Source organism: Schistocerca nitens, chromosome 2 (assembly GCF_023898315.1).
Source record: "Schistocerca nitens isolate TAMUIC-IGC-003100 chromosome 2, iqSchNite1.1, whole genome shotgun sequence".
Classification (NCBI taxonomy): domain Eukaryota; kingdom Metazoa; phylum Arthropoda; class Insecta; order Orthoptera; family Acrididae; genus Schistocerca; species Schistocerca nitens.
Window position 1 is genome coordinate 174,474,467 of NC_064615.1, and position 144,179 is coordinate 174,618,645.

The window sequence follows — 144,179 nt, forward strand, 5'->3', positions numbered from 1 at the left end:
AAAATCAAATCCTCATTGACCACAATATTAGAAAAACTGAAAATTGCGCGGCTTTACTGTCACATACCATATGAGCAAAATAACTGTAATGACCACAGTGCAAGAGAAAGCTGTACTTCGTAGTTAGGAGCGTCGGATGATGAACATGTTACCTTAGTTTTAGAGCGTAGTTATAATAAGGCAAATGTTGGTTGGAGCGGTAAGTTCATGACCGCAGACAGGCGCTTGATACCTGATTGACTTAATATTTGCTCCTCAACCTCTGTAAGATTACTGACGAACTAACACAACTGCACTTAAAATTGCGTGATAGATTATAGCTGTGTGCCATTCCGAGACTGGAAACCAGATACCTACGTACATTTCGAAGGCAGCATAGGTCACTTGATATCAGAATGACTGAAAATTGATAAATGTTCGGTTTCGAGTACGTGCGTGTAGCTCATTCGAATATGATGCGAAGTCCACCACGAGAATTAAAATTAAGGAAAGTTATTTCTAGGTAGCTTCGTTGGCAGAAATTCTTAAACATCCTAGCAACAAAATGCAGGTAGTATCTTCATTTATTTCACAAAATGACCTCAGCATCAACATGTTCCAAAGGCTACACACTATCAAAGCAACCACGCTTATCTGTTTTGTACTACCCGTTTCATTTTTAATCACATGATTGCGTCCAGTCGTCCGTCCATAATTTTCGTTTTTGTTCTCCCATTCGTTTTGTGTCCCCAAGCTTTTCGTTCCAATGTATTTATTACAAACATATTGTCCCTCAATTAATCATCAGAAGTTTTCGTTTTTCTTTTTTTGGATTGTTGATACGTGGTTTCCATGGAATCTGCTTTATTTCATATTCATTCGAGTTCCATTCTGGTAAGCTGATTCCCGTTAGCCTTCTCCATAGCCATACTTCGCCTCTAAACGTTTCGTCACAGCAAGCATGTCCTGTACGGATACATTTTCTGTGGATCACGTCAAGGAGGGGGGCTTCATGTGGAATCGAGATAAACTTGGCTGAAAATTCCCACTCAATCAGAATGATATAGGGTCTCCCAAGAAATTCTTGCTTCTCATCATCGCTTATTATGTGCTCTAAGTTTGTCTCACCTAGAGTTCGTGTCGAATAATCTCGATGTCGACTGAATGTAAAGCAAAATCGTTCTCCATTTCTTTTATATCACCAACTGCTCAATTCTGTTCATAACACAAACTACGTTTAATGCTATGTTGCACTTATCATGTTTTGATCCTCAGTGTGATCACAATCTCTGCCTTGTCAACTTACTTAGACCTGAAATACTACTTGCGGACATACTTCGGACTACACCTCACTGCCTTCCACGAAACTGGTTATTACAACAAACGATTATACCTTGCAATATCAGAAGGTATGAGCAAGTAGAAAATCGGCAAAATTTGTTTTTGCCCCACTGCGTGTTCAATGAGAGGGAAGGTCAGCTGTGGCTTGAAGAAGCATAACAGAAAGTAAATCTTCAGGATTCTGGAATACTTTATTACAAAAGCTATGGAGATCAAAATATGTCAAACATCGTCGATAAAGAAAGAGTTTCGCAACTGAGCACGTCACAGAAACCAGCCATCGCCAAGTTAAAGCGGAGGCAGCAGGTGCGTGACTGACTTAAACGGAAATGGACTGACCAGTGACGTCACGACATCATAGCTGTATGACGGCGAAAGCAGCAGCCACATGACAGTTAGTTTCCACTTCACAATGGCGTCAATGCAGTCGGACAAATCTCTTGGGTGTATAGCCACTTGGTACGGCTGAAAGCTCGACAAGATTTTATTCAACACCCGAACCGTGAAACCTGGGGATGATATCATATGCATGCATGTCCAAAGGAACTTTCCATCGTAATTCAGAATGACTCAAGCACCGCAGTATCGTGTAGATCCGCCGACACCGGGAAAACGACTTTCAAATAAAATGCCTCACCTCTACGGGAACATGATAATGGATGTACTAGTACAGATCGTAGATGCATGGGATTTGGGCCTGACCGTGAGTCGTGCACGGATAGCCGAATGGTAAGACGCCGTTCGCGATAAGCGGGAAAGCCGGGCATGAGTCCCGATCCAGCACAAATATCCATTGGCATCATTCCATTCTACACCTGATGGTTGTTCATATTCGAAATTGAGAATACGTTTAATACATATGTTTTCGGTCAAGCTTCGCCATTACTGAATGAAAACTGCAGCACTGCATAGCACACGCAAGTAATCAATCGCGTATAATTCCAAGAAAGAGCTCCGTCTACGAAGGAGCATACTCCATTTTCAGATGCCTAGAAGAAGTTTCCAAGAAGTGATAACAATCGAAACAGAAAATTATTTCCCTTGCATTTCAGTATAAAATTCAGTCATGAGTAGCAAAAACATTTTTATTTCGCTTTAACGATTTCGACAATTTGAATTTTTATCTTCAGAAGCCTACAAAATTGGGGTTATTAGAAATCATTAAATCATAGGATACGTAATTATATTACAGAACCTCACTCAATATATGTTTAGCAGATGTCAGTATCTTTTTCATAGAAGCATAATACCAATGTATTGCGAAAAATGTACGTATTGTGAGAATTGTAAACAAATATTGAAAATTGAATAGTATATATGTACATGTCAAGTAGTTGTTCTAGCAAGAAGGAACATATTGAAATGCATATAAAAAAAGATAAAAAGGTATATATATATGTGTGTGGGGGGGGGAGTAACAACATGGTACATACTTCTAATATATAAAAGGAAAAGGATAATTTTCACATTTAACAATGGATGATATGCAGTCAAAATAGTGCCAATTTTTAACGCAAATCGGTCATTCAACATATCTTTTGAATTTAGGTGGAATTGTTTATGTATTTCAAATTCTTCTAAAGGAATGGTGGAGGAGGAGTGTGTTTCTGGATTTTGAGATATTCTGCGAAAGTTTACTGAGATAAAATTAACATTGAAGTACACAGGAAACCCACCTTAACAGACAACGTCATTCACGCCTCTTCCTGTCACCCCTTTAAGCACAAACTGGCACTCTTTCACGCTTTGATCAACAGCATTATTGAGGTGCCCGTAATTCCTTCTGCTACTGCTACAAAACGTAATAAATTGAAGTAAATAGCGGTTAAAACGGATATCAAGCAAGCCTCATACCAAAAATTTATAAAAAAATAAAACTACAAAGAATATAAATTCTTCCATACACTACAAAAGTGGCCTTACTTTAAAGAAATACTCTACAACCTCATTTCTTGGAGACATTTCATATGGTATAGATAATGTGTTTTAAAAAATGTGACATCACTGGGTCCTTTACCATCAGTAAGGCCACCAACTTGCTCCTTATACATAGAAACCTCCAACTGACACTTCTCAGATCTCGTTTATATAAAATACAATGTAACATGTATCTCAATTTTATTTAGGAAAGACAGGCAGGTCATTTATTTACCCAGTTGGCTCAATAAAGACTGTAAGAATTCGTGTAAGTAAACTGTGTCAGTACAACTCATAATCGGGAAACACCCTCTTTCTCCTCCAGCCTTGCTTAACATCGAAATTTTGCGTGTAGTTGACAAGGGCCCAAATTAATCTTTTAGAAGGATTTTAAATAAAAAATCATTCCGAATTAAATTCAAGAGATTTGTTGAATGATCAACTTGCATTGAAAAACAGACACTATTTTAACTGCATAAAATCAGTTATTATCAGTTCTTAAACGTGATAATCAGCCCACTCCTTTTATATATTAGAACTATGTGCCATGTTGTTTACCAATGTATTACAAATAACTTCTTCCCGTAGCTTAGTTACATTTTTATATGTTTTATGTATTTTCTTGCTGCCAACCCAAAGGCTTGACATTTACATGGATGTGATTCAGTTACTGCAAATTGTAAATCTGTGTTTAAAATACTCAAATTCAACACATACATTTTTGCACATAACTTGGCATTATGATTCTATGAATAAGAAACTAATGCGTGCTAAACCAACATTACGTAAGTATCCAATACGTACTACTTATATTTTACGTACATGTACAGTCAAGGTCTAAAGATTTATAGTATCCCTATTTTTATAGGCTTCTGAAAATGACAAATCAAATTGTCGAAAGTGTTAAAATGAAATAAAAATATATTTGCGACTAATGACAGAAATTTATAATGAAATATATACTACATCTGCTCAAAATTACAGTAGTCAATAAAATAATTTTCATATAACGCAATAGCAGTTACAATTTTTCTAAATGAAACCATGATTTTATTTAACCATATTACAGATCTTACAGGAAGACAGTTTATTTATTTACTTTTATTTATTTGTTGGTTTATCCTGACAAGATTGAGACTGTCGTACAAATATTATATTACGTACTCCTAAGAACATAAATGTTATAAAAGACTTGCATACAATATTGGATTCATTACTTACAAGTAACCATAAAGTAAATAGTAGAAACCAGAACTAATTATAATGACAAAAGGAGAGTTAACATTAATTCTTGAGAAGTAGAAAAACAGAATCAGATGTAGCTGCTAAGTCTTTCGCGACGTAGTTCCTCGATAACATATTCCCAGTTACCTTGTTGCATTACATTCGGATAAAATACCGAGCTTTCGACGACTCGCTCCATCATCGTCCTAAGCGACTTAGTCTGACTTAGCTGTGATGATGCAGGCAGTCTCCGTAAGTTTGGGATTTTATCTAAATTTGGCGTGGTAAGTTAAGTGAGAACCATTTATACAACGTAAACCAAAGCCAACTGCGATCAGATGGAGACATTTGTTTTACTATTTAATAGATGGAAAACTAAACCAAATTGGCTATTTTTGAGGAAAGTTAAAGAGAGATAACAATGAGTAGATGAGTTTTTTTTCTTAATTCTGCATGTCACTGAATTGTGTGGGGTGTGAAGGGGAACTTTTTCCAGAAGTGGACAGCAGCAATGGATTTCTGTCCAAGTCATCATGTATCTTCCTATAGTCACTCACTCATGGATGGTACTTTCGCGTATACCGCAGCTTCATCAGCAAACAGTGGTAGACTGCTGTTTACCCCCTCCCCAGAGAGTTTATTTTTACATAGAACAAGCGCGATTATATAACACTTCCCAGGAGCACATCTGACCACACCCTTGTTTCTGACGAACGCTCGCCATCCAGGACAACATTCTTCGTGGACTGTGCTAACCGCTTTTCTGACACATGGGAATGTCTAATTCGCCTCACAGCTTTCATCCATGGTTCGCAGGATATCGTACGAGAACAAGACAATCGTGTTTCACACGAATGATGCTTTGTAAATCCGTACTTACTTATGGGCCGCAAGTTTTCTCCTCGAGCAAATTTGATGTACTCAGCCTTGCAAAACGCTCCATAATTCTGTAGCTAGCGTACTTTAAGGTTATTAACCTTTAATTTAATGGGTCCATTATTTTTATCCTAGTATCCGAACTCACCTACATTTTATCCAAGTGTCAGTATAACGTGGAACTACTTCTACATGTGGAAAGAAACTTTGTTCCAAGCGTTCAGATCACTTAATGTCTTTGTTTTTGTGTGTGTGTGTGTGTGTGTGTGTGTGTGTGTGTTTATATGATTATAGTTATACACTACATTTACATACATACTCCACAATCCAACATACAGTGCGTGGCGGAGGGTAGCTTGTACCACAACTAGCATATTCTCTCCCTGTTCCACTCCAGAACGAGGCAAAAATGACCGCCTATAAGCGTCTGTACGATCCCTAATCTCTCTTATCTTATCTTTGTGGTCTTTTCGCGAAATGTAAGTTGGCGGCAGTAAAATTGTACTGCAGTCTGCCTCAATTGCTGGTTCTCTAAATTTCCTCAGTAGCGATTCACGAAAAGAACGCCTCCTTTCCTCTAGAGACTCCCACACGAGTTCCTGAAGCATTTCCGTAACACTCGCGTGATGATCAAACATACCAGTAAGAAATCTAGCAGCCCGCCTCTGAATTGCTTTTATGTCCTCCCTCAGTCCGACCTGATAGGGATCCCAAACGCTCGAGCAGTACTCAAGAATAGGTCGTATTAGCGTTTTACTAGCGGTATCCTTTACAGATGAACCACATCTTCCCAAAATTCTACCAATGAACCGAAGTCGAATATCCGCCTTACCAATAACTGCCATTACATGCTTGGCCCACTTCATATCGCTCTGCAATGTTACGCCCAAATATTTAATCGACGTGACTGTGTCAAGCGCTACACTACTAATGGAGTATTCAAACATTACATGATTCTTTTTCCTATTCATCTGCATTAATTTACATTTATCTATATTTAGAGTTAGCTGCCATTCTTTACACCAATCACAAATCCTGTCCAAGCCCTCTTGTATCCTCCTACAGTCACTCAACGACGACACCTTCCCGTACACGACAGCATCATCAGCAAACAGCCGCACATTGCTATCCACCCTATCCAAAAATCATTTATGTAGATAGAAAACAACAGCGGACCTACCACACTTCCCTGGGGCACTACAGATGATACCCTCACCTCCGATGAACACTCACCATCGAGGACGTGTCATCCGTCGTTACATGCTTCCTAATATCGTAATATCGGGTCGCACCTATTTTTGCCCGTCATAGTGCAGCAGTTCGACACGGTATGTACTCAACAATTCGTTGAATATCACCTGCAGAAATATTGAGCCCTGCTGCCACTATAGCCGTCCATAATTGCGAAAATGTAGGTGGCAAGTTAAATGGCGCATTGTCATCCATAAAAATTTCATTGCTGTTTGGGAACATGAAGTCCAAGAAAGCTACAAATGATCTTTAAGTAGCCGAACATAGTCTTTTCCAGCCAATGAACGGTTCAGTTGGACCATACGACCCAGGCCATTCCATGTACACAGAGCCCACACCAGTATGGAACCACCAACATGTTGCATAGTGTCTTATTGACAACATGGGTCCATTGCTTCGTGGAGCCTGCACCACACTCGAACCCTACCATCAGCTCTTTTGTTGTTGTGGTCTTCAGTCCTGAAACTGGTTTGATGCAGCTCTCCATGCTACTCTATCCTGTGCAAGCTTCTTCATCTCCCGGTACCTACTGCAACCTACATCCTTCTGAATCTGCTTAGTGTATTCATCTCTTGGTCTCCCCCTACGATTTTTACCCTCCACGCTGCCCTCCAATACTAAATTGGTGATCCCTTGATGCCTCAGAACATGTCCTACCAACCGATCCCTTCTTCTGGTCAAGTTGTGCCACAAACTCCTCTTCTCCCCAATCCTATTCAGTACCTCCACATTAGTTATGTGATCTACCCATCTAATCTTCAGCATTCTTCTGTAGCACCACATTTCGAAAGCTTCTATTCTCTTCTTGTCCAAACTATTTACCGTCCATGTTTCACTTCCATACATGGCTACACTCCATACAAATACTTTCAGAAATGACTTCCTGACACTTAAATCTATACTCGATGTTAACAAATTTCTCTTCTTCAGAAACGCTTTCCTTGCCATTGCCAGTCTACATTTTATATCCTCTCTACTTCGACCATCATCAGTTATTTTGCTCCCCAAATAGCAAAACTCCTTTACTACTTTAAGTGTCTCATTTCCTAATCTAATACCCTCAACATCACCCGACTTAATTCGACTACATTCCATTATCCTCGTTTTGCTTTTGTTGATGTTCATCTTATATCCTCCCTTCAAGACACCATCCATTCCGTTCAACTGCTCTTCCAAGTCCTTTGCTGTCTCTGACAGAATTACAATGTCATCGGCGAACCTCAAAGTTATTATTTCTTCTCCATGGATTTTAATACCTACTCCGAATTTTTCTTTTGTTTCCTTTACTGCTTGCTCAATATACAGATTGAATAACATCGGGGAGAGGCTACAACCCTGTCTTACTCCCTTCCCAACCACTGCTTCCCTTTCATGTCCCTCGACTCTTATAACTGCTATCTGGTTTCTGTACAAATTGTAAATAGCCTTTCGCTCCCTGTATTTTACCCCTGGCACCTTTAGAATTTGAAAGAGAGTATTCCAGTCAACATTTTCAAAAGCTTTCTCTAAGTCCACAAATGCTAGAAACGTAGGTTTGCCTTTCCTTAATCTTTCTTCTAAGATAAGCCGTAAGGTCAGTATTGCCTCACGTGTTCCAGTATTTCTACGGAATCCAAACTGATCTTCCCCGAGGTCGGCTTCAACTAGTTTTCCCATTCGTCTGTAAAGAATTCGAGTTAGTATTTTGCAGCTGTGGCTTATTAAACTGATTGTTCGGTTATTCTCACATCTGTCAACACCTGCTTTCTTTGGGATTGGAATTATTATATTCTTCTTGAAGTCTGAGGGTATTTCGCCTGTTTCATACAACTTGCTCACCAGATGGTAGAGTTTTGTTAGGACTGGCTCTCCCAAGGCCGTCAGTAGTTCCAATGGAAAGTTGTCTACTCCGGGGGCCTTGTTTCGACTCAGGTCTTTCAGTGCTCTGTCAAACTCTTCACGCAGTATCGTATCTCCCATTTCATCTTCATCTACATCCTCTTCCATTTCCATAATATTGTCCTCAAGTACATCGCCCTTGTATAGACCCTCTACATACTCCTTCCACCTTTCTGCTTTCCCTTCTTTGCTTAGAACTGGATTTCCATCTGAACTCTTGATGTTCATACAAGTGGTTCTCTTATCTCCAAAGGTCTCTTTAATTTTACTGTAGGCAGTATCTATCTTACCCCTAGTGAGATAAGCCTCTACATCCTTACATTTGTCCTCTAGCCATCCCTGCTTAGCCATTTTGCACTTCCTGTCGATCTCATTTTTGAGACATTTGTATTCCTTTTTGCCTGCTTCATTTACTGCATTTTTATATTTTCTCCTTTCATCAATTAAATTCAATATTTCTTCTGTTACCCAAGGATTTCTACTAGCCCTCGTCTTTTTACCTACTTGATCGTCTGCTGCCTTCACTACTTCATCCCTCAAAGCTACCCATTCTTCTTCTACTGTATTTCTTTCCCCCATTCCTGTCAATTGTTCCCTTATGCTCTCCCTGAAACTCTGTACAACCTCTGGTTCTTTCAGTTTATCCAGGTCCCATCTCCTTAAATTCCCACCTTTTTGCAGTTTCTTCAGTTTTAATCTACAGGTCATAACCAATACATTATGGTCAGAGTCCACATCGGCCCCTGGAAATGTCTTACAATTTAAAACCTGGTTCCTAAATCTCTGTCTTACCATTATATAATCTATCTGATACCTTTTAGTATCTCCAGGGTTCTTCCATGTATACAACCTTCTATCATGATTCTTAAACCAAGTGTTAGCTATGATTAAGTTGTGCTCTGTGCAAAATTCTACCAGGCGGCTTCCTCTTTCATTTCTTAGCCGCAATCAATATTCACCTACTACGTTTCCTTCTCTCCCTTTTCCTACACTCGAATTCCAGTCACCCATGACTATTAAATTTTCGTCTCCCTTCACTATCTGAATAATTTCTTTTATGAGACATTTCTTCAATTTCTTCGTCATCTGCAGAGCTAGTTGGCATATAAACTTGTACTACTGTAGTAGGTGTGGGCTTCGTATCTATCTTGGCCACAATAATGCGTTCACTATTCTGTTTGTAGTAGCTTACCCGCATTCCTATTTTCCTATTCATTATTAAACCTACTCCTGCATTACCCCTATTTGACTTTGTGTTTATAACACTGTAGTCATCTGACCAGAAGTCTTGTTCCTCCTGCCACCGAACTTCACTAATTCCTACTATATCTAACTTTAACCTATCCATTTCCCTTTTCAAATTTTCTAACCTACCTGCCCGATTAAGGGACCTGACATTCCACGCTCCGATCCGTAGAACGCCAGTTTTCTTTCTCCTGATAACGACATCCTCTTGAGTAGTCCCCGCCCGGAGATCCGAATGGGGGACTATTTTACCTCCGGAATATTTTACCCAAGAGGACGCCATCATTTAATCATACAGTAAAGCTGCATGCCCTCAGGAAAAATGACGGCCGTAGTTTCCCCTTGCTTTCAGCCGTTCGCAGTACCAGCACAGCAAGGCCGTTTTGGTTATTGTTACAAGGCCAGATCAGTAAATCATCCAGACTGTTGCCCTTGCAACTACTGAAAAGGCTGCTGCCCTCTTCAGGAACCACACGTTTGTCTGGCCTCTCAACAGATACCCCTCCGTTGTGGTTGTACCTACGGTACGGCTATCTGTATCGCTGAGGCCCGCAAGCCTCCCCACCAACGGCAAGGTCCATGGTTCATGGGGGGGGGGGGGGGGGGGGCATCAGCTCTTACCAGCTGAAATTGGGGTTCATCTAACCTGGCCACGGTTTTCCAGTCGTCTAGGGTCCAATCGATGTGGTCGCGAGTCCAAGAGTGGCATTGTAGGTGACTTCGTGCTGTTAGCAGAGCCAGTCGTGTCGGTTGTCTGCTGTCATAACTCGTTAACGCCAAATTTCGCCTCACTGTGCAAACGGATAAATTCTTCGTACGTCCAACATTGATTTCTGAGAGTATTTCACGCAGTGTTGTTTGTCTCTTAACACTGACAACTCTACGCAAACGCTGCTGCTCTCGAGCATTAAGTGGAGGCCTTCGGCCACTGCGTTATCCTTTGGTGAGATAATTCCTGAAATTTTGGTATTCTCGGCACACTCTTGATGCTGTGGATCACGAAATACTGAATTCGCTGAAGATTCCCGAAATGGTATGTGCCATGCATCTAGCTCTAATTACCACTTCTTGTTCAGCGTCTATTAATTATCGTCGTGCTGTCATAACCTTTCGGTAAACTTTTCACATGAGTCAGTTTAGTACAAATGACGACTCCACCAATGCACTGTCCTTTTATACCTAGTGAATGTGACACTACTTCCATCTGTATATATGCATACCGCTATCCCAAGACTGGCATATCAGCGTATTTTAGGACAGAAACTGTATTTAATCTAGTACCACGTTACAGCAATTTACTTTAAGTAAGAAACGCAAAGTATTACAGAAAAGGAGACACGGTTCATGAAACCTATCGCTGGCAGTGTCCTAACGACCAGTTTCCAACCGGTCTGTCCGTCGTCCGGCGGATAAGCTCTGACCTGCCGATGTCGGACTTCTGCAGTTTCTCATGCATGCTTATGGACGCTCTCTGCCCATTAATAAGGCCACCCTCTAATTAGAAACAGAGTAGCTTCCGTTCCGGGGCTAAGGAAGGAGTCCGCGCCCCGCTCGGCCGTTTTCTCTAGTTAGTCCTGAAAAGTTAGCCCATCTTTCAGGAACTAATTAAAGCGGCAATGAGCACTTTCCTTAGTTATTGTGGTGCCGGAGCCGGCTTACGGAATCATAAGGGCTCAGTCTTTACGTTATTGCAAGTTTTAATTAAATAGAAGTCATTGCCAATAAAGGGGACACGTGCAGGTCTTCCCTTGTGGTGAGGGTAACGTTTCTGGAAATGCTCGTTGCGTCTTCTTACGTGAACTACCTCTCGTTACTGCGATATTGCATTACTGCCCCTCTGCGCAGCCATATGGCCTGCTGTATCATGTTTTAAGTAGACTTCCTGTAAAGAAACTTACATGCCGCACAATGTTCGTTGTACACGGATATTTTGTTCCTCGTCACTTGTTGGTTTCTACTGGTAATGGAGAAGTAAACTTTTGCAATGCTAAATCCATATAGAGGGTGTTCGGAAATTTCCGTTACAAACTTGTAGGACTTGTAGACGGAGTGAGTACATAATAATTTGAATAGGAACATGTCCAGGAAGTTACCGTTTCATTTCTACGGCGGTTTCAGTTGAGACGTTTAACTCATGAACTTCTGCTTGATGAATTGAACTAGGTGTTACACAGTAAAATTATTAGGTAACAATTAGAAAGGAAATCTAAAGAAACATACATTTATCAGTTACGCAAATTTTTTGTCTTAACATTCAAACAAATCGTTCTGAAGGTACAATGATCTGGAGTCTTTTTTGTTTTAGAAAAATATGTAAACACGTAATGTTTAAGTGTTAATACAAACAAATTTACTCAAGTGATACGCCGCGCGGGATTAGCCGAGCGGTCAGGGGCGTTGAGGTCATGGACTCTAGGGCTGATACCGACGGAGCTTCGAGTCCTCCCTCGGGAATGTGTGTGTGTGTGTGTGTGTGTGTGTGTGTGTGTGTGTCCTTAGGATAATTTAGGTTAAGTAGTGTGTATGCTTAGGGACTGATGACCACACATTTGAACATTTTTTTGAACTTAAGTGATACATGGATGTTTCTTTATGTTTCCTTTCGAAATCACTGGGAGAAACTGGATAATCTGTGATACTGGAGATGTACTATCGCAGACAATTCAGAATATGGCAATGTCTGATATCTGCGAGACTATCGTATAACCAGCTTTCATATATCCAAATTACAGGCCGTATAAAAAGAATGGCAACGAAAGGTGCAAAACTATTAAATACGTACCAGTTCGACCTTCCATTCTCTGTACGTCTGTAACAACTAACCATTCTCTGTACGTCTGTAACAACTAAAACCAAAGGTTACAGTATGCAATTACTCCGATGCGCTCTCATTAAAAGATTCCACAAAGCTACAGATCAGACACAATTTAGTGATTAACGAGTTTGTTTTGTGGAAACCGTTCCGGAAGTGTGAAGTAAGTAGCTATTAATTTGATGGAGTAGATATCCCAATACCAGATCTAAAGCTATAACCGCGAATTCCGTAAGAGTCACTGCTAGGGTAGGTGTAATTTTTGCACCATTGTAATATGTACTGTTCCGCGTTCATCAGTCACCATTCATCAGTACATACTACAGTTCTCTCAGTGATCCAGATTGCGTAACGCCAGAATTATCTGTAGTGAGACCTAAGCAGTGAGTAACCGTTATTTCGGAAGAACTTGTATATCATTTATTTGCGTTGCGAGGAATTATAAATCACTCCATTGCAAGGTTTCGACAGCTTTGCCCAACGTAAACACTACCTTGTCAGTACCATGACAAATGAACCAGCTCATTATGTTTACTTAAAGGCCACAGTGTGCTGTTAGAAAGGCGTTACACGTTTTAAGAACATTAACTGTTTTGGACGAAAACCTTCAGGAACCAAAGCGCCACCGATGTAATAAGGTATACGATTAACTCGAACTTCAAACAGATATTCCTGCTGCGGCATAATAGTTATAAACTACGCTATGGTTGGCAGAGAAATGCTGGTAGGTTTCGTCTTCCATTCGCATGAATAGGTAATTCTTCACCGAGCGCTACAAGACTCTAAAGAAAATTAATGTAACAATATTACAGTGGAATGAAACTGTCTGGGGACAACGAGCCCTCTTTTGGGACACTATTCCACGTTATAAGCAAGATGAGTGATCTTAAGATGCGTTGCCTGTGTGTAGCAATGATATTCCGTGTTGACTGTATCCCAAGAATATGAAGCAAATAAGATAAATGATATTTCCTCTTACTAAATTACATTTCTAATTTTTTTATGTAACACAGGTTCACCACCTATTTCTCGGATGTCCTATCCAGTACTTGATTCCTATGTGTCTTGGTTCGATCTTCGAAGAGGTGTATCGTATACTCCATAGAAAATATAGTGATCTGCAACGAAACCACACCATAATTTCAGAAAGAAAAAGCTGAAGCTAAGTAGTACTACTTCGAGCGAACTTTCCTGGCAAACATTTAGAATTCTGAACATAATCCTCGCCAGAGGGTGTCTTAAAAGAAAGATGACTTCCTGTGTGATCCAGAAAGCATCATGCTCTGTGAATATACCCATATGTGACCAACACCCGCCTAACGGCCTTATCCATATTTTGCATTCAAAGCTCTGAAGAAATCAGTTAATGTGTGCAATGGAAGTGTGGTTCCAGTCTCTGCTACTAAGGAAAGGAGGAAGTATTGTAGTCAGAACGTATCAAAGGAGACACAAAACGTTTTGAGTAATTGCTAGAACAAATTCACAAGGGAAAATGCAAGTTACCTAAAAAAATCAAGTGGAAGAAAGATTTCACTGTATCATAACGTTCCAGTACAACCACTGATGATTGTTAAAAATTGGAGAAGTAATGCGGTGACGAATGACCTCCAAACTCACTTCCTAGATGCTTCAGTCAGCTCAACAGTGTATGGATCGGTGTTATGCAACACCAACCCTTACTGCATTTGTTGTCAAGTCTTCGAAGGAAACTCTCGAATAACAAATTCTTGGTATCCAGATACTGATGGCTCAGTTGTGCAAGTATCGATACTTCTCCATACATTAAGTGCATATTGGGCCTGAAGACAGTGTTATTAAGATGACGAAAGTGATTGTCTAAATAAAATAACTTCCCACAATATACGGTCGTCTGGAGATTTTCCTTGGTAAATACACTCCTGGATATGGAAAAAAGAACACATTGACACCGGTGTGTCAGACCCACCATACTTGCTCCGGACACTGCGAGAGGGCTGTACAAGCAATGATCACACGCACGGCACAGCGGACACACCAGGAACCGCGGTGTTGGCCGTCGAATGGCGCTAGCTGCGCAGCATTTGTGCACCGCCGCCGTCAGTGTCAGCCAGTTTGCGTGGCATACGGAGCTCCATCGCAGTCTTTAACACTGGTAGCATGCCGCGACAGCGTGGACGTGAACCGTATGTGCAGTTGACGGACTTTGAGCGAGGGCGTATAGTGGGCATGCGGGAGGCCGGGTGGACGTACCGCCGAATTGCTCAACACGTGGGGCGTGAGGTCTCCACAGTACATCGATGTTGTCGCCAGTGGTCGGCGGAAGGTGCACGTGCCCGTCGACCTGGGACCGGACCGCAGCGACGCACGGATGCACGCCAAGACCGTAGGATCCTACGCAGTGCCGTAGGGGACCGCACCGCCACTTCCCAGCAAATTAGGGACACTGTTGCTCCTGGGGTATCGGCGAGGACCATTCGCAACCGTCTCCATGAAGCTGGGCTACGGTCCCGCACACCGTTAGGCCGTCTTCCGCTCACGCCCCAACATCGTGCAGCCTGCCTCCAGTGGTGTCGCGACAGGCGTGAATGGAGGGACGAATGGAGACGTGTCGTCTTCAGCGATGAGAGTCGCTTCTGCCTTGGTGCCAATGATGGTCGTATGCGTGTTTGGCGCCGTGCAGGTGAGCGCCACAATCAGGACTGCATACGACCGAGGCACACAGGGCCAACACCCGGCATCATGGTGTGGGGAGCGATCTCCTACACTAGCCGTACACCACTGGTGATCGTCGAGGGGACACTGAATAGTGCACGGTACATCCAAACCGTCATCGAACCCATCGTTCTACCATTCCTAGACCAGCAAGGGAACTTGCTGGTCCAACAGGACAATGCACGTCCGCATGTATCCCGTGCCACCCAACGTGCTCTAGAAGGTGTAAGTCAACTACCCTGGCCAGCAAGATCTCCGGATCTGTCCCCCATTGAGCATGTTTGGGACTGGATGAAGCGTCGTCTCACTCGGTCTGCACGTCCAGCACGAACGCTGGTCCAACTGAGGCGCCAGGTGGAAATGGCATGGCAAGCCGTTCCACAGGACTACATCCAGCATCTCTACGATCGTCTCCATGGGAGAATAGCAGCCTGCATTGCTGCGAAAGGTGGATATACGCTGTACTAGTGCCGACATTGTGCATGCTCTGTTGCCTGTGTCTATGTGCCTGTGGTTCTGTCAGTGTGATCATGTGATGTATCTGACCCCAGGAATGTGTCAATAAAGTTTCCCCTTCCTGGGACAATGAATTCACGGTGTTCTTATTTCAATTTCCAGGAGTGTATTTTACCAGCAGCTGTTCCTCATCCACAATGGATCAAGAGACACTTAACGCAGTCAGTTTTTCCTTTCTCAGACTTTTATCACAAGCGTCTCAGTCTTAGGTACAGATAGTCAGAAGTGTTGGTTACATCAAATGTGAGCAGCACATACTGGACCACAAAATGCATTAAATTACCTTTTGCTGCTGCATGTTGAGCTACGTGTGGGACACGCTGTTACTTAGTTCTCAACTGTTCCTCAGCTCTAACCATAACATAAATGTACCATATCTCTTTCCAAGAAACGATATCGTATGGAATGCTTTATGTTGTGGACACGCCAGCGTTTTCTATTCCAGCTAATGTACGGGCATGCGTGCCGGTGTTTTGTCTTTGTTTCGATTCATAGGATGCAGTACCCACACTGTCTTCTGTGCGTTAGTCACAGGTTATCACAGATGTTTGTTGTCAGATACTCAAAATTGAAGCATACTTGATCTCATAAACGGTGTTTATCACAGCCAGTAGATCTTCATGAATATGGACAATCAAATGGCTCTGAGCACTATAGGACTTAACATCTAAAGTCATCAATTCCCTAGAACTTGGAACTACTTAAACCTAACTAACCCAAGGACATCACACACATCCATGCCGAAGGCAGGATTCGGACCTGCGACCGTAGTGGTCGCGCGGTTCCAGGCTGAAGCGCCTAGAACCGCTCGGCCACACCACCCTGCTTGGACAATCAATCATATAAATACGACACTCCTTGATGCGAGAAAACTGTATTAGTACTTTTTTTTCTTTGTAGAGTTATCCTCATAAGAGGCAGAAATGTTTCGAGCTGTTGCCAGTGCCTTCATCCAAAGTGAAAAATATGCCGGTAACGTTCAATACATATTTACCATCAGTCTCTCCATTTTCTACTTCCAGTAACAACTCCCATCACCCAAGAATACGTATAATTCGGTATATGTCTTGGAGAACAAACAAAAAATATGTGATAATTTACAAGTACATTAGTACGAACCGACGCACTAACACGCTAAGAAGAACGGTGATGCAGTAAATAACTTTATACATTTCATAGAGGGAGCAGCAACGTATGCTTCACACCTATCTCAAGTACAAGCTGCAGTGTGACTAGAACAGCTGGGCGGTGGACAGTCTCCAGTTGCCCAGGGACAAACTATCTGTCACAATGTGCTGCGGCAGTCAGCCACAATCTCCGCGTGATAGTGTGTATGTAAGGTTTTGCTAGTACTGGCGTGTCAGAAGGCAGAATAAATTGTCACTGTGCTATCATCAGATACTTTTAGCATACAGAGGATTCGCGGACTACAAAGAATATTGCAATGGCCTCGGACGTTAGCCGTCGTGTTACTCTGCACGCCATTTTCCATCAGACCTTTTGTAAATACAGGTACAACTCTAGCCGATGATTATATCACCAGGTCCCATCACACCGTAGAGGATGTTGACTTGTACCTGAGGTGATTCCTAACCAGACTTCATCTACTTAGCTTTTTTAAAGTCCTCACAATTTTTCATGTATGGACACTTGCTGGGGTACCATGCTTCGCACAGAGAGTTGATATGAGACTGTGTAGTAAGTGGACTAAAGGGTAAAGTATTACAGGTAAAAACGTTTTATTGAAAACACATTCTAACTATTTACAATACTTGTTAAAGTATAAGAGATAGAGAATTTTGTATTGTAGACATATTCTAACAGTATACAATACTTGTTTGTAAACAACTTTTCCATTTTGTATCCGGGATACATATGTACAAATTTTTCGAATTTATTACTCTAGAACAAACTACATATAGCTGACCGTGAGAAAAGCTGGAGTCTTTGAGGTTGATGCCGCACTGCTTTAAAGTTTGTCCTTGCGTTTTCTTAATTATAAAACTGTAGGTTAGTTTGATTGGAAATCGCAGTCTTTTAAACTGGCGTGGCAGTGGGTAAAGATCAGTGGTATTCTGAGGATAAATAGCATGTGTCCTTTTCACTTTCCAGTCATAAGTTCGGCTTTGATGCTATTATTCGATATCAGTTGATTGTATTTGTGTAAGCTCTTCTGCACATCTTGGACTACTTCTCGTCTAAATCCAATGATATTTGTGTATACTTGATCAATTTCCGATGAAATATTCTTGTAGAAATGTGTGGTCTTCGTTGGGTAGTCGTAGTAATGATCCCATGTTGTGATAGATTTGTCCTCCGATTGATAAAAACATCATCGATTTAATCTCAGTTAGTGTGATCGACGTGACGCCGAAAGAAGTCATTTGGAAGCAGAAGTTGTACTCTTTTATATTGCGAAGAAAATGTTTTGATTCTGGAGTTTCCACGGTCATGTAATGTAAAAATTCCTGCGGAGGTGCTTATAGTTGTGGTAATCGAATTTTTCCATTCATGCAGAAAAATTTTTGTGTGTCTCTGTTTAATTTTTTCGAGTTGCAAAACTGGCAGATGTTATCCATTTTTCCGACCACGATGTGTTTGTGTTTGTTATATTCTTTTGTCGGGTCGAAGTAGAATGCTTCATTTGTTAGATTGTACTGCCTACTTGTTCTCGCCCACGTTTCTAGTAGGGTGGTATTTTCATGGCTGGCTTGATTTCGCAGTTTTTTAATATGTACTTGAGATACAATTCTTGATTCTTCAAGCCGTTCATTTCGTTGTTCTTCGTTTTCTCTGCTTCTCATGGTGCTCATTATCATTCGTTGGGAACTTCAACTTCGCGCGCTTCGTAAATGTTCTTTTTGTTTTTGACGTGTTGCTTCATAACTGGAAGTCCTCCTCATCTTCTACATTTAGGCATTGTCTAAAATATAAATCAAATCAACTTTTCATTAACAAATACACGAAGTACACTTTACACACTTTTCACATTTTGTTTTCCCTTTATATTCAGTCACTGTATCACTTTGACCGGTCACACTTAACTGTTTGTTTTTATTCACTCTCTGCACTACTTTTTCGGTTCCTTTCTTCGTCACTGATAAAAACTGATGTTCGAACCCACGACCGGTCTTGCTTTATATAGCCCTACCAATGAGTAGCCCCAGCAGTCACGAACGCCAGATCGTACCAAAAAGGCTTCGAATGGTACGTAATGTTCCAGAAAATTCCACAACATTCAAGAGTGGTTTGGAATGTTTCAGAATGATCTAGGATGTTCCAGGATGTTTCCGAACATTCTGGAATCTTTCTGAATGTTACAGATTATTCCCGAACATTACAGAAGGTCCCGGATCATTGTGGAACATTCCAGAATGATCTAGAAATTTATAGAGGAATAAATTTCCCGATCCTTATATTTTCAAAAGAACGCCCTGCATGTAGAAACTGGAACCTTGTTCGTGGATGGGGGATAGAGGGCTACGACATAATGTAATCTTGCCTGGCTAGCTTCGCGGTATAACAGGCTGCTTCCCGAGCGGAAAGGTGTGACGGTCCTCGGCACGAATCCACCCGGCGGATTTGTGTCGAGGTCCAGTGTGGCGGTTAGCCTGTGGTTGGTTTTTCACTCGGTTTTCCATCTTCCTTGGCGAATGCGGGCGGATTGCCGTTATTCCGTTTCAGTTACACTATATCGGCGATTGCTGCGCAAACACTGTCTCCACGTACGCGTGCTCCACAATTACTCTTTCACACAAACATTTGGGGTTACATTCGTCTGGCATGGGAAGTTCCTGGGGGGTAACCGCACAATAACCCTGGGTTCGGGGGGGGGGGGGGGGGGCGGAGGGGCGTATGGACAGCTGTGGCCTATTGTGGCCTTGTGAGCCACTGAGGGCTCCGTCGCTTCTACGTGCCGGGATTAATACACAATACACACGCCACATAATGTAACATCCTCCGTCATACCGTGACTCGTTTCTGAGCTTTAGCGGCACACATATTGTTCATTCACTTTTACACACTAATAATTCGATACTTGTCACATAAGGGTAAATTAATGTACATCAGTATGTGACATCTTTAGAATCACTCATGAGCGCATCTATCTTTTCAAACTCCGGTGCGTTGACGATTACTTCCTGCATCTGAAACGTTTGAGTTAGAGTTCGGACTAATTTGTTTTACTTATTTCTGATTTTCTATTTTTAAAATCACAGTGCGTTCCTCTTGTTGTTATTGAATACTGGAACATCTTACAACGTTTGTAGAATGCACATATAACCGGAATCTGTACTTCACTGCGTGACAAACAAACTGAGGCACCCAGAGGGAGCAGAAGAAAAGGAAATTTAATCTCAGTGAGTACAAAATGAATTGCAATTTACAAAGATTTTGGCAGTATAGCGTTGCACCTCTTCTGGACCCTTCGACGCACCCAATGATTCGTTTGAGAAGGGTATCATACAATCGTCATACCCTTCGTGAGGAAAGCTGGACCACAGCAATTGTAACTGGTCCTTGGTATCGTGCGCGCTGACACTGGGAAGTCTCTGCTCGTCCCACACATGATCTGGCCACGGGAGGTACCTCATCATCACTCATACATTTCATGAAGACGTGTGACACGTGTGGACTAGCAGAGTACATCTGAAAATAGACAACACGGTACTGTGGAATGACAGGAAGTACATGAGGACGCAGGATGTCCGTGACGCACAGTTGTTCAGAGGGTCATCAGGGATTCTGCAGAACCTTGATTCATCGCTGTAAACAATACGATTCATCAGAATCCCGATTCATCGCTGCACACATTCCGTCTTCTTGGTCATGTCACCTCGCTTAAACGCTGCCATTTCTGTTGTGGTGTCAACGGCAGTCTACCCATGCAATAGTAATTTCGTAGTCCGGTTGTTGCTACTTTCCGGCTAATGTTGATCGATGTTGCAGGGGGTCCATGGCTTGTTCTCAGACGGTAGGCGTAGATACGAAGAAGTTGCTATATACTTGTTAGCACAAACGGCGATCCTCCCTTGCTTGGCGAGAGGTGATTGACCTGAACCATGACGACGAAAATGCCTAACCTCTCGTGGCCATGACTTTTTTTTTACATTTTTCCACAAGGTACAGAAGTATGATTTTGATCAAACATTCAATATTATGAAATTAATGGAAGCAGCGATACTTAACTGTCATCAGTATCATTTAAGAGGTTCATATGAGTAGTTTGTGATGATTTCACTGTTAGAACAACATGTATGAGAGATACAGAGTGTCGACCATCTGAAACTTCCTGGCTCGTTAAAACTGTGTGTCGAGCGGGGATTCCGACCTTGGAGTCCTCTCCCGACTGAGTTATCCGAGCACGACTCTCAGCTTCACTTCCGTCTCCACTTCTTCTATGACTATTGGAAGTGCAATTTCAAGAACAGCGGCTATATCAAACTATGATTAAATTTAGTGATGTAGGAATCAATTTTGTTACCTTCTACAAATGAAAACGCCGTCTTTTTACATTCAGCGATCTCCTCGGTAATTTTGTAGAGGTAGAACTGCAAACGTGTTTTGATAAAACCAAATTCGTGACCAATATAAAATCAAATACCCGCCAATATAATACCTCAAAAGTACTGAAAAAAATTAATGTCACCTAATAACGTGGAATTACACAAGTCTCTGGGATAAAACAAAGAAAACTGTAAAGGAAGGGTGATGAACCTATTCATGTATTACAAATACATAGAATGGAATAAATCAATCAGTACTGAAATCGGGCAATAGGTAATGAAAACGGCTGGTCCTTATACTGCAGAATACAGAAAGAATAAAGAAAGAATAAATGATCAATAAAAGATTTGGAGAAGTCTACGCGTAAAGAACAGCCGAAAAAGCCAAGATACTATACAAGAAGACAACATGAGAGATGTGTGATGAACAAATCGAGCGTTAAGCCGCTTGGTCTTACAATGACAATGGATAAATCGTCAAACATATTTTCAGTTATATTCGATTAAGTAAACAAAAGAATGATGAGGTCCAAAAATTAAAAAAAAAACATAAAAATTAGATTTAATAACTTCATGAACAATTACACATATTTTAGACATAAGTAAAAATGATTCACTGAAGGAAGAAACAGATGATAAAAAGTGCTGTTATGAATATCTTAAAATGCCTTTACTGAAAATATTAGTTTCTCAATGGAACTCTAAATTAACCTCATATGTGCATCAGTGCCGAAAATGAAAAACAAAACAAAACAAAAAACATACAAATGCAGAAAATCAGAGTGTAATATTATTAAATGACGTATTCACCACTCCGTATGCTCGCCTCTTTGGTATGCCTATGGTTATTCCTAGAATGGCAAATCAGCGAATGTGATTTGCTGCCCCGTCGTTAAAGAGCATCCACATGTCAAACTGCATTACGCAAATGGAAGCAGCTAATGTAATGAAAATGCAAATGAAGTGACGAAAAGGCACTCTTGGCACTTAAAGTCACTCACTGGGCGCGCTTTCACACTCCCTGCAATATCCGGCCTAGCGTATTTGAACCGAATAGATGAAGGAAATGGGGTGCATCTTGATACGTGTCGTATTACAAGGATAGTAACCAAATACAAAATTACGCAAAAAATATACCAAATATATGTTTTCTTTCTTTTCTCTTTTGGTTTGTTTAGTTGGTGATGAGATTAATAAGCTGGAAGAGAAGTGTAACATATAAGCGCTGTTCAGTAATGTACCGAACAGTTGTGTCTACCTATCACGTATGTGTTTTGATTCACAAGACATTTATTTCTTCGTGAGCTCAACTTAAATATTTGAGAATACATCTTTATACAATGTGAAAATATGTGATATCAGAGAGCCGGCCGGTGTGGCCGAGCGGTTCTAGGCGCTTCAGTCTGGAACCGCGCTACCACTCCGGTCGCAGGATCGAATCCTGCCTCGGGCATGGATGTGTGTGATGCCCTTAGGTTAGTTAGGTTTAAGTAGTTCTAAGTTTTAGGGGACTGATGACCTCAGATGTTAAGTGCTCAGAGCCATTTTTGTGATAACTGATCTCCTGTTGCATCTACAACAACAAAAAATGTTGGTCCAGTTTCAGAAATAAGCCAATTAGTAGAAAGTACTTATCCTTTCGTAATTGTTACACATTTTACTGCTGAAAGAAAACCTGTAAGGAACTTTCTTCCTACAGAAGATGAGGCATAAGAACGTTTCACAATTTGCAGACCTTCATCAAGAGCTAAAACCGGCACCTAAAACTGTAACAACTATAGATGAATACAGATTTGTGTTTGCTTCATTCAGTCCAAGGACCAGTTATATTGTCGGTCAGAGTACGTCAGAATTGATACACAGGGTTACCCAAAAGTTCCTCAGCATTTGAAAACGCACTGATACATGGAATAACGCACGTCAAGAGGTAAAAACGGACACATATGCCTGAAATGACGTGTGGTTTTATTGAAACCAAAAACGAGTTCAAAAACTGGCCAACAGATGGCACCGGACAACAACACGTAGCGACCCAGCATGCGAATCGTGAATAAATTGAGCTGACGTGAGGAAGAGTCAGATCATCTCTAGACTCGTTGATAATCACCGGCTGGAAGGAACGACTTTGTGCAGGTTTGCTTTCGACCCCATATTAGTCTACATCTACATCTACATGATTACTCTGCAATTCACATTTAAGTGTTCGGCAGAGGGTTCATCGAACCACAATCATACTATCTCTCTACCATTCCACTCTCCAACAGCGCGCGTGAAAAACGAACACCTAAACCTTTCTATTCGAGCTCTGTTTTCTCTTATTTTAATTTGATGAGAATTCCTACCTATGTAGGTTGGGCTCAACAAAATATTTTCGCATTCGGAAGAGAAAGTTGATAACTGAAATCGTAAATAGATCTCGCCGCGAAGAGAAACGTCTTTGCTTTAATGACTTCCATCCCTACTCGCGTATTATATCTGCCACACTCTCTTCCCTATTACGTGATAATACAAAACGAGCTGCCCTTTTTTTGCACCTTTCGATGTCCTCTATCAATCCCACCTGGTAAGGATCCCACACCGCACAGCAATATTCTAACAGAGGACGAACGAGTGTAGTGTAAGCTGTCTCTTTAGTGTACTTGTTGCATCTTCTAAGTGTCCTGCCAATGAAACGCAACCTTTGGCTCGCCTTCCCCACAATATTATCTATGTGGTCTTTCCAGCTGAAGTTGTTCGTAATTTGAACACCCAGGTACTTAGTTGAATTGACAGCCTTGAGAATTGTACTATTTATCGAGTAATCGAATTCCAACGGATTTCTTTTGGAACTCATGTGGATCACCTCACACTTTTCGTTATTTAGCGTCAGCTGCCACCTACCACACCATACAGCCATCTTTTCTAAATTGCTTGCAACTGATACTGGTCTTCGGATGACCTTACTAGAAGGTAAATTACAGCATCATCTGCGAACAACCTAAGAGAACTGCTCAGATTGTCACCGAGGTCATTTATATACATCAGGAAAAGCAGAGGTCCCAGGATGCTTCCCTGGGGAACACCTGATATCACTTCAGGTTTACTCGATGATTTGCCGTCTATTACTACCAAATGCGACCTTTCTGACAAGAAATCACGATTCCAGTCACACAACTGAGACGATACCCCATAGGCCCGCAGCTTGATTAGAAGTCGCTTGTGAGGAACGGTGTCAAAAGCTTTCCGGAAATCCAGAAATACGGAATCAACTTGAGATCCCCTGTCGATAGCGGCCATTACTTCGTGCAAATAAAGAGCTAGCTGCGTTGCACAAGAACGATGTTTTCTGAAACCATGCTGATTACGTATCAATAGATCGTTCCCTTCGATGTGATTAATAATATTTGAATACAGTTTTTGCTCCAGAACCCTACTGCAAACCGACGTCAATGATATAAGTCTGTAGTTCGATGGATTACTCTTATTACCCTTCTTAAACACTGGTGCGACCTGCGCAATTTTCCAATCTGTAGGTACAGATCTATCGGTGAGCGAGCGATTGTACATGATTGCTAAGTAGGGAGCTATTGTATCAGCGTAATCTGTTAGGAATCTAATCGGTATACAATCTGGACATGAAGACTTGCCCGTATCAAGCGATTTGAGTTGCTTCGCAACCCGTGAGATGTCTACTTCTAAGAAACTCATGCTAGCAGTTGTTCGTGTTTCAAATTCTAGAATATTCCATTTGTCTTCCCTGGTGAAGGAATTTCGGGAAACTGCTTTCTATAACTCCGCTTTAGCGGCGCAGTCGTCGTTAACAGTACCATCGGCACTGCGCAGCGAAGGTATTGACTGCGTCTTGCCGCTTGTGTACTTTACATACGACCAGAATTTCTTCGGATTTTCTACCAAATTTCGAGACAATGTTTCGTTGTGGAACCTATTAAAGGCATCTCGCATTGAAGTCCGTGCCAAATTTCGCACGTCTGTAAATTTTAGTCAATCTTCTGGATTTCGCGTTCTTCTGAACGTCGGAAGCTTTTTCCGTTGCCTCTGCAACAGCATTCGGACTTGTTTTGTGTACCATGGCGGATCAGTTCCATCTCTTACGAATTTATGAGGTATGAATCTCTCAATTGCTGTTGCTACTATGTCCTTGCATTTGAGCCACATCTCGTCTACATTTGCATAGTTCGGAAGGAATGGAGATTGTCTCTTAGGAAGGTTTCTAGTGACACTTTATCCGCTTTTTTAAATAAAATTATTTTGCGTTTGTTTCTGGTGGATTTGGAAGAAACGGTATTGAGCCTAGCTACAAAGACCCTGTGATCACTAATCCCTGTATCAGTCATGATTCTCTCTATTAGCTCTGGATTGTTTGTGGCTATGAGGTCAAGTGTGTTTTCGCAACCAATTACAATTCGCGTGGGTTCGTGGACTAACTGCTCGAAATAATTTTCGGAGAGAGCATTTAGGACAATCTCGGAGGATGTTTTCTGCCTACCACCGGTTTTTAACAAGTATTATTGCCAACATATCGAGGGAAGGTTGAAGTCACCACCAACTATAACCGTATGAGTGGGGTATTTATTTGTTACGAGACTCAAATTTTCTCTGAACTGTTCAGCAACTATATCATCGGAGTCTGGCGGTCGTTAGAAGAAGCCAATTATTAACTTAGTTCGGCTGTTACGTATAACCTCCACCCATACCAATTCGCACGGTGTATCTACTTCGACTTCACTACAAGATAAACCACTTCTGACAGACACAAACACTCCACTACCAATTCTGCCTAATCTATCTTTCCCGAACACCGTCTGAGACTTCGGAAAAATTTCTGCGGAACTTATTTCAGGCTTTAGTCAGCTTTCTGTACCTATAACGATTTCAGCTTCTGTGCTTTCTATTAGCGCTTGAAGCTCGGGGACTTTCCCAGCACAACTACAACAGTTTACAACTACAACTCCGACTGTTCCTTGATCCAATCACGTCCTGTATTTGCCATGCATCCTTTGAGATTGCAGCCCACCACGTGCTTTCCCGAGGCCTTCTAATCTAAAAAAACCGCCCAGTTCACGCCACACAGCCTCCGCTACCCGATGGCGCACGTCAAGGAATCTGCAGCCAGCACGGTCGCAAAACCGTCTGAGCCTCTGATTCAGACCCTCCACTCTGCTCCAAAGGTCCGCAGTCGGTTCTGTCAAAGATGCTGCAGATGGTGAGCTCTGCCTTCATCTCGTAAGCAAGACCGGTAGCGTTCGCCAAATCAGATAGCCGCTGGAATCCAGAGAGAATTTCCTCAGATCCAGAGCGAACACGTCATTAGTGCCGACATGTGCCACCACCTGCAGCTGGCTGCACCCTGTGCTCTTTATGGCATCCGGAAGGAACCTTTCCACATCAGGAATGACTCCGCACGGAGTGCACACTGGATTTCTTCCCCTCCTTAGCCGCCATATCCCTAAAGGGCCCCATTACGCACCTAACATTGGAGCTCCCAACTACCAATAAGCCCACCCTCTGCGATTGCCCGGACCTTGAAGGCTGAGATTCATCCTCTGAAACAGGGCAGGCAGCGGCATCTGGCCCAGCCAGAGACAGTACCTGAAACCTGTTTCTCAGACGCACCGGGGAGGCTTTCTGATCAGCCTCCGGGGACGTCTTTCGCTGCCTGCCACGCGTTGGAGTGACCTGCCAATCAACCACAGGCGAGGGCTCAGCCCCACTGCGGGCAGTAACCGGGGCAACCACAGCGGCAGACCGATCTGGGGACAGGGCAGGACGAAGTTGACATCCCTGTGATACCCAAGTCCGGCTCCCCACAGTGGTGCCCATTGGCAACAGACTCAAGCTGCGCGACGAAAGTCGGCGCCGCCAGCGGCTGTGAGCGAAGGGATGCCACGTGTGAAAGAGCTCTTGCGCACATCTTTCGGTGATGATCGTATGCCTTGCCGCCACGTACGTCGTGCTGGGACTTTTTCCTACGACCATCATCTAGTCATTTTATGTGTCTCAGAAATCCACCAGAAACCCACCGACGATTTTCGTCTGCGCAAAAGGGTTTGATATCCCACTGACGGACTCCACCGCCGAGTTGGGGGCACGGAAGTGTTCTTGCTTGAGTCACTCGTCCACAACCACGAGGTTCTCCAACGACTCGAATATATAGAGTCTACGGCAGTCACTGTTTCTACCAGCCTTGGCGCTATTACTTTTCCTGCGGTGTATTTGAGCTCTAACCTACCACTTCTTGAAACTGATCTCCGTACCTTGACATCTTTTGACTAACTCATTATTGGGGCAGATCCAAACGCCAAGTATTTTTCTTGGTCGGTCTATGGCCCCCACACTCCCACCCATATACCAGTCCGTTTTGACTGCCGGATGCTCTGGATGTGGTCATTTCCAAGAACATTGCAGTGCAGGTTTCGCTGGGAACACTCCACGAACGGGCCTCTGATCACGACCCCGTTGTTCTGCACCTAACGGCCGTCGCTCTGTCTTTAGATGTCCGTTCTACCTTGACCATCACGGACTGGGACAAATTTTCCATGATAGTGATACCACTCGGCAACATCTCGCCTTAACAACGTCTGCCAATCTGGTTAGAGCTATTGATTACCTAACCACAAAGATCCAAAAGGCGCAGAAGGCATCTACTTCCATTGTCCCAAGGGCATTAACGTCACTCAATGACTTGCCTACCCTCTTGCACGAACTAATAATTCAGAAGAATCGCTACCACGGGTGGTGGAAGCAGTTTCGTGATCCTTGGGATAAGCATCTCATGAATCGACTCCAGAGTGAATTCTGACACCGGTTCGTCGATTGGAAAAACGGAACAATGGGAGGACAAGATGTCCCCATTCCTCCTCCAGCATAAATCCAAACGGATTTCTGTACGAGCCCTGTGGCGTCCACAGTGAAGACCAACCATCCCAACGGCGCAGTGGATGGATTAAATTATGATACCCTCCATGTGGTAGAGACTCGGGCCGATGCGTTTGAGGCCCAGAACCAGTTGCTCATCCAGGATCCCACGCCTGATGAACTCCAAGATGAACATGATATTCCAACGGCCTTTGTGGTCTTCCGACAAAGATCAACACTAACTGCCCCTCACCTTACGACCCGAGTGGAAACGCAATGGATCTTCCGACGGAAGCGTGGGCAGTCAGCTCCCGGTTTGGATGGTATCTTAAACGAACATCCCCGCTGTCTTCCACGCAAGCCTCTGGTCTATTTACGAGCATCCTGAATTGCTGCATCACAACTGCCGTTTTTCCCCCACAGCTGAAGCTGGCCGAAATGATTGCCACCCCTAAGCCCTCGAAGGTTCCTACAGTCTCTGCTAACAACCAGCCCATTAGCCTTCTGAATACGGCAGCCAACATTCTAGAATCTTTGCTCCTCCACAGCATTTCCTAGGTTCTAGCGGTGGCTGGGACAATCCGTCCGGAAGAATCTGTATTTGCTTCCCACCTGTAGGCTGAACTCCAAGTCCTTAGGATTACAGAACATGTCAGCAAGGGCTTTAATTTCACCATGTCGACACTAGGGGTTTTCCTGGATCTGCAAAACATCTATTACAAGATCTAGCTGGACAATCTTGTGTCAAATTTTGCTGACACAGACGACCATCCACGGCGTCTAGGTGGAGAGTGTGAATAATTTCCTCCACGATAGGACTTTTTTGGTTATTTAGCAAGCTCAACGCTCAAGCTTACGTCACATGTCGATGGGTACAGCCAGGTCACTGAGATGTTCCCATAAAGTTAACGATATGCCAGTCCTCCCACACTACCATCTGGCGCAATACGCCGATGATATGGCGCTCTATACCACCGGCCGCAACACAGATCAGCTCATTGCTCGCCTCCACAGGCTGTTACCCAAAACAGTGACCTGGTGTCGTTCCAACACTCCCGATTGTTGGCAGTATACTTCACTAAACGGCGCCCCATTCTCCACCACAACATCACTATTGCAGGCGTGCAGGTCCGGTGGTCCACTGATATCAAATACCTAGTTGTCCAGATGGATAAAAACTGCTCTTCCATCGCCATACAGAATATGTAACCACCAAAGGACTCAAGCGTTATCTAAGGGAAAATAATTTTAGGGACTCAGTTAGTGTATCAGAAAGACAGGAAGGCCATCGAAAGCTTCATGGACGGAATCAGGAAAAATTAAGTAAATACGACTTAAAATAAGGTAATTCTGCAGGAAGCAGGTGAGGGAGCATTAAACACATTCTTCTAGGAGGCATGACGTGATTGTATCTAAGAAAATACGGACAATTTCTGAAACAAAATTATTGTAACAACGGCGTTAGAAGAGATAGATGAAGTGTAAAGAAAGCTAACCAATTCCACACAATCAATTCATAAATCACTAATAACCATCATTCTGCTGACCTCAAATATCGCCGACGTGCTGGATAAGGCCACAAAAGACAAGATTGCAGTCAGCTGCTGAGTACAAAGTGTGGAAGAATAGGACGCATAATGGAAACACATGGATTGGAAATAGTAACCTGACATAAAACGCAGTGGGAGCTCCAGGGCCGGAGAAGGGCGCTCCTAGTAAGATTTAGAGCAAAAGAAACGTGTGCAGAGAAGGTGTTTTACTTAACTGGCATAGTGGTTGCAAAGGCACAGGTCGCACCAGTCTCTGACAAGGTAGGACCTCATAGGAATGAAGCAGTTAAATCCACCACGATATAATGTATGTGGACTGGATTGTAGTGACATGCGTTCACTGAGATCCACAGTATTGAATTTTTAGGTAGGAGTAAAACATTGATATGTGGCGGTTTTGCATCGTATAGGCGATGATTACTACACCTTGGACAGAGCACAGTAGAAACGCTGATACATCATTTTTCCTGGGTGCAAACTGCTGACAATGCCAAACTGCCTCAACATTCATGCATGACACAAGGGGAATCTGTCATACAGTGTGGAAACCCTTTAATGATTTCTACACTAGATAACGTACTGCAAGGTACAGGGAAATTACTAAGGGTGAGCATGGTAAACAGTTTGCTGGTAAACATGTTATGTGTGGTTCAGCTACTGGAGGAGAATGGTGAATTGGATAAAGTATAGTGTTTTGTATCCAAGGGTTTCGTATGCATATGGTGAGCAAGCAGTTTCCATCAGAGCAGACAACTTTGACATGTTTTTGGTCGCCAGTTTGGAGGTGTTAGAGGAGGATGTTCTTGATAGGCTAACTTTGGATTCTAAGCATAACCAAACTGCCAGTTTAACTGAATTATGGGAGAACGTGCAAATTAATACGGAATGGAAAAGCAACGAAGGAGTTATTATTAGATTTCAGGATCTGTTTAACTTTTGTAGCTCTTTGCCAGCGACCCTTGTAACAAAAAGAATCCCGACTGAGACCTAATCACCTGCATATCATAAACGGAACTGTGAGGGAGTTCATTTACCAACAATTACAAGAGGTCATTACGGAAGAACATACTAACCATGCAGAGCACCAAAGGTGCTTACTGATTTTGCAATAACTACAGATACCTGTATCTTAATAATCGTACGATTACATATGTTTATCTTATACTAAATATAATGGACACTTTGGGCAACTTTGGATAATACACATACTTTCCAAAATGGATCTCTGGAATGGCTATTATCAGTCAGAAGTAGCGCAGGAGGACTGCATGACAACAGCGTTTACATTTCCTTTAGAACACTACTTGTATCATCGTATTAAATTTGTTCTGAAGAATGTGTAAGCCACATTTCAGTGTTCATTAGATGGAGCTTTGTGAGGATCAAAAGAGAAACAATGTATGGGATCTTTCGATGGCGTAATTTTCTTGCAAACGAATTGCAAGATCACGTGCTACAATTAAGAAGGTGTTTAAGAGGTTACATGCATCGCACTTGCTGCTAAGTATGGAGAAGTGATACTTAGTTTTACAATAAGTACTGATTTGGGCTATGTGATTAATCATAACGCAGTTTGGGCAGATCCCACATTAGCGTAGGCTGTACATAAGTTTCCACCAAAACATATGAAGAAGGAGCTACAGTCATTCCTGGGGTTATCGAATTATTATAAAGAGCTTATCACAAAATCTGCATAAATAGCACAGCCTCCCATTAACTTATTGAAGAAAGGTGTAAAATTTCTGCGAACGTCAAGTCCAGTGCTGATCATTTTAGATCATGAGAAGGAATTTATATTATCTTTTCTTGTTTTGGCTGTGTATTAACGCAAGAAGTAAACAGTGCGGAGAGTCTGACAGCCTGTGCCTCGTGTCAGTAAGTAAAGCAAAAAGGATTTATTCTGTTGCGATGAAGAAAATCTTAAGTCCCACAAGTAGAGAACATACTCTCATCTTATCTATATGACAAAAAATTTGATGTACTAACGTACCACTCAATATCGAAGTGACTGCTAGAATAGGATGTAGCTTAGTCAACTCAGTTCTGACGTAATCCATCGTCCCGGCAAAGACCACAGAAATGCAGGGGGCCTGAGAAGGCAGGTCTGTGTGTTACGAAGAGTGGAACAGACTGTTGCAGAGTGGCAGAAAGTGCAAGCAGCTGAAGAGAACTCTAAATGATTTAAAATGCAGCTGCAGTTCATTGTGCACATTGAGGTGTTGTGCAAGAAAATGAAACTTAGACTTCGAGTCATAGTTCCAGTCATTGCGTCTAAGGATCACATGATCACGTCTTATCAGGCCATAGGGGTTGGAGGACCTTGGGAAGATTTGTGGCAGAGGCGCACTGATGGAGTACACGTAAATGGATATTGAATTACAGAGATTACCAGACGTCAATAAGCCACCTGAAATAGCTGGAATGGGCATACTACGTCCTTTTGTATACGTGCCAGCATGGAATCACTTTGTGCTATCAATAATAAACCATTTTTAGAGATACATGGGCGTGATTGCTAAATGTAATCAGCAAGCTGACATTGTAGCTAAGACTATAATGAACAATTAAGAGTTGAAATTCATTTTTCTGGAGAGGCACCAGTTTTATGCTGGAACTGATGAAGCAGCTTTTACTGCGTATTCGCAATTTAAGGACGAGTTCATTGCAACCACATGACAGGTCAATGTGAGAATGCAATGAGTTCATTGGACAATGAGGAAGACATTAAGGCATTATGTAAATAATCATAGCTACTGGGTTACCCTGTAAACATACGTCGTCGTCACATAAAATTCTAAATTCAAAGTTAAGGAAGTTCAGGTTTGTCACCATACGAGATAATAGGGGAATGAAGGGTAAAGTGGTCAGGTTGATAAAAGTAGCCACTGCGTATTTGATGTCTTCAGCTTCCTACCGATAAATGGTCAGACTAGCTGTAATCTACACCATTAGTGTTGTCAGTGACGTTGACAAAGGAAGCTTTCTCCGTTATCTTTCTGTGAAACATTTAGCTTTTTCAGTCACTCATATTACTTTAGTTGCTTCACGTTTATGTAGATCTATAGGTTTTTCGGATGTCACGGTCCAAGCAATGCCTTTTGGTTTATAAATATAAGTCACTCTCGTTTCCTGCGGTCGTATTGCTTCGCGTGTGGGCCACTGGTACGGACATGGTATTCGACAGGAAAAACTGGCCACGCTATTCGCCAATATTCTCGGCAATTCATATTCAATCTGCTGGTCCCAATCAGAATTAGCTGATTTCATATTTTGTGCGTAGTACTAAAATTGAAATTAAAACATCAGAAATATTTTTATACACAAAACTAATATTCGTTATTTTGCTCATCTGCAAGGGTTTGCAAGAACTTCAAGATGCCAAGGAAATAACCCAGAAAACAGAGCAACAGACGTGGGACCCTGTGGCGATGCATAAGATAACTGAAGCGGTAAAGAATGATAACGTGTCTTTCCAAGATCAGCAAAACAGTTCAATATTCCATTTAATACGCTAAAACTAAGAGTTATAGGGAAAAATAGAGGTGCAGTTGGCAGCTTAAGGGAAGTTGGAAAGCCCTATCCCCACAATGTTAAATTTAGTAGCTTGGCATCCCTGTATTTCAGGAATCACTGTAGCCATTGACATGAAACTTTTACAGGACATTAAACTGTATGTTCTGAGTCTACTGAACTAAAATAACCGGAATTCAACAAATGCTTTCGGAAATACAATTTTTTAATTCCACGGTTTAAATTTTGTGTACCTTTTTTGTACGTTATCCTACATAATTTTAATTATACATAACATTGTCTTCTGCTTTCAGTTCAGTAGACTCAGGATATGTATGTTACTACTCCCTGAAAATTTGAATACTCTACAGGAAGTGGTCTCTGAGATTTAGGGAAAAATGCAACGGAAAATGTAAATTTTCATGAACGGCTTCTAAAGTTTCAGAGGACTCTAACTCGCTTAATATATGCTTAATTTTTTATTTTTAGTCACTCAGAAGCACTCTGCACCATACTGTATGTCATCCTCTTAATCTACTTCCAAGTTTTGTCTTCTTCTTTCTGGACTCCTTAGTGGCCAACTGTTCTGCGTACTCTGCTTTATCAATGCGAACCTTGTCCATCCGTTCAAGTCCTCTGATGCAGTTTGCTTCAGGATTATTTCCCATATGCTGTAGCTATTTCACCCTACCAATGTTGCCATCATTAAAAGCAATAACAGTACCACTGACCCTCCACTTTGGTGTCTTCATTCCAACAAAAACATGTTTTGGTAAGCGAGTCCATTTAAGATTATGGAAGGACTTATTGGGATTTTGAGTCTGACCATGCAGATACCACTTCAGTAATTTAGATTTTGCCAGGTCTCTGTAAATAGGTTTTATGACATCCATGACAGCTGCTGGGATGGAATGTTTATGGATGTGTTAACTGTTTGAGTTCTGGGCATATTGTAATTGCACCACGAATCAGGCCCAGGAGGGCAAAGGTGGTGTACTGGTTTTCATCAGCGGACAGGCTGTGGAAGAAGGTATCCTATACTGCATTTTCAACAAATCCTCAGTATTATTTCTAATGGACATCCCATAGTACTGCTGTAGTTCATCAATCAGTTTGTCTGTCAGTCTGCCACTTGTGGTTTTATCATCAGAAAGTTTCTTGTCTCTCAAACTTTGTTTCAACTTCCTCAAGCTGATGCCCATCCTCTTCTGGACATGATAAATTCACTCCAGTATTGTGATAACCTTCTCATCATAAGGCTGAGCGGCAACTACACTGTTTTATGAGTCTCCATCACCTAAGAACTTAGTGTAACACACTCCACTTTCATTCACAGATCGACTAAAAATTTCAACAGCTGCAGAGGCCTCCATACCACCACCTGTTCCTTCATAATTTCTGTCACAGTATGCCCTTCTTCAATCCCTGATTTACACTTATAACAATGTTGGGTTAAAATCTGGAAATCTATTACCTTTCCAATATCCACACTGGTCACTGTAACAACAGAATTCTTAGAACTGTAGCCGTGCTTCTGCCAAATGCCATCAAAAGCTACTGGTATGTCAGTCATACCATAATTTATTATAACAGCTTCGTCTGCAGCTCCCTTCGTTGACTCACATGCAGCTCCAATAAATCCTGCACACTTGTCGATTTTGCAAGGTGGGCATAGCATATTCATCTCGGCACACATTGTTTCTGCTGCTGTGTGTCCTTCACCAATAGCTCTCAATCCATAAAACCACCTAAAATTTCCTTCCTACCCCCATGAACCATGGACCTTTCCGTTGGTGGGGAGGCTTGCGTGCCTCAGCGATACAGATGGCCGTACCGTAGATGCAACGACAACGGAGGGGTATCTGTTGAGAGGCCGGACAAACGTGTGGTTCCTGAAGAGGGGCTGCAGCCTTTTCAGTAGTTGCAGGGGTAACAGTCTGGATGATTGACTGATCTGGCCTTGCAACACTAACCAAAACGGCCTTGCTGTGCTGGTACTGCGAACGGCTGTAAGCAAGGGGAAACTACAGCGGTAATTTTTCCCGAGGGCATGCAGTTTTACTGTATTGTTAAATGATGATGGCGTCCTCTTGGGTAAAATATTCCGGAGGTAAAATAGTCCCCCATTCGGATCTCCGGAGTGGGGGGGGGGGGCTACCCAAGAGGACGTCGTTATCAGGAGAAAGAAAACTGGCGTTCTACGGATCGGAGCGTGGAATGTCAGATCCCTTAATCGGGCAGGTAGGTTAGAAAATCTAAAAAGGGAAATGGATAGGTTGAAGTTAGATATAGTGGGAATTAGTGAAGTTCGGTGGCAGGAGGAACAAGACATTTGGTCAGGTGAATACAGGGTTGTAAATACAAAATCAAATAGGGGTACTGCAGGAGTAGGTTTAATAATGAATAAAAAAATAGGAGCGCGGGTAAGCTACTACAAACAGCATAGCGAACGCATTATTGTGGCAAGATAGACACGAAGCCCACACAAAAGTAGTACAAGTTTATATGCCAACAAGCTCTGCAGATGATGAAGAAATTGATGAAGTGTATGATGAGATAAAAGAAATTATTCAGGTAGTGAAGGGAGACGAAAATTTAATAGTCATAGGTGACTGGAATTCGAGAGTAGGAAAAGGGAGAGAAGGAAACATAGTGGGTGAATATGGATTGGGGGAGAGAAATGAAAGAGGAACCCGTCTGGCAGAATTTTGCACAGAACATAACTTAATCATATTTAACACTTGATTCACGAAACCCACGTTTCTTTAAAACACTTCGTTCTATCTTCATACTTTACTTTTCGAGAGATTTACCAATTTATTCGTCACTTTTCCTCGGAAAAACGTCAACACTTCGAAATCCAACACGTGTTTGTACTATGAATGGATACGGTACTGTTTTTGACAGTGCTACCACTACAAACACGTAATTTAACCTTTATAACACAGCAATCCACAGCCTTCTAAGTAAAAAACTATCCATTTTATTAGATCTTGAATTAATGCACATAAAAGTTTTCAACATTTTCAACCGGTGTAGATTATATTTGAAAAAATAAAATAAAATACTTCTCATGTGAGTTAACAAATATAATATTACACACACACACACACACACACACACACACACACACACATATATATATATATATATATATATATATATATATATATATATATATATATATATATAACTTCAAATTTTATAATGAGAAAAAATCCGAAAATATGAAAAAAGTTTTTTCCATTGTAACTCCCCTTAAGGGCAATGTGCAGTGAAGGACAAGAGCAAAAATTCCTGAGCTAAATTTTAGATACAGAAAAAAAAATTTTAAGTAATTGTAATGAACGACCTGCGGAGATTAGTTTTCCAGTTGGCAGAGCACAACAAAATACTACATCGTTTCAACAAAGGGTCTTATATGGCAGGCCAAAACTGGGTGAATAAAATGCTGGAGATGTAAACGCTTTGCTCGTGAACTGTGCACTGGATGTGATGAAGACGATGACAACTTCAAGAGAGAATTTTGTATATGACTTAATATTGTTGCTGAGCGGATGTATTGTGAATGAATTACACTGAAATAATAATCCATAAGTAATCATTGATTTCTCTGCTTATATGAGTAGGAACTGTCGACCTTTTTGTACAAATAGTGTATTGCAGCACTATCCTTCCTCATTTGTGTTATTGTTTTCTTAATAATAATCGATGGTGAAATAAAAACTATAAGCGTATCTATTTTTTTACGACTAAACAACCTGTTTTTGAATCGTGGCAAAGTTCTGGCCACTTTACTCCATTGGGTAGGGAAAAGTGGCCTATACGTATTTATTTAGAAAAACGTATATGTATCCTGTAAAAAACAATCTTACCTTAGCTATAAATATTTGGTGGGATACCATACAGTACGTAGATTCGAGATGTATATGCCACAAGCTTCAGTTCATAGCCATAGTTTCATGAAAATCCAGTTTCGCTAGGAGTGGCCACATTACCTCAGCTTCCCCTTTATGGCCAGAATATGCCATCACAGCTTGAGATAGTCATCCCCAAAGTAGGGAATAGTGGAGAGTCAGACGAAATATTCCAGTGACATTACAAAAGATATGGAAACAAGTACAGACCGATGTAACATCTGATCCACGTGAACGTTATACCTAAAAGCTATAATTTATGCATGCAGGTATGCCAATGTGCATTTTATGCCAATACGACGTTTGTTAAACACAATCGTGAAGCAATTTTACAGGCCAGCAGTGCACCTAGTCACTCAACAATTGGCTAACGAATTCAAGTAGTTTGATACATGGTAACTTCAGAAATAAGGTACATGGTGAATCATCGCACTAACGAAAAAATGGCTGACATCGAAATAAGTGTCCAAGGGATAGAAAAGCAACTGAAATCACTCAACAGAGGAAAGTCCACTGGACCTGAAGAGGTACCAATTCGATTCTACACAGAGTACGCGAAAGAACTTGCCCCCCTTCTAACAGTCAAGTACCTCAAGTCTCTAGAGGAACAGATGGTTCCAAATGATTGGAAAAGAGCACAGGTAGTTCAAGTTTTCAAGAAGTGTCGTCGAGCAGATGCGAAAACTATAGGCCTGTGTCTCTGACATCGATCTGTTGTAGAATTTTAGAATATGTTTTTTGTTCGCTTATCATTTCATTTCTGGAAACAAAGAATCTACTCTGTAGGAATCAACATGGATTCTGGAAACAGCTATCGTGTGAGACACAACTCGATTTATTTGTTCATGAGACCTAAAAAATATTAGGTACAGGCTCCCAGGTAGATGACATTTTCCTTGACTTCCGGGAGGTGTTCGATACAGTTCCGCACTGTCGCCTGATAAACAAAGTAAGAGCCTACGGAATATCAGACCAGCTGTGTGGCTGGATTGAAGAGTTTTTAGCAAACAGAACACAGCATGTTGTCCTCAATGGAGAGACGTCTACAGACGCTAAAGTAACCTCTGGCATGCCACAGGGGAATGTTATGGGACCATTGCTTTTCACGATGTATATAAATGACCTAGTAGATAGTGTCGGAAGTTCCATGCGGCTTTTCGCGGATGATGCTGTAATATACAGAGAAGTTGCAGCATTAGAAAATTGTAGCGAAACGCTGGAAGATTTGCAGCGGATAGGCACTTGGTGCAGGGAGTGGCAACTGACCCTTAACGTAGACAAATGTAATGTATTGTGAATACATAGAAAGAAGGATCCCTTATTGTATGATTATACGATAGCGGAACAAACACTGGTAGCAGTTACTTCTCTGAAATATGTGGGAGTATGCGTACGGAACGAATTGAAGTGGAATGATCATATCGAATTAATTGTTGGTATGACGGGTGCCAGGTTGAGAGTCATTGGGAGAGCCCTTAGAAAATGTAGTCCATCAACAAAGGTGGTGGCTTACAAAACACTCGTCCGACGTATACTTGAGTATTGCTCATCAGTGTGGGATCCGTACTAGTTCGGGTTGACAGAGGAGATAGAGAAGATCCAAAGAAGAGCGACGCATTTCGTCAGAGGGTTATTTGGTAAGCGTGATAGCCTTACGGAGATGTTTAGCAAACTAAAGTGGCAGACTCTGCACGAGTGGCGCTTGCATCGTGGTGTAGCTTGCTGTCCACTTTTCGAGAGGGTGCGTTTCTGGATGAGGTTCAAATGGCTCTGAGCACTATGGGACTTAACATCTGTGTTCATCAGTCCCCTAGAACTTAGAACTACTTAAACCTAACTAACCTAAGGACATCACACACACCCATGCCCGAGGCAGGATTCGAACCTGGGACCGTAGCGGTCACGCGGTTCCAGACTGAAGCGCCTTTAACCGCACGGCCACACCGGCCGGCCTGGATGAGGTATCGAATATATTGCTTCCTCCTACTTATACCTCTCGAGGAGATCGCGAATGTAAAATTAGAGAGAATCGAGCGCGCACAGAGGCTTTCCGGCAGTCGTTCTTCCCGAGAACCATACGCGACTGGAACAGGAAAGGGAGGTAATGACAGTGGCACGTAAAGTGCCCTCCGCCATACACCTTTGGGTGGTTTGCGGTGTATAAATGTAGATTTAGACTAAGAAATAGTCTTAGTCAATGAGATACATTAACTCACCTCCTCTTTAAGAGCTGCATGTTCACTAATGGTAATGCGGAAACGATTCATCAGTGGTATGAAGTTAATATTGAAAGACCCTTGTCCTTCCGCAATGACAAAAGAATAAATAGATGATGGTAAATGCAGATCGATTAAACGGAACCAGTACAGTGTATGAGTACGGCTCCCGGTCGTTGGATATCGCTGTTCAGGCTACACATTCCCTCGGTGGACCGAAATCGATCGGCTGAGTCGAACACACGTTCCACGCTAGTTGGAAGTCGAATGCCAGCTGCGTCAAGTGTCAAACAGTCCGATTCTGTCCTTTTATGTTCACTACTCCCGTGCAATTTTTCCGCAGTGGCTGGATGGATTTACGAGCGAGCGAGAGAGATTGGAAGGGATGGAGAGAGGGTTGGCAGAATAGGTGGACTAGCGACAAAGGGGTAGAGGCAGCGAGGGGCGATGCATTTTTAATCGCGTCCCTGCTGGCCGCAGCAGCAACCCGGCGTCGCGTCGCCCAGGTCTCTACTTTAAATCGTTATGAGCCATCATTACGTAATAGGCGCAATTAAGTCCTCCCTTTTCACGGCACACTGCTGCGGGCTGTCTCTCACTTGTGGGAGCTATGCCTGACGTCTTTGGCTACGCATGCGCACTACACCAGCACGCACCAGGGATTCGGAGTAATTTGTCACTCCTTAAAGGCCTCTTTTACCAGTTTCCTAATTCAGTTTATCCCCCTCTAGTGTTTCCGCTGTGGTATCTGCGGAAACTGTTTCTAAAAAATGTTGGAGTACCATCATATCGTCCATTCTGAAAGATACACGCGATTTTATGGCTACACAGAGTGAGTGCTAAATCCACCGAGGAAATTTCGGAGATTGTTCAGGAATATCCTTCGAGTAATTTGATATAAAGGGCCCGAGCACTCCAGTGTCTCGTTAGAGAATAACTGCAATTAGTTTTATTGTTTATATATTTATAGTGTGAAACGTGGCAATAGACCCTACACAATAAAAAGTATGAGGTCCTGCACATCAGTAAACGAAGTTGTAGTACATTGCTGCACTTCTCAGTGTAACAGAAGTTGAATATATTGTCTCATTTCCTTTTTAAGTGATAGTGTTCGTTATATATATATGAAGACAGTAACTGTTCTAGAAAGAACAGAATACTGTTCACGACCGTGCAGCTTTTCTCTGGAATAAATGATGACTAACTGAAACCCTGAGCTGCCGACAAGTGTTGTTGATATACTTCGATGTGGACAGCTGAAAATGTGTGTCCCGACCGGGACTCGAACCCGGGATCTCCTGCTTACATGGCAGTCGCTCTATCCATCTGAGCCACCGAGGACACAGATGAATAGCGCGACTGCAGGGACTTATCCCTTGCACGCTTCCCGTGACACATTCCCTACTGTCCACAATTTTACATATGTAATGTACCTTATAGACATTTGCCCATCCAGTCATTACTCGCGATTCAGTTAGTCATCATTTATTCCAGAGAAAAGCTGCACGGTCATCAACAGTATTCTGTTCTTTCTAGAACAGTTACTGTCTTCATATATATAGTTAAAGGCAACCCAGCCATTGACCTTCGACTGTGCGAAAGCGCACAGTTCGCCCAAACTCTTACGGGAATCGCCAAAGCGTGCGCGAGTAATGAGTGGATGGGCAAATGTCTATAAGGTACATTACATATTTAGAATTGTGGACAGTTGGGAATGTGTCACGGGAAGCGTGCAAGGGATAAGTCCCTGCAGTCGCGCTATTCATCTGTGTCCTCGGTGGCTCAGATGGATAGAGCGACTGCACGTAAGCAGGAGATCCCGGGTTCGAGTCCCTGTCGGAACACACATTTTCAGCTGTCCACATCGAAGTATATCAACAACACTTGTCGAAAGCTGAGGGTTTCAATTAGTCATCATTTATATAGTGTTCGTTCTTTATGTACTGCACTCTTTTACTGAAGTTACAAAGAAGTACTCCGGATAATTTAGCTTTTCCAAATTGTGAATACATGTTCCAAGATATAAAATGATCATATCTACCTAGAAACAAATATTCGATTGAAATTTAAAAGCGCTGCAATCGAAAAGATTTTGTTAGTATTTAATTTAATTCTCTACCTGTTGCATTATTCCTCTACTTCTTTTTCTTTCTTTTGAGTCATCCGTCTTCTGACTGGTTTGATGCTACCCACCATTCTACGAATTACTCTTCTTCATGTCAGTAATCAGTAAGTGTAATCAAATGGAGTAGAAGCATTACCAGAAACCGCATTCATATTATATACATTCTGAAATGGAATCTATTGTAAATTGATATAAATTTTGATTTTCGAAGCAAGTTAAGTCGTTAATACTTAAAACAAAAAATTCCTTTGTAAGTATCACATGTTCCATTGTAAACGACCTTGTTCTGTTTAAAAGTACAAGATGGTGCACAACCAACGAAATATGTCTTAACTGCAGACATCTTACACAGTGTGTCCCAAGAAGATTGGTCAATATCCCTTGCTCTCGATGTGTTGAGAGTTGGCACTAGGGACCACAACCAGAAAAAAATGTCCAGTAAGCGTGGGCTGTAAGACCTATGAGGACTCGTTCATCTTGGCTAATGTCAAACACATCTGTTCTATTGAACAAGTGCATTTTATACCGAAATTTACTAGACTTTTCCTTATTTTGGTCGTTAATGCCTACTCCCAAAATATGAAAAGCAGAGAGGATGCAGTAGGAGATATTTGTTTTACAGTATCGAAGGTGAAGAAGTGCTCATAGGTCTTCTTCTTCTTCCTCTTCTGCTTATCCATTAATGGATGTTGGCGACCACATGTTCTGAGAAATGCAGTGTGGAATAGCTGGCCTTCACTTCGTAGTCCTGTCCACTGCTTTATATTGTCCAACCAGGATGTTGTTCTTCGCCCTTGCCTTCTTTTTCCTTCTATTTTCTCTCCTATTATTAACTGAAGAAGCATATACTTGATGTTCCGCACTATATCTCCTAGGTATGCAGTTTTCCCCCTTTTAAACACTGTCAACACTTATCGCTGCTTGTTCATTCGTTCTAGTACTTCAGTGTTGGCTGTTATTGCAGTCCACGGTATTTTAAGCATTCTGCGATGAATCCACATTTCAAAGGCCTCTGACTTATTAAGGTATGTGTTTTAGGGTCCGTGACAACTAGAGTACATTGGCCATTCCACCTGGGACACACTGTATTTTGGAAATTTGTGGTAAGTTCCTATAGGACTAAACTGCTGAGGTCATTGGTCCCTAGGCTTACATACTACTTAATCTAACTTAAACAAACTTACGCTAAAGACAAAACACACACACACACACACACACACACACACACACACACACACACACACACAAACACACACACACACACACACATACACACACACACATTCCCGAGGGAGGACTCGAACCTCCGACAGGTGGAGCCGTGCGAACCGTGGCAAGGTGCCCTTAGACCACGCGGCTGCCCCGCGCGGCGACACACTGTATGAACAGTTAAAAAAATACATAGTATTGTAGTCATCAAAAAGTTCGTACCTGTAGAATTAAGAACACATTCCTAATAGCTTTAATATACCGCCGTCCATGTTGGACGTGAAATAACCTCTGACACTAGTAGTATATGTTATATGAAGCACATCTGTGGTACGCAGAAAACAGTGCAGTCCTGTAATGCAGAAACCGGAGCTGTTTATCTGACGTCCAAAAAAGGGCACGATCATTGGCTTTCGGGTCAAGGATGGAAATGGCTAAATTATTAAACTGTTCGAGTGAAATCAGGGTTGCAGTATACTATGCATGTCTCAACGGCACTATCCACACCATGCGCCGAGGCAACAGTGGTGCGCCAGGTGCCATAGGTGACAGGGCTGAACCACGGATGCGGACATGTGTACGGATGAGTAGAAGTGCAACTGTTAGGCAATTGTCGGCCCAGATGAATCAGGGGGCTACCAACAGTGTCTCCTCAACGAACCATAACTGGACGTTCACTGAGTGGCCACAGGTGTGTCATTTCCAGATGAATCGCATTCTATGCCCTATCTGACTAAAAGCAAAAACCCTGCAACAATCACCGGAAAGATCCAGGTAAGAGGAGGGAACTTTATGCTCTGGGGAGTTTTTCGTGGCATTCACTGGGCGATCTCGTCATCCTGGAAGGCATAGTGAGTCAATACAAGCATGCGTCTATCCTTGGGGTCTACGTCCACCCCTACATGCAGTTCTTCCTCGGCATGATGCCATCTACCAGCAGGACAATGCACCGTGTCACACAACTCGCAGTATACGTGCGTGATTCGAAGATCATCAGGATGAGTTTACCGTATTCCCCTGGCCACCAAATTCCCTGAATTTGAAGCCAGTCGAAAATCTGTGGGAGAACCACGTTCGGGCTGTTCGCGCTAGGAGTCCTTATCTGAAAACCTTACTAAAGTTGACCACGACAATGGTGTCGGCATGGCTTCACATCCCCGTCGGTACGCCGAAGACTCTCTCCCTGCACGTCTGGCAGCAGTCCATACTGCAGAAGGTGGCTTTTGAACGGTGGTCACATCACCGTGACTGGACAATATATAACACGGGACTGAAATTGTGTGAAGCGAAATATTTACAAATGCTACGAAAACATAACCTCAGGTCTAATAGAAAACTTCGGAAATTTCATACGGCGATCTCTTGTGCGAATTCATTCATATGATTCTAAAATTAATGAGCAGATTGTACTACGGATCAAAAATATCGGGTATTTCTAAGTATACTTTTCTTTAGGTAGGAGTCACTCCCATATTAAGAAAAGTCACTTAAATTTAGCTAACAGGATAAATGGAGTAAGTTTAAAGCGTGTCAAATCAGCAAAATAATTCCTCATGATTACAATTACGAACGGCTTTAATAGCAGCATATCAGGAATATGAAACGGGATTTTGGCTGGAAGTCATTGAAACAACATCGTTTTTCAAGAAACAAAGTCTTGGTTGCAAGACTGTAATTATTGCTTACTTCCCATCGAAGTGTTTCACCCGACGCAGGCATCTTCAGCTTACCTTCCGTTAGATGATGTTAGGCACTTGGGGTAACACGCATACAGAACGTCCCAAGCACATAATTTCCCTTGTCAGATATACGGAAACATTGTGCGATGTCCTTGTTTAGTCACACAGTGTAGTCCAGTGAATAAAATACAGGGGTAGACCTACATAGATCTGTCACCATGTAAACATGTTGGAGGCGTAGTTGATCATATTCGGGCTACGCAAATAGTATTGTAACTCTATTTTCATTTTCATTCTTCCGAATGCTCCTGTTGTCAGAAGGTGGGCTGCATGAGGTGTTTAAGCTGACTAAGGGATAGTTCTCGCTTCTATCTGCTCTTGCTGTCTTTGAAACTGTGAGGACGATATTTTTCTTTTTTAAAGTCTTTTAATATGTTTCTCAGTGGCATTGTTTCTACAGACGAACATGAATAGTCGTTTAATTGTCACTTTCCCCACTGATTTTAGAAATTCCGACGGAATATTATTTATCCCTTATGCCTCGTCTTATCTCAAACGCTACAGAGCTCTTTTAATTACCACCTCTTAAACTGAATTTCCGATGCACACTTCATGTTACCACTCCTGTTTTTAATTTCCCCGTAAGTTGTTTTGAGTTACCTATATGACGAGTCAGCCCTCCCGCCAATAATTTCTGTTTCTATTTCTTCAATTTGCCTGCAACCATTTTGCCTTGGCTGCCCTGCAGTTCCTATTTATTTTGCCTTGATATCCACTCCTCTTTAACTGAACTGCATACTGTGGGATTCGTTATCGTAGTATCCACGTCCTTAGCGAATTTCAAACGTGTCTCAACATTTCCCAGTAATTCAGTATGCCTGGTCCTTTCAAAACGATTCTTCCACATGAGTCTCTTACATTTGAGCCTAATCTTCATCATTACTAAGAAGTAAGCTGCACAAATTTGGCAATTCCTAGAAAATCGCAAGAGAAGTTCTATGCGTCTATTATATAACGGATGTATCTAGGCGTAGGTGCTGGCAGTTAGAGTTCGTGGTAGTAAGTAGACGTCCAGTCTGCATTGTACCTTAATGTCAATGGGGAGCAGGTATGCCGGTCACGCACTCACAAGATTCACCTCGCAGACACCCAGTTGTGTGTCTCCTTTGATGTTTTGCACACAGACGAGCACCGTCTAGTGTTCAAATCGGTAAGAGTTGTCCGTTTCCTGGTGAGACAGACGTTGTCCCTAATTACCCGTACGATTCCTCATCACCTACTCAACTGCTCCTCTTTCCAGACGCGCGATACTTCCCGCAAGCGAAGACCAACTCTGTGAAGCGGATTTGTGAATACGCAGCTCACAACTTGTTTGCTGATGGCGAGAAAAGCATCCTTGATTTTTGACAGTTCCTTGACGAACGCCATTGTGCAGTTGTCCGCAATCCAAAATATAGACAATTTTTCTCCAATTTCCATTGCAGTGTCTTTTTTTAATCCACCCCAGAGTTGGGGTGTTCTTGTCATGAAGAGCTGATCCCTTCCTCTTCCACACTTAGATCTTATATATTCTGTGGTCGTCGGAATGTTCTTCTATGACAAATTATACGTTGATATTCTCAATGAGTCTGCCGTCTTGCTGCGTCATTCTACTCACGACGCCGGTTACCTGCTGTTCTCGGTAGTATTAATGTTAAAAAGATGAATAAATAAATAATCAAATAAAAATAAAAAAGAAAGTAAAGGAAAATAAATAAATAAACGATGCTGTTTGTACCTCTACTCCACGTTTCCTACGCTTTCCTTGGTTTCAGGAGGGTGGGAATAGGACATGGTGGCCAGGCCGGGTTGAGACGCCTGCCCACTTTGCCTCCACCCCTCCCTTTTGGCACCGGGAAGGTTCCCTTAAGTAAATAAAGTGGCTAGCGTTTCAGCTTCGTAAAACGAACGTGTGTGAAACGGCGGTTCAACCCTTCATCAAATGTGATTTTTAAGCTATATCATTTCATTACTGGTCACATTATTTAATTTATATGACATTAGAGATGTAATTAATTAAAAACTACGTGTGTTTGCATGAAATTTTAGTGAATGTCGTCTTATTTGACTACTTACTATTTTTAACTATGCATAATTATTTCAACAAACATACTTATAACTATCGACAAGTAAATGAAGAAACGCACCGAGTTTTCCTGAAAAAATGTGCCTGTCGTGATTTGCGAAATCACTTATACATGCAGTCTGATAAGGTACCCTGAACTGCTTTGCATCTCAACGCTTCCAGCTGCAGACACAGAGGGGCGCCTCATTTCGCAGTTAACTGAGGTCAGTTACTCTGACGAGAAGCCTAGTAGGACAGAGGCTCTCAGTGGCCTGTGCGCTACAGCCAGTGACTTTTATGTATGATTACAAGACGAACTTCAACACATTTTATGTAATTTGCACGGCTTCACTTGATTTGTGTCGTGGCAGTGCTGTCTGCTGGTGGACGTGTTTACATGATACACTTTCCAGTCACATTAATATGACCACCTGCCAAATGTCTGAATGCACCTGTTGCTGCACGGACTACTACGAAACGTGCAGGAAGAGAGTCAGCCGCGTTCTGGAGGATACCAACAGGGATGTGGAGCCATGGCAACTCGAATGCTCCAATGCCGTGGACAACAGTGCCAGGTTTCTCGGTTGAGGATCCATGGTGCAGACCACCAGACCGAAGTGGTCCACAGATTCAGCGATTGAGTTTAAGTTGTATCATTCTTTTCTCTTTTTCTTTAGTGACCAACGGAGTACGGGAAACTCATCGTAGTGTTCTTCGAACCACACGTACACTGCGAATTGCGTGACACGTTGCATTGTCCTGCTGGTAGATTGTGCCGAAGAGTGTTGACCCATTCTGTCCTTCACAATGGCGAGAATGACATGAAAATACTCCCAGGCCATCACTCTACCTACACTACTGGTCATTAAAATTGCTACACCACGAAGATGACGTGCTACAGACGCGAAATTTAACCTACAGGAAGAAGATGCTGTGATATGCAAATGATTAGCTTTTCAGAGCATTCAGACAAAGGTTGTCGCCGGTGGTGACACTTACAACGTGCTCACGTGAGGAAAGTTTCCAACCGATTTCTCATGCACAACCAGAAGTTCACCGGCGTTGCCTGGTGAAACGTTGTTGTGATGCCTCGTGTAAGGAGAAGAAATGCGTACCATCACGATCCCGACTTTTATAAATGTCGGATTGTAGCCTATAGCGATTGTAGTTTATCGTATCGCGACATTGCTGCTCGCGTTGGTCGACATCCAAAGACTGTTAGCATAATATAGAATCGGTGGGTTCAGGAGGGTAATACGGAACGCCGTGCTAAATCCCAACGGCCTCGTATCACTAGCAGTCGAGATGACAGCCATCTTATCTACATGACTGAAACGGGTTGTGCAGCCACGTCTCGATCCCTGAGTCCACAGATGGGGACGTTTACAAGACAACAACCATCTGCACGAACAGTTCGTCGACGTTTGCAGCAGCATGGACTATCAGCTCGGAGACCATGGCTGCGGTTACCCTTGACGCTGCATCGCACACATTAACGCCTGCGATGGTGTACTCATTGGCGAATGGCAAAACGTCATTTTTTCGGATAAATCCAGGTTCCGTTTACAGCATCATGATGGTCGCATCCGTGTTTGGCGACATCGCGGTGAACGCACATTGGAAGCGCGTATTCGTCATCGCCATACTGGCGTATCACCCGGCGTGATGATATGGGGTGCCATTTGTTACACGTCTCGGTCACCTCTTGTACGCATTGACGGCACTTTGAACAGTGGACGTTACATTTCAGATGTGTTACGACCCGTGGCTCTACCCTTCATGCGATCCCTGAGAAACCCTACATTTCAGCAGGATAATGCACGACCGCATGTTGCAGGTCCTGTACGGGCCTTTCTGGATACAGAAAATGTTCGACTGCCGCCCTGGCCAGCACATTCTACTGATCTCTCACCAACTGAAAACGTCTGGTCGATGGTGGCCGAGCAACTGGCTCGTCACAATACGCCAGTCACTACTCTTGATGAACTGTGGTATCGTGTTGAAGCTGCATGGGCAGCTGTACCTGTACACGCCATCCAAGCTCTGTTTGACTGAGTGCCCAGGCGTATTATGGCCGTTATTACGGCCAGAGGTGGTTGTTCTGGGTACTGATCTCTCAGGATCTATGCACCCAAATTGCGTGAAAATGTAATCACGTGTCAGTTCTAGTAAAATATATTTGTCCAATGAATACCCACACGTTTATCATCGTTATTTCTTCTTGGTGTAGCAATTTTAATGGGCAGTAGTGTAAATATTAACTCTTGCTCACTCACTCTCTAGTGCTGTCTGTTCGACTTCGTGTTCGTCTTTTTACCGTCTATGTTTCTCTCGCCTTGCGCTTTTAAGCTGGAGATTTTTGTTTTGCAGAGTGACTGGTTCATCATTTTTTATCCTTGCTATCAGCCAGGCCATGCCATATTTTAATACCTTCTACCGTTTTTTTTCTTTCGTTTCCGTTAATATTTTCACTTCTGACCTGCTTCTTTCGTTTTCTCCTTCTATGCGATTACACAGTTCGTTTTACATTTAGCTTTTTTCGCCGATTTTAAGTGATAGCATTCGTTCTGAATACGCTTTTATTACGAGACCTGTATGATCTCGGAGAAAGGGACTTATAATTCAGCAGCTTAGTAACGTTACTCCCAAAACCAACCAACCAGCCAGCCAGCCAACCATCCTACTGTTGCAGGATGTTTGCATTGTGTCCGATGGAGCGTAGAATGTGATTCATCTGGGACGGCCACACCTGTCACTCGATGGACGTCCAGTTGCGCTACTGGCGTGCAAATTCTAGCTTTTGTCGCCCATGATCAGCTGTCTGTAGGAGTGTATGAATCGGGCTCCTGCTGCGTAGACCCATAAGCAGCAGTGTTCTATGAACTGTCGTTGACGAAACGCAGTTGGGAGACCCTTGTGTTATCTGAATGGTCGCTTGCCCAATAATTGCACATCTGTTCGCCCGTGCACATCTCTGCAGCTTTAGTTCACCCCTATCATCTATAGCGCGTGGTGTGCCACAGTTGTCTCGGCGCCAGTTTTGGGTAGCGCCAGTTTTCCATGCATGGTATACGAGTACTTTAACAACAACTGCACCCGAATAGTTTACAAACTTACAAGGGGAGGCCACGACGTTTGGAACGCGAAATTGGTGCAATATTCGTACACTCGTAGTACTCCATGAGGACAACAAAATGTGTAAGCAGTAGCGCATACTTCTCAAGCGTTATTGAGAAAATCGTAAGAAAATTTCGGTCGTCAAATATATACCTGCCTGTGGCCATTTTTACCATGAAGCGGGGGCAGCCGAGTGGTTGTAGCCGGCACGGTAGCTCAGCGTGTTAGGTCAGAGGGTCAACTGCCCTCTGTAATAAAAGAACTGAGTTGATGCATCAAAGACGAACGGAAACGGGTGTCTTGCAACGTCCGCCCCTAGCAAATACAACAAACTACAACGAACAAAATGAGATTTAAAAAAAGCTCCGTAATTGCTGTATCGCTGGATCGAGTCCCGTTCGTCAGTTCCTTTTTTTTATTTTCAACACAGTCATTTTCTTTACTATTTATTTTGCAATCGATATAATGGGAAAAATACTTGTAATCGGATGAACTCTTATTAAATTTTCAATATTATTTGGCTGTCTGCAAATTGTTATTATCACAAATAATATAATGTTCATAACTATCGACTAGTAAACGACCAAACGCATAAAGTGATACTAAAAATGTATGCTTGTCCGTGATTTGAGAAATCCCTTACACCCGGTAGGAGCCCGAAACTACCTGTTACTTGCAAGTTTTGACCGGCAAACACGGCTTTCGAAAGATGTACAATTAATCGTCGCTTTCGACATTACGAGTACAAGTTGGAGGACGATATTTTTCGTCAAAACATGTTATGAATATTATATTATTTCAGATAGTAAAAATTTGTAGACTGCCAAATAACATTGTAAATTTAATAAAAGTTCATCTGATTACACGTATTTTTCCCATTATGTCAATTGTAGTATAAATAGTAAAGAAAATGACTGTGTTGAAAATAAAAAACAAACTGACGATCGGGACTACTCGATCTAGCGATTACGGTGCTTGAACGCTAACCACTCGGCTGCTGCCGCTTCATGGTAAAAATGGCCACGCGCAGGTATATATTTGACGAGCGAAATTATCTTGCGATTTTCTCAATAACGCTTGAGAAGTACGCGCTACTGCTTACACATTTTGTTGCCGTCATAGAGTACTACGAGTGTACGAAGTCTGCAGTAAATCCGCGTTCCAAACGTCGTGGCCTCCCTTTGTTAGTAATTTCCGAAGCACTTCCACCCTTGGTCCGAGAACGAATGATCTTGTTCCTTTGCACGCCAGAGAAATCGATCTGCTTCGGCATTACGACAACGACTACTCTATTTCCCGCGTCCCTGGACACGTTTTAGATACCCTCCGCTACTTGTGTTGTTCGTGAGTGGTTATTGCACGTTGACGTTGAATGTAGGCGGTGATCGCATTCATGTGTCTAGACCGTGTGTATGCTTCTGTGCCACTTTGTTATTAGCACACGTAAATCAGCGCTACAGCCTTTAAGCAGTTTTTCACATATGTATGGTTGATAGGGCCTTGATATCGACGATAATGACTGCCTCCTGAATGTTTCTTGAATGTTAATGTTTCTGTCACACTATTGCAATTAGATAGTGTAAGACGTGTATATTTCTATTGTCTACTGTCAAACCACAATTTATGAAAGATGTTTATATTTTATTAATAGGATTAAGTAGGAGTAATTAATATTTGTCATGTTGGAAAATATTGGGGTAGCATGAAATGTCTGCACCAAAGTATTGTTGGCAATAGAGACCGCACATTTATATAATTTTAAAACGGGCGGGAGGGACAGCGTATGGATACATTTTAAGAAAAGAGCCGGAAAGACGGCGCATTGATACATTTTGTAATGGTAGCAGGGATTGTCTGCACCAGAAAGCATTGTTGGCAGGAGAGACCGCACTTTTGCGTTCGTAGGAAGTCAGTAGTAAGCGATATGTGAAGCGAGTCGGTGGCAGGTCTGAAGCGAGAGGTTGAGAGGAGCGGTGTGTCTGCCAGCCACCAGCTATGATTTACAAGAGATTATAAGCGGATGTACAGAGACATCAGCTAACTATTATCATAAGAGGAACTAATATTATTGAATTACTTTTTTTGAGAAACTCAAGACTACTGAAGGTATGTTTGCGCAATGCTAGTTGTAAGATTATTGTAAAATGTAAGTCCCATTTGAACGTTTGTAAAATCATTTCATTCAGAATATAATTAATTTTTGCCAGCAATATTGCATTACTGATAATTGTCCATCCCAAAAACCATCAACGTAAAACTCTGCAAAATTTTATTGTTTTCAAGAAAAAGTTTAACTATGAATTACGTAACGTCAGTCAAATTAATTAAAGAATAACGTCAGCTTTGCTATTAAAGAATAACGTCGGTAATAAATACAGCCACTTATTATGACAGCCCACCAGGAGCTAATACAATGTAGTAAAACAGAGTAAGTATATTCATGTCGCAGTTCGATGTAGCAGTCAGATGGCGATCCAGTAACAAGAAAAAAGGTAAGGAACAGTTTTGGGTTATTGCAGGTAACAACTGAGGGCCACGACGACGCCACAATTCTATCTTTCGTCGAAATAATCAAAAAATAACCTTTAATAAGCAGCATTTAAATTTCTATGCGAAAATTGAGAAATAGAATTAATTTCAAAGGGAAGACTTCATTTGTTGTTGTTAAGCAAGTGATAGAAATCCTAAGGGAAGGTTTCATAGGTTATTGTAAAAGGGTAGGTTGTGTAACAAAAGAGATATAGAGGAGACGGAAGGTTTTAATAGTTATTACTGTTCTATCAATTTCTGGAAGCTAGTTTCTTTCTTTGAATAGTTTGGAGTTGTCTCTTTCCACACTTCTGTTATTGGGTCGCTTTCACACATTTGCATGTTTGAAGAGAGATGTCTCTTAAATTTCATATTGTCACATACGGACAATTTACGGCGTGAAATTGTCTCGCCAGGCATAGCGCGCTACCAGTCTTGGTCACAGACTCCAGCTCCTGCATCAAAACACGTAATTTTTCATTCCTTCATTGCTGGAGGGACGCGTGATTGATTCTTTGTATTTACCGTTAACCCTCACGGCTACAAATTTTTACAGAGTTTATTATTTTGTTGCAGTACTGGCTTTAAAAGTAAAACTGTTTCTTCGTCTGTCACTTCCACAGCCAGATCCTCTCTCTCAGCCATTCAAAAACCATTTTGGTATTCGTTTCACTTGTTTAAGTGGTCACACGATGCAGCCAAAATCAAATACGTGGAAACAATGCGAAATCATTGCAGCGTGAAACTCATGTAAGACTATTAAATTAAATTTAGTTTACAAAACTGTTGACATGATTTATTAAATTATCGGAACATGACATAAAACACGAATAGAGTAATACAAATTACGCAGTATTTGGGGCATCTCGTTAATAAAACAGGATTAACAGTAATTCTGCGTGAAAACTGCTGCATTATAATGGCACCGTATTGACCAATTGTAAACTTCTGGGAGTTCAATGAATAAACTGGGTTGTGCATCCAATGCGTGTGAAAATTTTTGGAGATCACATTAACATTTTGTGGCTATACAGATTTTCGTCAGCAGTAAAGTCACGAACAGCTCACGAGCATGTTCGACGCCTTACGCTCCACTGTGGGAAGATGTCCGCCTGCAACGCCCGCGGTCGGAGGCATTCAATTTGTCTCGCAGCCAGAACTGAGGCCTCCGACTGCCGTGGACGTGAAACGCAAAACTAATCTAAAAGTTGTTGTCGGTCGGTTTCTTTCAATCTTCCGGCCACCTCCTAATCCCTTCAGCTCCCTTCTTTTACCGTCCTTTTTTTTCTTTTCCTTCCCTTCTTGACCAGGTGCTGGTTCGGATTTCGGTGCCTGCTTCCTAGCGGATCTTGGCTCGTACTCCGAACGAGATAGACAAGTTTATCCATCGGAAATGTGGAGAAGATGCAAGACTAAAGAATATCTGATAGAGAGCAGCTAAACTTAGAGTAAGGAATATATTTGCGAAATTCTACAACTCGTCGAAAGATACTAAATGCAAATCCTTCCTGAGAAACTGAACGCTATTTAATCAGATTCTAAATAGCTTCAGAGAAACGATGCTTGTATTAATTTTTACGTTATGCTAACGGAAGGAAGGTTCTAAACGAGTTTTAGAAATCATGTAATAGTTATTCCAGTCCATCACTATAGTGATAATTTAAGGGAGAACAAGTATTCTGCTAATAACTTCACTAATAACATCACCATTCTCCTCAGAATAGTAATAGGTACATTATTGAATGTTCTGGAATAAAAAGAAATTGACACTCACGAGGATAAGCAGACACAAGTTACGCAATAAGACCGACATGCCCCTATAATGAACTTGAAGACTGTTTTACTCACATATCTAAAGATTCGGGCTCTCGTCGATTTCCTGCGTATAGATTGGCTAACATTGAAGAGATATATAAGTACATTCCTAGATCGGGGGCAGGTTTGGCAACCTCGTTATGTTAGAGGCACTTTTTATTACATTTACGTCCACTTGTTCAGTTTGTTCTTCATAACAGCCGGCATCAATTTTGTCTCTCTATATGTTCTACCATTGTATATTATTATTTGTCCAAACGCGATATTCGCTGTACATAGTGATTACATACCACAGATCTACCTAGGTATATTCTCAGAAAGCTGTACTATGAAAACTGTTGCTTTGACAAACAGTTATCTACTTTCTTACTGATAGAATACTGGTTGATACGCCCAGGAAACGAGAATTATACCACGCATCCAGCTGATTGAAGTAACTGTCGTGTCATTCTCATTCCATTTGGTGTTTCACAATATTATAACACTACGTGCAAAAATCCGTTTAACGCAGAAGTAAGACATATGTCTTTACCGCGAGATACTAAACCCCAGCGTCGTGATGTATGCATGGTTAGGTATGACATTATGCTTAGATTTTAAGTATTCATTAGGTTCTATATTTTCTAGATTGGTATCATTTTTAATGATCACAAAGATTTTAGACTTGGCTGACCTGTCTTTCAATGTAGACATGCATTAGATGTAAGTAATTTTACGTTACTGTTTAATGTACGCAAAGCAGTCTTGTATTATCGTCATAGGTAGGCATTCATTTATCTGTTGGCCGCCTGTATAACATGTCACTGTTGAGGAGCTGTGAGCCTGAATACCGCAGTGTCAAATAAATACTGCTGGAGGACAGGTCATGGCGTACAACAAGATGTTCTTCATTAGCTAATGTTTTAGGTTGTGTTTAACCTTATGAACAGAAGAGAAATACTTGAAAAATATCAACTTCAGTTATAACTTCTGGACTCACAGACCCAAATTTACAGCTAACTGTATGACAATTTAGAAATGCTGAGAGCTTACCGTTTTGTCTGAACAGACTGAAGCAATGATTCCACGCAGGTTAGCAGCGCTCAAACTCATGCACTCACCTGAAACAGATATTAAAAAATGAAAAAATTACATCGTTCTGTAAGTGCGAAATTTGTTACATACAAATTAAATAATTTACAGTAAACAAAAGAGGTTAAATTTACTCTCTGAGTAGTTTTTATATTCTAGTAGACTCTTTGTTTCTGCTTGTTAACCATATCCATCATCATCGGTTTCTATGAAGTTCTGGTCCACTTGCAATGAAGTTATCATTTACGTCAAAGGACAAGTTATGCTCGTTAGCAATTTCTTTAGTATTGGTAAGAAGAAGTCATTCCCCCTAGCTATTTACACATATAGCATACATCTGAAAAAGTAACCCTTTCTTCTTCATTCGTTTCACTGCTAAATACGTCTCAAATCCATGTAAAGCTACAGCCACACTACACGAATTCTTAAACTCGTGCTTCGTCTTCAAGACAATATTCGACACTCGTAGACTTTTTTCTGGACGAAAGATTTTCTTACTGCCTATGTTGTTGAGACCATCTCTTGTGTTACATGTTTTACCAAATCCCTACTCTGTGTAACTCATCTCTGTAGCTATACCATGTTAAAATTTGTGTTTCAGGACTACTTCACTTCTTGAATATTCACACTGTCCCAAAATTTTGTAAGAGATGATCCTCTTTACTAAGAACATTAATTACTAATGAGCGTGTCGAATTCAGTTAGGAAGGTATTTAGGCATTCCCAACTTGGAGACGAAAGGGAACTGTCAGCTACGTAGCTAAGATTAATTTTTTGTTCCTTGGCACTTCTACGAGTGTTTCTTCTAGAACGTGTTATAGTCCCTTTCGTCGTCGTTTCAACTTTCAAGTTTAATAACAATGGCGAAAATGTGCTAACGTGCCGTTCTCCCTATTAAACACGATATTCTTCTTCGAGTTTTCCCTTTCGCTATTTCACTTGTTTAATCCGTTAGTGAATATGGGGAATTTGGAGAAATCTGGAGTAAATTCGACAAAGGCTATCTGTTTAATAGAAATTAATTGTTTATGAACGTAAACGGAGTATTTAATAACCCAAGATTATTTTTTATTACCTTTATGTATGAAATACGATCAATCCAGGAGCACAATTTAAAGACAGAGTAGAGCCGCATGTTGTACGTTAGGGTATAGATAGGGCTAGGTTTAATCACCTAATCGATAAAATCTTTCTCTCTCTCGCACAGTGGCTCGTTTCCTCGCAGTGTGTGACAAGGCTGGATCTATTCTCTCCTTGGTGGTAAAACACTAGATGTTAAATTTTTTATCACCACGGCCGTCATACCTTCCAATGGTAACGTCCCTGCGCGCTTGTACCTCATGGATATCGACTACACAGACGGGTATAATATACAGTGTTTTTCATTGTCTTTGTGGCAGACGTCTAGGAGTGATAGACCAAGTCATGGTGAATAACTTTTGTTAGGCAATGGGACGATGGGATTTCACATAACTAGCAGGGTATGCTACCAAGGTGTTCAGCATATTACCTACCCCAGCATTTTTATAAAGTGATACTCAACATGAAAACCTTAAGAATCAGTATCTGTAGGCGGAGAAAGTTATTTTAAAAGCTAGTTAGGACTCTGAGTACTGCACGGTCAACTACCTAAGCCGGCCGGGGTGACCGAGCGGTTCTAGGCGCTATATTCTGGAACCGCGCGACCGCTACGGTCGCAGGTTTGAATCCTGTCTCGGGCATTGATGTGTGTGATGTCCTTAGGTTAGTTAGGTTTAAGTAGTTCTAAGTTCTAGGGGACTGATCACCTCAGAAGTTAAGTCCCATAGTGCTCAGAGCGATTTTTTCAAAAAAAATGATACGGAGCAGATGACAGGATGATAGGCAACAGACACAGCATATGAACGCCACAGAGAACATATGTCCTGCTGCCATTTAGCGGCGTCAGCAATATTAAATGACAGCTGGCATCAGCAAGATGCGTAAACAACGGTTATTCCTCACCATGTGACCTGTCAGCAGTAGATATACGCCTCAAAGCCTTTGAAAGTCTCACACACACACACACACACACACACACACACACACACACACACATATATATATATATATATATATATATATATATATATATATATATATGGTAAAACGATTATAATTGCAGATATAATAGTCGTATGCTTACAGGTTGGCTTTTGGTCGACACTGGCGGTCTGTATAATAGAAACCACCTGTGTTATCGTTATTAACGTTAACAACTACATATGGCAAGAGCAAGCCATTAATCGTTATTTTCCCCTGTTGAAATGTGGTCACAGGATGCAGAATGGTTAGTCTGCACTGAAAGGTTACACTCGGATGCAAGGGACCATTCCCAAGTGTCACCAAACTATCTTGACGGAACTTGGCGGTATGCAGAGGGGAAAAAACAATGCAGTACATGTTTTTAGTTTGTGCCCACTTTCATTCTGAGGGGTAAAACACACCCCGAAAGGTAATTTGCCATATTAGATTTGGAGGGAATATCTTCGAAAAGATGATATAAAAATGTTTCTCATGTAAAAATTGATATGTAATTAACGTTCTTGGAAACTGTATAATCGAATTGTGTAAAGATTTGAAATTTTGCGAAACACCCCACCGTCATTAATTAATTTTGAGAAATGAAATCTTTAGTTACAACATAAGATAAAGAATTTTTCAAGCTCCACATATCAATGTGTAAAAAAGCTGGTGTCTGAAGTACCATTTTTGGAAAAACTGTACTCTATTTGCTATGGATGTCTCTTCTTTCGTGTTGGTTGTTATCCATTCTCTTAGGCATTTAAAACAGTTTGTTTTAAATATAGTGAAGTTATGTGTTTTAAGACTTGGAGCGTCACCATTGATAGCTGTCATCAGATGTGTTTTCAAATGATATTTCTGGTATTACTTTGTCTGCTTGTTTCTGTAGTCATATGATTTGTCCTCTGATACTATCCAGTGAGTCTGTAAATAATGCCATGTTATCTGTAAAAGCCAGACAATCCATATTTATTTGATTTGGATTTTTTCTTAGTTGATCACCCTTACTATGGATGGATTTTCACCTTTCTCTCGCTACCTTCTCTAAAGCGCAGTTAAAAAGTAGGGTGTGTTAAACTTTCACCTTGTCTTACTCCTGACTTTTTCCACAAGTTGAGCGGTTGATCTAAATCGAGTGACCTTGTCGTCAACGAGACGGTAGACTGTTGTGTTCTTCCCATTCTTTCTTACTGTATTCACGCTTCGGGATCTTCGTACGATTTTTACTTCACACACTGCCGCATCACCAAATTTACTATCCTCCGATGATCAGGAAGTGTCCTATAGACCAATCCCGTCTCTTAGTTTAGTTATCCCGACTTTTTGTTTAGTTTTGTTCAGTTAGTTGTATTAACACGAGTTTTACTCGGTACTAATTCGTCAGTTACTGACTTGGCCCTTTTAATATTCAACATTCTTCTCAACACATTTCAAAACTTTTCTTACTATTGTCAGCCTTCAGTTTATGATTAAGACACTCTATTCGTGAGGATGATAGCTGAAAATATCAGTTCGGTCATTCTGTTTTCGAATTTCTCTAAATCTCTTGAGGTGAATGCCACCATGGTTCCTTTGCAATGTCATGTCCGATTACCTTCCGCAGCCATTCTTATTCGGAGTTTCTTCTGCGTCTCAAGTAATCTCGTCGACGAACAACAGTTAAAAAATTATCTACTTCTTTTTCTTGCTGTTTTGCAGCTGTCGTTGTCAGTTATTTTTCTGTCGAAAGAGAGAAATGGTCTACTAACTTCAGTGTCTCGTTTTCCTAATTTAATCACTTTAGCATCACCTGACGTAATTCGATTCCACTCAGTGACCGTTGTTTTCTTCTGTCGATGTTGATGTTTTAATCTATTTTCAAGGCAATATCGATTCTTCCAGTAGGTGTTTCTAGTCCAGCTTAATTACAAAGAATAAAAAAGAAACGTTTTATCAATTATATTTATGACTATTTCGTACTTCAATTCATGGACAACTGTAGCACTACGAAAAAGTTACGAATTTATGAAGTTTACTGGCTTTCTGGGTTTGACAATGTGACTACATTACTAGCCAAAGTATACTGCAGGAAGATGGAGTTATTAGCCCGGTTAGAAATCCCGTGATATGCAGTTAATAGATCAATGTGTAGGGTGCCCATAATCAAAGCGCCAGCTTCAAAACGCTGTACAAAGAAAAAAAACACTGCTCAGAATGACGTTAAATTCGAATAGCTTGTTACTGACGAACGGAGAAATGTTATGGAACAAAAAAAAAGATAATTAATGAAAACATGATCCGTAGATGGCACTATAAGGGTCAGAATATGTGCACCAACAGATGCGCCGCACACTGCTATTTCTCAGTTGGCGTCCGAGACGTTCAACATATCTACATGAAGAATCGGACGCTGCTGTAAAGCTCCTTTACAAGAACTGTGACTGGGCGCCACTGGCCCTGCTGCGTGTTCCAGACAATCATGAGTATGAAAATAAGCACTGTGTCTAGATAAAATGATAACAACGTTCGAAAAGAGAGTATGTTTTGAAGTGCAGTGTGGCTGAGGAAGGAAAGCGGTTGACCCTGCGTCTGTCGAAGATGTGCTACAGCTTTTCAGGTGGGATCTAGCAGTGCTGTGCAAACATGCAGTTCACGGGGAAATGCCCGAACGTTGGACATGCCTGCGAGTACGGTGAATAAAAATATCCTGCGAAAGATCTTGCATTACTATCGATACAAAATCAACCGTTCAAGATATGCTTGCCAGTAAGACAAACGTCCGCTCTGGATATTCTTGCTCGCATGGAAGTCGACAATCCATGTCCATTGAACATTATGTCGACAGACGAAGCTCACTTGCACCTCCAAAGATATGTCAATATGCAGAACGGCAGTACGTGGACAACGGAAAACCTCCACGCACATCAACCAGTACCACTTCATTCTGAAAATGTGACTGTGTGGTGCAAGGTGGAGGCACTGTTTGACGCATGGCCGTATTTGTTTCGAAGATATGAGTCCTGCGGTTCCTGTTACCTGTACGACCGCTGGTAAAAGATACAAGAGTCTTTCACGCACCAATGACGTTCCAGTACTTCAACAGGTTGGCTGTGGGGTGGGATCATTTTGTGCAAGATGGCTCTCCTCAGCCAGCCAGAGAAGCGGCTGCTGCAGAGGAATTTTGGAGACTCTATAACCATCAGCCGTTATTTCCCTACAGCCTGTCAATCCGCATCACCTGATCTGAAATCAGTGTGACTTCTGGCTATATGGTTATCCCCAACACGTTGTGTTCAGAGCTCCAATTAATAACGTAGCTGAATTGAAGGCACGCACTGCACAACGCTTCCTGAACGTGAAGCCCGAGACACACTTATTTGTTGGAAGAAACTGTTTCTCAATATCAACTTGAGGCAGAAAACGGTGACTGCACATTTCACATGTTTTGCGCGTCTCACGACAATTAGAAACCGAAGTTATTTTGCTTCTTATGTGGGTTTCGCCCCAGGACAGTTCAAAATCAATATCATTTAGCTTTGTATCAGGTTTTTGACCTCAGAACGATTAAAAACCGACCTTCCATCCGACGTAAGACCTTGCCCTGCTGGATGGGCTTTCCCAACTATCAGTATCACTACTGTTGGCTACTGAACTTCTACAGTCATACACATTGAACAGTACGGATGGTATAAAGTGCATCACAAACCATAGCCGTCATACTGCGATTCATCTGCCATTTTTAGCCAAATCGATTTGCGTTAAGACGCTCACAGAACAATCTGTTAATCTGTTGGTAAATTTTTCGTTAAATTTTACCTGATAGCCCGCGGCCCATCGAACGTTGGCTGGGGTGAGGAAACACGTTTCTGGCGTTTGAGCTAAGTAGAGCTTGTAACGCCGGAAATGCATATCCTCCTATTTCCGTCTATTGCACTATAAAATTTTTCCTTATTTTGTTACCCGAATATAACATTTCTGTGTCTTTGTATATTGTAATTGTTTTAGTATTTGTATATATATGCATTTATGTCGATATATAATTGGTTTGTTTTGTGAATATTATTTGTATTTATACGCTGGGTCTGGCCTAGGGAAAACTATACTATCGAACGAATACATCGATAGGTCGTGTGGAGAACGAAAGTGTTTAGGATCTTTGGTAGTGTTAACTCGGCCGCGTGGAGCGCGGGCAGAGCATGAGAGAGTCTGGCTGGAGTAGGGAGTGGAGCAGGTGTGTGGTGTGAAGCTCCCGCGAGTTGCCGCGCTTTCGGGGTTTGGCAGCATGTAATTGCGCTCGACTTGCGATGATAGTTTCTGACATGGTGTCGCGGACGGGAAGCATTAACTGGTGCACATCAAGAGCCCGTTTCGTCTGGTGACCGTGTCGAGAAGAAGGCGCGCCAACATCCAGCTTCTGCAACAGCGACGGCCAACAATGAGTGACTGTCGCCACATCCTCGATCGACGGCTTCAAACCTCCAATCAACCAACAAGGAAGACTGGAAGCACGTAAAGTTTTAGAACTGTATGGCAGACCTCAGCTTTTCAAACTTTTAAAATTGTTGCATCACAAAATTACAGCTACTTAGCATGAACCTTTGTTGCTCATTGTCCCAATTGCATTACCAAGCAGGGTCCCTTCCTTTTCCGAAATGAACCCGAGTGTCGTTGAAATTCAAACGCCAGCATAATTCCATTTCACTGCTTTAATTTCAAAGTTCAGTTCAAGTATTCATAGCTGGCTACAATACTTAGATTACACAAGCACAAATTAAGAGTGCTAGTTTTGTTACCATATTTTAGCTTACGTGTGACTGCAGCTCAGCTTGGTACGTACTAAATTTTACTATTGTTAATTGTTCAGAATCATTTAATTCAAGTTCAAAGTTAAATCTCTTATTTCTAAATTGCGTAGATTCAAGTGGCTTTTGAAATAATTGTTGAGGTAGTCCAAGACTAACCGTATTTTACTGAATTTCGATGTGCTTCAGAAAGAAAGCTCACTATTAACTTCAGTCACTAAATTAACTTTTGATTTTCCGGTTTTATTAATTCTTTTGCTAAATTAAGTGTAGCGAAATTTATTACTTCTGACAAACTTTCAGTTTTCACACTACACTTGTCAACCTTCAGTTGCCACGCTTCTAGTGCTAATTATATGTGTAATAATCTTTCTTTTTCAGTTACTATAGTAATTGTCCTTAGGACTGGCGACCGTAATTTCCCCCAAATCTCAAATATCTAATTACCGCTAGTTGATTGTTAACGTAACGGCCGCACATTTACTTTCTTTATTAGCTTTACCCCTATTTCAAAATTAATTTCCACCAGTTTCATTTGCATTTTTCCTTTCATTTAGATGTAACCCTTTCCTCCCTCTTTACCGACAAATTAACCTCGGTGACGATTGCTTTTCCCAAATTTCCATTAGGTACACGCGGTTTAATTTTTCACTGTCATTAAGGTCGATAAGTGAGGGGGAGGTTACAAGCTATTGACATGGTACACACGTACCGTTTATTTTACATTTTATACGAGTCCTTTGCCCTTTTGGGCGTTGTGTATTAATGTTGGACCATGCCTATTTAGGAAGATTGTAGTTTCAGTGTGTTCCGAAGAAGGCGCGGTTGTCCGCGCCGAAAGCTAGGTAACATCCGGTTTCTGTTTGCAGTCGAGGCGGTTTCTCTATAATAATTAAATTATTCACGATTGCTGACCCGCTGCAATGTTAAAAGTTCTCAAATTTTATTTTGTCAGGTGACATTTTTCCCTAGGTCAACAATATGCTGTTGACACCATTCTGAACACTGAATTTCTTTCTACAGTGTTTTGTTACTGGAACTGTAATTCTGGATAACATGTATGTTAAAGAAGGGCACACCTACGTTTATATCCAGCGTAATTTCAGAGAAAGCTTTCGACAATGCTGAATGGACTACTTCTACACCTAGATCAGTAACGTATTACAATATTTTGTAGCAGGTTATTAATTTCAGTTTATTATGATCGTATTCAGACATGAGTAGAGTTTCGCATTCACATCGAGGCAACATAAATCATTATGGTACAGGCAAAGTAATAAGCTAGCAAGCATCGGCGTTTTTATATAAAAATGTAAGTACCGCCTACACTGTTCTAACAAACATGTTGACTCGAAGAAGCATCTTAGTCGACTATTTTGCACTGGAGCGTAGTACACGACAGGACGACATGCTTCTGACGACAGTATTAATGTAGTAGGAAACGCTAACCATCTAAAGATGGCCATGCCAGCGTGAAACCGAAACTGCTGTGGAATAAAGTATTTTAAACTTTTGGGGATAGTTGCGTTATTAATAAAAAAATAAAAATATCTTCCTAGAACACTGATTTATTTTGCTGCAACTATGGTGGAAGCTGGTTGACTGCAAGGAGTAATAAAATACAGGACGAGAAACGCTATTTACAAGCCGTACAGAACATAGACGGAAATTATAAGAGCCGAAAGACATGAAAGTGAAGCAGTAGTTGAGAAGCAAATGAGACAGAATTTCAGCGTATCTCCTATTTTGTACAATCTACATACTGGGAAATCTGCAAAGGAAATCAAGGAAAGGTTTCCTTTTCAAAAAAATTAGTGGGTTCCAAGACAGTTGTAATGAGCGTGGAGGGAAACTGGACCACCCACAATGTAAATTTACTGCGGAATGCTTCAATTAGCTTCTTATAAAAGACAGATGATACGAGAGTGGAAATAGTGTATAAGGCTACTGTGAGAGCTAATCATGAACCAGCCTATAAAAGTCTCGGAGTAACAGAAAACGTCTGTCAGTTTGAAAAGAGATTGGTTTGACGATGATATTGCAGCAAAGGTGAAAGAGAAGAAGGAGGTCTGTAAGAGACGACCTATAAGAATGACAGTAGGTATTTAAGACTGAGGGGAGAGGCTGAGGAAGCAATAACTACAGCAAAATTGCTGTGTAGAATTTCAATGTGAAGAAACTAATAAGTGCTTAAGGTATTGAAAGTTCAAAGAAGCTTTCTAGGTGATAAAACAGCTAAGAAAACATGACAGAAGTAGTATAAATTTATAGCTAATAAGCCTCGATAGACGGAAATCATATAAGAAGAACTTTTTAAGGAAGATCTATTCAGATTTTGAGATATATGCCGTCTTTCATGTAACGAATACGACACCAAAATCAAGGAGATAACAACTGGGGAGGTACAGGAGAGAGTTAAACAACGCATAAATGGCAAAGTACCAGGACCTGGAGCTGTATATAAGTAGTTGTTGAAAGCCAGGGCAAACGTAGTGTCTGAACATCTTGCGAAGTAATTTAATCTCTGTCCTAATTACTGCGCAAAACATTTGTCAGGGCACCATTGTTTTTAGTTCTGTATCGAGGCTATATGGTAAGACCCTTAAAACTAGAATTAAGAGAGAAACTGAGGAAGTAGAAGAAAAAAAGTGGCTTCTGGTCCTGTATTGATAATACAGTATCTACACCATTAGACTGCTGACTGACAAGATAATGGCATTTAAAGTGTAGACACACGTGGATTTTATAGAGTTGTAGGAGGCCTGTTACAGTGTACCACTTTCTAGGATATGGGAAGCAATGAATAACCAGAACAATTTTAATTGTTATATAGAAACCTTTAGAAATTTGTATACAGATAATAGTTGTTATTTTAAAGTTAGGAAGTTTGCTGTTAGAGAGTAATAATACTACCGAAGGAATGAGACAAGGATGCCGCTTAGCACTTGCCCCCCTTCCAAATATTTCTGAACGAAGCACTGACAAATTGGAAAAAAATAAGTGTAAAAACATGGGAATTGGAATAGGTGATGACATCCAGTTCTTCCTAAGTTTCGCCGACGATCAGTTCGTTTTTACTGTGGAAGAAGAGGACGTGTATTACATATTAAGAACGTTTAAAGAAGAATATGGGCAGTGGAGTACGAAAATAGACGTTACAAAGATTGAATACTTGGCTCCTGAAGGCATAAGAAGGGATCTTGGTATGGGTGATGGCTCTGTAGCAAAGTGTAGTTGATTATAAATATTTACGGACTATCATTTCTGATAAAGATTTAAATAACGAGGAAATCAAGCACAGAATAGGAAATTAAAAGGTGGCTATTACACAGTTATATTTTATTATTATTTGATTACTTTCTCAGACTTTTTAGAAGTCTGGTTAAGAATGGAGTGACGCGGACCTTTATCAAGCGTCACTTCCTTTTTGCTGTACGGTACATGTTATATTGCATTTAGGAACTTTCGGGTAATTGAACATGTATCAATAATTACGGATTTCTGTAATTGTATATATATGTTTGGATGTAGCTGTATTGCATTGATGTATTGGTGGATATTGTGTGGTATGACTCCTGTAGTTGATAGTATAATTGGTATGATGTCAACTTTATCCTGATGCCACATGTCTTTGACTTCCTCAGCCAGTTGGATGTATTTTTCAATTTTTTCTCCTGTTTTCTTTTGTATATTTGTTGTATTGGGTATGGATATTTCGATTAATTGTGTTAATTTCTTCTTTTTATTGGTGAGTATGATGTCAGGTTTGTTATGTGGCGTTGTTTTATCTGTTATAATGGTTCTGTTCCAGTATAATTTGTATTCATCATTCTCCAGTACATTTTGTGGTGCATACTTGTATGTAGGAACGTGTTGTTTTATAAGTTTATGTTGTAAGGCAAGCTGTTGATGTATTATTTTTGCGACATTGTCATGTCTTCTGGGGTATTCTGTATTTGCTAGTATTGTACATCCGCTTGTGATGTGATCTACTGTTTCTATTTGTTGTTTACAAAGTCTGCATTTATCTGTTGTGGTATTAGGATCTTTAATAATATGCTTGCTGTAATACCTGGTGTTTATTGTTTGATCCTGTATTGCAATCATGAATCCTTCTGTCTCACTGTATATATTGCCTTTTCTTAGCCATGTGTTGGATGCGTCTTGATCGATGTGTGGCTGTGTTAGATGATACGGGTGCTTGCCATGAAGTGTTTTCTTTTTCCAATTTACTTTCTTCGTATCTGTTGATGTTATGTGGTCTAAAGGGTTGTAGAGGTGGTTATGAAATTGTAGTGGTGTAGCCGATGTATTTATATGAGTGATTGCTTTGTGTATTTTGCTAGTTTCTGCTCGTTCTATAAAGAATTTTCTTAAATTGTCTACCTGTCCATAATGTAGGTTTTTTATATCGATAAATCCCCTTCCTCCTTCCTTTCTGCTTAATGTGAATCTTTCTGTTGCTGAATGTATGTGATGTATTCTATATTTGTGGCATTGTGAGCGTGTAAGTGTATTGAGTGCTTCTAGGTCTGTGTTACTCCATTTCACTACTCCAAATGAGTAGGTCAATATTGGTATGGCATAAGTATTTATAGCTTTTGTCTTGTTTCTTGCTGTCAATTCTGTTTTCAGTATTTTTGTTAGTCTTTGTCTATATTTTTCTTTTAGTTCTTCTTTAATATTTGTATTATCTATTCCTATTTTTTGTCTGTATCCTAGATATTTATAGGCATCTGTTTTTTCCATCGCTTCTATGCAGTCGCTGTGGTTATCCAACATGTAATCTTCTTGTTTAGTGTGTTTTCCCTTGACTATGCTATTTTTCTTACATTTGTCTGTTCCAAAAGCCATACTTATATCATTGCTGAATACTTCTGTTATCTTTAGTAATTGGTTGAGTTGTTGATTTGTTGCTGCCAGTAGTTTTAGATCATCCATGTATAGCAAATGTGTGATTTTGTGTGGGTATGTTCCAGTAATATTGTATCCATAATTTGTATTATTCAGCATGTTGGATAGTGGGTTCAGAGCAAGGCAGAACCAGAAAGGACTTAATGAGTCTCCTTGGTATATTCCACGCTTAATCTGTATTGGCTGTGATGTGATATTATTTGAATTTATTTGGATATTAAGTGTGGTTTTCCAATTTTTCATTACTATGTTTAGGAACTGTATCAATTTAGGATCTATTTTGTATATTTCCAATATTTGTAGTAACCATGAGTGGGGTACACTATCAAAAGCTTTTTGGTAATCAATGTATGCGTAGTGTAGCGACCTTTGTTTAGTTTTAGCTTGATATGTCACCTCTGCATCTATTATCAGTTGCTCTTTACATCCTCGTGCTCCTTTGCAACAGCCTTTTTGTTCTTCATTTATAATTTTGTTCTGTGTTGTATGCGTCATTAATTTCTGTTTAATGATTGAAGTTAATATTTTGTATATTGTTGGTAGGCATGTTATGGGGCGATATTTAGCTGGGTTCGCTGTGTCTGCTTGATCTTTAGGTTTCAGATAAGTTATTCCATGTGTAAGTGTATCAGGGAATGTGTATGGGTCTGCAATGTAACTGTTAAATAATTTAGTTAGATGTGAATGTGTTGAGGTGAACTTCTTTAACCAGAAATTTGCTATTTTATCATTTCCAGGGGCTTTCCAATTGTGAGTAGAATTAATTGCTTGGGTGACTTCATGTTGCAAAATTTTCACTTCAGGCATTTGTGGTATCATCTTGTATGTGTCTGTTTCTGTTTGTATCCACCGTGCATGCCTGTTATGTTGTACCGGGTTAGACCATATGTTGCTCCAGAAGTGTTCCATGTCTGTTATGTTTGGTGGATTGTTTATTTTAATGTGTGTGTTATCTATTGTCTGGTAAAATTTCTTTTGGTTTGTGTTGAATGTTTGGTTTTGTTTCCTTCTATTTTCACTTTTTTTGTATCTTCTGAGTCGTTTGGCTAATGCTTGTAATTTCTGCTTCTTTTCGTCTAATTGCTCTGTCGCTTCTTGTTGTGAGATTTTACCTAACCTTTTTCGTTTTTTTTCCGAGATTTCATTTCTTATAAATTGTGTTAGCTGTCCGATGTCTTTTCTCAGTTTTTCTATTCTGATCTGTAGCCTGTGTTGCCATGCTGGTTTTGTGGGTTTCTTCTGTGTGTTGGTTGGTTCTGATCTCTGTCTAGTGTGTATATTTAATGTAGTGAGTGCTCCTATATAAACCAGTAGTTGTAACTCTTCCATAGTTGTGTTTTCATTTATTTTGTTGTGTATGATTGTGTTGATAGTTTTTATTGTTGTTTCGACTTGTGGGTTATTTGGTGGTCTATGCAAGAATGGTCTAATGTCTGTATTTGTGTCTTTGTATTCTATATATGTTAGCTGAAATTTTTCTTCTATATCTAGCATCTGTGTCACTTCGTGTTCTATTTGTGCTTGTTCTGGTGGCTGTCTTAAGATTTCGTTTTCCTCTGATTGTTTAATTGGTGCGTGTTGTTCTTTGTTTGTTTGCTCTGGGATGTTTGAGTCCATTACTGTATTTTCTTCTTCTTCTGATTGCACATTATTTTGTTCCAGTATTTGTTGTACTTCTTGTTTGATGTTTTCTAATTCTGACTGGGGTATCCTGTTATTTTTGATTATTACACGGATCTGATCAGCTAGTCGTTGTTCTGTTAAAAATTTTAATTCTGGGTATCTGGTAATAAATGTTGTGTATACTTGTGATCTGTATCCAGTTGTGTTGGTTCCTAGGTTTGTTGCTTGGTAATAACAGAACATGAGGTGTCGATTAACTTCATCTGACCATCTCATCCTCTGTCTTTGTTTTCCTTCTAGGGTGGTTGCAGGAAGCATATCCTGCAAAACACCTCTATTTGGATTTAAATCATTTTCCAGTTGGCTAGCAGTGTCGTTACCATTGTGGGCGGGCATAGGGTTCAAGCGTCGTCCCCGACCATGACGGCGCTTGTCCGAGGCTTCTTTAGTTCTGTCCTGAACCAACTAATCACACTAAAAGGGGGGTTAGCCCTATTAGTGGTTTGTTCTTTTCGTCGCCTTTTACGACTGGCAGAACATACCGGAGGCCTATTCTTTTCCCGGGCCTCCACGGGGATTATTATTATTATTATTATTATTATTATTATTATTATTATTATTTTCAATAAAAATGTGTCAAAAAAGTTTGAAGAGGAGGATATGCAAGACAATAGCGGAGAGCATTGCTCTGTATGATAATGAACTGTAGGAAGTCTAGAGGTGTCAGTGAGGACAAATTAAAGGAATTAGAGTTCTGAAGACAAAGTTGTGAAGTAAATGGAAGAGACATATTAAGCTATGAAGTTCTACAAGAACAGATGGAAGTTACTACAATGAAAACAGATGTCTAAGATGGTATGGGAATCTTAGAAGAATGCGAGAGGAAGGAGGGTGGAGGAAAGAGAGCCTTTTAAAATATGGCATTGGAGCCGTCCACGAAACAGTAAAAGAGGAGACCGTGCTACATTGGATAGATGGAGAGGAGCGTGGGATGCAGGACAGAGCGGATTGGCAAGATAGAAGGAGATGCCGCATGGTGTAGAGGGCTCGCAGGAAAAATGAAGGAGTCAAAGTGCAGAGACAAGAAATAAAAGTTTTCAATTTTGCTGTCATTGTAATTCTATCACAGACGGCAAAGGACACTGAAGACCAGCTGAACAATTTGAATACACGGACCGAGAAAAATGTCGCAACATCAAAAAACTAACGCAGAGTCATGAAAGTTTGTCTAGGTAACATATTGAAGTGATTAGCACTGCAAGATCACAGGTTAAAGCAAGCTCGAGACAAGCCATTTCAAATGTGAAATGCTGGTACATAAATGACCGGTGTAACCGTCAGAATGTTGAATGCAAGCATGCAGATGTGTATGCATTGTGTTGTACACGTACCAGATGTCAGTTTGGGGGATGGAGTATCATGCCTGTAGCACTTGGTCGGTCAATACAGGGACGATTATCGCTGGTTGTGGAGGACGCTAGAGATATCGTCCGGTGATGTTTCATTTGTGCTAGAATGGAGACTGATCTGGTGATAAAGCAGGCCAAGACAACATTTCGAAACTCTGTTTCCTTACAACAGTGGTATTGGGCGAGCGTTATGCTGTTGAACACCCCCTAGAATGTTGTCCATGAACGGCAGTACAGTAGGTCGTATCACCAGACTGACGTATAATTCTGCAGACAGGGTGCGTGGGACAAACGCTATAGTGCCCCTGATGTCATAGGAATTCGCACCTGAGATCGTGATTCCACGTGTAGGAACAGTGTGTCTAGCATACAGACAGGTTGGTTTCAGGCCCTCAGGTGGCTCCTTCTACAAAAACGCGCGACCATCACTGGCACTGAGGCAGAACAAGCGTTCATCAGGGAAACACAACCGATTTCCACCTCCAACTCCAATGATCTCTCGCTTGACACCAATGACGTCGCAAATGGCAGTGGCTTGACGTCAGTGTAAAGCACGCCACAGGGCGTCTGGCTCGGAGCTATTCTTCAACTGACCGATTGGTAGCAGTTCGTTGTGTCACTGTGGTGCTAACTGCTGCTCAAATTGCGGAAGCTGCTGAGCCAGAGCCATAAACTTAACACCATGGCCTTCCCTCTCGGCCGTGCGGGGTAGCGGCGCTGGCTAGAGTGCCTTGCCGTGGTTCGCGCGGCTCCCACCGTCAAAGGTTCGAGTCCTCTTTCCAGCATGTGCGTGTGTGTGTGTTGTCCTTAGCGTAAGTTAGTTTGAGTTAGATTAAGTAGTGTGTACGCCTAGGGACCGATGACCTTAGCAGTTTCGTCCCATAGGAACTTATTGCAAATTTCAAAATTTCTTCCCTCTCGACAGTATCAAGTGGCTATCCGGAGCCCAGTCTACTGCGACCGTATATTCACGTGACCACCGCTGTCAGCCTTCACGTACAGCGATTACATTCCTGACGAGTCTTCTTGCAGAAGGAATATCCCACCTCTTATAGCCCTCTTATAAGTCCTTGTTGATAACGGCATATTTGGCCACCTTTAGGCCATTCTTAACTAACATCAACTGTTGTTGTTGTTGTTGTTGTTGTTGTTGTGGTCTTCAGTCCTGAGACAGGTTTGATGCAGCTCTCCATGCTACTCTATCCTGTGCAAGCTCCTTCGTCTCCCAGTACCTACTCCAACCTACATCCTTCTGAATCTGCTTAGTGTATTCATCTCTGGGTCTCCCTCTACGATTCTTACCCTTCACGCTAACCTCCAATGCTAAATTTGTGATCCCTTGATGCCTCAGGACATGTCCTACCAACCGATCCCTTCTTCTAGTCAAGTTGTGCCACAAACTTCTCTTCTCCCCAATCCTATTCAATACCTCCTCATTAGTTACGTGATCTACCCACCTTATCTTCAGCATTCTTCTGTAGCACCACATTTCGAAAGTTTCCATTCTCTTCTTGTATAAACTATTTATTGTCCATCTTTCACTTCCATAAATGGCTACACTCCATAAAAATACTTTCAGAAACGACTTCCTGACACTTAAATCTGTACTCGATGTTAACAAATTTCTCTTCTTCAGGAACCCTTTCCCTGCCATTGCCATTCTACGTCTTATATCCTCTCTACTTCTACCGTCATCAGTTATTATGCTCCCCAAATAGCAAAACTCCTTTACTACTTTAAGTGTCTCATTTCCTAATCTAATTCCCTCAGCATCACCCGACTTAATTTGACTACATTCCATTATCCTTGTTTTGCTTTTTTTGATATTCATCTTATATCCTCCTTTCAAGATACTATTCATTCCGTTCAATTGCTCTTCCAAGTCCTTTGCTGTCTCTGACAGAATTACGATGTCATCGGCAAACCTCAAAGTTTTTATTTCTTGTCTCTGCATTGTAATACCTACTCCGAATTTTTCTTTTGTTTCCTTTACTGCTTGCTCAATATACAGATTGAATAACATCGGGGACAGGCTACAATCCTGTCTCACTCCCTTCCCAACCACTGCTTGCCTTTCATGCCCCTCAACTCTTATAACTGCCATCTGGTTTCTATACAAATTGTAAATAGCCTTTCGCTCCCCGTATTTTACCCCTGCCACCTTTAGAATTTGGAAGAGAGTATTCCAGTCAACATTGTCAAAAGCTTTCTCTAAGTCTACAAATGCTAGAAACGTAGGTTTGCCTTTCCTTAATCTTTCTTCTAAGATAAGTCGTAGGGTCAGTATTGCCTCACGTGTTCCAACATTTCTACGGAATCCAAACTGATCTTCCCCGCGGTCGGCTTCTACCAGTTTTTCCATTCGTCTGTATATAATTCGCGTTAATATTTTGCAGCTGTGACTTATTAAACTGATAGTTAGGTAATTTTCTCATCTGTCAACACCTGCTTTCCTTAGGATTGAAATTATTATATTCTTCTTGACGTCTGAGGGTATTTCGCCTGTCTCATACTTCTTACTCACCAGATGGTAGAGTTTTGTCAGGACTGGCTCTCCAAAGGCCGTCAGTAGTTCCAATGGAATTTTGTCTACTTCTGGGGCCTTGTTTCGACTCATGTCTTTCAGTGCTCTGTCAAACTCTTCACGCAGTATCGTATCTCCCATTTCATCTTCATCAACATCCTCTTCCATTTCCATAATATTGTCCTCAAGTACATCGCCGTTGTATAGACCTTCTAATACTCCTTCCACCTTTCTGCTTTCCCTTCTTTGCTTAGGACTGGGTATCCATCTGAGCTCTTGATAATCATACAAGTGGCTCTCTTTTCTCCAAAAGTCTCTTTAATTTTCCTGTAGGCAGTATGTATCTTACCCCTAGTGAGATAAGCCTCTACATCATTACGTTTGTCCTCCAGCCATGCCTGCTTAGCCATTTTGCACTTCCTGTCGATCTCATTTTTGAGACGTTTGTATTCCTTTTTGCCTGCTTCATTTACTGCATTTTTGTATTTTCTCCTTTCATCAATTAAATTCAATATTTCTTCTGTTACCCAAGGATTTCTACTAGCCCTCGTCTTTTTACCTACTTGATCCTCTGCTGCCTTCACTACTTCATCCCTCTTAGCCACCCATTCTTCTTCTACTGTATTTCTTTCACCCATTCCTGTCAATTGTTCCCTTAAGCTCTCCCTGAAACTCTGAACATCCTCTGGTTTGGTCAGTCTATCCAGGTCCCATCTCATTAAATTCCCACCTTTTTTGCAAATTTTTCAGTTTTAATCTACAGTTCATAACCAATAAATTGTGGTCAGAGTCCACATCTGCCCCTGGAAATGTCTTACAATTTAAAACCTGGTTCCTAAATCTCTGTCTTACTATTATATAATCTATCTGATACCTTTCAGTATCACGAGGATTCTTCCATGTATACAACCTTCTTTTATGATTCTTGAACCAAGTGTTAGCTATGATTAAGTTATGTTCTGTGCAAGACTCTACCAGGCGGCTTCCTCGTTCATTTCTTAGCCCCAATCCATATTCAACTACTATGTTTCCTTCTCACCCTTTTCCTACTCTCGAATTCCAGTCACCCATGACTATTAAATTTTCGTCTCCCTTCACTACCTGAATAATTTCTTTTATCTCATCATACATTTCTTCAATTTTTTCATCTACAGAGCTAGTTGGCATATAAACTTGTACTACTGTAGTAGGCGTGGGCTTCGTGTCTATCTTGGCCACTATAATACGTTCACTATGCGGTTTGTAGTAGCGTACCCTCACTCCTATTTTTTTTATTGATTATTAAACCTACTCCTGCGTTACCCCTATTTGATTTTGTATTTATAACCCTGTATTCACCTGACCAGAAGTCTTGTTCCTTCTGCCACCGAACTTCACTAATTCCCACTATATCTAACGTTAACCTATCCATTTCCCTTTTTAAATTTTCTAACCTACCTGCCTGATTAAGGGATCTGACATTCCAGGCTCCGAACTGTAGAACGCCAGTTTTCTTTCTCCTGATAACGACGTCCTCTTGAGTAGTCCCCGCCCGGAGATCCGAATGGGGGACTATTTTACCTCCGGAATATTTTACCCAAGAGGACGCCATCATCATTTAACCATACAGTAAAGCTGCATGCTCTCGGGAAAAATTACGGCTGTAGTTTCCTCTTGCTTTCAGCCGTTCGCAGTACCAGCACAGCAAGGTCGTTTTGGTTAGTGTTACAAGGCCAGATCAGTCAATCATCCAGACTTTTGCCCCTGCAACTTCTGAAAAGACTGCTGCCCCTCTTCAGGAACCACACGTTTGTCTGGCCTCTCAACAGATACCCCTCCGTTGTGGTTGCACCTACGGTACGGCTATCTGTATCGTTGAGGCACGCAAGCCTCCCCACCAACGGCAAGGTCCATGGTTCATGGGGGAGAACATCAACTGACGTTGTCCTATTTAGTTTGTAACTAATACCCATGATCGTTACTACGTATAATTAGAGCTAACCTAATCTGCAACCTCGAAGTCTAGCGACTGGCATAAAATTTGAATAGAAAACGTTTTCCAGAGATAGAAACGCGCCTACCGACTTTCGTTTTTGTTGTACACCTCGTTCTTGGTGCTGCGATTTTTTCCGTCAATGTAGTACTTTTGAAGGACATTATTAGAAGAGCATCAGCAAAAGCAAAGAAGGGTAATGGAATTACATTAGGTGATGCTGATGGAATTAGATTATAAAATGAGACATGAAAAGTAGGAAACGAGTTTTGCTATTGGGAGAAGATAAAAATGATGAGGGATGAAGTAGAAAGCACGTAAAATTCGGACTGGTAGTATCAAAAGAAGCATTTCTTAAAAAGAGGCACAGACACTCATCGAATATAAATTTAAATATTTCGAAATTTTTGTGAGACTACTTGTATGGAGTGTAGCCTTGTGTAAAAGCGAAACTTATACGATGAAAATCTCAGACAAGATAAGTGTACAAACTTTTTATATGCCGCGCGACAGTAGAATTCTGAAAATTCTATGGGGTGACCGAGTGAATAAACAAATGGTACTAACAAAATGAAAAACTAAATTCCATCCACACAGGTCTAGCCGGCCGAAGTGGCCGCGCGGTTCTGGCGCTGCAGTCTGGAACCGCGAGACCGCTACGGTCGCAGGTTCGAATCCTGCCTCGGGCATGGATGTGTGTGATGTCCTTAGGTTAGTTAGGTTTAACTAGTTCTAAGTTCTAGGGGACTAATGACCTCAGCAGTTGAGTCCCATAGTGCTCAGAGCCATTTGAACCACACAGGTCTCGGCAAACCCTAACGGTACTGACCACCCTCCGCGATTTCATCAGCCTATAGGCGTCACTGGATGCGATTATGCTGGGGTATGTGGTTAGCACCCCACTCTCCCGGTCGTTTTTATTTTTCGTGACCGGAGCCGCTACTTCTCAATCGCGTAGCTCCTCAATTTACTTCACAAGAGGTGAGAGCACTCCATTTGCCAACAGCGCTCCTCGAACAGGACAGTTAACCATTCAATAGCTGGCCAAGCCTGACAGAGCTCTACCACGGTAATCCGACGGCAACCGGTGTTACCACTGCGGCCAGGACGTTGGCACTAACAAAACAGGGGAAGAAAATAATTTTGTCTCAAAATCTGACTAAAATATCGATTTATAGAACATATTCCGAGGCGTCGTGGATTATTCAGCTAACGGGAGACCAAAACTCGAATACAGTACGCAGGTTCAAATGAGTGTAGGTTGTATCAGTTGCGGAGAGATGAAGAGACTTGCACAGGGTGGACAGCATTCGGACTGGAGACCAAGTCAACAACGACATCAGTAGAATACTGACGAGGGGAGGCCACGACGTTTGGAACGTGGAATTACTTCAAACTTTGTACACTCGTAGTACTCCATGAGGACAACAAAATGTGTAAACAGTAGCGCGTACTTCTCAAGCGTTGTTGAGAAAAGCGCAAGATAATTTCGGTCGTCAAATATGTACCTGTGCGTGGCCATCTTTACCATGAAGCGGCAGCTCCCGAGTGGACGCCGACGCGGTAGCTCAGCGTGTTTGGTCAGAGGGTTAGCTGCCCTCTGTCATAAAAAGAACTGAGTAAATGGATCAATAACGAACTTAAACGGATTTCTTACGACATCCGCCCCGAGCAGATGCAACGAACAAAAGCGAACAAAATGAGATTAAAAAAAAAAAAAGAAAAAGAAAAAGTGGTTAGCGTTCGAGCGCCAAGTGGTTAGCGTTCGAGTCCCGTTCGTCAGTTTTTTTTTTATTTTCAACAGAGTCATTTTCTTTACTATTTATATTACAATTGATATAATGGAAAAAATACGTGAATTCGGATGGACTTTTATTAAATTTACAATGTTATTTGGCAGTCTACAAATTTATATTATCACAAATAATATAATATTCATAACTATTGACTAGTAAACGGCTAAACGCATAAAATGATACTGAAAATGTATGCTTGTCTGTGTCTTTGAAATTGTTCGTATTTAATCGAAAAAGAATGAGAATTTGCTTTTCCTGAAGACGCTATTAAAATACACTCGATACTGCATGACCAACTATCAGCGCCAATATTTAAGGAAATACTGCGTTACGCATGGTCTGATTCCAAATTATCGGCTGAAAGAGAGGTTTTTGAAAATTTTAAGGGGGTTTGTTTTTCCACGGAAAACTTCAAAAGACCCTGCGCATGCGAAAACGTAGCATTTATTCAATGCAACTGGTGCCGTTTAACTTATGTTTTTAAGAAAAATGCCATCCTGCAACTTGTACTCGTAAAGTCGAAAGCGACTATTAATTGTACATCTTTCTAAAGCCGTCTGTGGCGGTGAAAACTTGCTGGTAACAAGTCGTTTTGGGCTCCTTCCAGGTATAAGGGATTTCTCAAATCATGGACAAGCATACATTTTCAGTACCACTTTATGCGTTTGGTCGTTTACTAGTCGACTGTTATGAATATTATATTATTTGTGATAAAATAAACTTTTAGACTGCCAAAAAATGGTTCAAATGACTCTGAGCACTATGGGACTTAACATCTGAGGTCATCAGTCCCCTAGAACTTAGAACTACTTAAACTTAACTAACCTAAGGACATCACACACGTCCATGCCCGAGGCAGGATTCGAACCTGCGACCGTAGCGGTCGCGCGGTTCCAGACTGAAGCGCCTAGAACCGCTCGGCCACTCCGGCCGGCGTAGACTGCCAAATAACATTGCAAATTTAATAATAGTCCATCCGATTACACGTATTTTTTCCATTATATCAATTGTAATATAAATAGTAAAGAAAGTGACTTTGTTGAAAATAAAAAAAACTGACGAACGGGACTCGATCCAGCGATCACAGGGCTTGAACGCTAACCACTCGGCTGCCGCCGCTTCATGGTAAAAATGGCCACGCACAGGTATACGTTTGACGACTGAAATTATCTTCCGATTTTCTCAATAACGCTTGAAAAGTACTCGCTACTGCTTCTACATTTAGTTGTCCTCATGGAGTAGTACGAGTGTACGAAGTTTGCAATAAACCCGCGTTTCAAACGTCGTGGCCTCCCGTTGTGAGATGCTCATAGCGGGCTTTTTTTACATCCCGAAAGACATATTCTTTGGTGGATAAAGCACTGTTAGTCGCCCCCGTGTCGGCTGATTCCCACTGATGTCTACATTGTGGAATCGAGGAACAGAAAAGGTGCACAGCGACAAGGCTGCGCATCAACAGTGGCGAGCCGTGTTGGCAGTTTGCATGTTCACCTCACCCGTGCGTCCTCCCCACTGCAATACTCCTTTATATTTTTCCCCCTTGTCTTTTCCGCCACGGAAGTGGGGTCGCCCTACCCTGCAGGTTCACACGTCGGGGCGGTCGTTTACTAGCAGCGACAGAAGGCGAGATCAAAGGTGCCAGCGACGTGTGCTCGCAGAGGACGGGGAGGGAGCGGCGTGCGTGCTGCACACGGCCCGGTAATGGGGACAGCCGAGGTGGGGCCACGCAGAGTCCGGCCGAGCAGCGCAGCACAGGCAGCGTGGCGTTCCCTGCTGCTGCTCCTCCTGTCGTCCATTAGCCGAACAAGCCGGCCTGCTGCGCGACGCAGCACAGCGCTTCCAACGACGCCGGCTCCCCACCTCGGGCCGCAAACATCGTTCGCCTGAAGTTTTTTCCAACAAAGGGGACGTGTTTTCGCGTGCCCAATTAAAGAGCGCTGTGCTCCAACTGGCGTGTAAAAAAAAAACAGTGTCGCAACCCTTTGATCGGAAACAACTTTGAAAGTGAACAGTGCCGTATGTGTGCTACTTAATGCTTTTGCGTCTGTTAAATGCTGCGAAAATCTGGCACCGTGCGGTTTAAATAGTTTCCACCTCTGACTTCTCCGCTGAATGCTTTCCCGAAAAAAGAAAAAAATTCTCACGAGAGTACGTGTGATGACGCACACTCCTACCACATCAGTTCCTGGATGTTGCAGGATATTCATTAACTTGCAATATAAGTATCTACTTTCCCTCCGACCGTCCAGGAATTCACTCACTTGGTAGTTTACTCACTTCATTTTAACAATGAATTAAAAATGGTTCAAATGGGTCTGAGCACTATGGGACTTAACATTGTAACATCCACGTGATAAATGTTTGGCTACAGTGCGCCGAGATGAAATTATGCCTCTAACAGTTATAAACATTATCTATTCGACGTATGAAAAAACAGTGAAAACGTATAAATGTTAATTATTTATATAATATTCTATGATATAATTGGACATATCGATGTGTATCATACAAAGACAATGATAATTGCAGTTTCCTTTTATGATCTGCGTTTGTCTTCCTTTGTTTTTACCTTTTATTGGTTGGCTTTTGTAAGTTGCGGACGCATATCAAACTGAGGTCTGTTAAGAAATTGTAATTATTTGTTAATTATTACTTGAAAATAGAGTTAATTATTATTATAAATATGAGTGAATAATTATTTGTAACTTTAATTCCTCTCTCAGTAAGCTACTGTGATAATTATTTCTTTCCACTGCAAGGAGCGCAGCCATTGATGATAGCGATTTGTATCGCGTTTTTGTCTCTGTTTTCCTTAGAAACAAATCAAATGTTTGCTTGATGAAGTCTAAATAGTGCACAATACGAAAGTAGAGTTTCTGTAAAGTTTAAAATACTTATTTGCTCTAACAATAGAAAGTCTCTATCAATTGTCTGCCGCCATCTTAACAATTGTCTCAGCGGCAAATTCCAATTACGCAACTCTGCAGACATATATGCCGAACGTAGTACAAATGTGTAAAAATAAATGTGCACCGGTGGTCCCGAACTCATTATAATGAAAATAATTCGAATCAGATTGGTTCTTTAAATATAGTGCTCATAGCACGATCGTTATAACAAACTTTTCTAGCTGATGTATGGAGCCGAAATTAATTAGGCACGAGTTGCGAAGAATTTTGCTTCAGGTAACATACGTCAGTGTTGTGCGCGGCTGATATTCGGTGGTTTTAATGATCATTTTGCTGAAGAAACTGCTTCCATCATAATCAATAGTTGAATAGAGTCTGTTGTATGAACTGTGATTTAGTGACACTTACACAACTTACAGACAACACTTTATCACGACGTTAACTTGGAGTTCTTTAGCAACTTGACCAATTCTTTATCCGGGAGAAAAATTATTTAGTAATTACTCAATGTAATAAAATAATATTATCATTTTCATTTGCAAATTAGTTAAATACCAAACCACTGAATAACCCAGCGAACGCCACACTGGCGCCCAACGTTGGGCCACCAATGCACATTTATTCATTTTAATAATTGAAATTGTGATCTATTACAGGTACGGAGTACCATAACAAACTATTAATCATTGCTTATTTACTTGTTTCATGAGCATTGACATCTTCCTACCGAACTGCTGTACGAATCTGTGTCTGCGCCGGTACGACAGTAACTTCATGTAAACAGTGCAGTCTGCAGCTCTCGATCAACTCAGGTACGGGCATATATGCATGTTCAGTACTTGCATAGCAACACACGATCAACGTTCGTTGCGTGTGCAATTTAAAATAAAAATCAATACCTCCAGCCACAAGTAGTAATAATTGAATATTCTGGCTGCGAGAATCATATTTTAAGTGTTTTTTGTATATATGTGTTAGTTATAGGATTTTTTGTGTCAATCGGTGCTTGTCAGTGATTTATTTATTTGTTGTACTATATTGGTGATAGAATTGTTAAACAAAAGAAAAATAAACCGAATGAGCATACTGATGCAGAGATAACATCAGAGTCTCAGGTAGAACATTCTAACCATATTTCTGTCGAATTATTAGAAAATTTAATTATGAAAGATAATGTAGAAACTGATGTCCCGAGTGATAGTAAAATCGAGGGGTTGCCAAAACAAACTGATACTCCTGCATTCAACCAGTTAGGAATTAACAATATTTCTTCTGGGCAAGGGGCAGAAGTTAGCAATACTCAAGCTATGTCCATACAGGATATGCTAACAGCATTATTTGAAAAGTTTTCTATTAAAGAGCAGGAGCGTGAAAAACAACGCGAGCTTAAAGAGCAGGAGCGTGAAAGACAACGTCAGCAGGAAAAAACGTAGACAGGAAAAGCTTATAGAAAAACAACAGCAGGATCTCAGGGACCAAGAAAAGGAAAAGAAATTTATGGAAAATATAAACAATATTTTTCTGGAAAGAGATAATTGTCTGTAGGATAAATCAAGTGTTGGTCGATCGTGATAATGCTATTACTACCCATTTTAAGCAGGAGAGCGATGCAGTAAAAACCATTATTGAACCGTTAACAAACATTCCAGTTCAGGTGAATAGCCTTCAAACTGAAGTAGATAGACTAGAGAACCAATTCAAAGCCTTGGCTACCGCTGTGGAAACAATACAGGAGGACATTCCCTCGGAAATCCGAAAGCAAGTCCGAACAGAAGTAGCCAGGGTGCTGAGCTCTGAAAATCAAAACTTTGAAAATCTGACAGTATGCAGTAATGACAACACTGGTACTGACAGGCAAAAGATCGCAGATAATCTGACGGCGAATATTAATGCACCAGAAGGAAGACCAAATTTTGGTAATCAACCGATATTACCAGAGCAATATATGACACCAAGGAACAATAATAGTAGAATAGAATGTACTTGTAATAAAGTAAACACACCACCTGCGAATGATAGCAATTTCATGCACTTAACTACTTTGATGCATGAAGAAAGCCTAATTAAGCATAGACAGTTTCAAATATTTAACGAAGAAAGCAAGAAAAACATACATCCAGTAGTTTTCATTCGAAACTTCAAAAGTGTTCTTCCAAAATCATGGTCGGAAGAACAGAAAATACAGTTCGTGGTTTCAAATATTTCTGGTGATGCGTCGCTCTGGGCATTAAATGCAGCAGAAACTTGCAAGACTTTCCACGACTTTGAGAAGGCGTTCCTTGATCAATTCTGGTCAGCGTCTACTCAAAAGCGACTCCGTAAAATTGTTTACAATGCAGAAATGTACCATCCGAAGTCAGGTTTCTTAAGATTGTGGTGGTGGTGGTTAGTGTTTAACGTCCCGTCGACCACGAGGTCATTAGAGACGGAGCGCAAGCTCGGGTTAGGGAAGGATTGCGAAGGAAATCGGCCGTGCCCTTTCAAAGGAACCATCCCGGCATTTGCCTGAAACGATTTAGGGAAATCACGGAAAACCTAAATCAGGATGGCTGGAGACGGGATTGAACCGTCGTCCTCCCGAATGCGAGTCCAGTGTGCTAACCACTGCGCCACCTCGCTCGGTGGTTCCTTAAGAAAGTACTTTGAAAAATATATTAACATGACCCGGTACTGGGATGAGCCAGTAACACCCAGAGACTTATTGCGAGTGTTAAAAGCTATATTACCCACACATATTAGAGAAAAATTATTTAATGTTACAGACACCGATCTGAAAGAATTTCTGTCTGTAATTGATTCTCTGGATCTAGTGCAAGAAGACGCCAGAAAAAATTCTGACGTGATCAGCAATAATAATAGTCCTAATAGAAAAAAATTCATGGAATGGAAATAATGGAAATATGGGGGAAGGTAGTCCAAAGAAAAATAAAAGTGCCCGCATCTCGTGGTCGTGCGGTAGCGTTCTCGCTTCCCACGCCCGGGTTCCCGGGTTCGATTCCCGGCGGGGTCAGGGATTTTCTCTGCCTCGTGATGGCTGGGTGTTGTGTGCTGTCCTTAGGTTAGTTAGGTTTAAGTAGTTCTAAGTTCTAGGGGACTTATGACCACAGCAGTTGAGTCCCATAGTGCTCAGAGCCATTTGAACCATTTTTGAAAAATAAAAGTAAAGCTTATAGTAAGGGAAAGTACAATAATAATAATAGTAGTAGGAATCCCTAGAACCACAATTTTGGTTATCCTAATAATAATAACAGTAATTATCAAAAGGCCGAAGAACACCAACAACCGAATGGTAATCAGAGGCCGTACCACAGTGAAAACCCAAACAATAACAATAGCAACCGAAAGAGAAACAATAACAATAGCAACCGAAAGAGACGAAAAGACAACAGGTTAGACAGTCCATATAAAGACAAGCCTAAAAATATGCGGGGTCACAGTGAATTTTGGCGACAGCCAGGAACAAGTCATTGGCAGCCGCAGCAAAATTCTATCAATTCAGGTCAGCCAACAAATTATGTACAGGCTATACCTATACCAAGCAATCAATATCCACCGTGGTGGGATCCAAGCAGGCCTCCTCCGACTGGAAACTCACAAAATGTTAGAATAGTGGAGATACCTTCGGAAACAAAAAAAAAAAAAAAAAAAAAAAAAAAAAAAAAAAAAAACACTCAGAAGCCAACAAACTAATTTCGGTCCCTGTAGGCCTTCGTCAGGTGACCGAGGCCAACAATGAGGGCAATAGGTCGACGGAACAAAAAATAAACATGATACGTTATCAGGATGGCAACAGGATCGAAGATGAGCTATATCAGGAACCTGCTGTCTCTGATAAGCCACAAAGGGAAAATATCCAAGCAAGTGTCACCGGAGCTGTAAATGGTGTAACAACTATTATTCTGCTTGAATCAGGCGCGAATGTATGAGTTATGAACACTCAGTTTTTCAAGAAGGTATCGGAGATAGGGAGATTGCCGATTTTGCCGGTTGCAAATTGTAAGGTTATAGGGGCACTGGGAAAAAAGGCGCAGAGTATAAAATACCAGACACAGGTGGAAGTTTCCTTGGGAAATGATTGCTTATTATGTACGTTCCTACTAATGGATAACTTGTCAGTACCGGTGCTTCTGGGTCTTGAGTTCCTTCGGGAAAGGGAAGCTGTAATTGATCTCGCCCGTGGGACATGTGCCCTTAAGTACCAACAGCGACCCATAACATTAATGCTAAATCGGGAGTTCGGTGCGAACCTTCCGCTGATGACAAAAATGAATCTTTCTGTCAGCAAACAGAAGTTGTTAGTGTTGGATCATAAGCACCCACAGATGTGTCACAAAAATTGAAATGACGATGCACCCAGCAACGTGAGTGACATCGTCACAACAATAGAAGAGAAGGTACAGGAGGCAACTTGTATTAATGCTTCAGAGGCTAGACAATTAACAGAATTATTATCCGGATACCTCGAAGTATTCACTGAACGCCCTGGAATCATAAAAGATTACCAGTAAATATGAAAGTATATCCGCACAAGACCTATTGCAGAGCATCTTACTCGGTCCCCTGGACTAAGAAAAAAGTGATACAAAGGACTAATCAGAAGTGCAAGTGCACTACCCCATAACTGTAAATATAATGTTTATGGTAAAATAATTAGCAGTAATAATTTGATAATATTATGTATGTATTAGTTTATAAGCTTTTATGTCAAGTATTACACTGTAATGGTGTTCAATTACTTGAACAAAGAGTAGAGAATCCCCATAATAAATGTATTTTTACTCTAAAAGGGATCAATAACTTGATGAACACTTGAGTGTTGTTGCATTAGATGTGAGGAATTTTACCTCTCTATACGTAGGATAGAAATAATTAAAATGCTTAAGTAATATATTTGTTCGTGTGTAAGAATGGATATAACAAAAATATTTTCATAAGATTGAGTCATGTAGTCCCACACACGTAGCGAGTGTTGGTGGTGTGGGAGCTGTGTGACTGAAAAAAAAATTAAATAAATAAAAAATAAAATAAACTGCTTTCTCCACTAGTGAAACGAAATCTGAATGTGTACTGATTTACGTACACGGTTTCATTACAAAGTCATTTAAAATGCTCTTATGAGCAACATTCCGGTTAGATAAACCGATCATGGACATCTGTCCCAAAAACATGCTAAAGAACAATCCCAATAAAAAAGTAAAAAATAGAAATATATAAATATATGTATCTGTAATGAAAATGGAAATGTACTGTTATCTGGACAGTTCAGTAATGATCTCATGGTCAAGATAATGTAGCAGATTCCGAAAGTTTTATATTGTCTCATGTTTATGTGACAGTGTAAAATTTTAAATTTTGTTATTCAGTCATGGTAACATGAACTTACTTGCAAGTGTACCAGACCTCATTATTTGAAAAGTGTCATTTGCATATAGATTGTCTGTTAAGTACTCTGGAAAACTACTCACAGCAATCAGAACAGTGAAACGTGTTTCGCAGGAACTAGTGAACGCGTGAAGAACTGTTATTTATATTGTGAATAATGATGAACAGTGATAAAAACTGTGATCACGTAACCTTATGAACGCTCTTGGAGTGTCAAAGTTAGCAGCAACGCTACGAACGTTGGGTCCTGTTGACTGTATTAATAATTAACTTGAACTGATGACCTTTAGTAGTTTGATACGAAGCGTCTCCACGTGCCAAATTTAATGTGACAGACTGTACAGCCAGCCGCGCGGCAAAACAATAATGCAACGTTGGCTACGCAGCGCGTCGCGAAAATATTTACATTCCGCTTAAGTAAACGAAGCACACTACGGACACTTATATGATTAACGGTGCAGTGTTCAAAATGTGCATATTGTGGTAAACTTACATGTGATTCACTACATTGTGTTGAACAGTGTCAAAATACAGAACAAACTCCAAAAAGAGTCTAATTCCATCCGCGTGAATGCAAGTGAAATGGACACTAATTAACATTTCCACAGGATAAGAATAGTAATTTTCTTGTCACAGATGCTTATATTTTGACATTTCCTGCGCCCGTCTTAAACTGAGGGACGTGGGAAAGGAGAAACAAGACCTGCTGCAGCGCGACTTCTAGCCAGCAGCAGATCCAAACCACGATGCAGCCGACGGCAGCCGACGCCCCACCGACTCGGCCGGGGGCGGTCCAGCAGCAGCCACTACCTGTCTGCGGTCCAACGGCTCGGCACGGGGGCGGTCTTGCGACGTCAGCAGCAAATTCATATGACATTCGATAAATGAGCGATATACTACCATGAAAAAACATTCATTATCTCAGATGCTTACAAGACAGGCATAAATTTGCATTTTCCAGCATATTTTATTACAATCATGTCAAGCCTGACTGTTAAAAGTAGGTGTCTGAATTTTCTTGAAGCCCCTTGGACGATTTTATTCCCGGTTTTACGAGTCCAGTGAACCCAAATGGGGCGGGGGGGGAGGGGGGGGAGATAAGTTATTCCGGAAAGTATTCGCAGCAATTTCCGTGATAATACTATCACTGAAGTCATTTAAACTACTCGATTCAACTATAATTTTATCATGTCTAAAACAACATTCAAACTAAACATTTGCATTTTGAGAGTAGCAAATCTACGTCGATTACGTACACTGATAAAAAATACAATAGATAAACTAATTTTTTTTCTCAGCCCAAGGGGCATTGTAACACCAACGTGATAAATTTTTGGCTACAGTGCGACGAGAGGAAATTATGCCTCTAACAGTTATAAACATTATCTATTCGACGTATGAAGAAACAGTGAAAACGTATAAATGTTAATTATTTATATAATATTCTATGATATAATTGGACATATCGATGTGTATCATACAAAGACAATGATAATTGTAATTTCCCTTTATGATCTGCGTTAGTCTTCCATTGTTTTTACCTTTTGTTGGTTGGCTTTTGTAAGTTGCGGACGCATATCAAACTGAGGTCTGTTAAGAAATTGTAATTATTTGTTAATTATTACTTGAAAATAGAGTTGATTATTATTATAAATATGAGTGAATAATTATTTGTAACTTTAATTCCTCTCTCAGTAAGCATTATCTGTGTTAATTATTTCTTTCCACTGCAAGGAGCGCAGCCATTGATGATAGCGATTTGTATCACGTTTTTGTCTGTGTTTTCCTTACAAACAACTCAAATGTTTGCTTGATGAAGTCTAAATAGTGCACAATACGAAAGTAGAGTTTCTGTAAAGTTTAAAATACTTATTTGCCCTAACAATAGAAAGTCTCTATCAATTGTCTGCTGTCATCTTAACAATTGTCTCAGCGGCAAATTCAAATTACGCAACTCTGCAAACATATATGCCGAACGTAGTACAAATGTGTAAAAATAAATGTGCACCGATGGTCCCGAACTCATTTTAATGAAAATAATTCGAATCAGATTGGTTCTTTAAATATAGTGCTCATAGCACGATCGTTATAACAAACTTTTCTAGCTGATGTATGGAGCCGAAATTAATTACGCACGAGTTGCGAAGAATTTTGTTTCAGGTAACATACGTCAGTGTTGTGCGCGGCTGATATTCGGTGGTTTTAATGATCATTTTGCTGACGATAACTGCTTCCATCATAATCAATAGTTGTATAGAATCTGTTGTATGAACTGTGATTTAGTGACACTTTCACAACTTACAGACAACACTTTAACACGACGTTAACTTGGAGTTCTTTAGCAACTTGACCAATTCTTTAGCCGGGAGAAAAATTATTTAGTAATTGCTCAATGTAATAAAATAAGATTTTCATTTTCATTTGCAAGTTATTTAAATACCAAACCACTGGATAACACAGCGAACGCCACAACATCTAAGGTCATCAGTTTGTAACCTCCCCACATAAAAATATTAATTAAATAATGAACCATGAACCAAGCGTAAACTCCCCACAAAATAATTAAATGAATTTTTCTAATATTGTAACCTCTGAACAAAATTCGCTTCCATCTGTGTGCAGAAATGCATTCACATTTAATGTAACCTCAAAATTCAATTCGTAAATCCGGAAATAATAATAAAAAAAACAAATTAGTAACCTGATAAATTTTATGAGGACAGCAGCGCTGCCCTTCGGCCCTGTATTCTGAATAAAAAAGCAAAAATTCTTACCTCAATAAAAAACTGCAAATATATCTGCTCTTATGTAGAAATTTTTGACACAGCTTCGTGCAATGCTGGCGTATATTTTTTTTTGATTCTTGGAAGGCATGATAATACATTGGAAATATTCTTTAAATTGAAACGAATGCTTTTCTTTAAAAAAGTTACTTTATATTGTAAAAATTATTATTGGGGCATTTTTTTGGAACAAATTAAATGACAATTAACATACATTATTAGATATACGCAAGGCTGCTTCTTTACCTTCTACAACAATACTCATCCTGCAGAGTCCTGACCAGAGTCCCGAGCAGAGCACACAGCCGACACGCGCCGACTCCCGCCGACTCTCGCAGACTACTCAAGACTACTGTCGACTCGCGCAGACAAGCGCAGAATAGCGACAAGCAACAACTAACGACATACTACTCTCTGGTCAGAGACTCTGTGATGCCACGCCCATCGCCGGCAACGCATACGTCTTACATAAGCCTCCATTGGGGGGGGGGGGGGGGCAAGAATTTGGCAGCGATGGTGAGTCAATTGGACTTGCCATGAGCAACAAATTTTTCCTAATTAACTAAGTTTACAATCACATAATATATACATATATATAGGTGCAGAACATGAAATAAAATATGGTGCACATGCACTGAGTACAGAACATATCAGTCAATGACAAAATGTATACACAATGAGTACAAAACATAATGACAAATGACAAAAGTTCACACGCACTGTAGTTCAGAACATATCAGCAAATCACAAAATTTATATGCAATGAATACAAATCATGTTAACAAAATGACGAAAGTGCACACACATTGTAGTACAGAACATATCAGGAAATCACAAAATGTATACGTAATGAGTACAGATCATATTAACAAATAGCATGAAGTGCACACGCACTGTAAAACTCCTTAGCATTTTTACAACAAATAAACATATCAAGGAGTGAAATAAAGTGCACACGCACTGTATAAGTCTTTAGCATTTTTACATAACATATCATCGAGTGAAATAAAATGCACACGCACTGTATAAGTCTGTAGCATATTTAGGACAACTGATCTTGTTAACAAATGAAATGAAGTGCACACGCACTGTATATGTCTTTATCATTTTACAAGAATTTAAACGCATTGTATAAGTGTTTACCATTTTACAAGAACTATGAAAGGAATGGGAAGGATTGCGTCATAGTTGTAGCACTTTAGGTTGCACGCAGCTGCACTGAAAGTCCATATCTTTCTACAGAAGCACAACACCAAGTGAGACAATCTGAAGTTCTTTTCCTTGAGGTATTAATCAGTGTAGCCAAGACACTGAAATATCGTAATAATATTCCATGTTATCATTTTGGTAGTACATTAGGTACACCAAACAGTGGGACCATAATAGCATCTCCATCGCTCAAGGTGGTGGACAGCATGTCGTGCCAACACCACGTTCTTGTAAAGTACACCAACGTAGAATTAGTGCAAAAAACAAAGATAGTGCTCCATGATCATGAGGATAGACAGGACAAACGGATATTGCAGTAATTTCTGGTAATTAGGTCAGAAGGTGAAGGACATTAAGTCACATACTAGTCTTCATTGAGAATTACGCTAGTCGAACAACTGATTTGAGTAATTGGTGGCACTCATCGCCCAGTTACTGAACATTTCTGTACCATGTATGAAGTATTACAGAATAATGTTCATAAATTATCTGTTTACAGAGAACATTGGCACTCATTGGCCAGTTACAAACCATCAGAGGTCATCATTCAAAACAGGAGGTAATGAATGGCATAGTATTAACATAATTCACTTAGTTATAGTAATCATTGGCACTCATTGTCCAGTTACAAAACATGTAGCAAGTATTGAATAGTACAAAACATTTTTCATCATTCAAGTGACATACGACATATTTAAAATAATTATTGGCATTCATTGACCAGTTACAAGCTATTCATATAGTTTTACATAATATTATTCAGTATTATTCAGAAGTTACGATTCAAAATGAGAGTCAATTATTGACATAGCATTTATAGAGTATAACAAAATATTATTTACAGAAATTATAGACATAGTATTTATGCATTATTACAAAGCATCATTCAGTATTACTCAGAACTGATCACTCCAGTGACATAGGACATATTGAAAATGTAACATACTGTAACTATTATTCAAGGTCTGTGACTAGAAACTTTACTCAGAATTACTCAGAACTCCTTTTTTTATGCTAGCAATGCATTGCGTTGAGATCGATAATTAATTACTGGGGCATAACAATATTTGCTTTTGAGTTATTGCTGCAAATGAAGATGTGTAACGTCATTCGTCATGAGTCAGCTGCAGCAAGGTTATGAAACAAGTAGAGTATATGTGATCACATTCATAAATGACACAGGTTTAATAACCAACTGCTTATAGCACATTAATTTCATGAATAATTTCTCCTGCAAAAAATACAAAATGGATTATTAAACTGAAAGAAGAAACGCATATTATGCCGAAAAGTAGTGAACTTCGAATTAACAGGTAGTGAAATGTGTATAAAATATATATGTTCTCTAGCTGTCTTTTCCAAAACCTTCAGTCATCATACCATGCGACATAAGACATACTGTCAAAACGAACCGCAACAAATACTTAAATAACTACATAGCATAAATACATAAACTTCAACATTATCCTCATCTGCAAAGAAAAAACTTCATTATCCATATCATCATAACTCCATTATTATCATCACCTGTAAAGAAAAACTTCATTATCCATATTAGCATATTCTTCATCATTATTCATCATCATTCATTATCATCTGCAAAAAAGTCACTTCATTATTCATTATACAACTATTCATTATTTCTAGCATATTTCATCACTAAAACTAAGATGTGTAGTTCTGTCTGACAGCCTGCATCAATCGCCTCGTATTCTGAAAGAAAAAATTAGTTAGGACTGCTATTCTACGATGTTTATAGTATATTCTTGTTAATGCTTGTTAATTCTGATCCATTTAGTTTTCGTCACGAGGTATTGCATCTTCTTTCGTTCATTCCGAAGGTGAAATTCCCATTTCTGTTTAATTTATTTCTTTTACACGTTATTGCTTTCTGAAAACGATGAACAAAGATTAATGTCTTGCATTTAAATCATATACCTTTTAAATAAAAACTGGTTTATAGTAGCATAATTGAGCATACAGCATTGCATGACAGAAAATGTAATATGTCAAAAACATAGACAGTGTGCAGGTGCAAAAAAAATGTACACAGAGTATCACAATGTAGCAGCAAAAAAAAATGTAAAATAGTCACGATGTTGAGATATCATAAGGCGAAATGTCAAAGTCAACTGGTAGTTGTTATATCTTAAATATTTGATGGTGCATACAAACAAAACAGGAAAACAATCATACATACATGAAAAATGGAAAATATGCACGGTCTGATATATAACGACAAGGAATGTAACCTTCTTTTTGTTCAGCTTGTATGTTGTGTAGTTAATAGAGGCGAGAATTGTAGACTTTAATGGAAAGAGAATTTAATAAAATTAATATGTCACTAGATAGAATTGCATAATCATTCATAAGATACGTAAGTTTATCTGGAAAAATATGCACGGTCTGATGTGTAACGACAAGAAAAGCGACCTGCTAACCTTACCTTGCCGGGAACTTGTCAAGAAAAAATACGATAATCATCAGTAAGTGTTCATGTGAATATAATTGCATAAGTGGTCATAAAAAAAATTAGGAAATGGCATTACAGTGTGATAAATCATAAAGTATGTTCATTCAATAAAATGTTTGATGTTGGAGACGTGGTGGTTCCCTTTGGTTTTTCTGGTTCTCAAAGTTTCGACGTGTACTACATTGGGGTGAGGAATGCTGCGAATTCGAGATGGACCTGCGTATAGAAGCTCAAACTTACTGCATCTACTCTTTCCTCTGTTGGATAAATAGTGTGTACGTACTAATATCTTCTGTCCAATGTGAAAGTCACGGCGTGTAAAAACCTGTTTTTGCTGTCTTCTCCGGCGCTCTGCGGCACGTTTGATGTTGTTCAGCGCAATGTCAATTATTTCATGGTGTCGTAGTCGACGAGATGTAGGAAACGTTACTAATTCTTTAATTTTGTTAGGTGGTTCAACATTTTTCAGTATAACAGACGGAGATAGCATAGTAGATTTATTTGGTATGGAATTAATTACATCCTGGAATGAGAGTATGTATGTGTCCCAATCAATATGTCTTTTATGGCAGTATATTCTACACAGTTTACCAATTTCTTTCATTAATCGTTCACAAGGGTTCGAAGAAGCATGGTACCTGGATATATAGATCGGAGAAATGTTTCTAGCTCGCAACATACGTGTCCATATGGCAGATCGAAACTGTGATCCATTGTCGGAAATTACTTTCAACACATGCCCTACATGAAATAAAAAATGTTTTACAAATGCTTTCGAAACAGTTTTAGCAGGAGCTTTGCGTAACGGAGTGAAGGTAACAAATTTCGAAGTGAGTTCAACAGCGACAAAGATGTAGCAAAAACCTCTATTAGTTCTGGGAATCGGACCAAAAATGTCTACAGCGGCCATATGTCTCAATTTAACAGGTACAATGGGATGTAACGGAGGAACATGGGAAGTCGTGTCTGATTTAGCTTTCTGGCAGATTTTACATGACGCTAAAACTCGTCGTATACATTTCTCCATGTTGGTAAAATAACAGTTGTGTCTCAGTATAAGAAAACATTTTCTGGCTCCGTAATGTGCGTAACTTAAATGAGTATACCACATTAATTTGTTAACAAGTTCGTCAGGACTGCATAATAACCAACTGTTGCTGTCAGGATGAGAGCGGCGAAACAGAATATTATTGCATACAGTGTAATGGTTTCTAATGGTCACATTATTCCTATCTTGCCAGAGCTGTTTAATCTCTTTCCATACGTGGCTTTACTCTGCTCTTGTGCTATGTCCTGTAATGACGACGAAATAAAATTTTCAAATGCAACTTGTTGAATGTACATGACGCTGAAATTTGCTTTGCAGAAGTTGGTTGCGATGTCTTGCTGATTGTTGCTGAGAGTACGGGATAGTGCGTCTGCTACAATATTTTGTGTGCCTGGAAAGTGAACAATTGTAAAATTAAATTCTTGTAAATAAAGTTTCCATCTACTTAATGTGTCGTGTGTAAATTTAGCCGAAAGTAAAAATTGTATCGCTCTGTGGTCTGTGTAAACGGTAGCATGTCTTCCATAAAGAAAATGCCTAAATCTGGTAAATGCCCATACAACACATAATGTTTCAAGTTCTGTAACAGAATAATTGCGTTCAGCAGGTCACAGAATGCGACTTGCAAAAGCGATGTTTTTAATTACTGTACAACCATCTTCTTCAATTTCCTGAAAAATGTGTACGCCTAAAGCGGTGTTAGAACTGTCGGTAGCAATGGAAAAATTTCTAGTAAGATCTGGGTGCGATAAAAGTGGTGCATTCAACAAAGCATGTTTCAAAAAACATTTTCGGGAACAAGATTCTGCGTATCTGAAGTATTGCTTACGTTGCTGGAAGATGCAACCTGTACTGTATCTAGTCAAATTCTATCTGACGTGTTATTATTTTCAGGAGGATGCTGTAGCATTTCTACTATTTGTACTGTTCTGTTATTTCTTCCTGACGTATTACGTTCGGGATGATACCTACTGTCTGGTTCATTCATGATAATATGTTGTTGCGGATGATTCTGCTGCTCATAAGACCGACTGTTATTAAACGTACGCTGAAAATTGTGCTCATTATTTTTACGTCTGTCATGACAGTCATTTCCATACAGTGCATTGCGATAGGAATTGAAATAGTGTGTTTTCTGTACGTACTGATTTCCTTGTTGCTGTGCATTACTATTTGTTGGGGCTGACGCTATACGTGCAGGCGGCGAAACATTAAAGCTTGGTTGACCTTGTACATTACATTGTTGGTTAGGTATGCTAACCGGTTGGCTTTCATGCTGTTGCGGAGAAAAACGTCTATTGTTACCAAAATGTGGTTCCTGTTGCTGAAAATTTTGTACATACTGATGATTAAAATTTTCTCTGATATTAAAGTTCTCGTGGTTGTCATTTATGGAGCGTCTAATGAAAAATGTCACTTTCGGTAAAACTTGTAGTATCAGGTTTTCTTTACGCTTTTCTTAATTCTAGGTAGAGCGATAGTTGAAGAGCTGTTTTAATAGAAAGGATAGTAGCAGAGAAGGCAGCAGTGCAGAAAACTAAAGATGAAATAGCACTACTACGGCTCGGGGCCCTGTGCACGCTACGGTACATATTCATTAAAGCGTAATGAATCCCCTGAGGTCTATTACGCGCTACAAATAAATTTTAGTTTCTGCGTTACAGTCAATGCCGGAGAAAGTTCAAAAGCAAATTGCTGTATCCAAGCCAATGCTAGTTTCTGCATTACAGGTAATGGCGGTGAAAGTACAAAAATAAATCGACGTATCCAGTTCAAAGCGTGTACCTGTGCTCTGTCATTTTCAAATACCTTAGATTTTCTTACGGATATAAATTGCTTATAATCAACGTTATCGCCACTGAATGTGTGAACAGGTTCACGATTGCATAAGAATCTGTTTGTCTGTGTCACTTCGTATTCTAAGTCACGTAGTCTCTGTAAATTACCTAAGTTACACTTGCTGTGTGAGTGTGTCAAATGCTCGGAATGTGGCGTATGCTGTGCCGTGTTACTGACTGAAACATTTCATTTCTGTTACTTTACTACGTTCCTCAATTTGGCTGTTCTGTTGTTCACATTTTTTATCGACTTCCGTATCTAGAGTGTGTGAAAGTTCTGGTGACTTTAAATTAAACTCGTCGCATATCTGTGTTGCGTTTTCTGAACATTGTTCAGTGACTGCATTAATTTCATCTCTAAGTGATTCTGTTGTGACTGCATGTGTATTATTAAATTCTTGTGCAACAGATCTAATTTCTTCACTACTGTTCGTAGCACAAGTCTTAGTATCCTCACGTAATTGTTCTTTTGTATAATGACATTGCACGGTAACGGTGTAAGTAGGCTGTTTAGGTTTTTTTTTGGTAACGCCACCACAGTATGAAAAACACCGGCTGTGCCGTGTGCAGTCTGTGGCTGCTTTGCATTGTTGTAATACTCAACCATTGTAGTGTTAGGCAGCTGGCTGTGAACAGCGCGTAACGTTGCGCAGTTGGAGGTGAGCCGCCAGCAGTGGTGGATGTGGGGAGAGAGATGGCGGAGTTTTGTAATTTGTCATGATATCAAGGTAAATACATTGTTTGTTCTCTATTAATATCTTTCATTTGCTAACTATCCCTATCAGTAGTTAGTGCCTTCCATAGTTTGAATCTTTTATTTAGCTGGCAGTAGTGGCGCTCGCTGTATTGCAGTAGCTTGAGAGCGAAGATTTTTGTGAGGTAAGTGATTTGTGAGACGTATAGTTTAATGTTAGTCAGGGCCATTCTCTTGTAGAGAATTTTGAAAGTCAGATTGCGTTGCGCTAACAAAACATTGTGTGTTGAAAGTCAGATTGCGTTGCGCTAAAAAATATTGTGTGTCAGGTTAAGCACAGTCCTGTGTATAATTGTCAAAAGGGGACGTTTCAACGGCTGTAATCTGATCACTAAGTTGTTTGTTTTGTTTATTAAGGTTGTCGTGTTTTTCGTTCGACTGTTTGAAACTTTCATTAAATTGTTTAATCGACCTGTCATATTCTTCATTGAGTTGTTTGTACGATTCATTAAGTTGTTTGAAATTTTCATTAAGGTTGTCGTATTTTTCAATAAGTTGTTTGTTCTGTTCACCAAGTTGTTTGAAATTGTTGTCTTGTCTTTCATTCTGCTGTTTGGAATTTTCATTCTGTTGTAGCAATATTGCCATAATTTGATCCAAGCCAATATTACCTACTCTATTCTCTGTGCTGTTTGATGGCGTACCTGCAATTGTCACGTTTTGTGTAGCTATTTGGTCATTCTGTGTTTCTCGAAAAGGTTTCCCAATCGGATGTGCACTGTTAGTCACTACCTCGGAATCAAATAAATCTGACGTATTCTGATTACACTGTTCATTTTCATTAGAAAAATTTGTCTGTTCGTCACGTAAATTATGCAAACCGGGTGTGTCAAACAGGGCAGCGTCCATTGTAACAGAACGTCCCGCGTCATCAGTTGTCTTTAAATTAACAGAGGACACATCTGAGTTTGTTTGCTCATCAATAGGATAAAAATCATTACTAGTGGTCAGTACGCACTGATTGTCTGTAAATGGAGGATTGTCATCATTACACTGAGTGTCGCAAGTATTATCGGTCAAATTATTTGAGTCGGCTATTTCGCTCATTACACATCGCGATGTACTGTTAACAGTTTTTCGCGGTATTTTTACAAATCACAATTAAGCACAAAAGAAACAAGGACAACGCAAAATGCAACAAACACAATTACAACAAAGAGCAACAAATTGCCGATGATCTGTGAAAGCAAGAGTGACAAATTAGTAAATGCGTTGCGCCAGATGCAAACTACATTTAAGTAATAAGAGCAGATATAGGACTACTTCTCAGAAGATTCACAAAGAAATACGATCCTGGCCGGATGTCGCCAAGTGTAACCTCCCCACAGAAAAATATTAATTAAATAATGAACCATGAACCAAGCGTAAACTCCCCACAAAATTAATAATTAAATGAATTTTTCTAATATTGTAACCTCTGAACAAAATTGGCTTCCATTTGTAATCTGTGTGCAGAAATGCATTCACATTTAATGTAACCTCAAAATTCAATTCGTAAATCCGGAAATAATAATAAAAAACCAAATCAGTAACCTGATAAATTTTATGACGACAGCAGCGCTGCCCTTCGGCCCTGTATTCTGAATAAAAAAGCAAAAATTCTTACCTCAATTAAAAACTGCAAATATATCTGCTCTTATGTAGAAATTTTTTGACACAGCTTCGTGCAATGCTGGCGTATATTTTTTTTGATTCTTGGAAGGAATGATAATACATTGGAAATATTCTTTAAATTGAAATGAATGCTTTTCTTTAAAAAGTTACTTTATATTGTAAAAATTATTATTGGGGCATTTTTTTTGGAACAAATTAAATGACAATTAACATACATTATTAGATATACGCAAGGCTGCTTCTTTACCTTCTACAACAATACTCATCCTGCAGAGTCCTGACCAGAGTCCCGAGCAGAGCACACAGCCGACACGCGCCGACTCCCGCCGACTCACGAAGACTACTCAAGACTACTGACGACTCGCGCAGACAAGCGCAGACTAGCGACAAGCAACAACTAACGACATACTACTCTCTGGTCAGAGACTCTGTCATGCCACGCCCATCGCCGGCAACGAATACGTCTTACAAGTTCCCTAGAACTTAGAACTACTTAAACCTAACTAACCTAAGGACATCACACACATCCATGCACGAGGCGAGATTCGAACCTGCGACCGTAGCGGTCGCGCGGTTCCAGACTGTAGCGCCTAGAACCGCTCGGCCACACTGGCCCCCGGCCTTGGTGGCTGAGCGGTTCTAGGCGCTACAATCTGGAACCGCGGGACCGCTACGGTCGCAGGTTCGGATCCTGCCTCGGGCATGTATGTGTGTGATGTCTTTAGGTTAGTTAGGTTTAAGTAGTTCTAAGTTCTAGGGGACTGATGTCCTTAGAAGTTAACTCCCATAGTGCTCAGAGCCATTTTTTTTCACACTGGCCTGCTTTTAGCCTGGTCGCCGACTTTCCTCCACGGGAAATGTTCTCAAAAGCTATTTATTCACTTCAGTTTGTGTAATGTTTCAAGAACTAGAGCGAGTTCGCACAGAGTTGATATCTTTCGTGCTCCATATAGGACACCAACATTCCGTTTGTTTACTACACTGATGGGAATGGGAAGTTCTACAACATGAAAACCGTGGCCAAGGGCTACTAAAACTCACGCCAGTACGTAAATGATAGGCGTTACTCTCACCAAACTTGCATCCTCTTGAGAATTTATTTTTGGTACTAAGAAAGGCCATTTCTTCAGCTGAAGAAGACAAATTTGGGTCTGTCAAGATGTTGTCGCCTGGCTGACCATGCTTAAATGGATAGTCCTCTTTGGAAAAAAAATTGAAAATATGCCTTCTGTGAGTAAGACCAGCGCACTGAATGCCTACAAACTTAACTGTGTATATTCACATTCATCCATTATGGGAGCCTAGTATCTCACCGTTTTATGCTTGGAATCGACACTGAGACAGGCAAGCTATCGGTCCCAGGTATTCCCAGACTTTAGAGAATGTGTTAATTTCAACTCTGAAGTCGCATAACGAATGACAAAAGAAATATCTTTTGCATTTAATGTTATTAAAAATAAACACTTCTATGAATTTTTCCTTTACTTTTATTTTGAACCCTTTCTTCTTGCCAAATTTCATTATTCTACGTCAGGGGGGTATGCGCTATCAGTTTTGGTGTGTGAGTTCTCCATTATCAAAATCTGTGACCTATATAGCCGTATCCTCTGATTGTATTGAGGTAAAAGCTAATACCGAAATGACACCCTTTAGTGTGTGACATAAATTTTAACTTGATACGTCTTACCCGTTTCTGAGAAAAAGGGGTCTTACAAGACGTGCAGGTAGGCAGACAGTCTGATAACAAATGACAAGAAATGCTTTTTTCGTGTGATAACAATTTTCGGATGTTATCCTGTGGCTGTAGTGTGGAACCTTGCTATAGTGTGAAACCTTGCTTCTTGGCCAATTTCATGATCCTAGGTCAACGGGAAGTTTTGATGACTGACTTTGCGAATTGCAAAGTATGTGACACAATTAGCCGTATCTCCTGGCTGCATTGGCGTAGAAGCTGCACTTCCCTACATCGCCTATGGACCGTAGACCTTTATATGTGTCATAAATTTCAACTTGCTACGTCCACAAGTTTCTTAGAAAAAGGATTTTGAACAGTGGACAGGCAGACGGATCGTATAAAGGCTCCTTTTTTGCCAGTTGTGGTAAAGGAACCTAAAAATAAACGATTTCTTTGGCTCAAAACCATCTCTGGGATGTCTACGTGAATGTAATATTCGTTCCAATGTCGCCAGAAACTCAGTTATCGAGTTGAAGGCGATTTGTGAAATAGTGTGTCCGAAAACCAATGACTGTGGGGAAAAAATAGTCGATACGTAATTTCAAAGATGGCCTAACGGGCATTGTGGAAATCATGATCGTAGTCGAATGTGAGATCGGACGAGCCTGTTACAACTTTTGCACAAAAGCGGACGAAAAGGGTGTCGAGTGAGCAAAGCAGCAGATGACTGAAGCTGCCAAAGAGGCCGAAAGGACCACTATGGCCACAAAGAAGATGGAGAACGACCTGCTTTTGAATCTGGAAGAATTTCTGTATGGTCCAGGTGTCACTGACTGGAGGAACATTTAACTCAATAACAAAAATGTAATCCAAAATATTAATCGTGTTTTTCTGGGAACCGTAGTTTTCAAATGGCGGGAAACATAACCTGAGAGCGGTACGTGCGATACTAATCGCAATTTTACGCCGGCATTCTAAACTGAACTCTCTGTCCGCCTAAGTAGCCGTTTTGTGATATCCTGAAAAGCCTATTTTCAGTGCACGCTGAGAGAAAGTGACATTTGTTTCAACACGTCACCGTTCTGTTAAAATTTTGTACTGTTCAATTATCCTATGTATGATGATAAAAAATAAATTGACAATTATGTAAAAAATTATTTTATTGCAGGTCTAGTAGTAGGGCTTCTCAATTTTCCGCCGATGACCAGTGTTCCGGCTACAGGGTCCTTCGACCAGATGTACAGGTTACAGAGAGCGTTCAGCGTGGATACAAAAACGGTTTCTTAATGGCAATAGCATAAGGAATAAAACGATCGTCTGGCATTGATGGCCGCCGAGTCGCAAGTCTTATTTCAGGTGAAGCCACATTGGGCAACTTGCGTGTCGGTGATGATGAGATGATCATGAGGACAACAAAACATCTAGTCCACGAGCGGAGAAAATCTCCAACGCGGCCGGGAATCCAACCCAAACTCGTTGAATGGAAAGCGAACATGTTACCACTCAGATAAACAGGCGAACGTACAAGGAATAAAATTGTGTCATGAAATTTAGCATTACTTTTTATATTACTTGAAAAAAGTCACATAAGTCACCTTGTTTCCTGCGTTCAAAAAGGGCTACCCCTTTAAGCTGGAACGGCTTACTGCGGTTTTCGTCAATTTGTCCTCTATCTTCTAACAGATCATTTTGTGTGAGCACAAATGTAGGACATTCTTCGGAATTCGCTCTCCTATGATTTCCCACCATGTAATTATGTTCCATATAGCTATATCCATAGACGATATCACAGTGGTTCCAAGGGAGCGACGTGGGAGGAGTAGTGGTAGGAGTGGCAACGCTTTTGAGAGAATAATTTTGTAGCTGCCATCAGCTTACAGAACTCATTTCTCGGTATACATTTTGACTTCCCCTTACGGACTTTTAGTAATCGTCTTATATATGCACTGGCAGGCGGTAGAGTTAATTACTTATTTGACGTACAATGTTTTTAAAAGTCATGTGTCGGAGCCTTATGAATTTATTCTTGATATCAAAACATTACAAAAAGTTCAAATGAACATGGGTCCGTAAATCCTTCACTCCCAGGGAGATAAGAAAGGGTTTATTACTCATGCCAAAAAAATTTACCAAATCCATTACCAATGATTACGCGAAGTGACCACAACCTGCTTCACTGCACCCTCCTGAGTCAGCATTCCACACTTTTCCGCCCATTGTTGGGAACTGCTGGTGTGTTCCATATCTGGTCAAGTATATTCTAGGTACGTTCACTCAGAATACAGACATTGATACTCAAATTGAATACACCAAGGATTTTTAAATTTCACCAAGCGAAAAAAAAAATCATGGGATTAGAACTGTCGATCTGGCCGGCCATGCAGTGGATTTCCCTCGAACAGTTGACTTGTAAGGGATCTGGTCATCGAGATTCTGTCGAGCTATCCGTGTGGAGTGAGGAGAAGTCTGTGGAGCTACCCGTGAAAAGTGTGGTGGAGCATCATTGTGAGTAAACCACATTCGTAGTATGACGTCTAGAATTTCATAATCAAGCAAATGAAACACCTCATGTCTAAGAAACTGCAGATGTGTCTGTCAAGTAAGACACTGGTGAATGAAGTAGGGACCAGTGACATGATTCTCAATGATTACACTCCACTCGTTACGCTGAATCTCTGTGTTGTCGCATTTAATGATGGCTTTCGTAAGCCTAAGCGTGACTGTTACAATAAACGAAATTACATCTTTTGAATAGCCAGCCTCACCAGGGAAACGGTACATTCTAGGAACTGCATAACACAGCATAGCCTCTTCTCAAGTGAATCTGTCTCTCACAGGTGCTGGAGGAGGTGTAGATACGTTCTTGCACGAGATAACTACCTCTGAGAACAATGTTCAGTACTGAGCTAAAATGCTGCTTACGCATTCCCATCTGCTAGGTTGTTCATACAGTGCATACCCCTTGTACCAGAGACATTAACTGGTTGCATTGTATGTAACTTACTCCACAACAGAACAAATGACAATCACAGAAGTTAAAACAAATAGCATGACCAACTACATACTCAGAAGGAGTGTAAAACTTGAATTAAATTACACAACCGGTACTTACTACAAGGAATTCCTTTCATACCTTCCTAACGAAGGATTTTCGAACCCATGTTCATATGAACCTGTAATGTTTAGATGTCAAGGATAAATCCCTGAAGTTTCTGACATGTTTTTATACACACTGTACAATACTCGTGAGACTATAAATGAATTCTGACATTTATTTCAATGCTACTCCATCGATGAGAGATCTTTGAAGAATGAGAATCGTCTCTCGGAAATAAAAAGTTATATATTACTGCAATTTCTATTTAATCGCTTCTTGAACTGGATCACGCACACACAGCAGGAAATTCATTTTCAAGCATATACTGGCGTGATTTTCATTCCACTTGTTTACTGAAAGACACTTAAAATACTTTTAATCAGATATTCCCTGTAAGTCCCATTCTACACATCCTCAACAGCATATTTATGCCTACAAAGTCAAATGCTTTCACTGAACGTCTCCGGATGAAAATCATTTCTTTCCTTTTTTATCCTCTTGATACCACAAACATTATCTCTATAAGATTGCCCTCTCTAAAAGTCGAATTTTCAGCTGTAAGATCGTATGAATTATTTAGCATTTCATTATTTCTTGTAAATATGTTAAACTGTATAGAGATTCGTGAATAAATATGAAAATTAAATGTACGACATAGAGTTCGTAGCACAGGGCCACTGTAGAGAACTGATACTACCGTAAACTACCTTTGCTGCCGAATTCTAGTCCATCATTATGTCTCCCTCCATGTAGTGCCCCCCACATATCGGGAGTTTCATTCTCCATTGCCACTACTGGTTAATCACCTCGATCTTTTATGTAAGATTTTTTTATTCGTCCGAATGTGGTGATAAATGCGGAGATATATCGCTGAACTGGTAACCTATCTATGGCAAGAAATATTAATTCACTTCGACGAACAAACAATAATGTAAAGGAATTGTGAAGGACATGTGACAGCGCATGAGCTACTCATTTCGAATAGTATCTCTCCTGATCTCACACTTGAGCGGTAAGAAGGTCAGAGGCACTGTTCTGCGTACTGTGGCACTACTTACTGCCTGAAGTATGGAGATCACTATATCGCTGTGTTCGCCTTACACATAAGGACTCCTTGTATTTTTGTAACATGATCCCTTGCGAACATGGTAAAAACAAGACTATTATGGGCACCTTCAACCATTTGACCTGCTTACCGTTGCACTCGAGGATTTTCATCAGTAGGCTACGTGGTGTGGATCTGTACATGACTGTATCAGACATTCTTCGACCTAGTCCCTCAACTATCAGCAATGCTATAAATGGTAGATGCTTCCAAAGCGATGGTGGGCTTTACAGTAGCCTTAATCTCAAAATTCCTTGGTCGTATGTTTCAAAGGCACTTGATTTAGCAGTTGCTACTTTTCAGTGTGATCTGCCAAGCAGACGGCATTATTTTGCAGTTTACTTTTATTATTAGCACTATTATTATCACTATTATTATTATTATTATTATTAAAAATCTCAATACATTAATAAAAATTTTCCGTGGCTTATATACAGTTCTCTGTACAGATCTGCAACAGAAGATGTGATGATCATTTTGTTAAAGCGCTGAGCGCTGATTATTGTGTATCGTTGACCCTCCGCCATAAACCACATAATTTGTTGCAGAGTATTGGACGTTTCAAACTAAAGAACAGATAAGTACTACATAGTTGGACCGACTGTACTCATAGGCGCTATGGATTATCTTAGCATCGATTCATTTTTAATGTTTGTGTTACATTGGAACTTGTAGGTCCCTGTGACTGCAGTCACCAACATTAGTACATAGAGGCATCAGACACTTTATTACCAACGAAACTCACATGCCTTATTCAATCAGTACAGCACCGTCTTCATGTCGTTACAGACAACGCTGTGTATTGCGTTCTTGCATACGTCTTTTTATTTAAACGTGCTTCCGTGTCTCATCTTGATAAGTGACATGGAACCTCCCAATGTCGATAAAGTGATGTGCGCCACTAAAAAGTAAGCAGCATCCTATGTTCTGGAAAATATTCTAATTATTTTTGTTGAAACTGATGTAACTGTGCGTTTTTTGTTTGTGATATGAGATCGTTTCATATAATAACTTAACCTTCGAGAGCGTGGAAACAAGATAATGCGCACACTAACAAATGTATGATGGATGGATGATATATCCAGTTACTGTTGCGCCAGTTTTCCATTTTATATGGCTTGATGACGTATGGGTTTTAAACCCAGCAAATTTGACACATTCTGATGATGCCCGGAAAGGGTGAATCACGTCATTGACATTAAATAATTTCGCAATCAAGACTGTTTTTGTACTGAAATGTGAAAATGTATATGACTGTCAGGTGTTTGTTAAGAATTTTAGTTTCAATTCTGAGCAGTGCACAACAATAGCACAAAAAAGTATCTGTATTCAGGTTGTGAACAGCTTCAGAACGTAACGTAATAACATAACGTGATACTACAAGGAACGGAGAGAATCTGAGGTCAGTATAACATTCTGGATAGTTGTTTTTGCTTACGCCACTCAGTAATCACTTAGCCGATGTTTGCAGATCTTATTCACGTCGTTCGTCGTCGCTGGGTACTTGCGCAGTCGGAATATCCCATCCTTTCATGCTAATTGCGTACTGATTGTGTGCGGTGACATCAAATACAGAAATGTTTTCACGAGTTCTGACGAGTAATTTATCTGCGGAGTCCGCCTGCCTTTGAACCGTAGGGATAGCATGCGACTTCCTGCAGCAACCGGTATTCAGGATACAATTGTTGTGGATATTGCATGCAAATTCGCTAACTTTGGGACGTGCTCCGAGAACTAGTCCTGCACGCAGTTTGATTGCTTTGCGTCATAACTTCGTGCTGAACTTTAACTAGCTTAAGCATGTATGGCATGCTGGTTCGCCGCTAACCAACTTAGTTAATCTCTCATGGCATTAAGCAGGTAGCCAGTCCTTTTGGAATCAGATTTCCAGCCACGTTACGTGGGAATGTTCCAGTGGTATTCGGAGCACATTTTGAGATGAACCCTTTGGAGTCATTCAGAACTTTCTTTCTGTTCACGTGTTTCAGAGAGATCTGGTATGTCGTGTAATTTACAGGCATATAGTATGGCTGTGGATGATTTAAACCCGTACTCGTTATTCTGTGTAAAGGAGCCAAATGTATTTAGGTTTGAAGGAGGAAGATTTACATAATGTCTGTAGCTGCACATTTCATTGTCTCTTACAGCTAAAGTAATTTAATTTCTTTTTTCCTTCTGTATTAAGTTTTTCTATTCTACTTTATACTTACAGCTACTACGATCTATTTTACTACATATACGTTTCTATTATTCATCTTCTTTCAACCTTTTTCGGTTTATCTATCATGATGTTATGTTGGAGTGTTTTTTTTTTGGTAACAAGTAAAAGTATTTATTGACATCAAACTCTTAATTTTCAAGGTTCAGTTTTACTCATGGGTCTTGTTTCGACATACAGATTCCTTTATGTAATCTCTTTTTCCTGTGCTTAAATATTTAACGTAGGTTTATGTCATATTTATATTTCATATTATATTGAAGTTATGAACATTTTATGTTTATATGTTTGCATACTTTCTACTCATCTACGCCTTACATATGGTCTTTTTTATTTTACTTCTTTTAATTATTATTTTATACTGTTATTGTAAATGCTTATCAATTCATGCCCGTGTACGTATTTGATTATTATTTAATGAAATTTATCCTGTCTCAATGGTAATTAACTTCAAACTTAGATAAGATCGGATGCGCAGGTAGCACATGCTATACACGTGTATGCCCAAAATGTTTGTGTTGCTTTATAATTCATTATACGCCAGTGTGTTAATATGCTTGAGATGTTATTTATTGTTAAGCAAGTAATTCTTATCCAGCAGTCATTTTCAACTGCCTCTTAAGTGAATCGAAATTGGTCTTGTTTATTAAATCACATCATAACTGGAAACAGCTCCGTTTGATTTCAATAATCGTACCATTAGCAGTTGTGTAAAAACTCCAGTGCTTCGAGGAGCAGCATTTCAACGACTCTCCCATCAGGAGGACAATAAACAATAACAGACCAGCATTTCGCACCCCTAAAGAGGTTCAGGCACCAGATGCGGAATGGTTGTCTTTGAAGCACTTCAGGAAATTTCCGTCGCAAAATATGACCTCGTAAGTTAAGCGTGACTGCTATCATAAGAGATATTGAAAACTGCTACCATAAGAGATATTTTAAACATATTTAGCTAGCCATACAGCTAAACAACTACAAGATGGAGAATTAACAGCGTCTTTATATCTTCTGAGGGTGTCTTCCACGGAAACATAGGAAACGATGGGAACAGCAATATCTCACACCACAGCCTAATGACCATTCAACCAATGTCACATCGGATATTGATATCAACCCCGCGAAAGTTTACATGTTGTAAGTCTCTTTACGGTCCAACGAGCTCATCAAATTATGGTAAGACTCTTAACGGGCCATAGTCACTTCGTCTTGCCTCTCTGATGCGTCGTGTCAGACCTGTAACTGCACTGGATGAGACATAACCACTCGTGTGTGTGTGTGTGTGTGTGTGTGTGTGTGTGAGAGAGAGAGAGAGAGAGAGAGAGAGAGAGAGAGAGAGAGAGAGAGCACTTTTCGCTGCGGTGAATGAGTTAACCTGACATGTCCCACGACTGGGGTATCTCGATAGTGCACAGTAGTGCAAACGCACTGGGAGGCAATGGAAAAACAAAAGCTTTTGAAACATTTTGGTATAGGCGAAGTTTGAGTATTGGGTCGGTAGTTCAAGTAAATATAGAAGCAGTTTTGAATCTAGTTGGAAAGAGTGTACAGCACAACTTGACGAAAAGAAGAAGATAAGACATATTCTTACACATCAAGGAATATTTAAATTGTTAATGATGTGAAGCGCAGTTAGGCTGTGATGGGGAAAGGGGGGGGGGCTAAGTTGTAGAGGAATTCCAGTTCTTCAGTACAGAAAACAAGGGAAGGGGCTGCAGGTGTACTCTGTTCATCATAAGAATAAACCTGACGTAAACGAATACAAACGCGATAATTGTGAAAAGCCGCAGCACACCTACTGGGAAATACGTCCTACTTATGTATTAAATACCTTATTACTAATTTACGTCAATTAAACTCTAAGATATTCTAATGTATTAACAGCCATCCAGGTTTTTCTTAATCACATTTTAGCGACGTAATTTTTATTTCAAAAATCCTGTACAGTCATTGTCTGTGCTGTTGTGCTCTGATTGTCACGCTGTTAATACACACTATGAAAATGGCTGAGCCGGCCGATGTGGCCGAGCGGTTCTCGGCGCTACAGTCTGGAACCGCACGACCGCTACGGTCGCCGGTTCGAATCCTGCCTCGGGCATGGAGGTGTGTGATGTCCTTAGGTTAGTTAGGTTTAAGTAGTTCTAAGTTCTAGGGGACTGATGACCTCAGATGTTAAGTCCCATAGTGCTCAGAGCCGTTTGAAAATGGCTGAGGCAGTTTACAGCTCTGTAGTGAAACACGCGTGTGAAACGCGGTTAAAAGTGCCGAGAAATAGGTTGCTCTTAATGTTTTCACATAAATTTACAGAAAAAATCGGGTTTTAATATTTTGGAGGAACTGTATTTGATACACTTGAGACACAAATACACACTGGATGTATAGCGAAATCGGTAGCGTAATAGACTGAAAATCTGGTACAGATCATGTATCTCTTGCTTCAGTGGCGCCTTGGCTATACTTTTTGTTTCGATCCATTTGAAATACCTTCACCTCGTAATTGTAAAATTCATCACCATTTTATCTGAGTAATGCATGTCTCCTTCTCCTAATTACATAGTGCACGCGAAGTTTCTGTTTTCATTTCAAAACCATAAATTCTTAGTTATCGATATTTCATGAAAGATTGTTAATAAGGGTTGCTTAAATTAAACATAGCAATTAAAATTTTAGTACAAAAATGAGAAACAAAATACTCTTTATTTGGACTACGTCCATAGTTTTATGCCACAGATGTAGTCTGACACGAACCAGAGTGGTAAGTGTCGTAGAAACTTGAAAAGCAATCAGATCCACAGTGTAGGGCACACCATACAAATGCTGAATTTCTACATTTGCCACCGTACAATTACAATACGAACTCAACAGAAATGATGTGGAGGGATTTGTCGCGAGAAATAAAGAGACTGTTAAGCTGCCAGATGTACTGCAACTAACGCGTGCAGCCTTATCACATGTTACTGCCGAGCGGTGGAGGGGTATGGAACTGCACCTCGTAAAAGAAGAGTAGAAAATTCCGCGCCTGTGTGGCTTCGTGGATTCTGTTGTTGATCGACTCGTTATCGACGTAGCAGATGACAGTTCCAGAACTGAAATGTAGTTATCGGAGTCGGATAAGGAAGGAGCTAAGAGATTACCAGACAACTAACTGTAATTAATACGTTCAATGGCTTTAGTATTCAACAATCCCCGCAGTATGCCTTTGCATCATCGATAGCTGGCTCAGAAAAGTTGCTCTCTGTTTAAGTTAGAAATTTTCATCGCTCTTGTTGTAATTAGAATAGTATGTAAGGTGAGAACGAGAGTATTTTATGCTTTCCATCTGGAGTTTTGCCAAATATGATTTCATTCTCTTCAAAAATTAAGTGACATTGGAAGCTAAGTTTTTTCTCTGCTCGTGTCCTTTTACGTCTGAACTGCAGTTACTTACGCCATTGCAGTTTAGTTGGACCAACTGATTGGCCAGTGCTGTCCGAGTGAAATGAGCCGGTAAAGCAGCGCCGGCCGGTGTGGCCGTGCGGTTCTAGGCGCTTCATTCTGGAACCGCGTGACCGTAACGGTCGCAGGTTCGAATCCTGCCTCGGGCGTGGATGTGTGTGATGTCCTTAGGTTAGTTAGGTTTAAGTAATTCTAAGTTCTAGGGGACTGATGACCACAGATGTTGAGTCCCATAGTGCTCAGAGCCACCGGTAAAGCAATAGTCCCGCATTATCGTTTAGTCTACGTTTGTGTATCATAGCATAAAACCTATCATATGATCGCACTTGGCCGTACTGGATACAGCTTCGCTTCCGATCCACGTGAAACGAAATCGAATGAGCTTCATCCAAACGCTGAAGAATACGTGGTGTAGTCTTTACATCAGGTTTATTCTTATGATGAACACAGTATAACTGAGACGAAGAGACTTGATAGTTGCAGAAAGCTGGGTCGGATTGAAAACCACAGAAGCAACAATTTTGTTTAATTTGATGAAATGACAGATTAGCAGTAACTGAAGATTATTCCAAATCAGACAGTATATGATAGCATTACAATTGCTGGTTTGAAGGATGTAACAAAGATGATAAACGATACACAGTGGGATCTTATCCACTACGACTGAGAAATAGAAAACGCTTCAAATGGCTCTGAACACTATGGGACTTAACTTCTGAGGTAATCAGTCCCCTAGAACTTAGAACTGCTCAAACCTAACTAACCTATGGACATCACACACATCCACGCCCGAGGCAGGATTCGAACCTGCGACCGTAGCGGTCGCGTGGTTCCAGACTGTAGCGCCTAGAACCACTCGGCCACATCGGCAGGCAAAAACGCTTTACTTACTAGATTCGTCCAAAGGACGGTATCAGAAAATTCTTACTGGAATACTCATGACGAAGATCTGTTGAGTAATACGCGGCAGCGTTGTTAAAATGTTACTACTTCTCCCCACGTGTCTAAAATGGAATTAAGCATTCTGGTACTCAAACAACTTCCCTGTCTGGTTTCATCTTCAACGAAAGCCCACATCGAAGAACAGCAAATTTATTTCCCTTACTAACAACAGTAAACGGTGTACACATGGAAGGAGTTGAAACGCAGCTGCTATTGGCATAAGGTCTGTTGTAAACCGGAAAAAGGGAACCAGAATACACGACGCATTCAGTGGAAAGTGCTTGAAGCATGTTGAAGTTCATTAATTTGATAATATGTGAATTACATAGATAGTAGCACATTTGGCATAAAAAGAGCTTACAATAAAGAATATTATTTTACTAATGTAAATAAAAGCGCTGTTAGAAAGCAATTTCTGTGATGACTGATATGATGACCAATTCTGAGGATATTTCACATCGTGAGTGACACTGGAGTCTAACTACCTATGATAAAAGTTGCACGAAAGGCAAGACATAGCTGCGAAGAAATTCAAACAGACAGTGAATTCCTAAACTTATTACATGTTAAGTAAAATTGTTGAGAAAGTGTGACAGTTGGCAAACAGTATGCTCCAACGTAATCCGGTCAATGATTCATTATCTCGAAATGTTTAGTGCGAGGCATTTTCCCTACACAAGAATACTAGCCAATGCATTTTACACCTTTCTCTTTTCTGGGTAAAATCAGAGGAAAACTGGCACTGTGACGTGTTGATTTAATCATTTTGGATATAGATCCGCAGGCTTTCGCGGCCACTGTCAATTTCACTGAAGTTCTTCTGGGTGTACTGCCGCGTCGTCTTATAAAATAATTTAACATTTCTCTCCACGCCTGCACCGATGGACCTGTTCCAAGCCAACGGTTCCTACGGACATCAGGGAATATGTACTGAATTAAGTTAGCTAACTCATTTATCTGCGTGCTTCAGCTGTTCCTCTACCTCCTCCAAGCGAAGAAGATCCTATCTCTATCCCTATTTCTAGTACCTACAATGGAAGTATGAAGCTGTAAAAGGTCCATTACTTATGTGATACATCTCAGGTCGTTTGTAAAAATAAGAGTATGTCGTGCTAAATGTTGACAGATCCTAGTATGTATCGAACAGTGAAGTAACAAGAGTTCATGAAAGCACATTATAGAGACCGTTAGCATCAAATTCGGTTCTTATTCGAGTCAAAGAGTATAAAATTAAATTAAAGTTGGTTGTATTAATCAATAAGCAGATAAAAAATGGGAACTACCGTTAGACTGCTGAAGTTATCGGCATTCGGATACAAACGACAGTCGAGCACCGATCACATCCAGGACAGCAAAGCACAGATTCTGATCGAAGAGCTATACACTGATGGGACTTAAGTCATGGGTACCTCCTGATACCATGTTGGACCCCCTTGTTCCCGGCGTAGTGCACCAACTCAGCATGGCGTGGACTCAACAAGTAGTTGGAAGTCACCTGCTTCTATAGCTGCCTTTAACTCAGAGGGTATTGCCAGAACAGGATGTTGTGCACGAACTGGTCTCGTAATTAAGTCCCATAAATGTCCGATGGGATTCATGTCGGGCGATCTGGGTGGCCAAATCATTCTCTCGAACTGTCCAGAAGGTCCTTCAAACCAATCGCGAACAACTGTGGCCCAGTCACATGGTGCATTGTCATCCGCAAAAATTCCATTGTCATTTGGAAGCGTGGAATCCATGTAAGACTGCCAATGGTCTCGAAGTAGCGGATCTCAACAATTTCCAATGATCAGTTCATTAGGACCAGAGGAGCAAGCCTATAACATGTAAACAATACCCGCACCATTATGGAGCAGCCAACAGCTTGCACAGTGCCTTGTTTACAACCTGGGTCCGTGGCTCCGTGGGAACCCCGCCATGCTCTAACTCGACCATCAATACTTACCACCTGAAATCGGGACTCATCTGATCAGGCCACGGTGTTCCAGTCGCCAGGGGTTCAATCGATATGGTCACGAAAACACAAGAGGCGATGCCGTGCAATTAGGAAAGGCATTGGCATCGGTCGTCAGCTTACATATCCCATTACCGTCGTACTGTCCTAGCGGATACGTTCGTCGTACGTCCCACTTCGATTTCTGTGGTTTTTCACGTAGTGTTACTTGTCTGTCAGCACTGACAGCTCTATAGAAACGTCACTGCTCACGTTCGTTAAGTGAAGATAGTCGGCCACTGCCTTGTCCATAACGGGAGGTAATACCTGAAAGTTGGTATTCTCGGCACACTCTTGACAGTGTGGCCCTCGGAATATTGAATTTCCTAACGATTTCAGAAAAGGAATGTGTCATGTGTCTAGCTCCAGCTACCATTCCGTATTCAAAGTCTGTTAATTCCCGTCGAGCGGTCATAGTCACGGGAAACACTTTCACATGAATCACCCGGGTACTAACGACAGCTCCACCACTGCACTGCTCTTTTATACCTTGTTTACGCAATTCAACCACCATTTGAGTATATCTACATCGCTATCCCCTGAGTTCATCACCGCAGTGTATGTTAGTGAAGTGGGTCCCACATTATTTCAATTATCTCATAACCTATTATCCCCGCAGGTAGTTACATTACGGTTTTTGATAGACGTCTTGGGGTGTTATCCAGAACAGTGATCAGAACTGTCGGAACTATCATCAGCAATGTCATCACGACTCTAGTGAGATTTTATAAATTTCGTGTAGTGAAAGTGGGTCTCCCATCAATACAATTATCTCGCAAATCATAATCTGTCCTATAAATGTCACTAAAGTTTTCTGTAGAACTCTTGGCGAGCTATTCAGAATTATAACATTTTTTTCACAGATTGAGAAATAAATTGTTTCACGAGTACAATTTTAAAATTTTCCCGAGTATTGTTGTTTGTTTCGCGGTATTATCCAATATTGAAAGTTAGTATGTAGAAATACGGCAAATGTTTCGAGGACACTAAAATCTCGCGTACTTCTGGAAAGTTTGGTGTCTGCTCCACTAGACTCACTGCGGCCCCTCCAATTTCACAGTTTTACGATCTGTCCTGCCACTATACTCTAACTGACCAGCAACATTATACTTATACGACCCAGAATCGAGTCCCAGATTTTGGACTGGGAGGGGGGGGGGGTGACCTAGCTCAGAGAATTCTGTATCGCCGTGTCGTCTCTAGAGCAGCTATGGACAGACAGAGGCCCTCCATCCACCAAAGGCAGTTGACTGATCTGATGGCATCCTGCTTACTCTTGTAATTTGTTTCTTACTCACATTTCATTCCCTCCTAAAAAGGAGGGAGCGGGCTCTTCTAGAACATAATTCTTTCGTGCCAAATCTAGCTAGCATTTGGGCCGGGAGAATCCATTTCGTAATAATAAATTACGTCACACAAATTTATTGTTGAACTTGTGGCCCTTAGGCAGTCACAATGAAGGATTTGAAGCCCCCGGTCTAACGAGTCTTACCCTTGCTGCAGAGTACACGGAGGTGTTTTCTTAATCTATTGTAATACCAACTACAGTGGTGAAAAAAATTTCGAAACTGTTAAGCCTGAAATCTATGTTGCAAATATTCATTTATTTAGATCAAGAATAAGCAGTTGGCGTTGCAGATTTCGATATTGAGGAGAAGGGTGACTGCAGACCATAATATACACTCACCTCCCCCCACACCCGCCCCCCACCCCCGGATTCGCCTCTGATACTCTGATATGACATGAGCTTTTAACGTCACAACCAGCCTTTTCGATATCTTTAACGGCTAGATTTGTGTAAATAATGTTATTGTTGACAGCGGCTTGTTGCTGTTTCTTCGTCTTACACAGTTATAGCCTCAAGAACTTCAGTTCTTGACAAAATAGCGGAACGAAGGTTTTTGATCCAAGTGCAGTCAATACCGAGGCACTACGTTTATTTGTGGTAATACAAGTACAGGGAAACAGCATTTCTTTTGTAACTAGTGGAACTGTAGTGAACAAAAACAGCTTCTCAGGGGTTTTATATTTTTGACCTCCAAAACGAAGACAGAGATGACGAGCTATCTACTAACGCACGTTTGAAAGAGTTTCTTCAACATTTGGCACCTGGGTCAAGTCTGGGGACGAGAAAAAACTGTACCGAGAACGCAACAGGACTGAAAACGTGTTTAGTGACAGAAATGGCATACACAAATTTTCCATTTGCTCTCTTATTTACATACAGTGTGTAACAGGTATAAATGCAGTACATTAATATATGCATACATCAGTACGATGGTTCTTTTTCCTCTGTGCATAACAGTATCCCCATAAAAAATCACGTAATTTATTACTGTTGATTTCTGCACTGTCGTAACTGCACCAGTAAACAGGCTACAGCTATATTTACGGATAAACCGCTTTGTGTCCACCTATCCACACTTCAATACCTGAATTGCTGCCCAGGGGAAAATGAATATTAATAGCTAGCAAGTTTCACGTGTACTTGAAAGTACTAACCAACCTAAAACCGTACTACGACATGTAATAGCTGTAATTATTAGTTTGCAAACGACGTAAATACTGATGTAATATTGATCAGTATGCCGTTCACAGTCAACCACAGAAATATCAGCGCTTATACCCGTTGCACCCTGAATGTTGTAGATAGCAGTTGTCTTATAACACCACCTTGAATAATCCCGAAATTACTACGCACGTCGATTTTCTGCGATTAAGATGGACTTGCTGGGTTCTGTCTCCAAGAATAACACGACTCGATGAAAATTTTGACGAGAACTAGATCAGCTAGAATATAGTTGGGAACCATGTAGAATGCTTTCCAAAGAGCAACATATATGACATCAGTCTGGATGTTGTTGCCTACGGCGCTATGGTCCTCTTAGACAAAGAGAGCTGTTTCACATGAATCTTCCTAGCGGAATGTCTGTTGGTTTTTATGGAGTTGATTTTAATTCTGCTAATAGGTCATACCCTGAGCGAAAGTAAAGAAGAATTACAGGATCTGTTGAATGGAATGAACAGTCTAATGAGCACAGAATATGGACTGAGAGTAAATCGGAGACAGGCGAAAGTAATGAGATGCAGGAGAAATGATAACAGGGAGGAACTTTACATCAGAATGACGATCAGGAAACCGACGAAGTCACGGAATTATGCTACATAGGCAGCGAAATAACCGATGACGGACGGAGCAAGGTGGATATAAAAACAGATTAGCACGGGTAAAGAAGACATTCCTAGCGAAGCTATGTCTACTAGTATGACACACATGCTTCCATTTGAGGAAGAAATTTCTGACAATGTACGTTTGGAGAACAGCATTGTCTGGCAGGGAAACCGGAACAGAAGAGCAGGGACGCATTTGAGATGCGGTGCTACATGAGGATGTTGAAAATTAGGTAGTCTGATAAGGTAAGGAATAAGGAGGTTCCCCGCGGAACTGGCGAGAGAGTATATTAAAAACATTGACAAGAAGAACGGACAGGATGGTAGAACACTTGTTAAGATATCAGGGAATAACTTTCACGGTATTAGAGGGAGCTGTAGAGGGTAAAACTAGAGAGGAAGGCAGTGACTGGAATAAATCCATCAAAAATTGAGGACATTGGTTGCAGGTGCGCACTCTGAGGAATTCGTGGCCGACTGCATCAAATCAGTTATAAGACTGACGAGGAAAAGTTAAAAATTATTAATATGACACCTAACTCTACAACATACGCTTGTGTCCATCTATCACAACAACGAATATGCCAGAGAAAGAGATTTGTGTTTATAGAAGACCCTGAGTCAGAAATTCTTAAAAAGGTTGTCTTCATACAATAGCTGAGAGATTTGTGTTTATAAAACACTGCAAGTGAAAAGTTCTTAAACATGTAATATTATCATCATAGGTGAAGAACGTTAGACTTCCGTATTTGTTTAGTATCATTGGATACACCTTTATTAACTGAGAAAGATCCGTGAGCTATGGAAGTTGCAGCATGAAATGTGTTCCACAAATCTGCGGTATGTGTTAGTTAGCAAGTACCTTTGCTCAAAATACAACGTTCACTAATTATATACGTAGCCTCTTTTACATAACGATGATCGTCTTAAGACTATTAACACGTGCCATATTTCACTGGGAGTATACTTGAAGTATTAGTTTCAAACATGTCGTTGGAGATTACGTCATCGCATCGCGTAATTTTACTCGGAGGTAAGCTGCTTTCATCGTACGCTAGCGAAAGTAACGCAATGAATATTCATGAGCAGCGCTGCTTTAGTTTCAACTTGCCTTATTTTCAAGACGCCGTACTTCTAGGAAAAGATAGTTATTGCGGTAGTTGAATGCTAGGTAGTCTGATAATTCTCTGCACTAGCTCGATGTAAATTTATGGATGAAGTATATATGCTGCTTTAGGCGATTACAGAAACAATTACTGTTGCCTCATCGCAATTTCTTTCAATTAAAATAAATTAAAATTTAAACAACGTTATCATCTGTAAGCAACCGTAAGTTGCACATCCACTAATGGAGCGCTGAGATAATGGGCAATGGAATGAACTCATGTAAAAAGGCAGTTGTAGGATATACATTGTAGGTCTATTCACGCTTCCTGAACACAGAGAAACCCAAGAGAACGATAATGAAGTTTGGTAGTAACTAAACGTGTAACAGCATGAGAAATATCTCGAAAAAGATAGAATAATGTATGATGTGCCGTAGATGTAAAGTCTCATAGTTACTGTTAGCTATGGTCAACATTCCGCGGTCTAACTATACTTATTGTAATTAGATTTACAGCGAGATACTTACATTCTGTATGGTGAGTCACTCTTAACCAAAAGAAGATTATGAAGCAGATTTCTAAATCATTTGTGAAAATTTCTCTTTACTATCGACATTATACAAATTTTCACCATGAAAATCATTGTGGATTTTCACTTTAAAATGAGTGTTTGCCCAGAGGCACACATTCAATAAAAGAAAGAACCCATCATGCTACTGTCTCATGATAAAATTACCTGTAGAGGGTACTGACAAGTGAAGACCCAGAAGGAGAAAGAAACGGAAAAAGCATAAAAAAATAACGCTCTGAACATAACAGGGAAGCAAATTGACAATTGGCTAATGGAACTCTGTAATTCTTGCCTTATAACATACAAGAAAAACTGAACCTTTAATTTCTGTGTTTGTAATGAATTTTCTATCATAAAGAGTATATCAGTTTAACAGTTCTGGGACCATTTAGGACATTAAACCTATTTTCATCTGGATGAATCATAAGACAGCACTCTTGATAATTAATATATAATCGCATGCTATAGCTATATCATCTACAAAGATATCAGTATCATTCCTCATTTAAAAATGGACACATAACGTCTCCCACCAATATCGTGGATCTCAAACTGACAATCACAGTGGCGTTTTACTTCCTAACGTCCCTTAATAAGTTTCGAAGAAATGGCAATAATTAGAGCCAAAAGTTCCCTTCATAGTAGACCCATTGTTTTTCAACTTTTTATCAAAGATGTCGTCATATATGTCCTGTGAAAATCATTGGTGTTAATTGGCGAGAAATGAGGAGGGGTTAAGGAGAGTGAACGAAGTAGAGAAATTTTAAAGGTAATGAGAAAGAGAAAAAAGCAAATGACTTGGACGTTGGATGAGAAGAGATCGTTTATTGATGGATGCTATGGAAGCACCGTGTATGGAAGAAGAAGAGGATGATGAAGAGGACGAAGAAGATACTAGATAGTGGGTAACAGTTATGAGGAAACGAAAAATGTAGCAAATCTTACGACAGCATGGAGAGCTACAAGGGAAGACCAGCCATAGGGCAAAAGACTGATGATGATGATGTCAGATGATATGATTTGTTTTTAATGGATATGCATCATATGCTGCTGCATCTAATTGAGAAATGCTGTGGAAGAAGCACATTTATTTTATTTCAGGTGCTTGATGTTCCTTACTGCATAGTAATTTCAGAGCGATAATTCTACTATCGTGCAGTGAATAGCGTACCGAAAGCACTTGCATCTATGTCACTGATTCTGGGAATTACTTTCGATTGACAGCGTCAGGTGAATACCAATCAGTCCCTCGATGATAAATGAAAAGCTGCCACAGCTTTCTGCAGAAGGCATGAGAAAGTATTCTACTCAGAGACGAGGATAGGACATGCAATTTAGATCTGGGCAAGCGCTACAAGTTCCGAAGAGGATCTTCCCGAGTAAACCTGATACTGTAAGAGAGGGGAAACAGGAAAAGAGCTTGCCGTGATGAATACATCCATAAATTCCTTGCGATCCATTTACCAGCCTCGCGAGCTTGCCAACTCCCAGAGATTAGGGGATCCCCTTGGCCGCATTCTACGCGCCAAGGCACCGAGGCGATCGGCAGAGGAGGGGATTTCCGACTACCGTCGCTTCCGCTCGATATCTGAGCGCCACCAGCTCGTCGGGCGGGATTAAAACTTCCCCTGCCGACGGGCAGGACTCGCTTCCCGCAACGCGCCGGCTGTCATTAGGGTAGACCTGCTGAGCGAAAGGTACATGCGGAACTTGGAGATTCAGCTATTACGATGAGAGTGGATCACTTCATCGATCAGCCAGATTCTTACGCTAGCTACAATGTCTTGTGGACGGTGTTATACCATTACTGAATCTGCTACAGTGTCTGGAGTACCTACAATTTTAACAGAAACTGTACTGTATTTAAAAGAGTCACAGGGTACAGGAGGGAAGCGGTAACTGATAAATGAATGAGACAAGGTTGGAGTCTGTCCCCTCACATTCTGTCATCTGAACCTAGATCAATTGCGTAGAAAAGGAAAACAAGGAGAATTAGGCAACTGAATGAAGTTGCAGAGGTGGAAGTAAAATCATTGAGGCTTGACGATGATATGGTAATTCTGTCGGAGACGGGAATAGACTTAGATGGTATTGTTTTTAAATTAGCATTTAAGTTGAGCGTACAGAGAGCTAATAGATGAAATGGAGAGTAGGCCAATTAAATTAGAAAGTTAAAACATAATTAGATTGTAAAATGACACACTAACAGTGGTCGAGGAGTTTTGCTGTTTGGCAGCAATGTAACTGATAATGGAAGTAGACTGGAAATAGCAAGGAAGTAAAATATAAATTTAAGCGTTGGAAGGTCAGTAGTCTCGGGTAAGTATAGATTGTTGCAGGATTCATTTTCTAGCATATGCTATTCTTTTATATTGATACAAACACTCTTTAACGATGCCCTGTTGCCTGCTGTCTTCATCCAACGTTTATTTAACGATTTTCTTGACGGCTTGCCAGCATGAGTCGCTGCCATTGTGAAAATTAAAGCCTCCATTAATGGTGAAGGAACTGGAGACTGGAGTGATTCCACTGCTGGAGGTCTTATTTACTTGTCGCGCCAATATCTCTGACAAGGAACCCCGTGAGCGCGACGTCGCAAAAGGCCAATGATGTTACGGCATTCGACGCCCCGCCTGTTACCTGCCATGAAAAAAAAAAAAGTTTCTAATAGCAACAGGGGCGGGACTGGAAGTATCCAATGGTGGGCAGAGTATGACGCTACGGATCGTAGTGGAACTGCTTAGTCGCTACAGTGCTAGTGATGTTGATACAAAAGATAACAATGGCTATGATAAACAAAACAAACATTGCATTACATCTACAACTGCAACTGCCGAACTTGACATTTCGACAGAAAGAAAACCAGGGAATTTCGTAGAGTGAGAAATAAGAGTCAGATGAAATATTAGCGTTGCTGCAAGATAAATCAGTGGAATGTATGGTGTCAGACAATGTACGTGAGGGTACTATGATGACGATACGTGCTTAACAAGTGAAAGTGATACTGTAGTAGGAGCCAAGCCATGTAGTTCATCATCTTCTCGGACAGTGATCTACAAATCCATTCTCCAGTGAAACGTAGTAAAGGACAATCATACTCAAAGGAGTGGGTACTAAACATAATTATGTACTTGGAAGATGAACTGCAGCATAGCGTAAAACAATTATGAACGGTCTTCGAATATCCGCTGCAATATGACCGGACAGTGCGTACGAAAAACCTTGGATATTCAACGGAAGATAAGGCGGAATTATTACAAAAACTGGTGTTTGCGCGTTTCAAGAATGCTCGATACAATTTACAGGATGTGAATGTTGGTGACATACTACGTGTTGCACATCAAATTGATCTTGCGAGGGTAGTCGGGAATATTCGTATTTACGTCACAGCAAGCAAGAGTGGGGAAGTGGGGGAGAGGGCATAACAGAACTACAAATATGACACGAACACCGCTTTTGACTAGTATTTGGTCAAAGTAATTTACTTTGGCTTGATTCCTAGTCTACGTGTAAAATTGATACTCCTTCAGAACAAACTACCTCTCCTGAAAAATGTGTGACATCGCAATTTCATTGGACAAGTTCAGCCTCTGAAGGTTACATTTCCCGTGCCTTTACAACATATTATCGCACTGCCTGCAGCTGCGCCTTAAAGCATAGTCAGTTTCATCATAAGATTCACGTCTGACTGTTTCGCATTCGGTTTCACAAGTTCTCATCATCCTGTTACACTAACATGATTCTATATTGTGGTGTCACCGCCAAACACCACACTTGCTAGGTGGTAGCTTTAAATCGGCCGCGGTCCATTAGTACATGACGGACCCGCGTGTCGCCACTGTCAGTGATCGCAGACCGAGCGCCACCACACGGCAGGTCTCGAGAGACTTACGAGCACTCGCCCCAGTTGTACGGACGACTTTGCTAGCGACTACACTGACGAAGCCGCGCTCCTTTGCCGAGCAGATAGTTAGAATAGCCTTCAGCTAAGTCCATGGCTACGACCTAGCAAGGCGCCATTAGCCTTACATAGCAATTGATACTTATCGTATAAAGCATGTCTCATCAAGAACGATGTATACAACAAGGATGGATTAAAGTTAAGTATTCCGGAAGCTACGTACTTTTCTTTATAGCATTCATTACGTATCCTGTTTCAGACCTCACGCCATCCTACGTGTGTTTATAGCGTGCATAGCGGTCCCCTCAAATCACACTGTGTCGGCACTTCTGTCGACACATCATATATAACTTCTTTGAGAGTGGCTACCTAGCTGAACGTTTTGCACGGTTTGTAGCTCCCAAGGAGTTCACCTTCGACCTTGATGGTGTGAATCTTTGTGATCGCTGTGGCACGCCATTTTTCATTCGGTGTTCATGGTGCAAGTTAACCGTTTCTTCAGAACATTTCTTGAATGTCACTGATGTCCATTTTGTGAAGTGTAATATATACACAACATAAAAGGTTGATCTCTGCACCTCCGGGACTCTCATTTCCTGTTGCCATCCGACGCACATAGTGAGTCATAAGCAGTTCATATTTTTCCTGTCTTAATTGTTAACCCTGTCAAACAAGCCTTACTAAGAAATGAACTTGCGACATCGCTCTCAAAAGGTTCCTTTGTGAGAACTTTCTCTGGTCGTTACCTCTATGGTTCTCCCCTTGCTGCCTGCAACGGTCGCTCGCTGCAGCCTTTTCTTCTCATTTGCAAACTGCTACGAGAAGAGTGCTTTCCACTAAGAACAGTTACGTAAATGGCGCCTTTTATCAGGTAATGATGGTGTAAACCGCCCAAACGCTTAGTGTTAAAAAAAAATCTTGTGGTTGATGCTGATGTTTAATGATGAACAGGATAGCAAAAATACTGAGTATGGTAATGACGTCGGGTACCGATATAAAAAAGAAATTCAGAAATTTGGGATTAGCATAAAATTTTTATAATATTCATTTTACTAACATAAAGACTTTCACAACGTTTTATCATTTCGATCAGCGTTCGTCTTCTTTAGTAGCTAGTAAAATGAATTCAATATAAAATAGTAATAGATTTTTGTACCAGTTTATTCCGCGTTCCGTCTTGTGGAACGCCATTATAAGAAAAAAATACGTTACTGATAGAGTATAAAAAACCACATCAAATGTCAAGCTCTTAGTAATTATTTCTTCATTGCCGATTTGTTCACCATTCCCCGATGTAAGAAAGTGTTTACTTAATTACTTTGACTATTCTTTCAGGTATGTTAATTCCATCAAAATTATATGGCGCTATCAATTTCAGAACAGCAGCTATTTCTGACTATTACCAATGGCAGCAGAAGTGCTTTTACCTGCAACTGAAGTCTTCAGAACGAACGCATCTAGCAGTCACTATGAAGGCATTTTAGTTTCTAGTTCTACAATCTTTTAACAATGAAGAGACATCCCATTGTTAGTGGTTCCGTTAAACTACTTACTAACACAACTCGAACAATAGCGCGCTGTTCACTGCAGCTCAGTAATAATAGGAGCTTAAATTTAAGTTTTGTATCGTTTTAGGTACACAATCTCTCATAAGCAACGTGTTGCTTTAAAAGGGAAACTCAGTGTCACTGAAATCCGCTACATGTGTTCAGAAATCTCCCCCATCAACGAAACTTTGATGCATGTGGAGCGGCCATTTATTAAAATTTATATTTCTAAATTCGTGATAATTTCTTTCGTAGGGAGCCCTTCGTACCATTTAACCGAACTCCTTCGAAAATACGGCTATAAACACTGTACATTCATTTTCTAACCAGGAGTTAAATCGTTATGTTCATAATGAAAACTACACAGGGACAAACGTAATGGTTCTGGGGTACATATGATCGACTGCACACTGCACAGGATGCTTAAGACGAGATTCTGCAAACATTTATTGAATAAAAATGGGTCAGGTCATAAACCATTCAGTATTTGGTGAACACCTGAAAGGCAGTCGTCACAATTATTTTAAAAGGGCCGGATTGGTGATAGAAAATTGTTACCGTCAACATAATTGGTCACTGCACGTCGCAAGCTATTGTGTGGAACGTATCGGGTGGTAGTGTCTTCGCAGTACGACGGCAGGGCAAAGAGGTGTTGGTCAAAGTAAAAGCGACCCGCATGAGCGACAAAGAGAGACTAGCGGGCTGGCGGATGTGATGTTATCCACGTGGACAGTGAACCATCATATCCTCTCGACTAGGAGCGCTGCGTCGCTACATCGACAACCGAGAATAATACAGAATGTTATCCCATACTAATATCTAATCGCACAGACAGTGAAAATTTGACAGAATGCTATGGTATTTAATTAACTCTCCAGGGTAGCCGAGCGCGCTAACGCGCTGCTTCCTGGACTCGGGTGGGCGCGCGGGCCCCAGATCAAAACCGCCCGGTGGATTAACAACGAAGGCCGGTGTGCCAGCCAGCCTGGATGTGGTTTTCAGGCGGTTTTCCACATCCCACTAGGTGAATACCGGGCTGGTCCCCACGTTCCGCCTCAGACATCTGACCTCAGACATCTGACCACGTTCGCACTTTTCCGTGATTTACACTAGACGCAGACAGCAGGGGTACAGTAATTCCGTCCTGGGGGGTTCAGCGCGGCGGCAGGAAGGGCATCGGGCCACCCTTTCCACTAACCTTGCCAAATCCGTTCCTAACAATGCCGACCCTGCGTCAGCGCTGGACATGGCACCAGTGAAAGAAAGAAAGAAGAAGAAAGCTATGGTATTTCATTGTAACTGGCTATTCATGTGAACTGTGCCTTTTCTTTTTTACATCTAAAAATTTCGACTTCCTCTACTGTATTCGAAATATGGCTTCTTTTCCTTTTTACGAATTGTTTTTAAACTTTCTGAAGGGCTTGTGATGCTGAAGCCGCCTTCGCGTAAGTACTCAGTCAATGCGGATTGGGAATTATTTAAGTTCAGGGGTTCTTGAAATCTTATTCGAAATGACTTACTGGTTTGCACTATGTATTTCTTAGGGTAAACGCTGCATGTAATGGAGTATACACGCCCTTCGTCATGTTTACTTACCACTGCTTCTTCCTTGCACCACAATTTTCTACCTGAAATAGTATTTTTAGGTCTCATACATCTGACCGTAAAAATTGGAAATGTTGGCTTCTATATTTACCAAACCAAGACAGACCATGTTATACACAGGCAGTCATGTCACCCAATGAAACTGACTCGTAAATCCGCGGCATTCTGAGTCATTTTAAACTGTATACACGAAGTGTCCCTTACTAATGAGGATGAAATGGCTGAATATGAACTTATACAGTATACAGCGTATGAAAACGGTTACCATCCATAATTTGCTAACGCAGTATATTAAAAAGGACAATCTGCTTTCCCTTGGCGGTTCTGAGGCACATTTTATAACGCTTAGACTAGCAGAGCACACAGAGGAACGCTCAGTTTTTTGTACAACACGATATGTGGGTGCAGCATCCAAAAAGTAGGAAGACCTACAAACATTATTCCAGCATATTTAACTTTTTCGGATCTAGATAGAAAATTGTGGCATGAGGAAAAAACCATAGTCAATAAATGTAAATGAAGCGGGTCTGTTACTGCAGAGTGAAAATCTCATATTGGAAACATCCCTTAGGCTGTGGCTAATCAATGTCGCCGCAATATCCTTTCTTCCAGGAGTGCTAGCTCTGCATGGTTCGCAGAACAGCTTCTGTGAAGTTTGGAAGGTAGGAGACGAGGTGCTGGCTGAATTGAAGCTGTGAGGACGGGTCGTGAGTCGTGTTTGGGTAATTCAGATGGTAGCGCACTTGCTCGCGAAAGGCAAAGGTCGCGAGTTCGAGTCTGGGTCCGATACACAGTTTTAATCTGCCAGGAAGTTTCAAAGACGGGTTTATTAAATTTTTTCCCCGGTTTTCCACGATCTTTAACAGTGAGCTATGCTGTGTGGATGCATGTCGTCACAGCCGTATGACTAAGTAACATGTTCGCGGGCTTGCAGTCGCGTTATGTTGTCATACATCCAGGAGCTTTCGGCTTAGTACTATTCCGTAATTGTCAGGCAGTAAGTGACTGCCATTTGGTTGCTGCCTTCTTCCATACTGACAAGGGGACTGCGCCTAAGTGTCATCACTGGTTTCGTCCAGATTGATGGTATATGCTGGGCTTGGCCAGAAATGAACTGACGCAAGTGAGGGCTCAAGATGGCCGAGCGTTTGCAAAGAATAGCATTCTACGACGCGGATCGGTTGACTCATCAGGGATTTATGTTTGCAGGCAACGGTTGGCGCAGCAAAAAGATTTCAGAATGGTAATCGGAAGTTAACGGGGAACGAGTCTCTATGCCAACACTATTTTCATTACCTACAATTTCCTATTTCTACGTTACTTACACTACGAATAAACCGAAATAATGGGCGATAGATTATTATTATTAATATATTCATAAAACGCATGAAAAAGAGACAAAGGAAAAGGACTCCAGATCTACAAGGATAGCATTTGTAGACTTAGATATTACTTTTGAGAATGTTGACTGGAATACGTTCTTAAAAATTAAAGAGGCAGCAGGGGTAAAATGTAGGGAGTGAAAGGCTATATACAACTTATACAGGAACAAGACGGTAGCTGCAAGAGTAGAGAGGCCTGAAAGGGAAGCAGGAGGGAGTAATAAGAGAGGGTGGCAGTGCTTGTAACATATCCCTGATGTTATTCAATCTTTACGCTGAGCAGGAAGTAAAGGAAACTGAAGAAAAAGTTTGTGGTAATTAAAGTTCAGGGAGAAGAAATGAGACTATGAGACAGTGCAATTCTGTACGAGACAGCAAACGACTTCGAAGGACAGATGAATGAAATGGACAGTGTCTTGAAAGGATGTAAGATCCATATCAACAAAGGCAAAACAACGATGTTAGAATGTAGTCGAATTAAATCATGTAATGCTGAGGGGATTAGATTAGGAGATAAGACACATACAGTAGTAGATGAGTTTTGCTATTTGGGCGGCAAACTAACTGATGATGGTCGAAGTAGAACAGATATAAAATACAGACTCGTAATGGCAAGAAAAGCGTTTCTGTAAAAGAGAAATTTGTTAATATCGAGTCAGTAAGTCTTTTCTGAAGGTATTTGTATGGAGTGTAGCCATTTATGGAAGTGAAACATGGACGATAAACAGTTTAGACTAGAAGAGAACAGCAACTTTTGAAAAATGGTCCTACAGAAGAATGCTGAAGGTTATGTGGGTAGATCACATAACTAATGAGGAAGTACTGAATAGACCTGGGGAGAAAAGTTATTTGTGGCACAACTTAACTAAAAGAAGGGATAGATTGATAGAAAACATTCTGAGACATCAAGTAATCGCTAAATTAGTATTGGAGGGAAGTGTACAGGGTAAAAATCGTATGGGAAGAAAAAAGATGAATACAGTAAGTACATTCAGAAGCCTATAGGTTGCAGTAGGTATTCGGAGATGAAGAGGTTCGCATAGGATAAAGCAACGTGAAGAGTTACATCAAACCAGTCCTTGGAATGAAGATTACAACAACAACCTAGGCATAAAACTATAGAGGAAAGTGACTAAAAATGATAAGTGAAATTCATTAAACGACCACAAACTACTTTATGTTCTCCACATCCACAACTGTTGAAAGGTATGATGTTATAAGGAATTCCGCTAACAGCTGCTAAAACTTGTTTATTGGAACAAAACCGGTTTCAAGGCATAAAGCAGCATGACCAGCTGCATTCTACATGGTAAAAGACAATATTTTGTGTCATCACGTTATGGATATTAAAATTAATAAAAAATGTCTAAAATATAGTCAAATGTTAAAGGATCGTACGCTAACCTATCGCTTCTAGTCAAAATTGTTATTCAGTGAATGCCGTCAATAATATGGCAAACTAGAGCTAACGAGGACATGCTCCATCCATTTAGGGCAAATTGCTGATAGGTGAGACTTACAGTTTAACAGCCGTGTTCTAAAATTTGCCTCCACCTAAAAAAAAAAAAAAAAGAAAAAAATTACGAGAGGACGCTCAAAATATTTTAAGAATTCCGGATTGGTGACGAAAATGTATCACTGTTAACGTGATTGGTCGTGGCACAAGGGAAGATCTTGTGTGGAATGTATCAGTTGGCAGTGTCTTCACGAAGGGACGGCAGGGCAACCGGGTGCTGTGCAAATTATAAGCGGTCCGCACCAACGACAAAGAGAGACTAGCTGAATGGTGGGAGCCGGCCGAAGTGGCCGTGCGGTTAAAGGCGCTGCAGTCTGGAACCGCAAGACCGCTACGGTCGCAGGTTCGAATCCTGCCTCGGGCATGGATGTTTGTGATGTCCTTAGGTTAGTTAGGTTTAACTAGTTCTAAGTTCTAGGGGACTAATAACCTCAGCAGTTGAGTCCCATAGTGCTCAGAGCCATTTGAACCATTTTTTGAATGGTGGGAGGGACAGTAATTCATACAATCACGACTGATAGTGCTGAGTTGCTCAATCTACAACCGAGAATAATACAGAATTTGTTACGCACTAATACCTAATCGTATAAACAAACAAAATTTTCCAGAATGATGTTCAAATGGCTCTGAGCACTATGCGATTTAAAATCTGAGGTCATCAGTACCCTAGAACTTAGAACTACTTAAACCTAACTGACATAAGGACATCACACACATCCATACCCGAGGCAGGATTCAAACCTGCGACAGTAGCGCAGTTCCGGACTGAAGCGTCTAGAACCGCTCGGCAACTGCGGCCGGCTCCCAGAATGATGTGGTAGTTTCTTTCTCATTGGTTATTCAAAGTGACCTGCGCATTTTGTTTTTTATATCTAAAATTTTCTACTCCCTCTAATATGTTCAAAATATGGCGTGTCCCCTTTCTCAAGGGCTTGTAATGCTCTGCCCCAATTGGAGTTAAGGTGTTCCTTAATTCTTATTGGGAGTGACCTACCGGTTTGCCCTTTCTATTTCCTAAGGTTGTGAGAGTGAAAATCTCTTTCTGGAAACATCCCCAAGACTGTGGCTAAGCCATGTCTCCGTAATATCCTTTCTTCCAGGAGTGCTAGTTCTGCAATGTTCACAGAAGAGCTTCTATGAAGTTTTGATCGTAGGAGATGAGGTACTGGCTGAATTAAAGCTGCGAGGACGGGTCGTGAGTCGTGCTTGGGTAGCTCAGATGGTCCAGCCGGCATGGAAGCGCAGCGTGTTCGGTCAGAGGGATAGCTGCCCTCTGTAATAAAAAACTGAGTCAGCGGCTCAACACTGAACTTGAACGGGTGTCATGGGATATCCGCACCGAATAAATACAACGAACAATATCGAACAAAATGAGAACAAAACAAATGGTAGAGCACTTGCCCGCGAAAGGCAAGGTTCCCGAATTCGAGTCTCGGTCCGGCACACAGTTTTAATCTGCCAGGATGTTTCATATCCGCCCACACTCCGCTGCAGAGTTAAAATCTCATTCTGGTTAAAAAATGGTTCAAATGGCTCTGATCACTATGGGACTTAACATCTGAGGTCATCAGTCCCCTAGAACTTAGAACTACTTAAACCTAACTAACCTAAGGACATCACCCACATCCACGCCCGAGGCAGGATTCGAACCTGCGACCGTAGCGGTCGCACGGTTCCAGACTGAAGCGCCTAGAACCGCTCGGCCACATTGGCCGGCTCTCATTCTGGAAACCCGTCTTTGTTATAGATGTGTATGTGTAGAGAACTGTAACACACCTCGGTAGTTGGACTGAAATTTGATTTTCTGATTACTCTTTACGAAATTGTGGATTCGTGGAAGAACCGAGATCGTCCATCGGACGCCAAACAGCTTATGGTAAAAAGAGTGAAATATTCATTTTTATCAGATTTCTTGTGTACCGCATGGTCTCTCGTGATTAAAACACTTTTAAAACAGTACTAAATGTTGAGGACTGTGCACTTCATGTGAAAACCAAACAAACTGTGACATCTCTTTCTCATCGTCATCGTAGAAGGAGATCAATATTAGCAGCATGCGCGTATTACGTAATATGATGTGTACAGATGACGGTAATGCAAAAATCAGTAAAACAATATATTGCCACGTCGTAACAGCACTTCGTGACTCATCTGACCACGCCACGGTTTTCCAGTCATCTAGGGTTGAGCCCATGTTTTCACGAGCCCAGGAGAAGCGCTGTAAGCAAAGGCACTCACGTGAGGCGCCTGTTGCCATAGCTCATTATCGAGAAATTGCGCCGCAATGTGTAAGGCATACGTTCTTCGTACGTCGCACACAGCTTTCTGCCGTTTTTACGCGCGGAGTTGCTTGTCTGTTAGCACTGACAACACTACGTAACCACCGCTCGTTTCAGTCGTGAAGTGAAGGCCGTCGGTCACTGGGTTGCTCGTGTTGACAGTTAATGGTTCAAATGGCTCTGAGCACTATGGGACTCAACTGCTGAGGTCATAAGTCCCCTAGAACGTAGAACTACTTAAACCTAACTAACTTAAGGACATCACACACATCCATGCCCGAGGCAGGATTCGAACCTGCGACCGTAGCGGTCGCGCGGTTCCAGACTGTAGCGCCAGGACCGCTCGGCCACCAGCGGCCGGCGACAGTTAATGTTTGAAATATGGTATTCTCGGCATACTCTTGACAGTGCGGATCTCGGACAATTGAATCTGGTAATGGTAATGATGTCCCATGCGTCTAGCTCAAAATATTACCCCTCATGTGTTAATTTCCGTCGTGTGGCCATAATCACGTCGGAAACACCTTCACATGTATTACCTGGCTACAAGCGATCGCTTCGTCAACGCAATGCACTTTTGTAAATTGTATAAGTTGTTCAAAAAAATGTTCAAATGTATGTGGAATCTTATGGGACTTAACTGCTAAGGTCATCAGTCCCTAAGCTTACACACTTCGTAACCTTAATTATCCTAAGAACAAACAGACACACACCCATGCCCGAGGAAGGACTTGAACCTCCACCGGGATCAGCCGCACAGTCCGCGACTGCAGTGCCCTAGACCGCTCGGTTAATCCCGCGCTGCTGTGTAAGTTGTGAACGCGATTCTAATGTCATCAGTAAATGTGCATATCGCTATCCCATGACTTTGTAAGTAGGCTGCTTATGTTTTCTTATTGGCAACGTTACGTAGCGCTCTGTATAAAAATCACTGGCTGTGCTATGTGCAGTCTGTGGCTAGTTTGCATTGTTGTCTGCCATTGTAGTGTTGGGCAGCGGCAGCTGGATGTGAACAGCGCGTAGCGTCGCGCAGTTGGAGTTGAGCCGCCAGCATTGGTGGATGTGGGGAGAGAGATGGCGGAGTTTGGAAATTTGTAAGACTGGATGTCATGATCTGTTATGTATATTATGATTTTTCAACACTATTAAGGTAAATACATTGTTTGTTCTCTACTAAAATCTTTCATTTCCTAACTATGCCTATCAGTAGTTAGTGCCTTCCGCAGTTTGAATCTTTTATTTAGCTGGCAGTAGTGGCGCTCGCTGTTTTGCAGTAGTTCGAGTAACGAAGATTTTTGGTGAGGTAAGTGATTTGTGAAAGGTATAGGTTAATGTTAGTCAGGGCCATTCTTTTGTAGGGATTTTTGAAAGTCAGATTGCGTCGCGCTAAAAATATTGTGTGTCAGGTTAAGCACAGTCTTGTATAATTGTTTAAAGGCGACGTTTCAACTTGTCACCTCAGCGTAGGTGTTTTGAAGTGACCCGTTTCTCCACTGAACAATGTCACGTCGAAACCACAATCAAGTACAAAATCGAAAGCTGGGCTGATAGTGATGTACAATATTTAGAGCTACAAGCACTGATACTGACACCAATAAAGAGTCAGAACAAATCTAACCTCGTACACACAGAGAGAATACAGAAACAGTACAAACGTAAGACTAAAAGCATCTTCCATAAATGACAAATACTCACTATCAAATAACTAATGGTAATCAGGTGTTTGAAGCGATCAGCTCGCCAGTCACTGATGCAAACCACTACGCCAGATGGCATATACCGCAACACGTGGTAGTGTTCCACGAAGTTGGAGAATAATTTTCTTTAATATCTTGAGTGTTTTTGTTCCAAAAGCAAAGAACGAAATACTCTCTGGAAAAAAATGGTTCAAATGGCTCTGAGCACTATGGGACTTAACTTCTGTGGTCATCAGTCCCCTAGAACTTAGAACTACTTAAACCTAACTAACCTAAGGACATCACACACATCCATGCCCGAGGCAGGATTCGAACCTGCGACCGTAGCAGTCCCGCGGTTCCGGACTGCGCGCCTAGAACCACTAGACCACCGCGGCCGGCACTCTCTGGAAACTTCTTGGACTTCTATTCGCCGGCAGGTGTGGCCGTGCGGTTAAAGGCGCTTCAGTCTGGAACCGCGTGACCGCTACGGTCGCAGGTTCGAATCCTGCCTCGGGCATGGATGTGTGTGATGTCCTTAGGGTAGTTAGGTTTAATTATTTCTAAGTTCTAGGCGACTGATGACCTCAGAAGTTAAGTCGCATAGTGCTCAGAGCCATTTTTTTGACTTCTATTCGCTATGGGTGAGTAGAACCTCTTTACACGCATGGAAGCTCAGCTGTGATGTTCACTGTTCTACATCCTATGCATCCTATCACCGCAAGTTAGCTTCGACAAAACAGAGAGAGAGAAGAAGAAGAGAGAAAGTAAGCATTACTTCTACCGCCTGCGTGGACTTTTTTCTGTGGCAGGAGGGAGCAGCGTGCTGTAGGCAAGTGTTTTAGTTCAAAATGAAACGCTTAAAATTTCAATGCACGGCTTTCAAATGCAGTGGTGCTTGTCCTGGAACTGTTCTGCATCACTGTGCCGTGTAGTGGTATGAACTACAGAGGGACTAGGACTGAGACAGAGACAGAGAGAATTTAAAGTTCGTACATGAGAGAAACCGCTCACTGAATGGTAAGCAAACTGCCACGAACACACGTGTTACAAGAAAAGAAAGTGCAATATTGCCAGCAGTAGTACCGACGCACGTGAATCTGTTGACTCTCGCCAATTTTCCACAGTTGTGACCGTGTCACACTCGTGTATCTGTCGAAGCGAATTGCAAGTTCTGAAATGGGTCGGTTATTGAAAATGTTGCGGACAGCAGGTAGGGGTTTCAGTGTGTGTGTGTGTGTGTGTGTGTGTGTGTGTGTGTGTGTGTGTGTGTGTGTGTGTGTGCGTGTGTGTGTCTGAAGAGAAGATTGGGCGGGGGATGGGAGGAGGTGGTAAGGAAAGGGGAGGAGGTGTGCATGTGGTTGGTGGCTCCCAGTCCATGTTAGCTGTTGTTACCTTTGATGTGCCAGACACTCCACCACTGGCATCAGACACTCCACCACACTACTTGTAAAAGACTGCAGAAGCATCCGCTGCTCTAGCAGATGTCGCAAACGCTCTAAGTAGATATCAGTAACTTCAAGCTGCTCGTCCTCGGTCGTTCTCTGTTGACCAACAACTTAGAAGTGCCCTTTCAATAGCATTTTTGCTATCTGAATGGATTTGAGGATTATACCAAAGTTATAGAAATCGTGACCATCAAAATTTGGTACTAAATCATAATTACGGACTGTGTTATTGGGTGACAGTAATGTAATTTTTATTTCTTTCATTGCTGTTACCACCAAAAAGAAAAAAAAAAAAAGAAATCGAAGAAATAATTTGATGAACGTCGTCTATCACACTGCAAAACGTTTAGTCTATATTTTGCGATTTTTGTTACGTGAAATAAATTTCCAAATCCATTTCGACCTGTGCTTAAAAAGACAGATACACTTCCACAGTTTAAAAATACATTACGTTCGCTTGTGGAAGTGGCAGATAATCTAGAATAGTTTTTTAAAGAAAAATAGACTGGATAAGTTGGCAGAAACCGAAAAGCTCTTTACACGAACTGAAAGTGGTCTGCGGGACAATCAGCGCAGAATAGCAGGAGTAAATGTGTGGAACAACATGATGATGTGTTCGAGAGGAATGTAGGTGTTTTACAAGGCATAAGGAAGGGCAAGAGGTACATAATGGTCTGGATAATGTGAAGCGGGAGGCAAAAATTATGACTAGAGGAACAGCGTATGAACAGCAGGAGCTTGTAGCCAGGCAAGTATGGTAACAAAATGGTTGCAAGTAAGGAAAATAAGCTACCATTTTTAAGCGGTCTTGTAAATGTTTCACCAGTTTGTGCGTCGATTGATTGTGGAAGTTCCGTCATCAATACAAGGTGCAGTAATATAAGGAAAATGTTGGGGTGTGTAAGCTTCTGAAGTTACATAAGGTTATTGTGATATGAGAGGCAACTGGAACTTCAGAATTTAAGATAACTAGAGAGATTGTAGTAAAGCTTAGTATACATTAATGTTTGTAGAAAATACCTCTGCCAGTTGCTGGGACTGTGTTTTGGTGTGCACAGGAAGTGACGACTTGTAAACAGTTTTGGTCTCTCTTTGGTTTAATACCTATTTTTGCTAAATGATGATACCTATTTTGAATTCGTGGGTGTAACGATACGGAATTAAATAACTGTCTGAAGTTTATATAAAGGCCTCTGTTCCGGCGTAAAGTCTACATCTAAATCTTCAAGGTTACTCTGTAATTCACACTTAAGTGCCTGGCAGAGGGTTCATCCAACCATTTTCATACTACTTCTCTACCATTCCACTATCGAATGGTGCATGTGAAAAAGGAGAACCTAAATCTTTCCGTTCGAGCTCTGATTTGTCGTATTTCGTATGATGATCATTTCTCCCTACGTAGGTGGGTGTCAAGAAAATATTTTCGCATTCGGAAGAGAAAGTTTGAAATTTCGTAAATAGATCTCGCCGCAAAGAAAACCGCCTTTATTTCAGTGAGTACCACCACAACTCGCGCATCATTATCAGTGACACTGTCACCCCTATTGTGCGATAACATGAAACGAACTGCCCTTCTTTGCACTTTCTCCATGTCATAAGTCAATCCTATCCGGTAAGGACCCCTACCGCGCATCAATATTCCAGCAAGGATGAACAACTGTAATGTAGGCTGTAGTGGGTTTGTCGCATCTACTAAGTGTTCTGTCAACAAAGCGCAGTCTTTGTTTCGCCTTCCCCACAATATTATCTATGTGGTCTTTCCAATTTAAGTTGCTCGTAAGTGTAATTCCTAGGTATTTAGTCAAACTGACAGCCCTTATATTTGTGCGATTTATCGTATACCCAAAATTTATCGGATTTCTTTTAGTAATCATGTGTATGACCCTCGCACTTTTCTTTGTTTGTGCCAAGTGCCACTTTTCGCACCATACAGAAATTCTCTTTAGATCATTTTGTAACTGGATTTGATCGTCTGCTGATTTTACTGCACGGTAAATTACTGCATCATCTGCAAACAATCTAAAGGCTCTGCTCAGATTATCACCTAGACCATTTATGTAAATCAGGAACATCAGAGGGCTTATGACACTACCTTGCGGAAAGCCAGATACCACTTCTGTTCTACTCGATGATTTACCGTCTATCACTACGAACTGTGGCCTCTCTGAGAGGAAATCACGAATCCAGTCACACAACTGAGACGATACTCAATATGCACGAAATTTGATTAATAGTCGCTTGTGAGGAACGGTATCAAAAGCCTTCTGGAAATCTAGGAATATGGAATCGATGTGAGATCCCTTGTTGACAGCACTCATCACTTCATGGAAATAAAGAGCTAGCTGTGTTGCACAAGAATGATATTTTCTGAATCCGGGTTGGTTATTATCAATAAGTCATTTTCTTCAAGATGATTTTTAGTGTTCGTGTACAGTCAAGCGCCGACACGTCTGGCGGGAACGTTAGAGCAGAGAGGGTGGCGAGACGATGTCAGACAATTGCAAACTGACCGATCCCTCTCCGGCCTGGCCGCGGCCCAGTTCGCCAAGTTCTATAGCAGCGAGTTCTACAAATTCTACAGCAGCGAGTTCAGAACTAGCATCGAGACTAGTCATTTCGCTTCTACTCTGTAGCACTTTCTGTACTGAAGAGATTTCTTATTTTGTCTGTCACTCTTTGCCCGCTACACATCTGTATTTCACGAAATTAAGTACTGTCGTTTATTTACTGTAACAAAACTCAATAAAACGATTTGCTTGAATTGTTGTCTAGCGACCCGAGAAATCAGGTTTCCTAGGCACCCCACATTTGACTACAAGGCAGGATACAAGAGCTTCCATGTCACGAAGCATGTGTAAAGACAAGTATTTAGCTTGTGCCTCTTTACGTGAGTTACTATCTACAGCAATTCCTTGTGTCCTTTTCATGTAAATGTGCGCATCAGATCAAGGATTTGTTTCTCTATTTGTGAGATACTTGTGTGACTACTCGTGCAGCTTTACCACCATGCGTGAATGAACTAACGGTACCGCAGAGTTGAATAATATTTCTCATATAGAGTGACAGCTGTGGAATTAATTGCTTTTTGAATTACATCGGAGCCTCCGTGACTCCACTGTGTAGTTTTAGTGGTGGTGGAATGAACCGTTTCTTTCACATGTTCAGTGCTGTTGTGTTTGAATATGAATGCAGGATTATTCTGCTTTTTGTGAAGTTCACGGTCTATTCTCGTTCATATTTTTGTATTCATTGCGCTGATGTCCCCTGAAATCTTTGTTCCAAATATAAGTACAGGGCTATTACAAATGATTGAAGCGATTTCATAATTTGATTGTAGCTCCATTCATTGACATATGGTCACGACAAACTACAGATACGTAGAGAAACTCATAAAGTTTTGTTCGGCTGAAGCCGCACTTCAGGTTTCTGTCGTCAGAGCGCTCGAGAGCGCAGTGAGACAAAATGGCGACAGGAGCCGAGAAAGCGTATGTCGTGCTTGAAATGCACTCACATCAGTCAGTGATAACAGTGCAACGACACTTCAGGACAAAGTTCAACAAAGATCCCCCAACTGCTAACTCCATTCGGCGATGGTATGCGCAGTTTAAAGCTTCTGGATGCCTCTGTAAGGGGAAATCAACGGGTCGGCCTGCAGTGAGCGAAGAAACGGTTGAACGCGTGCGGGCAAGTTTCACGCGAAGCCCGCGGAAAATTGGCTCATGCCACAACTGGAGACCGACAGCGCCGACTTCATCTTTCAACAGGATGGTGCTCCACCGCACTTCCATCATGATGTTCGGCATTTCTTAAACAGGAGATTGGAAAACCGAAGGATCGGTCGTGGTGTAGGTCATGATCAGCAATTCATGTCATGGCCTCCACGCTCTCCCGACTTAACCCCATGCGATTTCTTTCTGTGGGGTTATGTGAAAGATTCAGTGTTTAAACCTCCTCTACCAAGAAACGTGCCAGAACTGCAAGCTCGCATCAGCGATTCTTTCGAACTCATTGATGGGGACATGCTGCGCCGAGTGTGGGAGGAGCTTGATTATCGGCTTGATGTCTGCCGAATCACTAAAGGGCCACATATCGAACATTTGTGAATGCCTAAAAAAAATTTTGAGTTCTTGTATGTGTGTGCAAAGCATTTTGAAAATATCTCAAATAATAAAGTTATTGTAGAGCTGTGAAATCGCTTCAATCATTTGTAATAACCCTGTATTGTATAAGATGATTCGTTGTATGTTTATATATTTGTTGTGTTATGTCGGCCGAAGTGGCCGTGCGGTTAAAGGCGCTGCAGTCTCGAACCGCAAGACCGCTACGGTCGCAGGTTTGAATCCTGCCTCGGGCATGGATGTTTGTGATGTCCTTAGGTTAGTTAGGTTTAACTAGTTCTAAGTTCTAGGGGACTAATGACCTCAGCAGTTGAGTCCCATAGTGCTCAGAGCCATTTGAACCATTTTTTGTTGTGTTATGTGAATCACGATAACAGACTGCTAGTATCAATGAAAAACGCTTTAAAAACGTCCGACTCCATCTCGTGCTCCAGTTTCCTGTAAATTTCCCCAGGGAAAGATAAAGAGAAGGTACTTTAGACTCAATGACATAATGTGGCAGTGCACTACAGTAGAAGAGGACGACACACAACTTCTGTAAGGAACTTGTTTTCTCCTTTTAGTCATGTAGAGGATGTAATGAAGTCCATGCTATATGGCAGCTCGCTTTCCTGCTCCACACAAAATCCCTTTACCAACTTCTAAGGACATTAGTTTGGTAAAAAAAAAGTCACGCAACTTCCAACTGACAAAACGTATTACGATTGTAACTGAAGATCGAGAGAGTACCAATCTTGGAGAGTGACTAAACAACAGTAACAACAAACAGTAATACGACAGCATATTATTAGCGTACACATTAGCTATTATAGAGTGTAGAAACAATGTGGATATAAAATCAAGTTGTTCTTAAAATCAGCAGAGGTTGAAACGCGAATTAATAAAATTTACTGTAATTCCAAGGTGCTGTAAAATATGTCACGATAATTAGAAGAACACCATTTAGATTCATTGAATGAAATGTCGTCTTATACATTGATGGCTTTACCATTTTTGTGAATGAAAGGGAATCGGCAGATGCTGAATCGTCAGTCACACACACACACACACACACACACACACACACACACACGAAACGATGGTCTTCGCTACTCTGGGTTACATCTGACTTTGGCACAAAAAGAGTTGAATTATGGTGCCACTAAGATCTTTGGTTATTTGCCAAATAGCATTAAAAGTCTGACAGATGGCCAACCAGTATTTAAAAACCAATTAAAAGAATTTCTGAATGACAAAATGACAACTGCTTCTACTCAATAGATGTGTGGTGTCACCGCTAGACACCACACTTGCTAGGTGGTAACTTAAATCGGCCGCGGTCCTGTAGTACATGTCGGACCCGCGTGTCGCCACTGTGTATTCGCAAACGTAGCGCCACCACAGGGCAGGTCACAAGACACGGACTTGACCTCGCCCCAGTTGTACGGACGACATAGCTTGCGACAAGACGTATCACGTCTTCCTCTCATTTGCCGAGAGACAGATTAAATAGCCTTCAGCTAGTCCATCGCTACTACCTAGCAAGGCGCCATGTGTATCATTGCTAATTGCTTACTACTATGCAAGAGATGTATTTCAACAAGAACAAGACTACATTAAAGTTAAGTATATTAAAATCTCTCTTCGTTTCTTTATAGTTTTTCATCCAGTCTCCTGTTTCAGAATTTACGCCCGTCTGCGTTAGTTTCGCGTGCACCTAGCCACTCATTGTGTCGAGACCTTAGGGAATCGACACAACAATATTTTGGCGACGAGGATGGGATGCCGCGCCCACGTTGCAGTCTTTGTGTTATACTTGCTCTAATTTGCTTGTGTCATGGCTTCGCCGCATTCTCCAGATGTACTGTCCGAATTTTTTCGCTTGCAGAATCAGCAGACGCAGGCGTTATTGGAAGCCCTTGGACAGCTCGTCCAGGGTCAACGTGCGCTGCAAACCGATGCGGCGGCAGCCGCTTCATCGCTACCGCAGCCACACAACGCTGTCGCACCGCCATTTAGGCCCTTTGAGGCCACAACCGAAAGCTGGACTGAGTGGGCCGATCAGTTCAACTTCCACCTCACTGCTTATGGAATTCAAGGTAACGAGCGGCAGCCGTTTTTGCTTTCTTGTGTCGGTGTGTCTACCTACCGTGTGATAGTGAAATTGTTTCCCCGACGCGACGTAGCAACTCTGTCCTACGAGGAAATTTTGTCGGCTTTAGATGCCTATTTCAAAGAAACAGTAAATGTAGTTGCCAAACGGTATACGTTTTTTCGTACAAAACGTACGGCCGGTCAGAATAATAGGGAGTGGGTAGCAACTTTGCAAGGACTTACTAGAGACTGCGCGTTTGCCTGTGAATGTGGCCTCCCATATTCAGATACTATGGTGCGTGATGCAATTGCACAGAACGTTTCTGATGTTCGCATAAGGGAACAGATTTTGAAGCTAGTTAATCCCTCCCTGCAACAAGTGATAGACATATTGGACAGGCAAGACACACTTGACTTTGCTCAGGAATCATTTGAACCTTCGCCAGCAGTGTGTCACGTTAATCGGCCCGCCCGGCCCGCTGCACGGGACGCTGAGCGGCCCTCGCGCCCGACTTCGCTGCGGCCGCCTAGCTTGCAACCACGTGCGCCGCGTCAGCAAGCAAATGCAGTGAAATCTTGCCCGCGGTGTGCAACTAGACATTCGCGTGAAAATTGCCCGTCACGCCAAGCTATTTGCTTTTACTGTCACAAGAAAGGACATGTACAAAGTGTTTGCCAGAAAAAGCTTAGATCAGACAATCACACAAATTCCAGGCCCTTTGCTTCGCGCCGGAATCGAACCCAGGACAATCAGGCTCGTGGACCTTCGCCCATGGACATTCATGTAGTTCATGCCCACCCGTCCAGTGCCACTTTAGCTACCAGTGACTGTGTTCGTCCCACCCAAAGTGTGCGTCGCCGTCGCCGGAAATCCCGTAATGTTGCAAGTGCTTCTGGACCTGTATCAGTTCAAATTGCACGAGACAGTCGCTCTTGTCGTCAACAAGACAATAAACTTTTTGTGGACTTAGACTTTGCAGGAAAAGTGATACCATTCCAGCTCGATACCGGAGCTGCAGTTTCATTGCTCAATCACGACACGTACAAACAACTGGGCGCCCCGCCATTGCGTGCCGCAAATGTTACGTTAACTAGTTACTCAGGACAGCATATACCTGTGTTAGGACAGTGCAGCCTTATTGCAACATACAAGGGACAGACAAAACTTGTGTCATTTTATGTTCTTCGTTCCTCTAGTGCAGTGAACTTGTTTGGATTAGATTTGTTTCAATTGTTTAATTTGTCTATAGTAAATCAGGTCCTATCCGTGAATCAGACTGTGCCGTCCGCCAGTGTTTCTAGTCTTTGTGAAGAATTTGCAGACATTTTTGCACCGGGCCTTGGTTGCGCTAAGAACTATGAAGCGCATTTGGAACTGAAAGACAACGCGCAACCGAAATTTTTCAGAGCGCGCAATGTTCCCCACGCATTGCGTGATGAGGTCGCACGAACATTGGCCGAGTTAGAATCTCAAGGTGTAATTGAACGTGTGCAGGCTTCTCTCTGGGCCTCACCCTTAGTCATTTTGCCAAAACCTTCCGGAAAACTGAGACTTTGCGTGGACTTCAAGGCAACTGTGAATCCACAACTTGTGACTGCTACTTTTCCTTTGCCCCGCCCGGAAGATCTTTTTGACAAACTGTGCCCGGGAAAATATTTTTCAAAATTGGACCTAGCAGATGCGTACTTGCAGATACCTGTGGACGAAGAATCCCAGCGCGTCTTAGTGGTTAACACGCATCTTGGCTTGTATCGCTTCAAAAGACTGCCATTCGGGTGTGCATCCGCCCCTGCTTTATTTCAGCAATATTTACAAACTATTTGTGCGTCGGTCCCTACGGCTGCGAACTATCTGGACGATATTGTCATCTCAGGAAAGACAGAAGCAGAACATTTGCAAAATCTCCGAACATTATTTCAGGTATTGCGTCAGAATGGTCTTCGCTTGAGGAAGGACAAATGTGTGTTTTTTGCTCGTGACTTACCGTACCTGGGGCATGTCATAAATGCCCAAGGTATACATCCGAGTACAGAGCACCTTCGTGCCATTCAGGACTTGCCGTCACCGCAGAACTTAAAACAGCTACAGAGTGTGCTGGGTAAGGTAAATTATTATTCAAAGTTTGTGCGCAATGCTTCTTCCATTTCAGCTCCGCTTCATCGCTTACGCCGTAAAGGTGTTCCGTTCGTCTGGACGACGGAATGCGAACGCGCCTTTCGTCAGTTGAAATCGGCGTTACTTTCAAATACTTGCCTTACGCCATTCGATCCCCGAAAACCCCTTTTGTTGATGGTAGATGCATCGGATTTCGGGATCGGTGCTGTGCTTGCGCACACAGATGGTTCACATGATCGCCCTATTGCCTTTGCGTCCAAATTGCTCTCATCTGCGCAAAGAAATTATTCACAAATAGAGAAGGAAGCTTTAGCTCTCGTGTTTGGTGTTTCAAAGTTCCATGACTTCTTGTATGGTCGTCACTTTACAATCATCACCGACCACAAACCTTTGACATCGCTTTTTCATCCGAACAAGCCTGTACCTCCACGTACAGCGCAGAAATTCATTCGCTGGTCACTTTTTCTCTCGCAGTACCGCTACGATATCTTGTATCGGTCCACTGCTAAGCACGGCAACGCTGATGCGTTGTCCCGTTTGCCTGTTGCTGCGGATAAAGCATTCGATTCTTCCGAACTTGCTTGCATGTTCATTGATTCGGAAACCGATGACGTGGTCGCATCGTTTCCGATTGATTTTCGTCGTGTAGCTACGGCCACAGCTGCTGACCCTGTCCTTGCTCCCGTTTTGCGTTTTGTTGCTACGCAATGGCCCTTGTCCAAGTCACGGATCGAAGATCCTTTGGTTCGCCGTTTTTTTGCTCACAAGGAGAGACGTCTTCTGCCACCATCCAAGCCTTGTCTGCTATCTTTTGCATTGAAGGTCTTCCGCAGACTATTGTTTCCGACAATGGCCCACAATTCATGTCCGCAGAATTTCAGTCGTTCTGCAAGGCCAATGGTATTCAACATCTGACATCCGCGCCGTTTTCGCCTCAGTCAAACGGTGCCGCTGAACGATTGGTCCGGACTTTCAAGTCACAGATGTTGAAGTTGAAAGAGTCGCATTCTCGGGAGGACGCTTTGTTGCTCTTTTTGTCTTCCTATCGCTCTCAGCCCCGCGATGGTCGCTCGCCGGCTGAATTGCTCCATGGTCGATCTCATCGAACTCTGATGTCTTTGCTGCATCCGCCACATCAGGTTCCTGTGCAGCGGCAGACTCCTGCTTTTGCTCCTGGCGACGTTGTCTATTATCGCAACTATCGCGGTTCACAGCGTTGGCTCGCAGGGCGCATTCTTCGCTGCCTCGGCCGCGCGATGTATTTGGTTTTGGGGGCCTCTGGTGAGGTGCGTCGGCATCTCAATCAGCTGCGCCTCTGTCGTCGCCTGGGTTCTGCCGCTCCCCGTCTGCTTTCAGCGACGGAGCCGTCAGGTCAGCGCCCTGGGGACCCATCTACTGGCTCGCCTCATCCCCAGGTGTTACCGACGATGCCTTCCATTTTGCCTCATGGCGTCGCGCCGCCGCAGCCGCCGCCGGCGCCGCCAGCAGCGGACGCTTCGCTGCAGCCGCCTCGCGCCTCCCTGGGTCACGCGCCGCCGCTTGCTTCCCGTGACCAGCCGTCCTCCGCCATGGACCTCTTGCCCGCTCCGGACCAGATGTCGTCTTCGCCCGTCGGGTGCTCCGACCACATGGAGGTCGACCCCGCGGCTCCTCTTATATCATTCCGTGCGCAAACACCTCATGTTGACGTGCACCCTGGACTAGGTTTGCAGGCGTTTCCTAGCTCCCCTCGGACCGAATGGCCGGGTGCGGGTGGCACAGCCTCGCCTGTTGTTAGGCTCCCCACCTCATCGCATACGTCAACATGGGGTCCTCCCCACGGCGGGCGGAAGCCTTATCTCACGACCGTTCGCCGATTTGCGGGGGAGGAATGTGGTGTCACCGCTAGACACCACACTTGCTAGGTGGTAACTTAAATCGGCCGCGGTCCTGTAGTACATGTCGGACCCGCGTGTCGCCACTGTGTATTCGCAAACGTAGCGCCACCACAGGGCAGGTCACAAGACACGGACTTGACCTCGCCCCAGTTGTACGGACGACATAGCTTGCGACAAGACGTATCACGTCTTCCTCTCATTTGCCGAGAGACAGATTAAATAGCCTTCAGCTAGTCCATCGCTACTACCTAGCAAGGCGCCATGTGTATCATTGCTAATTGCTTACTACTATGCAAGAGATGTATTTCAACAAGAACAAGACTACATTAAAGTTAAGTATATTAAAATCTCTCTTCGTTTCTTTATAGTTTTTCATCCAGTCTCCTGTTTCAGAATTTACGCCCGTCTGCGTTAGTTTCGCGTGCACCTAGCCACTCATTGTGTCGAGACCTTAGGGAATCGACACAACAAGATGAATATATAGATATGAAGTAGCAGCTCCCCCCTCCTCCCCCCTCCCCCCACAAACACATAGCAAACCCCCCTCCCATCCCCAGAATATCGAATATCGAAGATCATCGTTTCTTCTAGTGTTGAAGCTATGCACTTTGCTGTTATTTTTGTATTGGGATGGGTTATTAAAAACAAATTTCAGAAGTCAGTATATGTATTTTGAACATACTGTTAATATCCCGAGTTCCTTAAATATCATCAAGGTGAACTTTGGTAGGCTCCATCTATTATTGTGATGGCTTTTGTGTAATAAATGCTTTTTCTCTTACTGATGAATAACCCTAAAATGTGGGATGAGAAGTTCCGCCTTATGCAAGACACCTTTTTTCTTTTGTTTCACCCATACATGTTTCAGCACTATTGCGCTATCGTCAGTGTGTTCTATTTTTATTTTTAACTGTAAATTTGTTGTTAACATATTAACATTTGCGTCGTTTACAACATTATGTGAAAGTTTCATTTATAACTTAATTGGCGAAAAGTAACATACCTTACATTATGTTATTGTCCTCTTGTTTTGGTAGCTGTTATGCTACACAATATACAACATGTCATCTGCAAACAGCAAAACGTAATTTATTTTTGTTTGTTATGCATTTACGAACGGAAATAAGACTGTATCACGTTTTCTTTCTGTAACTTACAGTTTTGAAGTTGTGGTACGTTTTCCTGTGTTGTTGGCGAAGTAAATAGGCTTACTTCTTTGCCTGTGTTCGCGCGGCAATGCAGTTTTTCGATTACTACTGTTCATTTGAATCTTCTGCATTATTCCAGTTAAATATCAATTAAACCATTTGTGCACTGTCTCACTGATACCACAATACTTAAGTTTATCTAGATTTACACAGTCAAAAGCCACTCAGAGATCACAAAATATCCCAATGGGTGATGTTCCGTTACTGAGAACATTTAATATTTGATCAATGAAAGCATATATAGTATTTTATATTGTAAAGCTCTTCTGAAACCCAAACTGACATTTTGTTAGTATTTTTTTTTTACATGTATGTGAAGCTACTCTTCAATACATTTCTTTTTCAATTCTATTACCTCTATAAGACTTACAAAAGATTATTAAAAATATTTTCTACTTCTGACGGTTTGTTAGCAAAAGTTTACTGAGTTTGATTGAAATACAGTCTTCCTGAGCTCTTGGTTACCTGTTTCCCTTTTAATGATGTTCGAACTTGTTTCAAATTTATTAAGAGAGGTGATAATGGTTCAAATGGCTCTGAGCACTATGGGACTCAACATCTGAGGTCATCAGTTCCCTAGAACTTAGAACTATTTAAACCTAACTAACCTAAGGACATCACACACATCCATGCCCTAGGCAGGATTCGAATCCGCGACCGTAGTAGTCACGCGGTTCCGGACTGAAGTGCCTAGAACCGCACGGCCACCGCGGCCGGCAAGAGAGGTGATAATGTCAGACATAATATACATACTTCTGGACTTTTTACTATCTAAATACAGTCCAGCAATTTTTGTAATGTTTCATTATTTCTGGATTATTACTCCTTCTAACTATAAGATACATTTCACTTTTCTGTTTAGAAGAGTTTTTATATCATGTGTCATGGATTTTTGTATGGTTTCTTACAATTATGTTTCACTGTGTCCTTAGTGAAACTGATTCCAAATATAATCACAAAGATATCATGAAAGAGGTTAGATTTTAAATCAGCATCTAAATCCCAGAGCTTCTGATCCCGTTCTGTCACAAGCCTTCCCTAAAATTTACAATCGTTAAAACGTTAACTGAATGCGCTAGTTTGAAGGACTGTTTTGTATTACCGTATGTAACTATGCCATATACTATAACTAGCTATGCATCATGATCAGACAGACCATTCTTAAAATGAGAAGTTTTTATTTGATTAAATTTATCTTGATATATAAAAGTATTATCTGTCAGTGTGCCGCTTTCCTGTACTACCCAAGCGGGAAAATAAATAACTGACGTCAAATTGACAAGACTGGGTATTACTTCAAGGTCAAGCTTTCCATCAGACACTTTCAAAAATCTACATTGAAATCTCCAGACAGCACAGCAAAGAATCGGAGTTTTTCAGTAACAGCTGAAAATTTTCCAACAGGGACTTATACACAGCTACAGCTATAAAAGTACCATAATTTGTTTAATCTCATACGCTTCCATAAGTTCCTCTACAGAAAACTTTTGGGTTTCTAAATTTTTCACGCTATGATAAATTTTAACATATAAGGCCGCTCCTCCTCTCTCCATAGTGTGTCAACTTACATGTGCTGAAAGCTTATATCCACCTATATTTACCTTTTCGATATCTCTGAGTACATGAAGTTCAGACAGGAACAGGCACCTATTCCGTCCTCAGTTTCTTAATTTTCTAAGCAGGAAAGAAGCTCATCTGCTTTGATCTTTAATATGCTGATATTATGACGCAACCCACTATGATTTTATGAGAATTTTTGGACATACTAACATTACTTTTACATTATTTTTCGCTATACTTTTATGAGAGTCTTGTGATATTTTAATATCTCTAATACCTGCCTGTCTGTGCTTCTTATTAAGCTAAATTTCCTTCAATGCTAAATCACTGGACGCTGATCCTAGCCTAAAAAAAGAGGTACTCCCATGAGAATCAATGTCCCCTCCTTAAAGACTTTGACATCATCCCGGCCAGTTTACTTTTCCTACTGATATACAGGCCACGCCTTGTGAAGTCCCATCTACCAACAGCATCAACAGAAACCCAACCTATGCCTGACAACACAGCTGCCCGAAGCAGTTGTATTCTTCCATTTTGACCCTCCTGACAGAGCTGTT